Source organism: Paroedura picta, chromosome 4 (genome assembly GCF_049243985.1).
Source record: "Paroedura picta isolate Pp20150507F chromosome 4, Ppicta_v3.0, whole genome shotgun sequence".
Lineage (NCBI taxonomy): Eukaryota > Metazoa > Chordata > Lepidosauria > Squamata > Gekkonidae > Paroedura > Paroedura picta.
Genome location: NC_135372.1, coordinates 60,788,541 through 60,912,265, shown reverse-complemented (window position 1 = coordinate 60,912,265; position 123,725 = coordinate 60,788,541). Strand labels below are relative to the sequence as shown.

The window sequence follows — 123,725 nt, the reverse complement described above, 5'->3', positions numbered from 1 at the left end:
GTGTATTCAATTCTATCTCAAGAGACTCCCCTTGTAGAGTCTCTCAGGGGGCAGTGCTCTCCCCTACATTTTTTAACATCTATATGCGTCCTCTGGCTCAGCTGGTGCGGAGTTGTGGGCTGGGTTGTCATCAATATGCAGATGACACCCAGCTCTATCTTCTGATGGACAGCTACCTAGACCCCCCTGGAACCATTTGCCAGATGTTTGAGAAGTCGTAGCTGGATGGGTTGAACAGAGTCGTCTGAAACTCAACCCCTCCAAGACAGCGGTCTTATGTCTAGGGAGGAAGAGGGCAAGCCAGGAAGCACATTTATTGAACCTGCCAGGGACACAACATCGCACCCCTTGACAGGAATTTGGAGGGGATTCTTGACACCTTTCTATGGAGGTGCACATCACGAGTGTAGCCTGCAAAGTGTTTTACCAGCTACACCAGGCAAGGCTACTAGTGACCCTACCTGTCCCCAGAGCTACATGGCCATGATCATCCATGTGGTGGTTACCTCCAGAACGGACTTCTTTAACTTGCTCTATGCTGGTCTACCCTTGTCCCTGACATGGAAATTGCACCTGGTACAAAATGCAGCTGTTAGTCCTCACAGGAACATCCTGGAGGGCTTGTATCCAGTCAGTGCTGAGGCAGCTGCACTGGTTGCCAGTTGTAGCCTGGATCAGGTTCAAGGTTTTGGTTTTGACCTATAAGGCCTTACGCAGTCTGAGACCCACATATCTGACTGACGTCCTGCTGCCTTATGCCACCCACAGAGTGGGGGGTTCCAACTTACTGGTCACTCCTGGCCCCTGGGAGGTTTGCCTGGCCTTGACCAGGGGCAGGGCTTTTTCTGTCCTTGCCCTGACCTGGTGGAATGAGTTGCTGGAAGAGCTGAGAACTTTGTGTTCTGCAGGGCCTGTAAGACAGAGCTCTTCCACCAGGGGAAATTGTCCGTTGAGCGGGAGGGGAGAGTTTTTCTGCCTGGATACTTGTTTTAATAGGGGGATTAAGAGTTTTTAATGTATTTTTTGGTGGGGTATTCTAGATAACCCGTTGCAAGATGGCTTGTCGTCTTATTTGGCCTTCATTACTTAAACATTTAGAATTGCAGCAATAAGGGATGATTGCCTTGGATTCCAGGGGGAATAAGCATTCCTAAGGGAGTTTACATAGTAACTGAAAGGCAAAATGCAGAAAATATAACCAAACTATTATTACTGAACACAGAAAAAATATGCTATTTCAATTTAATATATTTGATGATTTTGTCTTAATTTTAACACTTTTCCATATCTTTCTTAAAATCAAATATCCTTACCTAAAATAGATGGGCTATATTTTAAAATTAAATTGCTTGTTCTTTTTGGGGTATTTTCATCTGGGAATTCCTAAACTCAAACTTTTAAATATATATATATTGTAATGCACAGTGATAACTGTCTCTCTGAAGCAGAATTGAAGGTTCCACTCATGGCAGGAGCTGGAGAGTCCTTGGATCAGGCAGACACTGATCCTAACAGGGCTGCCTTGACTGCACTAGCTCAGATGGCAAAACAGGAGCCAAAACAGAGCCATCTTCAGAAAACAGCTCCTGAGTACCTGCCCTGCTTAAATCTACCTGTAAGGAGCCCTTGTGGTCATGCAAAAGGAGGATGTGAAAAAGATCCTTTTGCCTCCACAAACTATTTGGCCACAGGAATAGTAAGATATTATTCAACAATACCTGTTTCTTGGGAGGTACTCAATTTGTTTATGAACTTGGGGGGGGGGGGGAGCTGATTATAAAATACTCAAGTCATATCCTTGCCATAGCTGACTTGTTTCCTAAAATGATCAGACAGCACAGCAGCAACCTATAATTTCTCTGCATCCACTGTCCATAATAAACTGCATTTAATCAAATAACCAGGAAATAATATAAACACCCCATGGGCAGGATCCAGCTAAATAGGAAATGGAAGAGTTTTTTAAAAAAGAGTTGTTTGCACCAGGTTTGTATTTATTTATAATTAAATCAAAAACTCTGAATCCAGAACAATAAATGTTTTTGGAAAACAGTTTATTCAGGAATCCGAATTTGGAATATTTTCCAAAATACATTTCACTAGATCTCTACGAAAGAAATCTAAATACATACAATAGGAAATTAAGCTTGTTGCAATGGTTGTTAAATAATTACTTTCACTAATATATACAGAAAAAGATACCACAAAATGATCTTGTTTACACCTGGAATGTTTGCTCCTTCCTTTGTTAGGCATTCTTCACATCCTTTAACCAGTTCTGCAACTTGAGGGCTCAGTAATAATTCCTTATACACCTCTTTTGTAAATCAAAATCAAACTCTTGCAGGATCTAGAAGTAGCCTTCGGAGTTTCACAGCTGTGGCAGTTTATCCACTGGGGTGTCAAATTTGAAATCTGCCGGGAACAAATCTGGAGCTCTGGGGTAGATCAGTCTATATGACTGCCTTATGGTAACATCAGCTACACCAGCAATGTCGCCAATTTCTGAAACAAAGAAAGAAGTGATCAGGCTGCATCTGCTGGAAGGCCTACCCTTAAAGTGAGAAGTACACCTACAAATTTTAAAGAGCTAGATATAGTCAAAAAAGCTCACAGAAAAAGTTGGAAGAAAGGGAGAAAAAATCTACTCTATCCTTTTCCCCAGCATCCTACCATTATAGCAAAAAAGCTTCCAAGGGCCCCCTTGGGGGACCCCCTTATAAACAACATGCTTCAAAGAGGAGGGGGAAAGTAAGCAAAATTGCTTCCTGTTTCCACTTCCACTGATCCCAAATACTGCAATCTGCTTTGCATGCAAGGGCCACCTTGCTTCAAAAGAGGGATCTGAGAATGAACAGGATAAGGAAAATAGCCCTTCAACCTGCTCCTTCATGAGATGGATCCAACACAAGAAGTTTCCGAAATATAGCTTTGACCTTTCAGCATATAAACTTACCCCTGCTCTCCCAGTGTTCAACTTCTGTCTGTTAAAGATGCCTTGAGCAACAACTCGGGAATCAACATTAGTGAGCCTGAAGATTCTGTTGTGGTGGCCAATGAAACAGCATGGTACCTGTATGTAGTCCATTTCTATGCCAATTCAAAGTGCAGAAATGAACGGTTGAGGCCCTACACAAATTGTGCCCTAGATTCCCAAAACACGGCCTTCTCCCATGTACCTGATCTCAGCTTGAAGGTCAAAGGAAGCTCTGTTCCTGACTGCATCACACTCAGAGGCAAGGCTAATAGCAGAGGAAGCCGGGTTTAGGAAAATGCCATTTTGGCCAGCGCACTGACTTCAATTCTTACCGATTTAGTCTAAAAAGTACACAAGGGGTGTTTGAAGCTTTTGTATTTAAAGATTCTGCATGAGACATTAACTCTTCCAGAATTCTTTGCAGTCCTACACAGGGGACTGCAATTGATTGTATAAGCAGAACTACTTAGAAAGGGGTGAGAAGGGAAAAGCCAGTGCCTTCCTACTTAGTAACCTACAGCTAAAAGAGTGCTCTCCTACTAGTGATCTCTGTGAAAGTTCCTCCTTCTCTCCTTTAAAGACCTTGTCAGGATCTGCCACAATTGGAGTTATTTCCCAGCATGAAACACACACACACCCGCCAGAAAAGGAAGCCAGTGTTGCCAACCTTTCAAGCTTGTAGTTATAGGCAAGGAACTCTTTCCTCCCATATCAGAAAACAAAGGCCCTCCTAGAATCAGAGTTGGAACGGACCTCATGGGTCATCTAGTCCAACCCCCTGCACTATGCAGGACACTCACATCCCAATCGCTCATCTACTGTAACATGCCACCCCTTTGCCTTCACAAAATCAGCCTCTCTGTCAGATGGCTATCTAGCCTCTGTTTTAAAATTTCCAAAGATGGAGAACCCACCACCTCCCGAGGAAGCCTGTTCCACTGGGAAACAGCTCTAACTTTCAGGAACTTCTTCTGGATGTTTAGATGGAATTTCTTTTGAATTAATTTCATCCCATTTGTTCTGGTCTGTCCCTCTGGGGCAAGAGAGAACAATTCTGCTCCATCCTCCATATGGCACCTTTTTAAATACTTGAAGATGGTTATCAGATCCCCTCTCAGTCGTCTCCTCTCTAGGCTAGACCAAGCTCCCCCAGCCTTTCTTCATAAGTCTTGGTCTCCAAACCTCTCACCATCTTTGTTGCCCTCCTCTGGACATGTTCTTAACTTGTTTGAAGGAGCTACTTTCAAACTGAGGACTACTCAATAACTTGGTTACATAGAGAAAATTAGCCTGGAGTCCTACTAAGGACTAACTGATGACACTATACTAGGGCAGATTCTGATTTGTACTAGCCAGGCAATACCCAAATATGGGTAATTCAGAGTAACCAATAACACATGCCATTTGGCATCTTACTTACCAAGGCACTCTTGCCAATGCATTAAATGCCCATACACTTAAGAGGACTGTACATAACAGATCATGTGATACACCACATGCCTAATTCAGAACGAGCCGCAAGGGAGTGGCGGGATATAAATCTAATAATAATAATAAAGGTCCAGTACACTCACTATACATGCTTATTGTGTGACGAATGTGGCACAGTTGGACCAGTCAAGAAATCAGCCCAAAAGGGAAAAGAAAGAAAGACACAGTGGCTGTGCTGAAAAGGAGATGCATCTAAGACCAACGTAAAAGCAGGGTAACATCATGTTTTTCTGCATAAATGCCTCTCCTTATTTCAGGGGAATTACTACTCCTGCAGATATAAAGATGAGATCTAGCAGAAAAAAAAGATTACCTTTCTGGGTCCTCTTCTCCGCAGAAGCTTGTGAAGCCATATAAATTGCTGCAGCTGCTACTGAAATGGGACTCCTCCCAGGGACCAAGTCTAACTCCACAGCTTTACGTGCAATGTGTGTTGCTGCCATCTGAACTTGCTTAGGAAGACCAAGGTTTGAACAAAACCTGGACATGAAATCTCCAGTTGTGATCAAATCCACACTTGTTTCCAGAGCCTTCAAAATGAGCTTGAAGCATCGACCTATTTCTTTTTTAGAAATTCTGGAGACGGCACATATTTCTAAAAACAATCAAGATGTTCGCATGTTAATGGGAATACTTTTAGTCTTCACTGCAAATTAAAGCTTAATTCTCAAACTATGATCAAATTAATTTCTTACTGTGCTATCAGCATTTTAAATTTTCACAGCAAGGTCCCATAATTCAGTCTACAAACCAAATGAGCTCAGATCCACTTTTAGAAACATCCCACTGAAGGACACCTCAGAGGAATAATCATCAGAACAGTTCTATGGAACCCAAGTCTGTCTAGCACCATATATGAAAGCAGAAATTAGGCAGGTCCCCAGAACAGAGGGCAGTCAAATGCTCCTTCTGAAAGCATGACTACTGGCAATTCTTCCTTATGGATCTCAACTCCCTTGAACATAACAACAGCCACCAGAACAATGTGCACATGAAGTGATCTTGTTGTTTTGCTTCAACCAACCAACAGGCATGTATTTGTGACTCATTGAGAAGAAACGTTCTCCATAATGTTCTCCAGCATTAATCTGCTTACAAGTTCAACACAATCAATGTCCTTTTGGTCCACAGATAAATTTTCAACAGGGCAGCGACAACCTTTTTTATTTATATGCATGTTTTGTACTCCACTCTTCTTCCCAACAAAGGCACAAAGGAGCTGGCAATACCCTCCTCTCCTCCATTTTATGCTCACAACCCTGTGAGGTAGGTTAGGCTGAGAGTGTGTTACTAGCCCAAAGTCACCCAGTGAACTTCTATGGCATGACTTGGGATTTGAAGCTGGGTCTTCCAGCTCCTAGACTAACACATATAACCACTACACCACACTGTCTCCCCTTTAAGGTTGGGACCAACCATGACACAATAAACGGTTATTAGGACTTATTAAACTGAAGCCAAACAAGATCATCATGGATGGAAATGCTTGGATCAGCCAAGAGTAATTTAAAAGTCATGTGTCAGCTTTTAATTTCCTTGACAGGCAGTCCATTGTGGCTTCTGAGCACATGGCACATGTCCCAAACTGCCCCTTCCATGTGCATAGCTACTCTACAAACAGGAAAAGATACATGGAGGGGTCCATGAAGCAAGGAATCCATTCTGCTTTGAAAGCAGCACAATCCAAGTTGTGTTGCTCTGGGTTTGGCCTTGTAGTGAATTTCTGCTGATACAAAACAGCTACCTCACTCCATTTTGTATTACACAGCAGCTTTTAAGCATGCCCAATAATTGCTTTGCCTCCTGAGACATTTACATTTAAGTCAATCCACTCCATACATTTGCCCAAAGATAATCCATACCAGAAAAAGGGCAAAATCCCATACAAGATGCCAGGAACTGGAAGCTTCAATTTATTCCTCCTGAATGCTACACCCACAAGATAGTGGTCTGCACTAGCCAGAGGTCAGCCAGCAGGAGCTGAAGCATGAGCCACTAGAGACTTACCTTTAAAGGTCCGCGGAACACCTTCTTGTCTGCAGGCAATATAGAGACAAGCGGAGGCAATGGCATCGTTACTTCTTCCCTTCAAGCTCTTCTGCTCATACACTTGCTTGAATAAATTATTTGTTCGATCCTTCAAAGCAAGCAGGCAAAATTTAATTAACTCCGGGCCATTTAATTAGCAATAATATCAAAAATTCATGCGCTCATTATATTATGCTAACTAAGTAAATGCCAGAACCATTTAAGAGAAGGAGACACGAACTTACGACTATATTTCGGGGGAGGTTTATTCTGTCGGCCATGCTAGCGATTTCTTTAAATGCATTCATCATTGCACGGTCAGAGCTGCTCATTGTCCTGCGGTTCTGATACTTGGAATTCCCAAATTCGTCAAAACTGGCTGCACCTGTGCCCTGCAGAAGAAAGGTTTATGATTGCCCTTCTGATATGTTTTGAGAAGATTCAGAGCAGGGGAGGAATGCTTGTGATAGGCGGCCCTTCCATACTGTTTCCTAGCAGTTAAGAAAATGGATTGGTCAGATAGCCTTTACACCACAGCAGGGAGCTATCATTGTCTTACCTGTTTCCACATGGACAAAGATGAACAGGCTGTTCATAATGAAACTATCACGCTCTTGATGGGTTGGTCTTTGTTAAATTCAACATCTGTAAAGCTTTTCATACATTATGGAGCATTCTGAAACCTTTGTTTCATTCACCCTGGAGCTCTTCTGATCCATGATTGTTCCCCCTTTTACTAAAAGGCCTATACAAAAATCTCCACCCCGACCTTCCCGAGGCTACACATTACCAGAGCGGTACACCTGCTTGAATGAGAAACTCCCACATCAGTGTGGCTGTCCACAGGTAAGCAAAGCACTGGAGGATGTGAGGGCTACCTGCTTCGCTTATGTTAGCTTTATGCAGAAAGCAGCAAGGCAAAGCCTCTGCCTTCTATAAAAGCCAAGCTGAAAGAAAGACTGCTTGCTTACAAGAAGGAAGTTGATGGACCCCATCCAACCTCCCCCTCCTCTGAGCTTTCCATTAACTCCAGTGAAGCTATGGCAATTTGTATGTTTCTGCGCTAGGCTTTTACATGAGACAGGTATACCTGCACGGCTTTACAACAATGCCATTAAATGAAACAAACTAAAGACAAGGCAGTTTTGATTGTGTTTATGGTATTGGTTGAGAACATCTGCTCCTTAAAAGGGAAACACACTTGTGACTATGACTTCCTTTAATGCCAGTGGGCAATTAGTAAAACCCACTGCTCTTGGGTCAAAAGGGAGGACTTAATATCTTTGGATATCCATAGGTCTAGAATACCTCCTACACATATACACGATGAAGTTTGATCAGGTTTTTAGAACCTGTGGAATTTTTAACAGTTAAGAGAGAACCAACAAAGAGAAAATGCAGGAAAACATGAGATTGTTAAACATTTCACAGAGCATATAAAGAAGTGCACCAAGAAAGCCAAGTAGTGAGCAAACAGGATGGATGGTTGGCTGCCTTTCCAGCACCTGTACACAAGGGCAATTTCCATAAAGCCATTTTAACTCAACTAGCAAAAAAAAGCATTGACAAATAGGATGTATAAAAGCAGGGAATCAAGGTGGGTGGGAAGACCTGCAGTTCTGCTTATCTACTAGCCACGTTCTTAGGAACCTAGCTGGAACACCATTTAAACTCATGGCACTGTGATGTATATTGGATATTCAGCTCACTAAGGTCGATCTTTTTCTTCAAAGATTTCCTTATGGAAAGAAATAATTTACTATCTGTGTCCCCCAAATAATTGATTTCTAGACAGGAATGCTTAGAACCTGTTTGATATATACCTACTCTGGGTTTTCTTCTGGTGTAGTGAACTTTGTGTTTCTGGTAAGAGAATGTGCTTAGACAACAGGTTATCCAGTGGGATATGATGAAAATTGCCTACAGTACGCTAGAAACTGTTCATGAGGGGAACCACACATACTAAGTAGGTAAAGATGAGCAATTTCAGAATCTCTGAACGCTTCAAGAATCTAGCATATTAGATAGCTGTCCTGTACTCCCTTGACTTGCATACCACCAGGCATTTCAATTTAAATACATGTTTTTGATGAATGCGCAAACTGGTTTGTGACCAGCTCTTCACTTTGCAATACCAAAAATTAAAAGTCCTGACATCTGACGGAACTCAACTGTTAAGTTTGCCTTCCTGCGCTGAACAGCAACAAACTTCATGAACCAAGGAGGCCTTGCCGTGGTTTTTATCAGATAACTAGCTTTAGAAAAAATCCCTTTGAAAAAAATTCTTTTTATATTTATACTAGTAGTAAAGCCTGTTGCATACTGTAATAGAACAGGCGCAAGTTCATGGTTTGGTGTGGGTTTTGTGCCTCACTTAGAAGATGGCAATCCTAAGAGGAGGTCTCTCTATGCACAACAGTCCTGATCCCAATCAGGTTCAAGCACACCTAGGAAGTGTGGAGTACCAGAACATGAATGTATATCTATCTGGCAACCTTACCTCCTCTCTGCAATGTTTTCTTGACCTGAAATAGGCCAGGAGCATTATGTGGCTGGTTGGGTGGCTGTGGAGGCATTATACCCTTTTGAGGCCCCACTTTCACAGAATATTTCAAACCCAGGAGTAGCCAACCTCCAGCTGAGGCCTGGAGATCTCCTGGAATGACAGCTCATCTCTAAACCATAAAGCTCTTCAGGCAGAAATGGCTGCTTTGGAGGAAGGACAGGGCTGTTATGCAAAAGGAACATCTCAGCTTCCCGCACAGGTTGTTGTGGAGATGAAACACTGCTCAGGGTTGTTGTGCAAATGAAATAGGAGGCAAAATAACCCCCACAGCAGTATCCAGTTCAGAGAGCTATGTTCAAAGAGTGGTGGTGAAGAGACACGCATGGCTTGGTTGTGTCTTTCCTCCGGCAGTGAGGCTGGCCACAGCAGTATTTTGAGTAGGGGTTTTCTGTGGCCTCCCTGTCACCCAACCTTTAGACTGCAGGAGAAAATGTGCCTCCTCAAAATGAATGCACATGCATGCCTACAGATTCTCTTGCATTGCTCTTGGAAAAGTGTCCCTTGCCTCAGACAGGGGCCGTTAGAGGCTTCCTTCACAGCAGGGCTGAAGGGAAGGGGGGGCGGTGCGGAATCCTGAGCAAGAACAGCAGTTGGTCCTGAGTGGGGGAGGTTCCACCAACAGGAGTCTTCAGAGCTTCAGCATTTTCTCAGGGTGTTTAAAGGTTGGCAATGAGCCTCTTGTGGCGCAGAGTGGTAAGGCAGCCGTCTGAAAGCTTTGCCCATGAGGCTGGGAGTTCAATCCCAGCAGCCGGCTCAAGGTTGACTCAGCCTTCCATCCTTCCGAGGTCGGTAAAATGAGTACCCAGCTTGCTGGGGGGTAAATGGTAATGACTGGGGAAGGCACTGGCAAACCACCCCGTATTGAGTCTGCCATGAAAACGCTAGAGAGCGTTACCCCAGACATGACTCTGTGCTTGCACAGGGGATACCTTTACCTTTTACCTTTAAAGGTTGGCTGCCACCTATATATAGGTATTTCTAGCTTCATAAAGTAATCAACTGACAACACACCACTGATTATTGAACCAAACTCTTCTATGCTGGTGTATAAGACAAAAGCTCCCACATCATTTTTAGAATTAGAGATCAGATTTCGGGGGGGGGTATCATTTCTGATATTATTTAATCTGACAATGTCTTACTAACAATCAAACTCATCTGGTCAACCTTTTTCTACTTTTTTCTATAAAGTATGATATGCTGTTTAAGACACTAAGGAAAGATTCCACTGTGACACACATACAACATGGTTTCAACTGCAACTGTGCTGTATTCACACCTAAACATAATGTTCTTCCAGTTATGGAAACTAGGGTTGGTTCCAGAAGGAAAACTAGTCACCAGTGCTGAAATTAGCCTTAGTGACCAAATGTGCCCGTGTCTAACAGTAGTTCCCCTTTCCTTTCACCCAATGTGTTCAGTTCAGCTGCATTAAATTGCATTAGTATTTGAGAAGCAAAGGGGGATTCATAAAGCATTGTGAGAATAAACAATATGGTCTTTGGGAATGTTAATCTCAAGTAGTTGTACCAGAAAGCAAGTCAGAAAAGCATTTGGTTTGACTGATTTAAGTAACTCAAAGTGGCTTTTGTGTGCCCTATTAAGCAACTGGTAAAGAAAGACAAAACTCCACCCAAATTCCCTTACTTTTTATATCATTTTTTCAAGGGAAAAACCTCCAATTCCATGCTTCACAATTTACTCAGTACCAGGGAGCGGGGGTGCTGCTTTAGAGGGCCACAATCAGTGAATGTTGTCTCCTAGTCTGAATTAATATAAAATACAGAGAATATGAAGAAGTGATCATGAAACAGCTATTATGCACAGTTTGATTATGGAATAAAGTTGCCTTTCTATGGTTATTTAATTATTTAATTTTCATTTTGCAGGACCTTCCTTCTGCTGGATACATGTTTTCACAGTACTAAAACATTACATTTTATCATTAAATATTACCTTGCCAATCATTGTAGTCAAATCTCCATCACTTAAGAGAGGATTCTGAGTATCTCCAACTCGAGATGGGTCTTTGGTTGCTTTATCATTGCTGAACGTTCGCCATTCTGACCCTACATCTATGACTCTGTCACCTGAATACATAAAAAGCTTATATCATTTCTGGCTTCTGAAATCTCAGGAGGAGACACTTAACAGCACAAGGATACATTTATGATTTCCTAAAGAATTCCAGAGGGGAAATCAATGGGACGACAGTCCTGATGACATCCATACACAACTGAGTCAAGCAAACAAGGACATTGCAGTTATGTTGATACATTCTGCAGTATCTCATACTCAGGACCCAGCAGCTGCCAAAACAGAGTCAGCACTGGACTCAAACAATATTTCTCAAACTTTGAATTCAGCTTCTAAGAGAGACTTACCATTCCCAAGCCAGAGCCAGCCATCTTTTAGCTAGGTGAAGTGAGTGTGGAAATTATTACATGCAATAGCAAGCCCTAATCTTCTACTTTACTATCCTTGGAGTTGACCCAAAAGATAGGATAGGAGTGGTTTGCCTCCAAGAGCTGCTTGCTGAGTTTCCAACTGGGAGCCCAAAGAAAGAGTTCACACCCACTGCTCATCTTCCAAGAGCAATAGATCCTTTACAACAGTGGTCCCCAACCCCCGGTCCGGGGACCGGGACCGGTCCGCGGATCAGTCGGCAGCAGGAAGTCAGGGGCACCGGCATGAAAGCAAGTGGAGCAGGGGCTCAGGAGGCAGCAACATCCCTCGGCAAAAGACCACCTCCCCCCCCCGGGTCTCAGTAAAATTGTCAAGCCTGGTGATAAAAAGGTGATAAAAAGGTTGGGGACCACTGCTTTACAAGATCTTAATATTTTTAACAATTCTAGAAGGTCTGCATCACAGTTTCCAAGTCCCTAGGACAAGAAACTTCTACAGGATGTCTTCTATAAGATAAAAAGCTGTAGCAGGACAATACTAACATAATGCTAGTAATATAAAATCTTACTAATGGGTCTCTAAATGACTAAACATCATTATTTCATAAATGCAATGCAAAAGCTGGTCTGAGACTTTCACCATGTTTAATGGGACAGCAAGCACAGAGACTTTGTGTTTATGAAGTTGTGTCACATACAACGGGTTGTTCAAGCGCATGTGACGCTCTGGCTGAGTCAAGCTCATCTGCAATTGCTTCTTTCTATATCTTATTTATTTGATATTTGATTATTTGTATCCTCCCCTCCTGGCAGACTGGCTCAGGGCGATGAAGAACAAGCACTAACTCATATAAGCCAAACTATAAAACAGTTTTAAAACACATTTAAAACACATTCTGTAACTAGCAGCAGCAGAAATCCACATATTTCCAGCATATGAGGGGTGTTTTTATGGGGGGGGGGCACTGATGTTAGTGGTCTGTTACCAATGGAATACAGTTAGACACCCAGAGACAGCTTTAGAACTTTATCATTTGCCTGTTTCAGTTGTACATACCACAGAAGTTGGCATGTAATTTTCACAGAAACCTGACAGATAGCCAGTTGAAAATGCTGAACACATTGTTAATGTACTACGTTACTATTCCTATTCTAAAACTGTTAGCCTAAAATGTAAATTTCAATAATCAAGCTAGATTAATAGTTTAAAGAATTTTATTAGCAAAGGGACTCTTGATTTTTTGGAGAAAGGCAAATTATAAACAAACAAAACTTTAAAAGTTCAGCTTTTTAAATAAGCATATGAAGTTCTCACTGGAAGTTAAGAACCTGAAAACCTTTCAAATGCACCTTTTGAATAAGAAAAGATATTTGAGTTTATAACTTTGTCACTGCTACGCTGTAACTGTTCATAAACTTAGAGTCAAGCAGGTAGCCATGTTGGTCTGAAGCAGTAGAACCAATTTAGAGTCCAGTGGCACCTTTAAGACCAACAAAGTTTTATTCATAAACTCATATACCTTGCATAAAACTTTGTTGGTCTTAAAGGTGCCATTGGACTCTAAATTGGCTCTGTTCATTTAGCCATTTTTATTTTTTAAATGATGATTTATTTATATTTAATTTATTTATGTTTAATTTATATAAAGTTAAGATTCACAGGAAAAAAACTGCAACAATGAACTCCCTGAAAAGTATTTCAAGTTGAGAAACCATGTATGCAGAATACAGAGAAAGTACACAACAAATTTTTAGTACAAAAAAAAATCTGCTTAGCATAAACTGTGAAGGTTGATTTGCTTCTAATGAAGTGCACTCAGATATACAGCTGCTGGCTTGTTATCAAGGCTGTAGCAAAAGAAAATCATCAGCCCTTATAAAAGAATCCAGATATAGCTGTGATTTCATAAGCCACAAGTATGGCAAAAGATATTGGCCTTATGATGTAGCAGCTATTTTTTAAATTATGACTCAGAAAAGATTTCCCCCTAAGAGATCAGGCAAGAAACAATTGATGCAAGGACTGTTCATGCTGGGCATTACAGTGAACCTTAAAATGGAAAACATACCGCTTTACAAGCTTTGGTCAAGAGAATTATGATACCAGGTTTGATAACTCAAAAAACAAGAATATCCAGGAATTTCTTAACAGTCCCCTGGACTTTGTTTGGGTATTCATATGAATACATCCTACACGTTGTTCCTTACATAAATATAACAGATCACAGTTAAGCTATCAGCATGCAGAAAATGGTATTAAAACTCAAAATTGTATACAATGTAATACAGAAATTTTCAACAGCTATGCTTTCAGGTTTCAGGTTCAAGATGGGAACTGGTTACAAATATCCAAGAACATAAATTAGACATATTTTAATGTCAAAAGTGTAATTTTTTTTAACCCTAGAAGGGGATTACATCAATTAAGGAGGGATCAAATTAGGAGATGGAACGCGACTACAGAAACCCCATTTTGTTTCATCTGTTACTATGGTTGAACAATTGTTGTTGGGTTTTTTAAAGCTTTACAAAGAAGGAAGATTATCTCCCTAAGAGGCCACATTGTAAATGCCAAAGAAAGTAGGGATCATCCTTCTCATCCTATCATTCTCTTGCAAATTTAAAACTGGAGACAGCATGCTCTTCCTCTGGCTTTTGTGTAAATATTTGATTAAGTATTGTTCCTTCTAAGGCCAAGCACTAACTTTACTGCAAGACAAACCCCCATTTCTGTTTACTGCATCTAAAAAAAGCAAAACGTACTTGAAATTCTTGCTGGCCTATAAATAGAACACTGAGCCCAGCAATGTCGTCATATTTTTCCACACAATTGGGAATGACCTATATGACTCACAAGGATCTGCCCTCTTGCAAATTATGCACCATCCTTGCTCTAAAGAAAAGCGTGGTCTATCACTGACAACTTTGGCAAAAGTTGTAGCCGTGAAATGACAAGAGAAGACGCTGACTAAAATAAGGGTCAGTGTAATACACCAAATACACTTAATCAGCATGGATTACTTTGCCCCACTGTTTATCGACATGAGAAAATAACATTCTAGAAGCAAGTGGACATAGATGTATTCATATTAAGCAAGGGCATTGACTACACCAGGGGTAGTCAAACTGCGGCCCTCCAGATGTCCATGAACTACAATTCCCATGAACCCCTGCCAGAGAATCCTGGCAGGGGTTCATGAGAATTGTAGTCCATGGATCATCACTAGTTGATTCCAGAGAACATGTTCAGTTGACTAGTGGTAAAATTATACCTATCAATTACACACAATCCTAGTTCTCCCAACATGTTTGAGACTTAGAAAATAACAGCAGTTACTTTCTCGTGATCTCAAAAATACTGTGGTGGAAGGAATCTATTATCTTGTCATTCTATTTTCTGATTTTCAGCAGTAAAGTCACCTAAGGAAATACAGTATTTTTTCTTCTTGATGAGAGACCACGCTAAACCTTTAAGAATCATGATTCCTCCTCTGCATTGCAATCCTCATTTTTATCCACAAGGGTCCTGTAATTCCTAACACCAGCTTTTCAGGGGTGACAGGGTGCTGCTGGAAGAAAGGTAAATTGGAGACTGATCAAATCCTGTCATCACTTTCAGAAGAAAGCTGCTACATGGTTACAGAAAAAGGCACAGGGAGAAAAACTAACTAAACCAGAGATAGGCCATTTGTTTAGCATCTTCAGATTCTCCGTATGAGCAGGTAGTTGAAAAACATTTCATATATATTAATAATAATGTTGAATACTTAACCTGATCAGCATACTTTCATGAACAAAGAGGGAACTAAAATGGAGACTAGAACAATGAGTGGAGCTCAGCACACGGAACAACGTTTTCTGCTTCCCTGCTCCCACTGCAACCCACTGTGCTCCATGAAATGCTGTTTAGGGGAACGGGGCAATAGCAATCAGCAAGAATCACCTCTTTTATATACTGGTAAAGTAGAGCACTACAGACAGAACCAAGAGATAGAGCAACCCTGGAAATGGCAATATTTAATATTTAAAGCAAAGAAGGAAAAAATTAAAATGTGGACAACTTCTCAGTGACAGAAAACGTGTGAATATGTGGAATCACTGAGATGAACCATTTGTTATCAAATTCTCAAAGCTCCTCTAGAATATTTTTGTTATTCATTGCCCTTAAAAAACAAGTAGGTGGCGTCCAATTTATGGCCCACCACATTATAAGAACAATTTGTGATAATAGTTATAAGGAAGATTTGGAGAGGTCAAAAAGAAGGGAGATATGAAATTAAAAAATAAGAAATAAAGTACAAACCAATAAAAGAGCAAGGGTGCAATAAAACTCGGAAGAGCAAACTGCCTGTACAGGCTCCAATGAAGCTAAAGAGAAGCCAGATCATTCTTGCTGTACTCTTAGTGAAGGGAATCAAAGTGTGATTAAAAGGGCCAGAAAGCAAGTAATAATAATAGTCAAAGCAAGCAAAATGGAATATCACAAACAAAAATAGATATTCATCCCGCTGAAAGGAAAGAGTCAGGGTCCTGTAATAAAATCCTATGGAGGAGGGGAGAATCAGGCTAACTCCTGGTCAGCACTGCACACAGCCTTTCCAAGGATGGAGAATAAAGCAGTTTGGGAGGGCAGCCGAGGCTTTCTATTTCTGAGCATGCTGAGCTTGAGGTGTTGCTGATCATTCAGGTTGAAATGTCAGTGGCAGTTTTAAATCAAGACTTTGATTTACTTTTTGATAGAAAGCCTTCCAGGAGAGAGTGCTGTTTTCAAAGAGGGAATTTGCCCTTTCATTCACCTTCTTACAGTGCCCAAGTACTGAAATCAATTAGAGCCAGGCACAGGCAAAGTGCCCTTAGTTGTGTCTTCAATACACACCATCTTAAAGGCTTAATTAACAGAACACAATTCTGTTATTTAGCACTAAACAGAAATGTTATCTAGGAGATGAAACCTCAGACCACCAATTACTTTTCTGGTAATTGCACATACAGTGAAATACAGCACTCCAGAAATACAGCACATACTCAAGCAAGCAGGTCAGAGTCCTACACTGTGGATTTCTGTGCTGGCATTTTACTCCTACCCGTACAAAAGCACAACTTAATTCTAGGATTCCTAGATAGAAGCACAAAGCTTCACAACATTTCTTTGAAGAGTTAATTAGGGAACTTGCTGCCATCTAGTGTCTGATCATTTTGCCTTCTAAAGAGTAGGACACTAAATATACAAAGGGAATAAAATTAAAACCAAACCAGAGCATAATTTTGTTTTCTCACAGTAAACGTTTCTTTCAAGAGACAGAAAGATGAGTGTTTTAAATAGCCACTTCAATTCTGCCACATAATACAGGCATTTGTCTACTGATGCTCCTTTTCAGCACAACACACTCTTAAAGCAGCTCACTGGAGTTTAAAAAGGCCAAGTGAAGCAGCATTATCTACAACTGTTCCTTGAGGAAGGGGAATCTCAGCTGACCAAGATCCAGGCATAGTAGAAGGGCCTGAGGCTTTTTCTTGCCCGCCCCTAAAGTGAACATTTCGGATGCAAAGCAAGCTTGGAGCAGATATCAAATTGACATTTTTTAAAACATTTATGACTGCAGCCATTCAAAATATGAGTGGCTATTACAGGAGCATCCCCTATCGAATTATTTGGCTTGGAGAAAAAATTCAAAAAAAAATTCATGCGTTACAGAAATCACATACCTACACAAACATTCAGTAAAGCATTTTGATCTGATGAACTACTAACATTTTTCTTGGTTATCACACTGGCCTCAATACACAAAAAGAGATGTTTCAAGCAGGCTACTTCAACAGGGGTTTTGTGAAACTCCGGGGTTTCTTGATGTCCCCAGAAGGGTTTACCAAATGGGTGGGAGTTACTTTATTTTATATTGTTGTTAAATATTTATCAGGTGATATGACCATATATGATCATGTCAATCCACCCCCGCCTCCCAAAATGGTCAATGATGGGCCTGGAGGGGGTAGGAGGGCAAGGGGCCTCAGGCGACGTGTACACAGCTATGCTTCCCAACCATATTCTGCATGATCACACCACAGCGGGGTTTCTCAAAGCCCGAAGAATGTTCCAGGTTTGTTTGGTTTTTTTAATGGTAAAAAAGTTGAGGAAGGCTGGATTGAGCAACATGACACAACTGGTAAACAGACATTCTAGTTGTTATCCTATGTGAAAAAATTTTAGGCTAGAATACAAAACTAGGAAATGTTGAGTACTGATGGCATTCTGTCATGGCCACCTCATCATGTAAGAAAAAAGATGCACTTTGTAAGGCTGTCATTAAGAATGGGCTGAAAAGTGATTTGCTGTATACAAATTAGAGACTCAAATGGTAAGTTTAATTCATTAGCCAATGCCTCTATTTGTGATTTAAGAACATTAATGCCCTGCCTTTCAGCACTCAGTGAGGTCAACAGTATAAAATAACAAATAAAACCCAAAATAAATCAAAATTAACAATAAAAAATAAACATCAAAAATAAATTTGCTAGTGATAGTAATACATGCACAATAAATAATTAAGCTCTCAAAGCATAAAACCAAGATTTTGCTGTGATGCCCAAACAAACTGCACAATATTAAGTGATGTGAGGTTCCAAGATGATGCACTGATGTTCTCAGCAGCTACACAGTGGTTCAAAGTTGCTGACACCTTTCAAAACACAGGTTTACAGTCCTGACCTGAGACCTCTCATACACATCTTTTAAGTCATTTTTGTCTATCAAATGCCTAAAAAGAATCTTACAGTTTATAAAAAGAACGTATTTCTCTTGTTCCTTATATTATTGTTCAGAATAAGCAACCAGGGAAGAGATGCTATTTCCCAGCCAGTACTTATTTTTATTTATTAGGGATTTAAATGCCACCCCTCTTGGAATACCATCGTGGGGCAATTTAAACAATTAAAACACAACAAAAGCAATACATTTGTCACAAGCAGGCTAAAATTATAAAATTTACAACTGCAATTGGTCACTATTGCACCAGCTTTACTTAAGCACCTATCTTGCATTGCAATATTCCTTGGAGCAAAGAAACTTTCCCTTCCCTCATAATTTGGAAATCACATTTACGATTCAACATCTGCATTAAAGTCTCTGTAAGATGAAGACTTTAAATAATGGGACTTAAAGAGGCACGTAGCCTTAACTTGTAGTCTTAAACTCTTCTGTTAAGTGGCAATGCCAGGGAGACCTATGTGCAGAGAACGTCTACTTCTGCAGAACTATTGCTTCTCCCCCATGCTACACACCTTATCTTATCAGGCATGGGTAAATATCAGCCAAAGTATTTCATCACTCATTAATTTTGGGCCAGGATTAGTAGTATTATTTGGCACCCTCATTTCTCATTTTGATAATGAACAGAACAGATGCTGAAAATGGACATGACATTTAAATATGAAAAGCACTGAGCTAGTCCTAAAGAAGCAGCCAACATTTTTTATAAACAGATTTTTATTAAGAAAAAGAGCCTGACCAAAGATTGCTTCTCAGTTAACACGTACTTCTAAAAAAAGTTATGAAGTCATTTTCACAAATTTACAACATGTTGGTTTAAATGTGTTTCTGTGAACACATTTTTTGGCAATTATTGATATTTTAAATGTATCTTTACCATTTGGTCTGAAAATAAATTTGTTGTTGTAGTATTTACAATGTGCACAGTCATACAAAAGCCTTTATATACATCCCTAGTAATCCGCACAACAGCCACATAGGGTAGACCAGCAGTGTCTTATTGCAGGTATTGGAGACAGACTTGCCAAATCCGCCTACCCCACTTTCAGCAGCTATAGCACTATAGCAAATTAGATCCAAGAACTTTCATTCATGGGTGAGAATGCTAATAAATTCACATCAATCTAAGCTGCCACACTTACCCAAGCTTTCCTACAGCAGTCCAGTGTTTATGCTGATGTCACAACTGCACCATATATTGCACAGGAAGGGGAGATCAGCCAATGGAAACCTTCCTTCATTACCGTCGCATAGGACAAGTTAACGTTAAGTTTAGTCTTGGCTGTGCAGCACTGCCCAATTTCACTTCCAACAGTATTAAAAGGCCATAAAGTAACAAGGGATCTGTTAAACACTGGCCTGAAGCAGACCACAGGCTCATTTAAGGAGTATAGCAGCGGTTCTCAACCCTGGGGTCGCGACCCCATTTGGGGTCATTTGGCCCCTTCACCGGGGTTGCCAGGTTGCCTGCCACAGCGGCCCACAGCAGCATGTGGAGGTGGCGGAGCCATGGCAATGGCTGCCTCGATTGTTGTGCGCATGCACACACACACGCTGCACGGGCATGTGCGCACACTGCCGCCGCATCAGCCGCCGAAGTTGAGGTCGCGGAGAAGAAAAGGTTGAGAACCGCTGGAGTATAGGAACTTGAGGTTCCTTTCAGACATCCTGAAACAGTGACATCTGATTAGAAAATGAGAACAGCACACTTATCAGTCAAATTATAAGACCTTTCTCTGTCCACATTAAAACCATCACAAGCAACTTTCTAAAGATCAACTAAAATGCTTTGTCTGCTGTAATATTTATAGCTAACAACCAAGATGCTTCTTCAAGGTGTTAAGAGGGACCATTATATACACAATTCAGGCAGCTGCTACATGGGTCCTTGCTGGGATCCAGTGCAGGGCTCATATTCGACCTGTCCTCTCGCAGCTGCACTGGCTCCAAATTGAAGACTGAATCAGACCTTTAAAGCCCTAAACAGTCTGGGGCCAACATACCTATGGGACCACCTCTCCCTGTATAACCTCAAAGAGCTTGAAGATCTGCAGACGAAAACCTGCTCAGGATTTCCAGCCCCAAGATTAAATTGGCCGTGGCCCTAGCTTGCTGGAACACTCTACCGAATTAAATCAGAGCCCTGCTGGACTCTAATCAGTCCTGCAAGGCTTATAAAATAGACCTGTTCTGCCAGGCCTATGGTTGTGGCTGGAATGATATCTGGAAGTACTGGCTTCCCTGACAAAAATCCACCGAATTTACTCCAGCAAAAGGGTCTTATGACCCTCCCCTTCTTGTAGGATGGTGAAAAACAGGCAACAATCGGTAACAGTTCAAATAATTTTAATTAACTAATTTAATTAATTTTTATATTGGATTTTATTCTATTTATGTATTCTCACTTTGTTGTAACCTGCCCTGAGTTGCCAGATTAGGTAGTTAATACAATAAAATAAATAATAAGTCACTGTGCAAGTCAGAAATTAATTAATTCAGCTGAACCAAATACTTTCTTCTGTCTTCATCTAACCCAGAAGAGGACTTTCATCCTAGAATGGACCTATTTGGCCACATGGATTTGAGCCAAAGTAACTTCTAGCCTATGGTGTTGTAATGCACTTTACACGGGTCTATCCTTGAAGTCAACCTGGAAAACTCCAGCTTGTACAGAACATCACAGCTCAATTATTATATGGAGCAAGGCATAGTATATATTTTAACCTGTTCTGCAGTAGGGATGTCACAAACCAAACCACAAAGCAAAATTCAACACATATTTAACCTGTTCATGCCTCGCAAACCAAAGTTCATGACAGGTCTACTATCACAAACTTCCATAAGCCTTTAAAGCTGTTACTGTGGTTCCTGGATAGAGAAGGAAGCAGGGGCTTAAGAAGACTCCAAGTCCCTTTGAATCCCTAATTTCTGTTTCCCACTGGAAGAACAGGGGAGCACCTCCCTGTAGCTCAGCTGTTTTTTGGACTTTCTAGCACAATTACTTTAAAGTGACTGCACAAGAAAGCATAAGAACTCAATGCTGGGAGTGCCTTTTCCATTGAAAAGGGAGGCCTTGTGAGGTCACAAATTCGTTGTTAGTAAACGAACCTCCCAGTTCAGTTTGTGGTTCAGCCACAGACCACAAACTGACACACAACACATTTTTCAGGTTCATGTCCATCCCTATTCTGCAGTCACTGTTAGCTGAATTCAAAGTGAGACACTGGCTATCACAAAGCATGTAGAGAACTACCTCTCCCAATATGCCCTGTGTTCATCTGTGCTAGGTTTTCTGAAGCTGCCATCCTCCAAAGGGGTATGATCAGCAGTTGCCTATACTCAAGTATTCTCTGCTGTGGTTTACAATTTGTAGAACTGCCTGCCTGAAGTGGTCAAAAGGCTCCAACATGCCTATCATTCCGCAGAACATGTAAATGAACTGTTCAGGAGGTTATTTTTATAAAGAGACTAGGACTGTATTCTTTTTTCCCCTTTGTTTTCTGTTTGGTGCAGCCAGAATTTAGCATACTTCCCTTCATGCTTTCAGTATACTGAAGTAAATATGATCACATAGTTATCTGTATAAATACATAAATACATACCCCAAAGGCTAAAGTCTGTCGAACAGCACTCAGTTATATACTGCAGGACCAATACCAGTGATGAATAAAACTCTTAAAGATGGTTATTTTGAATTTATAAAAACTCAAAAGAGATCTATCTTCATTTTGAAAGCATTATGAAGTTACTCACCTACTACTAGGCCACACTCTGGGCAGATCATATCTCCAGCTCTGTAATCTTCAACCAAAACAGAATCCGGATGGTTTGGACATGTCACTCTCGGAAGCACATCCAAGCTTTAAAAATAAATGTATATATTTTAATTGTTTATGTCAAATTATACAGCAGTGCCATGGGGTACATTTATGGAATGGATAATTGTCTGGATAAATCCACAGCTATTTTCCTACAGAAAATGTCCATTATTCCAGAAACACACAAACACCAGTGCTCCCTTTTGTATATATTGCATTAAGCACAGTTGATTGATCCTTTCCCCAAATGTCAGTTTAGCTCATTTTTTTTTACTGAAAAGGAGTTTAAAACAATTTTGTTCTTTAATATCAGATCCTTTATGATATAAGAACATTTTCCAAGTCTATGTTTTTCAGAAAACTAACATTCTAAAAATAAACATTCCTAAAAAGTAAAGCACATATTCAATTAAGGAACTGTGTAAAATGATCTGATAAAGTACTTTTCACAGCAAAATCTGTAAGCGTAAAGTCCATTGCTATAGAAATACTACTATCATATTATATGACAGCCCAGAAGATCCTATTATGAAGGCAAATGATAAAACCTCTTATTTAAGGAGACTATGTCCTTATCTAGAGCCTCTTGTGGCGCAGAGTGGTAAGGCAGCCGCCTGAAAGCTTTGCTCATGAGGTTGGGAGTTCGATCCCAGCAGCCGGCTCAAGGTTGACTCAGCCTTCCATCCTTCCGAGGTCGGTAAAATGAGTACCCAGCTTGCTGCTGGGGGGTAAACGGTCATGACTGGGGAAGGCACTGGCAAACCACCCCGTATTGAGTCTGCCATGAAAACGCTGGAGGGCGTCACCCCAAGGGTCAGACATGACTCGGTGCTTGCACAGGGGATACCTTTACCTTTACCTTTATGTCCTTATCTACCTGCTAAGATTTACTTATTGCTAATGTTCATGTAACAAGTTTGTTTGTCAAGTTTACTGTAAATCCAATTCAAGAAATGACATTACTAGGTATATCAGATGAACTGCATCTTTGTAAAATGTGACTACTGAGAAATTTATTGTTTGGCTCAAAGACAAAAATTAACATAGAAATAGAAGCCCATAGGAACTGCACGCCTACCAGCATTTTACCTCTAATACATACAAACTAACATCCTACAGCCTAAATATTAATGCAGGTACATGCACTCATAATGGCAACAAACCCAAATACATATACTAGACCAGGGGTAGTCAACCTGCAGTCCTCCAGATGTTCATGGACTACAATTCCCATGAGCCCCTGCCAGCAAATGGACATCTGTCATCTGCGTCTGTCATCTGCCCCCTCCCTTTCCCTACTTAGTGGGTGTGGAATTGGGTTAGCTATATTGAATTTTTCCGCCATTCTTGTCTTAACTTTTGTATTAATTGTATTATGTTTTGTGCTTTTACTGTTTTAGGGGATTGGTTTTTATGTGACCTGCCTTGAGCCTCCGGGGGGAGGCGGGATATAAATTAAATAATAATAATAATAATAATAATAATAATAATAATAATAATAATAATAATAATAATCTGGAGGACCACAGGTTGACTACCCCTGTACTAGACAACAATGAAGAGCACTATAACATACCTAAATAAAGCATTTTCTGTGGGATATCATTTTTGATTCAACAATAGCCTCACACCTCATCTTGATATGGCTCAGTTTCAAAAGTCTTTTATTTGTATGCAAAGCAAGAAATAAGTCTGCTACTTGTCTTTAAACTAATTATGAAGATGCAAGTGGGCATGAAAGATACATGGCGGTAGCGATCAGCTAGGCACTACAATGCAGTGAAGTCACTGGGATTTAAATTAGATTAGTTTTAATTCAAAACCTATTCTAGCAAATATATGTGTACCCTGGCTCATTGTAATGTATGTTTGTTCTGCATATTGTTTTGTAATTGCCTATGGCTAAGCAATACAAATACAGGATGGTAACTAAATGGATGCTGAATAGAGGACACTGCTAACTGTTGTAATTTAATTTTGTTCTGCAAAGTCTAAGCAGTAGATAGCTTCCTGCTCAGGGATTTGTGTGTGTGCGTGTATCTCAAAAATGAACAAGCATTTCAGACAGTGCCTAACACTTTTGAGAGGAATTATTCCTAGCACTTGTTGCCACGTGGAGCTAAAGATAATGGCATGTTTGTGTGATTTTATCCAAAGGACCATCTCTCCCCAGGCACTAATTGCACACCTCCTGGCAGCTCCTGCCATGGCACCAGCTGGAAATGTTCATACTTCTTCAGCCCACAGCTGAGCCCTTTCAGTTGTAACTCTGGCTTTGCAAAGTGGCCTGCCCAAGGAATTCAGAAGAGTATCATCCTTCCTGGCCTGTTAGCAAGAAATGAACAGCAGTTCTACTTCAGCGACACTTTGTGTTGATCAACTCTGCACCCTCTTTTTGGGATACTCACTGTAACGAGTTATACTGAAGGGATCTTTGATTATCCTTGTTGTTCGTTTTGGTAGTTTTCACTGATAAGTGCAATTTTTAAGATGTTTACCTGCATGTCTGTTGTCAACTGTCTTTGATGGAAAGGCAGGATTTAACTAAATTAAATAATGACTACCAACTGCTGAAGTAGGAAATCACTCCAAAATCTAAAGAATGTACTATTTTTCTCATGATCAGAATGTCTCAAACACACAGCCATCATAGAATGCACTTGCCTTTTTGGTTGTCAAGAAACGTAAGATCTATAGGGCAGGGGTTGTCAACCCCCGGTCAGCAGCCCGGTACCGGTCTGTGAAGGGCACGGTACTGGGCCGCCGGCAGCCACGCCTGCCTTCCCCCCCCCCGCAGTGAGAGGGAGGGGAAGAGGCAGCTGCGGCTGCTGGCACACCGGCGACAGAAACACGCACACGCAGAGCTGCTGCGCATGTGCGTTTGCAACCCCTGCTGGGATAAACACGTGTGCACGTTAGCACCCCCTGCTGGCGAAAACGTGCATGTGCGGCAACTGCGCATGCACGTTTTTGCTCAGCTGCCACGCGAACTCGGCACCCAAGTTCTAAACCAAGGTTTCCTGAACCCCTGGGACTTCCTGATGGCCCTGGAAGGGTTTCCCAAATGGATAGAAGTTAATTAATTTTTTATATTTTTTTCTAATTCATTAAACATTTATCAGATATGACCAAACATGGTTGTATCGACCTGCCCCCCCCCCAAAAAATGGCCAATGATGGGCTTGCATGGGATGGGGTGAGGAGAGCCCCTGGGTGGGCATGTACACAACTATGCATCCCTACCATATTCTGCATGATCATGCCACTTCTGGGTTTCTCAGCTAGAAAAATCTTTCCAGGGTTTCTCAATAGTTAAAAAGTTTAGAAAGGCTGGACTAGAGGGTCAGACAATTTGACACTGGATTAGTCACCCCCTCTCTCAGCCTAACCTATCTCACTGGGTAGTTATTACAACTGGGAGAGAGGCAAGGTATAAATAAATTAAATCAGCTGCCGTATATTACATAATGCACAAGAAAGTACAGTGAAAGCATATCAGCTAGATTCAAATGAGTAGCCGAGTTGGTCTGAAGTAGCACAATAAAGGTGGCTGGATGTAGTCACTGAAGCAGTAGGTGCAAACTTAAATGGACTCCAGGGAATGGTAGAGGACAGGAAGGCCTGGAGGATCATTGTCCATGGGGTCGCGATGGGTCGGACACAACTTCGCACATAACAACAACAAAGCACAATAAAATCAGAGTCCAGTAGCACCTTTAATACCAACAAAGATTTACTCAAGGCATGAGCTTTCGACTGCAAGCACTCTTCCTCAAAGAACTTCCTACATGACAGTGGGAATATATAGCAAAAATGTAACAGAATTAATTTTTGAATAAATCTTTGTTGTCTTAAAGGTACTACTAGACTCTGATTTTATTGAACATATATCAACTAAACTGTCCTACCAATAAAAGGAAATGTGCAGTGTCCTGAGCTTTTTGATTTTTGGGGGGTTATTAATTAATAATATCCTACAATGTGTCTAATCAATATACACAATACCTGACTTGGATAGCCCAGGAATGCTGGATCTCATCTGATCTTGGAGGCAAATGAGGACTGGCGCTGACTAGTATTTAAATGGGAGACCTCCCTATGGTTATAACACAACGGCAGGCAATGGCAAATCACCTTCAAATGTCAATTATATTTACAACCTGCTTTAAAGGTAGTACAAGTTATGACCATGACATCAAATAAAATGCTGACCTTAAATGAAAAAGGAATAATTTTTAAACCACTGCTTGACAGCATCCTGGAGCCAACTCTGAAGAATGAACCCAGTGTGATCAAAACAAAGTTCGACTACAGAACTGAGCAACTAGCTTTTCCTGATAATGTGGCAAGAGTAGATTGGTAAGGGAACACAATACACAAAATGATCTGTTTCATGTTACTAATCTAGGCAAGCTGTACAAACTGCCAGCTATGTGGTAATTTTGAAGAAAGTTTGAAGAAACAGAACATTGCTCAACAGTTTTATGGGTGTGGAGTTTTGCTTTCACCAAACAAAAAGATGATGAAAAGATCCTTCTATTTAGATGCCTGTATTCCTTAGAGTGGTAATATCTGTACACCGCCCGTGGCGCCGCGGGCGCCACGGACTAAATAAAATAGTAAGGGGTTCTGGGGCGGGATGTGTCCGGGATGAGGAAGGGTCCGGATTGGACCCTTCCTCATGACAGACAATCAGAGGGACCAATCGGCAGGCGCGAAGCGCCTGCCGATTGGTCCCTCTGATTCCCAGCCTCAGTAACTGCGAGCCGCGCGCAGCGCGGCTCGCAGTTGCTCCCGGCCTGACGCGTCAGGCCGGCCCCTGAGGGAGCCCCCGGCAAGACTCCAGCCGCCGAGACTCCAGCCGCCGAGAGGGAATCACGGCCGGGCCGCGCCCACGCGGGCCGATCCGCGGGCGCGGCTCACGGGTGCGGCCCGATCTGCGGGCGCGGCCCCGCGGGCACGGCCGGGCGCGGCCCCGCGGGCGCGGCCCGATTTGCGGCCGTGGCCTCCTGGAAGCAGCGGAAAGAACCCACCCCCCCCCAGCCGCAGAAGATCAAATAAACGCACAGGACCCGCCGCAGCCCAGCGCACCACGCCTGGGACTCCCCACCAAAAACCAGGAGACGCCGAGGAGCCGCCACCCGCCTCCTCTTTCAGGTAGCCTGTCCCTTGCTCTGTCCCTCGCCTGCCCCTCGCTCTGGTCCCTGCCTGCTAGCGCCCATTGTCTTCTGGATACAATGGGCTTTTTTACTAGTTCTAAAATGATTTCCCTGAAGATTTTGAGTATGTACCACATAGTTATCTTGCAAAAACTATTAACTCATTCATCCTTCAGCAAATTAACTGCCGTAGTTTGAATTATATTTAGACAGTTTAACTTCTGCTGTATTCAGAGATCACGTGAAGCCATAATTAAGCCACACTATGACATCATAAAGCATGAGCCCAACTTGTTTGTCATGCTCCCTTCTCCTCTCTATTTGAAAGAAAACTCCAACCAGAATGCAAATCCCCAGAGTATCTCTGGTTTCCCCTGCCAGGATTAAATAATGGTCTGGAACCCCAACTTGTGGCAGCAACAAAGTTCCAGCTCACACATGTCCCTGTGTGATGTCATAGGTACTTGGCAGTTTGTTTTCATGTTTTACGCAAGGAAGGAAAATGGAGAATAAAAAGGACACATTCATGAGCATTGTAGCAAATCAGAACTTAACTAAAGTTCCACTTGAAAGATGAACACAGCCTTTGTCTTCATGTCATAATGAAAACAAGCTGTTTATATGTGTATTCCTTTTCTATTCTGTCAGCCTTAACAACAGCTTTATTTTACAGAGGTCAATATGAACTTAATGCCTTCCATGTAATACCATCCAGTGTCCCTTTCTCCATTTTAACTGAACAGAGCCACATTTCTCCAAAATACGAAACTGCCAGATTTCTTTATTATTTGATTTATATCACATGCTTACAGCTTTTATTAACATCCGCTGATCAGGAATTACAAAGAAATGTGACATGACAGGGTGCCCTGAACTACAGCCTACAGTTGTGGGCTAAAATGGCTTTCCTACCCTTATCTCAATGACAAAGTTGGCCAAATGAAAGTATCACACAAATCAATTGATCCTTTCTTTAATATGGCATTTACAGAAACACCACAATTTCAGAGTCAGATCTCTGTAGCTCTCCTGAAATATTCTTCAGTAAAACAAATTTCTCCCCATACACATAAGGGTCACAGCTATGGCAGGACAACCAGTGCAGCAACCCACAGCACTAGTCTAAGTGCAGGAAGAATCAAAAGGACTGAATCAACTCTGGGTCACCAGCTGTTCAAATAGTCTGCTGACTTCTATACATTAAGATGCTGTTTAAACCAGAACAGCGGGCTAGGCTGGTTATTTTTTTCTAGTCAACTGACAACCAAAGGCACTTTCTACTCGGTCCTATACATCCTCCCAGGGCGACCCTGCTACACTGCTTTTTTATTTACTCATTTAAAAGATGAGCATCCTACCTTTCCCCCAAAGGCTTGCTAGACATCTAATAATAATTAAATAAAAATATATGTAGTCAAGGTATTTATAAAATTAGCAAACATAAAATGTCAGGAGAGAGTGAGTGTGGGTAAAACCCCAAATCCTGGGTAAACACAAATGATCCTATCTTGCATTTAACAGTGTAGCACCTACATGATAAATGGCTGGAGCTTGGTGATAAGGCTCACAGTGATGACATTCAGAACGTGAACTATCTACCAGTTAAGCAGCTTTATGCCACAGTGTTCAATTCCAGCAAAAAGAAAGGGTCTACAGCTTAGCTTTGGAAAACCTGTATTTATAATATATATACATGGGAAATAACTAGAGCACAAGGCGACTGAAGGAGAACGGGAACACACTGTTCTAGAATTCGCCATTATTTTGACTTAATAGGGAATGTGGCTCGATTCAACACACATGGGACTGTTTGCATCACGATCTTGTAGGGCTGCCAGCTCCCAAGTGGGACCTGAGGATCTCCTGGAATCACAGGTCCGCTCCCCGGAGAAAACGGATGCTCTGGAGGGTGACGCTGTGGCAGTGTATCCCTCTGGTGTCCCTGTCCTCGCCAGCCTCCCTCCCCAAACCCATGGGGGTTTTCCCAGCCAACTCTACTCCCTCCCCCCCCCCGTCCCCTCCATTGGCCGCGAAGGGGGACTGCCAACCCTGCCAAGGGCCCGAGATGACGGCAGGCGGCGACTGGGAACCAAGCGACGGAGGAGCGGCCGAGGTAAAGACGGGAGCAGGAGGCCGCCGGGGGGGAGGGGGGGCGAAAGCGGCAGGCGGCCGAGGAGGTTGCTGGGAGGAATGAAGGGGCGCCTGAAGCCTGGCGGGACCGAAGGAGAAGCTTCCCCGGCGGCCTCTCCCGAAACCTCCAGGTCCGGTCTGGGGGCTCCCCTCACATATAAGCGTCTCCTATAAACGCCTACTGACCGGCTCGTCGACGCCATCTTGCTTCCTCTTCGCAGCAGCGTCCGCTCGGGGTTAGGCCCCCACGCACGCCCACGCCCTTTTATGCCTTATGCCTAATGGGCGGGGCTTAGTCAGGCTCCGCTACAGGGAGAGAGAGAGGCCAAAACGACACTTCCTCTTTCCGTCCGCGGCCGTCACTGTTTCCCGTTCTCGTTGGCGGCTCTGCTCGTGTAAAGGAAGGTACACTTGAGCTCACTGGGCGCGGGAGTCCCGCTTCAGCCGCCTTGTGGTCGGGTGTCGTCAGGAGCTCGTCAGCCGATCGTCCCTTATCACGTTTTGACTTTCCCCTCAGGGGCGGCCCAAACGGTGGCTCTCCCGAGGTCCATGGACTACGACTCCCATGAGCCCCTGCCAGCATGCTCATGGGAGTTGTAGTCCATGGACCTCTGGAAAGCCACCGTTTGCCTGTGGCTGGGTGAGCCTCAGAAGCGAGGCTGGAGGGAGAATTGAAAACAAAGTTGCACAAAGTGGGACAACGGGGTTACTTTCTGTACGAAAGAGGTCTTTCTATTCTGCGGTCCATAAATAATCGTTTGGCGTGATATGCACAGCTAAATGGAAGCTGGCAAATAAAAGTAAAGGTAAAGGTATCCCCTGTGCAAGCACCGAGTCATGTCTGACCCTTGGGGTGACGCCCTCCAGCGTTTTCATGGCAGACTCAATACGGGGTGGTTTGCCAGTGCCTTCCCAGAGGCTTGTAATTTCGATCTAGATAATAAGTACTATTCCTTGGCGTCAGCAATAGACCAGTCGCTCACAGGCGTTCCGTGTTACAGGCGGGTTACAAAAGCTGCCTTATCTCAACTTTTGTTAACCATCTCACTCAGCTGTTTTTAATATCAATAGTTATATAAAATACCTGGTTGATAAAGTTACTGGTTGGTAAAGTCAATGCTACATAATAATTGTTGGAACTAGCAAGACAAAACATAAGCAGTAGAATGGAATTCTGAAATAATAATAATGCCTAGCCATTCTGTGCTTTGGAGTTGCAGTTCTACATACATGTTGACTGTGAGCCTTGCCCACAGGTAATTTACAGCCACATCCTGTCAGTGTTTACTTAGAATAAATCATACTGATTTTTAATAGGGTTTAGCATACTATTTGTGGGCTAGGCGACACCAGTGTGCTGATCTTCCTCAGATGCTACGGTAAGAGTAATTACTCCAGAGTCTAATAACTCTGGAGCTAATCTACTAAAATTGATGCAACTTACTTCTGAGTAAATGTGCATAGGATTAGCCTGGAAGCTTGTCTTGCAGTACAGTTCTAACCATGTAAAGGTAGAAGCAAGTTGAGTTCAGTGGGACTTAGCCCCTATTAATTGTGCTACTGATTACAACTTTAACTTAAGTTTTATGAAAGCATTACTAAGTTTCTTGAGTCCTCTGAAGTTTGGCGAGATGGTAAAACTGCAGATTCTCTCATGACCAAGCTGAGGGCCCTGCCAGATTTGTCAGCTTTCTGCAGGGCCTGCAAAACGGAGCTCTTCCACCAGGCATATGGTTGAGGCCAGGACAGTGGCTTGGTGTTACTATAAGAGGACACACACCCCCTACACACACACACACACAATGTTGGATTCGATCTTGTCCCTTGCTCCCAGTGTAAGAGAACTTGACCCATGGGCTGAACGGAGGGGAGTGGGAGTGTAGAGGTCTTATAGGAATAGATCACCATCTGATTAATTGTAATTGTATGGAGGTTTTGGGGGGCTTTTATTGTATTTTATTATTGTTGTAAACTGCTGTGAGACCTTTGGAGAGTGGCAGTATAGACATTTAAGAATAAATAATAAATGTTATGATAAACAAACACAATCTTTTGTATATTTCTATTGTAAGTGCACAAGCAGTTTTTAAAGATTTCTGCAACTACATTTTTAATGATTTGTCAAACAGCTTTGCAGACAAGTGACAATATATAGTAGATTCACAGTTATCATTATTCTAAAATGCAATGATAAAATGTGAAGAGGAAAAAATTGTAACGTGGTCCCATTTATATTCTACTTGCTTAGTTGCAAAAGCAAGAAAAAGCACAAGGTTAGAGTTTTCTAAACACACTGGCTTCAACGGACTTCAAAAGATGCAACTATACTTAGGATTATACTGCAAATTGTTTACATGCTATGGGGAAATGGCACATTAGCCCCACAATCCAATCTCTCTTTCGTAGGCATTTTCCATGCAACTGACGAAACAAGACTGCATTTTACTAGTAATCTTGACAGTGTGAGTATTTTAATTTCTCATTCATTCCAGTTACAGATGACTGCTATATTAAAACTACTTTCGATGTTCAAATTCATTAACATGTCTATCCTTCAAGACAGCACTATCATTTTATTGAACCAATCAGAAGGCTGCATTTTGTAACCAGACCTGGCAACGATAACTTTTCCCACGGCCTGACTGCCACTACAATTGCAATATGGTTATGTAAATGAATAGACTGAAGTGATAAGTCATGCAACTCCATTAACTGCACTCTATTGTTAAATATATCCTGTCATTTATACTTTAATACAATAGTTGTTCAAATTCATGCAGAATGCATTTCTCTGATGCAAAGCTACTCTGTGGGATGCTCTGAGATCACTTCTCCAAAACAATGTTCAAACATGATAAACTGAGTTTAAAAAAAACTTTGCACATAGCTGTTTCTGGAATTCTGCATTTCCCGGCAAACATTTTATGAACTTTTTTCCTTAAGACAATGTCAGCTGATATCAAATGGGTAGCTGTGTTGGTCTGAAGTAGCAAAATAAAATCAGAGTCCAGTAGCACCTTTAACTTTCTTTGTCTTAAAGGTGCTACTGGACTCTGCTTTTATTGAGCTGATATCAAATTCATTTTCATTTTACCAGGCTCTCCAATCTCAATAGAAAATAATCTAATAGAATCCTGTGAAATCAATTTATTTCATTGTTTATCATCAGCTGGATATCAGCTTCAAACTGACAGTGGACTAAAAGTAGTCGAAAACTGACTTTGGTAGTAAAAATAGTTGAAAGACTACACTGAGTACTATGCAGCGGCCTTCTCCTTACAAATAGGCCATGGGCTTTCCTGGCACAGTCTAGTACAGCAAGGACCCTGACAATCAAAACATTCATACATGGGTCTGCCTCTGCTGGGCATACAGAAGAGCAGTTGTCCAAACAACAGCTGTAGAGAAATTATTCCAATGGATCTTTTAGATCTTTTGTAGGACAATAAAAGGCAGTCTTCTTACATTTTTATTATTATTGAATATCCAGCAGATGGCAGCATGGTCCAATTTTAAGAAGGTTCATGGAAGAAGGTATAACAGTCTGGTGTAAAATGTACAACTGTGTACAGTCATCTGTAAAAACCTCTCGGTTAATGTTTCTTCCAGTTCTTCAAGATCTTTCCTGCTGCATCCAATGTGCTGTCTTCCTACCAATACATAATACCTTCATGAGTTTTTTGGGATTTTTTAAAATCAAGATTCAGTTATAGAAGAACACTTCTAAAACTTCAAATGTGTACATTGCTTGGATCCATGGAATGTCAGTCTTGTCTACAACCAGCATGCCACTGCAATCCAAATAAAACTTTTCTCAGAGTAAGCCCCATGGAACAACATAGTATTGATTTGCAAGAAGACCAGCTCAGTATTGTTCCCAACATCTCAGAGATAGAAATGGTATTAGAGGAAACAGGTGGCAATAGGTAAGGATGGAATAGGTAAAGATAGGAATTTCTTTTGAATTAATTTCATCCCATTGGTTCTGGTCTGTCCTCTGGGGCAAGAGACAACTCTGCTCCATCGTCTATATGGTACCCTTTTAAATACTTGAAGAGGGGATCTGATAACCATCTTCAAGTATTTAAAAGGGTGCCATATAGAGGATGCAGCAGAGGTGTTCTCTCTTGCCCCAGAACCAATGGGATGAAATTGATTCAAAAGAAATTCCGTGTAAACATCTGGAAGAAGTTCCTGACAGAGCAGTTTCTCAGTGGAACAGGCTTCCTCGAGAGGTGGTGGGTTCTCCATCTTTGGAAATTTTTAAACAGACGCTGGATAGCCATCTGACAGAAAGGCTGATTCTGTGAAGGTTCAAGGGGGTGGCAAGTTACAGTGGATAAGCAATAGGGTTGTGAGTGTCCTGCATAGTGCAGGGGGTTGGACTAGAAGACCGTGAGGTCCCTTCCAAATCTATGATTCTATGATTCTGTGGATTCTATGGTGTCTGCTTCCATATGGTCACTTGCAGTCCACCTCTTGTTGCTCTCCTTTTCCACTCTTGCCACTGTCTGTTGGAAACACAAGGAGCTCCTAAAGTAGCTCCATAGGAACATCTCATCTCACCTATTCCAAGAGGTGATGGAAGGTCATTCTAGTAAGATGAAAAAACAGAAAAACTGATGGGCAATGCAGAGAGGACCTTGTGATTCTTGACAGGTCCCTAGTGTCATCACTACATCCCATCCTCCAGCCTGACACAGAATCAGCTGATTTTCACTGACAAGAATCTTGTGGCAGAGTAGAGCCCCTGAATTCTCTCATGCTGCCACCAGTCGTCTTGGGTACCATAAACTGACTTACCTAGGGAAGTCTGATTACTCCGTATTTTAATACACTGGATCTTGCAAGTTCTGGCTAAGATTACCTCCTCTGAGATTTACCACAAATTAAATTTAAAAGGATATTTTGCATTTTAAACATGAACAAATACAATTAAGAAAAAAATAAATATAATTATAACATGCACTCTGGGTCTTCACTGATGGAAGTTTTGTTTGCGTTCAAGACTCAAAAAACCAAGAAGCTAAGAATCCACAAGCCCAAATATGGAACCTATGATAGAAAACCATTCCCCATGATCAATGTTTTCTAGAACATTGATCATGGGGAATAGTTTTCTATCATAGGTTTTCTAGAACATACATACACACTCCTCACAGAGAAAAAATGTCTTTGCCCTGAAACTTTGGAGTCAAACTTTTGGAACTTGTGATCAGGCATGTAGTAGGTATGTAGTGATTTGGGATGCCACTAGGGGAAATTCACTTCAAAGTTGTCCTTCAAAGTATTTTGTTAATTCCTGAAAGCAAATGTGGCCAGAACAGATTCACATTACCGAGTGTTCTTTACATATGTATCTTCAGAAAAGCACAACTTGAAGTGCATTAGAAAGGGACAATTAGTGTTAATCTTGTTTCTAGGAGATGTTTTTTGTTGCTTGGAAGGGGACTCATCTGGTCTTTCTCATGACCATCTTGAGACCAATTTTAATTTATAGGAACTTGGGCATTTGCTTTTGCATGGGACAGCTATGATGGGGTAATCCCTCTAGGATATCTGCAAACAAGTGTCCCTCTGCTGATTTGGTGCCCATATTTGCAACCCTCTGGGACCACTCATAGAGAGCACATGTGCCTCTATTTGCAGGGTGCTCATAGATGTGCTGTATTCCTTCAGAAGTCCATGCAGCAGACAAGTCATCCCATCATATGACAAGCATCTTGCCAGTTTATACAACTGATGTCATCTTCTTACCTGGAGCCACTCAAAGCACCACACAATATAAACTCTTCCTGTCAATTAAAATGCCTGGCTAATGTATGTTTTGACACTGCAGTGGCAATTAGCTGAGCAACCTTGATAATTAGACCAGAAAGCCTGAACCCTTTTAATGAGAATTACCTGGATTACAAGTTTGTGGACTGGCAACTCAAGCGAGCCCTGATCCTTTAAATATGCCTAGAAGTATAAAAAACAAGGGCTGGTCCTAAGAGAAGCAGGCAGGCCTGTGCTTCTGTCCATTGTGTCCATACTTTAACTCCCTGCAGTAAGCAACAACTCTGAGGCAGGTTTTGGTGCATCTCACTCTTTTGAGCTCTTTACCAATCAGTGTGGTGCAGAGTGGTAAGGCAGCAGACATGCAGTCTGAACCTCTGCCCATGAGGCTGGGAGTTCAATCCCAGCAGCCGGCTCAAGGTTGACTCAGCCTTCCAGCCTTCCATGGTCGGTAAAATGAGTACCCAGCTTGCTGGGGGGTAAAAGGTAATGACTGGGGAAGGCACTGGCAAACCACCCCGTATTGAGTCTGCCATGAAAACGCTGGAGGGCATCACCCCAAGGGTCAGACATGACTCGGTGCTTGCACAGGGGATACCTTTACCTTTAGTGTGCAACTCTATTTCAATCTGCCCAAGAAGTTCTGTGTACAGCAGAATGGTTGTGCAAGCGGAGGAAAGCAAGCTGGGACAAAAGATTTAGGGAGTGACAGGAACTGGGAACGTTGTTTGGCAGAAAGAAAATGTGTCACAGAGCTAGCTAGTCCTGCAAGTGCCACACAGACATTACAAATACTAGGAACCACAAACTGAACAACCATATTAGATTTCTTGAGGCATGGCACAAGAGGAACCAAACTGCTGAATATATCTATATAAATACTCATGTCCATGAGGTCATCTTTGTAACATCTAGGTAAGCTTGGATTTCAGCTCTTTCCTTACATTTGTACTGCTAAGTCTTATAACAAGACAGATGTCAAATTTTTGCAGTAATTTCTCAATGACTAGACTGCATCAGAAGCAAACATTCCCTCTTATTTTGCCAATTCTCCCTCCTTCATTTATGCTGGGAGGCACAAGACAAGAGCAAACCTACATGTCTACTTTGGCCCTTAGGCTGTAATCTAAGAATATTTCCCGGGAGAAAGCACCACCAAATAACACTGACATACTTCTCAGTAGATCTGCTTAAGGTTGCTTTCTTAGTCAAGCTACTATCATCACATTTAAAACTTCCAATTTCTGCTGGGTGGGTGGAGTGCTCTGTTCTTTTAATAGAGGCTTAAAGGAAGCTATTTATCAGGTGACATTCTTTATTTCCATGCCATGAAAAGCTTCAGCTACCCCTTTCCACTCATTAAGCTTCTATTAAAGTGGCAGGACATTTTTGTACAGGCTGTTGGGCAACCCTATCAGGGTTTGCAAAACCATCTGAAGTTTGCAGAATGAAGATAATGTGGTTTATCTTTCAGGATTATTACAATTACTGAGCATTTTGTAGCAATGTCAAATGTTGCTCAGCTACCTGAGAATGACATTTCAATATGAAACTATTTTGTTTAAGAGCTGCACAAACAAACTGTATAATAGTATGCTAAGTATTCTTTATGTACAGCTTGTAAACTTACTTTGATGAAGCAAAACCGGATGTACTTCTCAAAATTCTGTTGGGTCTCTGGACTACAAAATGAGGAGAGAGGGATAGCTGCCAGCTTCTGAAATAACAAAATACAGATGTTTTCACAACCAATGCTATCCTAAGTTGGGTTAGTCCATAGAGATCCAAGAATTTCAACAGGCTGAAACTGGAGTAACAGCATACGATTGCCCTGAAAGTTTAAGAACATGAACATAAGAAGAGCCCTGTTTAGTGGTCCATCTAGTCCAGCATCCTCTCCCACACAGTGTCCAACCAGTTCCTCTCGAGGACCAGCAACAGGGCAGAGGTCAAGGCCTTCCCCTGATGTGGCTTCCTTGCAGTGGGATTCAGGGCTTGACTACTTCTTAGCGCAGAGGTTCCCTTTAGTCACTATGGCTAGTAGCTACTGATAGACCTAGAAAAGAGCAAGAGTTCAGTAGCACATTAAAGACCTATCTTCCTTGTGCCTATCTAATCCCCTTTTAAAACTGTATGTCTGTGGCTGTCACGACATCCTCTAGCAGTGAATTCCATATTTTAATAATTTGCTGTGTAAAGATGTATTTCCTTTTGTCCATCCTAAATCTACTGCCCATCAGCAGTAGATGCCCTCAAGTTCTAGTATCCTGGGAATGTGGGGAAGGTTATCGTTGTTGATTCTCTCTACCCTAGACATAACTTTATAAATCTCTATCATGCCCCATACCCTTTGACTCTTTTCTACACCAACTCCTCAGCCTTTCCTCAAAGAGAAGGTGCACCTCTTAAACATCTGGGTTGCTTTCTTGGGTACTTTTTCCAGCTCCGAGATGTACACAGTCTTTTAAGCTCAAATTTGGGCCTGCAGCCTTCTAGTGTGCTCCTAATTTTTTAGCTCAGGGCCATTCTTTTCAAAATCTTACTTTAGAAATCTGATGTATGCATTTGAATAAGAAAGTAAAAGAGGGAAAACAAAGACAAATAATCTTACCTTGTTTTTTATCATCCATTTCACAAATTTATAATCATAAGGCTTATCCTCTTCCATGTCTGATAAGTCCACATCTTTTAAACAAGCAACAGAAAAACATTACTTTTGCAGGACTTGCCCTTTCTATAAATTAAGAGTATTTTCACACAGATATTTGTAGAACAGTAGAGTCAAGGAGAAAAAGAGCTTCCACTTGGACCATACACTCAGCTAGGGAGGAAAACTGTATGTTTAAGAGACATTATGTTCCATTATACTTTCCTTTCCCCAGTTTGCATACTGAAGCCAGCATGCTATAAAGAGCATACATAGTGCAGAAAGTAGAGTATTTCTGGTCATAAAACTCTCATCCCTGTCATAGAATAAAACAGTCACTATCTTAGTGTGGATACATCTAGGAGATCCAAATGGCAACTCTTTTATAGAAGGACACTAGGTAACCTTGGGTCAGTCACTCTTCCTCAGCCTAACTTATCTTGCAAGGTTGTTGTGAGAATAAGATGGGGGAGAGGATAGCACTGTTGGAAGCCACTCTTAAGTCCCCACTGGGGAGGACTAGCTTTAATTGTTGAGCTAGACAACAATTAAAAGAGGATGCTGCTCCCCAAAACAGCCTTCTTTGCTTGCCTCCTTTTCATTGATTGGTGCTGCTGAAGCACATCTAGTACAATAACATTAGGTTTCACTATGTTACAGGAAGAGATACAGGGCTTCAGAAGGAAATAATGTACTGTTCTGCCACCCTCACTGAAGCACAAGATTCATTATCTTAATGAATATTATATTCCAGTTATCTGAACCGTTCATAAAGGAAATAAGTAAACACAGTCCTCATAATACTCTCATCCCTGCTACAGAATTTAAAAGATCACTAACTTAGTGCGGATATATCAACAATCATGAAGTAGCCTCCCTCTGGAACAACTGGTTTCAGTCCAACTTCTTGCAGCATCCGAGCCAATTGGTTCCGCTTGCCCTCCAATTCCCTAGGCAGAGAGTAGAAGTAGCAGCTTGACTCATCCATTCGTTTGAAGTCTATCAAAAAAGCTTGTGCCACAGCCTCCTGAAAGTCAAAATCAATAAAGAAAATCATGCTGAACCACGAGTTAGCAAGAGAGGGACATAATACCAGCAATCCAGAACAACTTAAATTGCTTCATTAAAAGAATGCTGAGAACTCCAAAGTCTTTTAAATTAAGCACTTCTCCTTAAAGGGCTTCTGCCCAGTAAAACAGATATTCAGATGAAAGACAACAATGTGTCCCAAGTCCGTTTTAATAGCCTCAAAAATGGAACTTCCCAAATTAGTGAATATAAGAAACATTAGAGTTAACCAGCTAATACAACCTGTTCCAACAGCTCTTTCAAGGTTAGACAGCAACACCCTCCCCCAATCCCCACCAGTTCTTAGAGTAAGCAGGTTTCCCCCATCATATGAGAGTTCTGCTTTAGAACCAAGTCCCTTGCTTACACCACTGGTGAGAGTGAGAGTGAGAGAGTGATCCTGCACACACGCACAGGGTTTGGTGACCCTTTACCCGTCCCACTAGATAGTTCATCAGTGTAATGATACACTTCACTCAATATACCCTGCAATACTGCTGCCACTACAGAAGAGTAGGCCAAGAAACATAAACACACCAATTTGTAACAGTATCTAATATATAAACAAGTTATTAGACGAAGAGAACTTCCCACACACCTCCGCTGAAATTTGCATAAGAAACTTGTTTCTAAATGCAGTCTTTAGTGTTAGATCAGGACAACATCTTTATTCAAAGACATAGGAAGAGTATATGACAGGCCACACAAGGCTCATTCTTGTCAGTGCAAAAAGCAGAGGAATGTCTCCCATCCTTCATTTGAACGGGACCTACTATGTTATGATGCATTTAGGCCTGATGGGTTAATATATCAAACTTAGGATAGACTGTTTGCTTCTGCAGGCATCTATACCCACCTGTAATGGAGTTGGACATGTATAGAGTGAATTTTGTTGAACGACTTGCAAATGTTTTATCAGATGCTGGGGACCTATGGACCACCCAAGCTTAAACAAAAAAATATATAAACAGTAATAAATATCTAGCAGTTTACTGGAATTTTACAAAGTATTAGGAGCTGGAAAGCATGGAGGCAATCACATTTAATTTATCTTTAAGTACTTCACATTGGCCTTCCCAATAAGCCCACAAAACTGTTTGCTTTGCTCATTTGCTGTTGTCGGTTGGCTATTTATATTCTTAGAGCACTTTCCCAGGAAGAAGCTTCACTGAGAATAATAGGACAATTCGAAGTAGATTGGTTTAAGATAGCTCCCCCAACAAATGTTCTTATGAATTTCAAAAACTTCCTTGCCTAGTGAATCGTTATTTACACATCTGTCCAACTTTCCTGCCAGGAAGAATAAAAGTTGTTTTTCTAGAAAATATTCTGCAATCAATAGTATGAGCATTTAGTTGTGTATTTATCTCTGTATTCATGGTTGCCACAAAATGAAACTTTCTAAAATAAAATTCAATAACAAAAATGACCTGAGTAGATCAGCCCCATGAATGTACAGAACTGGAGCAAAACTTAGATTTGAAGTCTGGATCAAGGCATGTTTTATATATAAGGCCCTCATGACCCGATCTAGAATATGGCTACACATTTACAAGATGATTTAGTGTTGATTGCAGCCCTTCATGCTTAGTCTTCCTGCATTAGAGGGTCTTTCAGCCTTTACCAGCATTTTGGAAGGAGAGCGGTTGTCAAGACATGAGCCCCAAAATGTCCGAATGCATATATATCTTCTTTGGATGCTGACTTTATCCACATGCATCCCTCTCCATGCTACCACAGTCTTCTACATCTGACTCTGAAACTGAGATAGCAAACTTGAGATCTCTCCATAAAATATAAAGGGAGGTTTCAAGGACTGTGGGGCATCTACCATTTGAGCGACAGTTTAGGTTCCATAATTTTCTTAATAAAATATTTTGAAAAGAAGGGTACATATTGAGTTTGTAGATGACATAATAAATTGGAAATATAAAAGAATACCCCAGCTGAACTTCGGAATGCATTTTTCTTTGTTCAACTTGTCTACTATATCATTTGCTTTACCTTCCAGCCAGTTACAGTGTATGTTTTCCCAACACTTCCTATAGTTACTGTTCTTTCCCACATTCCAGGCAAAGTGGCTGTTTGAAAAACACAGAGAAAGTTATATGAGGTACACATAATGGAAAGCTTTAACCTCACCAGTACAAGTACCCATATTGGACAAAACTGCCTATTACTTTGAATGAAGTTGCATCACGCTGTTTAAATGAGCCTGGTAGTTCTTGCCATTACATGCCACAGCCATATTCAGCCCATATTCAGACATCATATAATGTATGGGGGAAAGGATGCAGACAACCACCTCCCCCACTCCAGGAGCCAGTGCATTTTTTTTCTGCAGAGCAAGTTTTACCATCTTCTGCTTTCCTCCTCTGCCAATAATTCACCAGGTTTCAAATTCAGTGCCAACCCAGGAAGGCTTTCAATTTATTTATCAATCAGGCACTTGGCAAAGTTTCTTCTATCAAATATATATTTGATGCTTTAAAAAAAACAATATTTTTTAAGCAATCTGTTTTAGAACAGTTACTTTGCATACTGTTCTAAGTAGAGGAAGGTGAAATGGCTTATTTATTTTATTTATGACTGGATTTCTATCCCGCCACTTCTCCAAAAGACTTGTGGCGGATTACAAAACCCCTAATAACCGTATCCCCAAATAGCAGCAGCAAGATTGGTAAAAAACAAGTCTCTCATCCACCTCCCAATGCAACCCCCTGACCGGATGCACAGGTGCAAGTGTGGGGGTCTGATCCCATTGAGGGACCCAACTAATCTTAAGCTCGTACCCTGGCCTCACCAAAAGACCTGGCAGAAGAGCTCTATTTTGCAGGCCCTGTGGAACTGTGAAAGCTCTGACAGGGCCCTCAGCTCTTCTGGGAGCTCATTCCACCTGGCCAGGGCCAAGACCAAAAAAGCCCTGTCCCGGGTTGAGGCCAGGTGCATCCCCTTAGGGCCATAGCAGATTAGCGCCCAAAAAGCCCTGTGGGGGGCATAAGGAGACAAGCGGTCCCTCAGATAGGTGGGGCCCAAGACGGAAATGGCCTTAAAGGTTAATACCAAAATCTTGAACCTGATCCAGGCCAAGACTGGCAATCAATACAGCTGCCTAAGCACCGGCTGGATGTGGGCCCTCCAAGGTGTTCCAGTAAGGATCCTCACAGCTGCATTCTGTACTAGCTGGAGTTTCTGGGTCAAGGACAAGGGCAGGCCTGCATAGTGACTTACAGAATCCAGTGTGGAGGTGACCGTTGGATGGATCATTGTGGCCAAACAGTCCAGGGACAGGTAGGGCGCTAGTTGCCTCATCTGGCAAACATGAAAAAATGCCATGTGGGCTACTCTCATGACCTGGACCTCCACAGAAAGGCTTCATAATTGTCACAAGAATCAGCCAACTAGCGCAAAGCCAGCTTCTGCTGGGGGGACAAGAACCGCCGAGGAAGATTGGTCTGTCTTAGCAAAAAGAAGTGTGCAAATATAAAACAAGCTTACTATTTAAGCTAGATACATCCGCATCCACCTCCAGTTTACAACAGAGAGATGTCCGGATCTTCTTTGATTAATCAGCTAATTCTCAATTACAGGTTAACAGCTCTTAGCACTAAGCTAATAATCAGAGCTGTCAGCATGTTCTCTAAAGCCCATACAGAGGTGCAATAGTCACAAAACTACTACAGCTGTACTTTCTTGCAGTGCAGTTAGGCCCTGACTGTTTTGTCAAGGATGACACAAGAATGTCACCCAAAACAGCACACCAAGAATCACTGGAAAAGACAATAAAGCCAGGAAATGTTGAAGGAAGTGGGAATAGAGGAAGAGCAATATTAGATGGATTGAATCAATAATGCCTTCAGTTTGTGATACCTGAACAAGGCTGTTCAGGTGATATAATCTTCTGAAAGTCACTATTGCATTGCCATAAGTTGGAAGCAATGACACATAACACACACTTTATCAATGTGCCCACTCATTCACATAACATGCTGCCACATTGTGTTTTGTTGCCAGCCCTCACTCACACTAGTTAAAATAATACAGTGATGTAAGGTATACTCTTGCTCCATGTTATAATAATAATATAAAATTAATTGTTTGTCTATCCCGTCCTTCCTGGTTGGTTCAGGGTGAGTAACAATAAGACATATGCAATTAACTTTTACATTGATAAACAGTTTTTTGAAGATCTTAAGATTATTCAAATTGTATTAATTTATCATCTTAAGATCCCTTCTTAAAGACCTTGTAGAAGAAGCCCAATTTTGCTGGGAAACTTGCCATTTCCACTAACATCCTGGGTGGCCCATATTGTGTATTTCTATGGTTCAATGTTGCAGACCATCTATCTCTACAGACCACATAAGCATGCATTAAATGTAAAGCAAAAAATCTACTACATAGGTTAGTCTCTTTGTAGAGCAAATACTTCCACATGCCAAAAAGCTATCCATTTCATTTTTACAAGTCCAGTATGGTATTTTGGTAGCAAATATTGGTAGCAAATATTTCACCCTTTTTTCCGCCAAAAAAGGAGCAATTTAAACAATTGTAGGGACAGTCAGTATGTATAAAGCAGTCTACTTATTTCACATTACAAATATTACCACTGCAATGTGACAAGATATTACCTGAAGCTTAACTGTGATTAAATGTGTTTTTATAACTGAATAGGTACCAAGAACTATTAGTAAACCACCAAACATGCATATTAGCCAAATTAGCACTAGCCCTATTTAAGAGGGCAGGGAAATCCTCATTTGCAATATGCAAGTTCTAAATCTGTCTGTGGAACTCTGATCATTACTCATGTGAAGATCCCGTTTTTTCACAAGCCATATAAGAGATATGATGAAGCATTCTACATTAGAAGAAACTGCCTAGGCAACAGCAGAAAGGCTATGCTCATTTTATGATGCCTGGCAATATCATTAGACAGATACTATAGAACTACCACAATATGCTGTAAGTTGATGCAATATTCATTTTACATTTTTCATCATGAGAGATGTGTCACTGTAGCTGATGGGAGCTTAATATGACAACATCTCTGTCTTGGAGAGAGGCAGGAGCTGTGTTCTGTTATTCACATATACATCTACAGAACTCCAGCTCTGCTTAATGTATGACACCAGTATCACTTTCATGTAGGTATACGGTTTGCAGGTTACAAGTACATAAGCAAACAAGTACCACTGGCTAACAGTCTTGGTTTCAGGAGCAGTCCTAGGCAGGTCTACTCAGAAGTAAAGGTAAAGGTAAAGGTATCCCCTGTGCAAGCACCAAGTCATGTCTGACCCTTGGGGTGACGCCCTCCAGCGTTTTCATGGCAGACTCAATACGGGGTGGTTTGCCAGTGCCTTCCCCAGTCATTACCATTTACCCCCCAGCAGCAAGCTGGGTACTCATTTTACCGACCTCGGAAGGATGGAAGGCTGAGTCAACCTTGAGCCGGCTGCTGGGATTGAACTCCCAGCCTCATGGGCAGAGCTTTCAGACGGCTGCCTTACCACTCTGCGCCACAAGAGGCTCTCAGAAGTATGTTCCATATTATTCAAAGGAGGTTACTGCTAGATTTGTCTAGCCTCTAGCCTCTAGATTTGTCTAGCCTCTGAATTGGAAGCACTGACATATTTGAAGCAAATTTGCTGTCGTATGATAAAATGTTTTACATCCATCAAGAATATGTATCTCCCAAGTGGGGAAAAAACAGGGATACAAATGAAACAGTAGAAATTTCTATTTTCTCCAATGTCTATCAGACTGATTAAAATGCATGCAACAGCTAGGCCTGTGACACATTATAATCAGAACAAAATGCCATGTCAAGGTATCTAAAAAGAAAAAGTAAATGAGGGTGCTTAGAGTGATTTTAATACTACCACTAGTGACAAAGCCCGTTCATAAGAATGGGCTTTGAAAGGGTCACATCCGGGGCCTGTGCAAAGCCTTTGCAGGCCTTTGGGAAGCGCTCCCTCTCCCCTCCATCCCCCCTCAGCCGGATGGCTTCCTAAAGGCCTTGATAGCACACCCGGGCCCTCTGTAAGGCCTTTGCAGGCCTTTGGGAAGCGCTCCCTCTCCTCCCCACCTTGGTTGGATGGCTTCCCAAAGACCTTGATAGCATACCCGGGGCCTGTGCGAGGCCTTTCCAGGCCTTTGGGAAGCGCTCCCTCCCCCCCCCCCCCCAGCCAGGCCTCTTACCTGGGGCCCTGCAAGTGGAGTGGCAGAGACACAGGCTGGCTGGCTCTAACAGCCAGGCAGTCTGTGAGGCAAGGGGTGAGGGCTTGGTGAGGAAGGGCGGGAGCTGTAGGGGCAGGGCCAATCAAGGTGCAGCTGGCTGCATCCTGATTGGCCCTATTCCAACTTGGACAGGGAGGGCAGGAGCTGTAGGAGCAGGGCCAATCAGGGTGCAGCCTGCTGCACCCTGATTGGCCCTGGAGAGGCCAGAAAGTCAATCCCCCAAGGCTATTTCACAATTATTAAGAGGCACCAAATGGATGGATAAGATATACTTCAGAATGAAATCTAGTCTAAACAATTCACAACAAACTTTTCTACAGTTGTTGATTTTATAACACAACATTTTTAATTGATATAGTTTTAGTAGTACATTAAGGCAGGCAAGTGTTTGCAGGCTAGAACACAACACTTGTCAAAATGTGGGTGGTGCCAGGCTGAAGAGATGGGTATTTATACAGGGATCAGTGCTATGTTCATTACTAATTGTCATCTTCCTCAAAGGCCTGGGAGTGAGAGATAATTACATCTACAAAACAGAAGGGAGAAATTACTGGATTGGTTTAACAAGCAAAATGATTTCCTTGTTATGAAATTCAGCAAGAAACATAAACAGATAAAAGAACAACTTGCTGCTTTGTTTCAAAAATATTTAAAATTTCTCTCTTACAACTATGCAAGCTAGATATATTCATTTTAACTGCAACATGAGACTATCATGATTCTTACAAGATCCTTGGGCAGCACAAACAAGCACTGGGGTTTCAGGAGGTCACACCACTAGTTTGGGCTGCAACAGAACATTCAGGATCCCAGAAGATTCACACATGAACATGTGTTTCAATGTCCTGTGCTTTCTGATGCTAACACCCCTCCTGACCCAGGTGGAACTTCCTTGGATGCACTGCCCGTGTTTAGCAATGCAACTTACTCCAGACCCAAAGAGGTCTGGTCAGAAGTATGCAGTTGCAGAGATTTACTGTCTTGAATCTAACAGAGATTTCTGTAGACAGAATGAGTTTTCATCTGCAGAACTGGACCTCTCTCTCCTACTGCAGCCCCAGATTTCTCTCTAGTGCTGCTCTAGTGTGAGTCAATGGTCTGTAGCACAGGTCGTGGGGAGGTGGAACAAGAGAAAAATGATCACCTGTTCCACCTGTAGAAATCCTTCACAGGATCCAATTTATGCCTAGAAAAGCTATTAGCCCCACAAAGATCCCTTAAGGTTAAGCAGTTAAAAACAGCTAGCTGTCAATAAATCTTGAACTCATTTAATAATGCTGGGGATTTTATTCTTCACAATGTTATTTCATAAAATGTATTGCCAACTTGTATTCTAAATACCATGAGGTACAATCCTATTTCCTGAGCCTGTACCAATATGTCTTTTGCCTGTGAACAATTCGATTTTAGTCTGCTTTCATTTGTATTATTTCATCTCATATGCTCGAATTATGACAGACCTAATATTACCACACAGTCACTTCTTACTTCATGAACAAATTCTCTACATTTGAAACAAGTAGGGTTGTTTTTTTTATTTTAAAATCCCATTAAGAAGAGAAAAATGTTGCATCTGTAGAATAATTTATGTATTATATGTTTAAATTTCCCCATGAACCAGCATCTATACAACTTCATGCTATTGGTACCAATTTTGATGTGCTTCTTTCCAGTGTATACCAGCCACTCATATACTTCATCACTGATGCACAAGATATCGTGTTTAATACAGAGATCAGCAATTTTCTGGAGCTCTTCTCTGTTATAGACCTTTTTAAAAAGAAAAAGGGAAACAATGTGTTAAGCAATGTATTCAGGTGCAATATTACTACATGTAACTATTAGCCTGAAAAACGGGACTCACCTTTCCTACAGGGTTGTGAGGGGTATTCAGTACAATAGCTTTTGTCTTGGAATTAAATTTACTTGCAAGTTCAGCAGGATCCAACACCCAATCAGCACTAGAGGCAACATCTCCTCCAGCTGCAGCTTTCTAGGATATTAAAAAAAAGTTTCACTAAGCTGTATATGGCTTCACTGATTTGTATATATTTTCTTTACATGCATATAAAGTACTGTCAAGTCACAGCTGACTTATGGCAACCCCAGCAGGGGGCTTTCAAGGCCAGTGAGAAGTAGAGATGATTTGCCATTGCCTTCCTCTGCAGACTCTTCCTTAGAGGGCTCCCTTCCAAGTACTTGACCCTGCTTAGCTTCTGAGGTCTGATGAGATCCAGCTATACCATGCCGCCTTCCCCCCTCATACACTTTCCTTAGATGTTCCATAATATTACTGGTAGGCTTCCAAAGAAAACAACTGTATTATACAGAACACAGGGACTACACCAAGCTGCACATGATTAAAAGCAAAAAAAGCAGCCATTGATATGTGTGGGTGAGGGATGGCAAGATGGATCTAAGCCAGGGTCCTGGGAGAACATGTGTTTGAGGGGCATAAATTCTTCCCCTGGGGAAGAAGTATTTAACTCTCATTCACCTGATGCCTCTCTGGTCAAAAATGTCCTCCCCCACATTACTTTAAGGCCAAATAGGGAAAAGATACATACTTATCTTTTTCCCCCTCCAGGGTTAATGTAGAAAGAAGAGGCATTTTTTAATGGGAAAACAGGAAGTGGCAAGGTGATATAACTCCCTCTGCCTTTTTCAGTATTGCATCCCCAAACCACACTGGGCCTCCCCACTGATGATTCTCTAAATTTCATGTGGTAGAATCTGATCACGGTTCCTCAAAATTACATGGAATGTGGCCCAGAGCTGCATAGAAATCTCATCAGGCTCCAGTCACCAAGAGAACCATTCATGTTGTTTGTGGGAACTTCTGGGTCACAAAGCTTCTGAGTTAATGTCCTCTGTGTCAACTCCAGATCAGGGAGAAAGCACCGCAAACAAATTGTACAGAATTAAAAGTCATCCATAGCAACAACCACACCAGAATTTCTTGAACCCTGTGCTTCAGTGCCATTTTTGCTTCCCTTCCAGATTCCCTTCTTTTTCAGGAACAGAGGCAAGATGTTGCCCTGCATCATTAAGGCTGCATGCATTTAAATCTTTCCCTTACCCCACTTTATTTTGGGCGGGGACTCAACTAACATAGAGCCTGGGCTCTAGGGGATGGGACTGAAGGAGGAAGATGTAGTCCCAGTATTTAGTACATTTTCTACCAGAAAACAAATGTAGTTTGTTTTTAAAACTTCCTTAATCTTTTCATCCAGACTTAAAAAAAACATGTATGCTATCATTATGAGCTGATTATAAGAATTGGAAGCTTGTTACATATAACTAGACAAAGCTAGACGTGATGGCATCCACAGGTCTCTCCTGTGAAATACTGCTGCCATTTTAAAGCAATTTCAAAGTGCCATGAGGGAATGATCTTAATCAGCTGCCCTGCACAGTGTGATGAGGCACTCTTGTTTCCCGTTCCACCCACTTTTTAGCACCTGAAAAGCACCTCCACCTAGTATGCTGCAGGCACCATCAGGATTGTGCTTTCACTGCATTTTTAAATTGCTTTAAAATGATGGCAGCCACAAGTCCAACCAGTAGATATTGTCAAATCTAATTTAGCCCTAACAGAGCAGCTACATAATCACCATTTCCAATGAATAAAACAGAATCCAGTGCAAAAACTAATAAAAGTTATTTTATCACAGCCTTTATACAACACAGAGCCACCTTTCTGTTACATGTCCGTGTGTGTGAGTGTGAATATGTTAGTCTTGATGATAGTCTTGATGAATATATGGTACTCTGTAAAAAAGAAATCCAAATTTCAAAAATACAAAATACTCACACGTCTCAAAGGTATATAGACTGGTTTTGCGCCTGCCATCTTCACCATGTCCGCATAACAGTCATAGTAGGGCTCTATTATTATTACCTAAAATAAGAAGATCAATCAGCTGCATAGAGATCTGCAAAGACAGAAGAAGCATCTTGGTCTGCTTCAATGCTAATTCTAGATATCTAGCCAAGCAAACTGCATTTTAAATTTCCCAGTTCAATACCAGTGGCATTTTAGATGTCAGATATACTCAAGAGTGTCTGCTATGAAAAATACATCTGCTTCAACTTAGTGATTACAAATGGACGTGAAAGAAAGCAAAAAAGGGCAGCAAGTTAAAAAGAGATCAATAAGAGCTACAGCTCCATTTGAGAGATAACAGGACATAATTGTGGATTTTATAATAAGGAGAACAAATATGAATGAGCAGAGGAAAGAACAAGGGAGACAAAAGAATCTGGAAGAGAAGTATAACAGCATTGGCAACTTAACTCACAGTCAGTTAATTTAATCCAATATGAGGTTTATATTTAACTGGGGGCACTTAGGGTGAGTGATATTTCCATGTATTACCATAATTTTTTACACAACTTTGGAGCAAACAAGTTTTACTAAAGGTGGGAGAAAAGTCAGGGAAATCTTCAAACAGGGTGGCCAAACTGTGGCTCTCCACATATTCATGTATTACAATTACCATGAGCTGCTGCCAGGGACTCATGGTAACTGGTGTTCATGGGCATCTGCAGAACCACAGTTTGGTCACCTCTGTCCTAGGAAGTGCACAAATGCAACAAAACCCTATAAGACAGCAGGAAAAACACGTTTCACAAAGTACTGGGCCTGGGGCAGGTGACCGGAATAGAAATGTCCAGAAAGAAAAATCCCCAGACTCATTCCAAACAAAAGGCTTAGAGGATGAAAAAACATCTTGTCAGGATCAGTATAGCAGTTCTAAGCATCTGGATAACCAGATACCTAGGATTTTTCCAGTCACAGTAGGGTCATCCAAGGAACCAAGTTTACAGTCAAAACAAATATGGTAGGGTTGATTTTTTTTTCAAAATAAGGACTCTTCTTTGGGTGCACTGAGTAGCTAATTCACCAGACAGCCCTTTTATATAGGAAGAATTTTTTAAAAAAATAACAACTGTAAGGTCAGGGGGAGGGAAGTATTATTATTATTATCATTATATTATTATCATTATCATTATCATTATCATTATTAAATTTATAGCCCACCTTCCGCCAAAGACTCAAGGCAGGTTACATAAAATATACATTCCATAAAATCCCATAAAACACCCTAACCTGTATAACTCCCAACATACCAAGATGGCCAGGTCCCTCTTACCCCCCCCCCACAGTCATCTAACAAGGGGTATGCAAAAAAGGTTGTATAGTGGAGCCTGAGGGGGGCTCATCGCTCTTGATGGACTGGTTTCAACTATAGGCCTGGCAGAAGAGCTCCGTTTTGTCGGGCCTGAAGAAAGTTGTTAGCTCCGTTTTGTTGGGCCTGAAGAAAGTTGTCAGCTCCGTTGTATTGGGCCTGAAGAAAGTTGTCAGCTCCGTTTTGTTGGGCCTGAAGAAAGTTGTCAGCTCCGTTGTGTTGGGCCTGAAGAAAGTTGTCAGCTCCATCAGGGCCCTCAGGTCTCCTGGGAGCTCATTCCACCAGGTCGGGGCAAGGATCAAAAAGGTTCTGACCTGGGTCAAAGCCATGCATATCTCTCTGGGGTGAGAGACCACTAACAGATTAGTACCTGCAGAAAAAAGGGCCCCATAAGCAGATAAACAGTCCCTCAGATAGGCTGGGCCCAAGCTGCAAATGGCCTTAAAGATCAGAACCAAGACCTTGAACTTGATCTGGGCCAAAACTGGCAACCAATACAGCTGCCTCAGTACTGGCTGGATATACATCATCCAAGATGAACCAGTGAGGACCCTAGCAGCTGCATTCTGCACCAGCTGGAGTTTTGAAGTGTGTTTGAACATTTAGCAGGCAGCCTTGGATGGATTTCAAGGAGTTTAATGAAATGAAGACTATTTTGACCTTTTTTTAAAGTGAGATGCTTAACAAATACTTACTTCATCTTCTACTTCAATGAGTCCCTGCACTGCACTAAACAAAGATCCATAAGCTCCTATTGTCACCAGGATGTCAGTGTGTGGGTCAATCGTTCTTCCACAAACCTTTCCATAAACTTGGGACAAAGCCTTCACCAACAGTGGATGTCCCTGTGTGCATTTTTAAAAGATTGGGGGGGGGGGGGGAGAGAAACAAATTTGAGCAATAGGCTACACAGAAAACTGAAACTATCATAAATCAGCCACATGCACTGTGGTTATCATATCTGAACTATAAATCCTTAAAGGAACTGAAGAATATGTCTGAGAACAAGATTCAGATGCAATTAGAGGCTATAGCCAGATCATGAGAGAAAACCAGGTATACTAAAGGTAAAGGTATCCCCTGTGCAAGCACCGGGTCATGTCTGACCCTTGGGGTGACACCCTCTAGCGTTTTCATGGCAGACTCAATACGGGGTTTGCCAGTGCCTTCCCCAGTCATTACCATTTACCCGCCAGCAAGCTGGGTACTCATTTTACCAACCTCGGAAGGATGGAAGGCTGAGTCAACCTTGAGCCGGCTGCTGGGATCGAACTCCCAGCCTCATGGGCAGAGCTTCAGACAGCATATCACTGCCTTACCACTCTGTGCCACAAGAGGCTCCAGGTATACTACACACATGGAATTTTTCCTGTGCAGATAACATCCCAAAGAATAGGAACAGTTGAGCAAAACCATAAGCTGTGCATTGTGTCTACAACTAGCCAATAAGTGTAAATTCTAGGACCTTGTCCCTTTAAAAACCAACATTTTATTAACAAAAACAAAACCAGAATAAATTCTAGTTTACCATTATCTTGGGAGTCATGTTAAATAATGCCCCCTCAAAAGCCAGAAAGTTGGAAAAGAAATTCTCATACATCCCTTTTGTGACTTCTGTCTAGTATCTACCATTCTCATGCAACTTCCAACTTGGAAGGTGTTATATTGTGAGCACTTGTAGACTTTCTCTTCCTGTATGACATATTCATTTTAATACGACCCTTTACAGTAAAATGCTTTGCTTTAGTTTCACTTTTCACGTATGTTGTTGATTGTTTGCTGTGGCTTGTTATGGGGTCTAGCAGCACCCAGACCAGACCTAGCTGATGTTCTAATGAAGTTCTATTCTGTTTTGGTACCAGCTGCTGTGGAGCTATTGTATTCCCACCTAGGTGGTCACACATCACCAATAAATGTTTAACCATTAAAAAAAAATTAAGTCCCACCCATTCAGGAAACCCTTCCAAAGCCACCAAGAAACCACAAGGTTTCACGAAACCCTGGGCTTCTGACTCAGATTGCACAGGCTACAGAAGCAAGTGAAGATGCTACAAAGGCAAAGCAGAGTGCTGAATCCAAGAAAAAAAAACTAAGATGTCAATCTAGGCAAGTGAGCGGGTTCAAAGAAAAGGCCTTGTGTATCTCAGAGATCGCCTCTCCATCTATATCCCCCAAAGAGCACTCCACTTTTCAAATACTAACCAGTTGATGGTCCCTGGCCTAAGATATACTAAGGAAGTATATCTGGCCTCAACCAGGGTCAAGGCATTTTCTGTCTTAGCCCCCAGCTGGTGGAATGAGATCCCAAAGCAGAACTAGGCCCTGACGGAACTAGCAGGCTTCTACAGGGCTAGCAAGACACACCTCTTCCGCCACGTTTTAGGCTGGGGACAGTGAATTTCAAATAACATCTACTACACCCCCTATTAAAGCCTCCCCCAGACTGGAGTCTAGCTCCAGAAAATCTGTAGCAACCTGTTCATTGATGCTGATACTGTTCTGATTGTTTTAATGTGATTAGATTTAATTTCTAATTTAATCTTAATGGTTTTAAATTGTATTGCTGTATAATCAAATGATGTCACCATTCTGAGCCAGCTTCTTGGGAGGGTGATACATGAATTTAATAAAAATAAAAATAAATAGGAGCAGCAACTTGCCTGAAAAGGAGTTTTAGAAAGCTGCCGTTGTCTTTTCCTGTAAATATTATAGTGCATGTAGCATACGAAATCCGGCCTCATTGCAAAAAGCCATACTATCCAAGGAAGTATATCTTAAAGTTAAACTTTTATTATAAAGAATAGTATAGAAGGAGGAAGTGAGATGCCACTAGCAGTCTAGATGTTCTCTGCCATGTCTTATAATAAATGTGGTGAAACTACCTTTTAACTTTTACTAAGTGTTTAGACTCTAAATTGTAAAGAAATAGATAACAAATGGCTTTTGGAAGCCTGCTGTTCCCCTTTTAAGCAGTTCTTGGCTCTCATTTGATTTATCTGGCTGTTTTAGCTGCTGTCTTTGTTTGGCAGCCTCCTGCATGCTTTAGAATCATAGAATCATAGAGTTGGAAGGGGCCATACAGGCCATCTAGTCCAACCCCCTGTCAACGTAGGATCAGCCCAAAGCATCCTAAAGCATCCAAGAAAAGTGTGTATCCAACCTTTGCTTGAAGACTGCCAGTGAGGGGGAGCTCACCACCTCCTTAGGCAGCCTATTCCACTGCTGAACTACTCTGACTGTGAAACATTTTTCCTGATATCTAGCCTATATCGTTGTACTTGTAGTTTAAACCCATTACTGCGCATCCTTTCCTCTGTAGCCAATGGGAAGTGAAAGAAGATCATTTGTGACCGCTGCAAGGTATCTCACCGACTTTCGTTTGGGTATATCCTCTCAGAGTTTTTGAACGTTCTCTAGAACCTTGCAGTTTATAGCTATTGTTATTAATTATCAATTATGGGGAAAGCATAGCATACAAGGACCCATTAGGATACATGTTCTCTACACAGCAGCTTTGTGCTGATGACTTTCTTGTAATGAAAGAAACAGAATGCTGGATTCCTGATTCTTCATCTCTTGTTGGGTATAAAGCTCCGGGGCATGAGTTGGTGTCTTATTCTTTTCTAGAAAGTTATTTAGCAAGAAGTTTCCAGGGGGGATATATGAGCCTACTGTTGCCATCTTCCTCTGATTTGGAAGGGAATACTCCTGGTTCTAAGGAACATCTTGGAGACTCTTGTAAGGATTTATTAAAATTCATAGGTGACCACTGCCTTCTTACTGGGGAAACTACGGTAACTATCTATCAGCAGCTTAATTGTACTTCAAGTAACTCAACAAAGTCACTGGCGATTTTGTCACACTTAGTAAGAGAACTGCAGTTTTGTCTTCTCTCCCCCGTTTACAATTGGAATTGAGTGCATCAACAAGCTACATGGCAACTAGAACTCTTTGGCTAAAGGAGTAATGTACAAACTGTTTTTTCAGAAGTTAGGGAGAAAGGCCTGAGAAAGAGCCTTAGAAAGGTCAATCAGTGGGCTACAGAATAGTCACATCACTTCACTTCTATGTGCTGAGTAAAGGACAGTGGGTTAACCAAATACTCATTCTTCAGTCACTGAGTCAGCTGCTACTGGCAAACATCAGCTCAAAATTATCACCCATAAAGCTTGGAACAATGGTTCTTTTCACCTTAGGTGGTCCTGTAATTCCTTTAATGTTTTCCAAAGTGGGTTTTCCTTGAGGAACCAGCTCAGTGGCTGATATCTGCCAGCAGTGCTGGAAGGGCAAATCTGCCTTTTTCTGAGCCTGGAGCTGCAATGGGTACAGTCATTCGTCTGTATCTTTCATTGTTGACTACAGAGTTGCTGATTCATTGATTGCTGTTGGCACTAGAAACTCCCAAGATGATTTAGTAAGACCACAGCCAGGTATGTGTTTGGGGGTCAGCTTTTCAGGAGGAACATTTGAAGATCTCTTCAACTTTGGAAAAGTTAAAGATCTTTGCAGAATTTATTATCTAGTGCTGGATATTGTCTACTTTATAATTCTATCCAACCAAGTTTTAATCATATACTATTTTGTATTTCCAATTTGGATGATGACTGAATTACGTTTCTTTTGGCAAATGTATTTCCAATGGTCACACTGGTGGTAACCAACTTTTTACTATTATTCATGACCATCAGGAAAAGATTTGTCTCTGATTCAATCCAGAGTCAGTGATGTTTATTGTACAACTATACAACTGTATGTTATTTTTGATCTTAAAAAAATCTTTTTATATTAAGCTTTAATATTTTAGTCTGAATTAATTTTAATTATTGTTTGTTAACACATTTGTTTTATTTTTGTTGTTAGAAAAGGCTGGATCCCATGCAAAATCTCCAGTTGCTGAAGAAATTCACATCTGTAGAGTGGTATTTCTCCCCCTCCCCCTTTCACTGCAAATAATGCTAGCACAGACGAACCCAAGGAACATCATGGGGGCAGAACCATTAGTCTGCAGGGGGAAATTAGTGAAAATCTCAGTTCCCCCTTTTTGTCAAGTAAAAATTCCCCCGGATCCAATCCAAAATGAATACCTGTATAGGAAATTTATGAAGGTCAATGGATAATATACAAACATAAATGAATATATAGAAGTCAGGATTCATCTTCATGTTCAGCCATCTTTGGATAGCACCGGGGAAGTCACTACCCACAGCATCCAGATGCAGTTATCAGAGGAAGGAATAGGTAGGAATTGCAAAGTACCCTGGTATACTGGAAAGTGTGTCACTAATTAGCAATCTTTCAATGGGAAATGACAATCAATTGCATTTTCAATGCATTGGGGTCCAGTGCATAGTCTTCTTTAGACCACATTAACACCTTTACAGTTTGAAGCTCTAAAACAGAAGCCACATTTGTACTCTTCTTGACCCTCTTCATGACATGAAATTAGCATAGATATGTTCTACTGTAAAATAAAAGTTGCTAAGGAAAAACTATCTTTAAAAAGGAATCTACACTTGACATTTGGAATTTCAGAATTCACACCTAGAAAGGTGCATGCAGGCACTCTAAAATATAGCCAGGCAAGTTCAGAAACATAAAATGTACTCACAAAACCACGTGTGTATTGGTTTAACCTATTCACAAAGGCTACTTTTGCCAACTCTTCTTTTAAGTAGTTAGGAGGAGATATATCAGGAAGGCCTTGTCCAAGATTAACAACAGAAGGATCTGCAGCTAAGCTGGTGAATTCCACCCTATGAAAAGAAAAAAAGAACTATATTATAGTTTGGCTCACCAGGGGTATTTTTAAATTATACTTTTTAAAAAGTTCTATCAGCATGGCTTGTTTATTCTAGTTATCATCAGATGTTCATCACAAGCTCAGTATATTTTGTTCAATTTTCATATGTTTTCGACTTTTTTCAAAATGCCATGTAAACCTCTGATTTCTCCCTTATGAGAAATAGTTTTTACATTTTGAATACTAGTCTGAAACTTTAGAATGAGTTCACCTTGCCTAACTATGTGAACATCATTTTAACTTTGCTACTGAGCCCCATTAATGTTGGAAGGGGATTTGCCGTATTGGAAGCTCAGGGAGTAAACCTATAGTGGCAAATGTGGCTGTAAGTCCTATGTTACTCAATAGAATTTACTCCAACGAAAATGTTCTTAAGATTGTAGTTAGAGAAGGAGGTTGGTAGCTTATGGTTTTGTAGGCTTTCTGTCCCATGGATGGGCCATGGAGAGTTTGAGAATGCAGGAATTTAAGTTGGAGACAACTTGATAGTACTAAAGAAATTGGAAACTTGGGAAATAGAATTGAAGAGCTGAAAATAAGGTTTCCATCCTTTATTTTAAAAATCCCTGTAACTCTGCTTTCAAGAGCAGCATAGTGTGCAAAAGATTAGCAGAGAATCCTCTTTACTACCATACTTTAAAAAAAAAAACCTTTACCCACAATTTCTATGTATCAAAGTGTTAGATGGGAAGGCCAGATATTTTTTTCCTGCTAAGCAACCAATCCTCCATAAACACCACACAAACAAGTTTACAAAATATAAGAATTTCCCATGATTGTTGCATTTACTCCTTATTCATTTTCATTAATCATTCAGTGTTACTCACCATAAATTACTGTCAAGCCCTTCAATTCGTTTTGCATTTTTATGTCTGAAGGTCATAGTCTGTATACAAAATAAAGCAGACATTTTTATCAGAATCATCAGTATCCTGTAAAAAACAATGGATTGGATTCCAATTACCATGACCATCAGATATTGCAGAGGGAGATCTCTGCCGTTTACCACTGCAAAATGTGATCCCCCAAAATCCAGTGCTCATGGTCCTTGGGGCTCCTGTGGACAAAATGCAAGATGACATTGGGGGCTCCAGTGCTGGTGTGTGATTGTACTCAATTCCCACGCTCCTTTGGAGTCCCCTGTGCTTCATGGAATTTGTCCACAAGGGTACTCTCCATCAGATGAAGACAAAGTAAGCCTGAATTCTCCCTAGAAACCAAAATGACTAACCTGCAATACATATGGACAGATCATACATTTAATTTGAATGAGTAAAATAATACATACAAAGGATTCCTCTTCAGCTATGGCTGTTGTGATGATGTCTCTTCAATAGTTTTAAGAAAAGAAACAACACAATTTTGCCCATGTCAATACCACTCCTTCCTTCCTTCTTTAGATCTTAAGCGTGTAAGTTACAATTTCCTCAAAGAGATCAAAACAAACAGGCATTCTTGTTTCTAATTCTTCTAAATCTCAGCTTTGGTCAGTCAATCCCTTTTGAAAGTTTCTAAAGGGATGGCGTATACATTTTCTAAATCAATCAACTGAGAACTTTCTTGTACCAGTATTGTGAGATCAATAATAATATGCACTGCATTCCCCAAAATTAAGGTGACCAGATTGTCCCACTTTTGGAGGGACATCTGGGGGTACCTGGCAAATTGTATTTATGTTGAAATTAAAAATATAAATATTATAATACTATTTTTGCGTTCTATGAAACTTTTTGTTATTCCATATAGACCAAATTTTTAATCAAGAATCTCCCCGGTCAATGGTGCCCCACTTTACCAATGTTAAAATCTGATCAGCTTACCCAAAATGCTGCTCCTATGTCAGAAGAGACCCAGGAAAAGCATAGGGTGTAAAGTGGGCAGCAAGTCTACAATCAAAGAAAGAATCCCTACTCCTTCCATAAGTGGAGGAGATGTTTGGTTTCAACCCAGATTTTGAATACTGTACTTGGGAGAAGGAGAGTGTTATCTCAGGAGTTGACTGCTAGCTCCACCCTCCGCTGAGTAGGCCTTTGTGTTATAAAAGGCTCTTGCTTACCAGAGGAGGCAGTACTTGGAGGAGCTGGGAGAAGGAGAGCGTTATCTCAGGAACTGACACAGGAGCTGACTGCTAGCTCCACCCTCTACTGCATAGGCCTTTGTACTATAAAAGGCTCTTGCTTGCCAGAGGCATGCACAATACTAAAAGAACCAAAGGACTCTTGGGTTCTGGATCAAACCAGAAGACTCTAAGGAACCATAGGGCAAGAGCTAAAGGACTCTTGGCTGTTGGCTCATTGCCAGAGGATCAAGCCAAAGGATTCAGTGAAGTGTAGGACTGAGAAGTATTTCAGATCAATCAAAGTGGCATGAAGCCTGAAAAAGCTCAGGTAGTGACATGTACCATCTGCAGAATGTTACCTTGGGGGGACAGTTTTTACAAATGCTGCAAGTATAAATTAGTGGCTTTGCTAGAGGAGAAAGTCCGAGGATTAGAGAAAAGATTGAATACGCTGCAGGAGGAGGGAAATCTATCAAAACAAAATCAGGAGCACCTAACACAGGAGGGTAATAAATGGAAGGATGTTATACATAGGAGTAGAAGAATGAGAAGACCTGACCCACTGATGCTCAGCTGTCGGTTCCAGGATCTGCCTGAAGAGGTTGATTCAGGAACACAGGAGCATGTGCAATTCCCCATGAAGAGCAAGCTCCAACGAAGACCAGCAAAAAAGTTACAGGCCCCCACAGGTGAGAGTTCTAGGTCTTCTCCCCTGACAACCCCACAAAGCCCATCAAACACTTCATCGGCCCCACAGGTGAAAGTTCTAGGTCTGCTCCCAGGGGTACAAAGAAACGGGTACTGGTAATTGGAGATTCCCTGCTGAGAGGCATAGAGGCCAAAGTGTGTAGACCTGACTTGCTGTCTTGAGAGGTCTGCTGCCTACCTGGTGCACGCATAAAGGATGTCACAGAATTGCTGGACAGGCTCATCAAGACCACAGATCATTATCCCTTCGTTCTAATCCATGTAGGAACAAATACTGCCCAGCAGAGTATGGAACATATTAAGAAAGACTTTGTGGATCTGGGGGAAAAGGTAAAGGACCTTGGAGCACAGGTTGTGTTTTCATCAATCCTTCCTATAAATGGCCGTGGCTTATGAAGAGAGAGAGAAATCATGCAAGTAAATAAGTGGCTACCTCAATAGTGTTGTTAGGAAAGGTTTGGATTTCTGGATCATGGTCTCCGATGTCAATATGAGGAGCTACTATCAGGAGACGTTGTGCACTTCACAAGGGATAGAAATAGTATTTTTGGGAGAACCCTTACAAACCTGGTGAAGAAGGCTTTAAACTAGATCCAAAGACAGAGTGAGACGTAAATTCAGAATTTGGTGTGATGGTAAGAACTCAAGATGAGAAGACTGCAAATCTACAGGGAATGGCACATAAGCAGGGAACTACTAATTTGCAAGGGAGTACAAAAACCTGAGGAACGGGGCACACAAGGAATGGGTTACAATCTCTTTGCTAATGCACAGAGTATGGGAAACAAGTATGAGGAACTAGTAGTCCTAATAGAGGAAGGGGGCCATGACCTAATGGGAATCACAGAAACTTGGTGGGATAATACCCACAATTGGAATACTAGAATTGAGGGCTACAATCTATTCAGAAGGGACAGACAAGAAAATAAGTGGGGAGATGTAGCAATATATGTTAAGAATCTTTATACTTGAGAAGAAATGCAGGTACTTGGGCTTGTAAGTTCAGTTGAGTGTATTTGGGTAAATATAAAAGGAGTAGGAAATGAGAGTGGTATTATTGTGGGGGTCTGCTATAGACCACCAAAGCAGACTTGAATGAGATACTGCTAGACCAAATTACACAATTTTCAAAGAGGGGGTCATGGGTGATTTCAATTACTCATATATCTGTTGGAAGACCAACTCTGCTAAAAGACCAACTCTGCTACTCAGATATCTGTTGGAAAACCAACTCTGTTAATTTCTTAACCTATCTTGCCAACAGCTTCATTTTCCAGAAAGTAGAGAGGGGAACCAGGCGCCCTGCTATTTTAGACTTGATTCTCATCAATAGGGAAGAACTGGTAGATGAGGTGGAAGTAGTGAGCACGCTTGGTAGTAGTGACCATGTGGTTTTGGAATTTTCAATTGTGGGAAAGAGAAAACCTTTACATAGACATATAGACTGGACTTCAGGAAAGCAAATTTTAACAGACTTAAAGGTATGTTGGGTAGAGTCCCGTGGTCAGAAAGACTTGGAGATGGGAGTCCAAGAGGGCTGGCAGTTTCTTAAAAGTGAAATACTGAAGGATCAATCACAAACAATTCCCTTGAGAAGGAAAGATGGAAGGAGCCTAAGGAAGCCAAGGTGGCTCCATAAACAGCTGTCAAATGATTTGAGGAATTAAAAAAGAGTCATTTAGGAAATTGAAGGAAGGCCTTATTACCAAGGATGAGTATAAACAAATCCTTATCCATGGTTCCTCTATATAGTTGTGAAAGATCCTGGGGGGGTAGAACGTGTCTGGCTGTCTGAGTTGGAATAGGGCCAATCAGGGTTGGCCCTGCCCCTACAGCTCCCGCCCTCCATCCCTGGACGCTAGCCACGTTCCTGTCAGATGCGCCATAGACAGAGAGAGACACACAGAGCCCTGCCAGACCGAACACAAGCCTTCATTCCCTCCTATCGCTCTTGCTGCGAAGGAGGCAGAAAGAGACACAGAGACAGTTGCCCCAAGCTGCTGTCAAAGACACAGAGAAAGCCACTCCTGCTGCAATGGAGGGAGAGAGAGACAGACAGAGAGGGCTGCTCTAAACTGCACACCAGCCCTCCTTCTCTCTTACAAACCAGCCCTAATTACCTGCTATGCCTCCTGCTGCGAGGCACACAGAGTATGCTGCCCTATCTGGCCGCACCCAATGGCAGCTGGGCGGGAGGTACCTGGGCCTCAGTCCACACCAAAGCAAGGTCAATGTCCAGTCCGGGTCGTTAGGTATCAAAGCAAGCGAGTTAGGGGCGAGGCAAAGAGTAGTCGAGGGAAAGCCAAGGTCAGAGTCCAGATAAATATATATTCAACAAAGTCAGTCCAATTGCGTAGTCAGTCCAATTGCATAGTCCAGGTGCGTAGTCAAAAGACGTTTGCCAGAAGTCAATGGAAGCCGATAGGAGTCAGGAGTTCACGGAGCCAAAGGGAATCCGAGCTGGACGGGAAGGTTTCTACATAAATTGTACCCACGCCAATATAGGTTGGGGGAGATTTGTCTTGGCAGTAGTATGTGCGGAAAGGATCTAGGAGTCTTAGTAGACCATACATTGAACATGAGTCAGCAGTGTGACTCAGTGGCTAAAAAGGCAAATGGGATTTTTGGCTGTATCATGTCCAGATCACGGGAGGTGATGGCACTGCTTTATTCTGCTCTGGTTCAGCCTCACTTGGAGTACTGTGTTCAGTTTTGGGCACCCCAGTTCAAGAGGGATGTAGACAAACTGGAGTGTGTCCAGAGGAGGACAACAAAGATGGTCAGGGGTTTGGAGACTAAGACGTATGAAGAAAGGTTGAGGGAGCTTGGTCTGTTTAGCCTGGAGAGGAGATGGCTGAGAGGGGATTTGATAACCATCAAGTATTTAAAAGGCTGCCATATCGAGGATGGAGCAGAGTCATTTTCTCCCGCCCTGGAAGGATGGACCAGAACCAATGGAATGAAATTAATTCAAAAGAAATTCCATCTAAACATCAGGAAGAAGTTCCTGACAGAGCGGTTTCTCAGTGGCTTCCTCGGGAGGTGGTGGGTTCTCCATCTTTGGACATTTTTAAACAGAGCCTGGATAGCCAATCTGATGGAGAGGCTGATTCTGTAAAGGTTCAAGGGGGTAGCAGGTTACAGTGGATGAGCAGTAGGGTTGTGAGTGTCCTGCATAGTGCAGGAGGTTCGACTAGATGACCCATGAGGTCCCTTCCAACTCTATGATTCTGCCCTTACAAGGTGGTGGTTGTTCTAATTAAGCTGGGTGTCAATCTCTTCTGCTGTGCAGTTTATTTTATTCTAATTAATTTTAGACCCATTTCAACTGGAAGAAAACTGATCTACCAGAAGAATTCTTCATCTGGCAATTTATATTCCATTAAGCCTCTGTTGAAGGGACAGGATTTTTTCTCCAGGCTGTTGACAACATTATGACCTACTCCCAATCAGCAGTTTAACCAGAAATGCTCCTGAGTGAGTTAAATAAATAATAAAAGCTTGCTAATTGATGCTAGAATATACAAGCGATTCATTTACTCAAGGAAGGCAGTTTCTGACCAAAGTCCTGGCTAAATTCATATAATAAGTAAGCATGTGCTACCAAGGGGGAAACAACAGATGCAGAATGCAGCCATACTGGTCGTACAACTAAGCCTGTTATTTTAACATTCTACTGATAGCATTATATCTCACAGCTGTAACAAGTGCAACAAGAAGACAAACAAACTGAAGGGATATCTAATTCATACGGACATTTGCAACCAAGAAGAGAAAAGCACTCTGCAATGACTAAAGAGCAAAATAAATGCCTTCAATAGATATCAAGTCTGAATTCAGGATGCTTGCTATTAGCATACCCCACACATGAACAACAAGAAACATGTTCTCACAACCTATATAAGGAATACATAATACATACTGGAGAGGTTGAGAACCTGACGAATCTCAAAGGATAAATAATCTTCAGTAGTGATTCTCTAATGCCAACGGAGCAGAAATAGGGCTGAGCACAGAACATACCTGTATGACAATAAGTTTCAAGGGTATGAAACGGCTACATGGAGACAAGCTTTCTTTAACAGCGCAAAAGTCTATAATTAAGATGGAATATTAGCAGAAATTATTTACGTTCAGAATTTCTACATAACCCTGGACTATACATCTCCGTAAACCTGACAGTCAAAAAACACTAGCCGGAACTTTCTCTTATCACGACCCTCGCTCGGCCTGGCCTGAGCGTCGCCTTCTCCACAGGGAAGCTTCCACATGGAAGCTTTTCGAGATTTCCCTCAAGGGGCTGCATGTCTGCGGAGGCCAACTCCCTTCTCTCCCGCCCCCGGTTTCTATGAGCGCGAAGGCAGAAAGGACTTCGCTTTCCGGCCGCAGCCGGCCCGTAACCTACCGCGCCCTTAGACGACAATACGGAGGCAGCCTGCCCTGAACCTCTAAGGGCCGCCTCGCCAGATTGCACAGCCGCGAAGAACCCTGCAGCCCTGCCCCTGCCCGGGTTCCGCCCGCCCCCTCGAGAGATGGCTGAGAAGGCGCCGCGAGGGAGAGGCGAGCTAGGCCTCCGGGTCTCTCCTCCCACCCCGGAGCCGCTTGCGCCTGCACGCGGGCCTAGGCACCCCCCCTCCCCGAAGCCTTCCGAGTTGGCCCTGCTCCGTTTATGCCAGGGAATCTCTTCTTCACAACAGGAAGCTGGAGGGGTCGTAAAAAAGAGGGTGCGCGTGGCAACTCTGATCCAAAGCAAAGACCATGTAATACGTTATTATAACTAAATACAAATGTAAACTTTCAAAAGCTCCAAAACTTTTATCTAGCTGAGTGTGGGGGGGGGCAGACTTTTAACATTCACCCTCATTAAGAGTTCTGGAGAACTGGAAAGCTTGTGCACATTTTCTTGGTCCTAATAAAATATTTGGGGATGGTCCTAATGCAATGCTCTACATGAAGTTTGGCCTGCTGTCAAATACAGCTGTTGTAGATCATTGTAGTAGAATAGACTTCTAGAGTTGGAAGGGGCCATACAGGCCATCTAGTCCAACTCCCTGCTCAATGCAGAATCAGCCTAAAGCATGCAGGATAAGTAGCTGTCCTGCCATTGCTTAAAGATTGCCAGAGAGGTGGAGCTCACCACCTCCTTAGGGGAAGAAAGTAAAAATCAGATCTACTTGGATCCTCACACCACTTCTTAAGCATCCACTTCTACTGTTGAACTACTTGGACTATGAAACATTTTTCCTGATATCTAGTGGGTACCATTCTATATGGAGTTTAAAGCTATTATTGCCGATCCTATCCTCTGCTGGAAGGCCTGGAGGATCATTGTCCATGGGGTCGCGATGGGTCGGACACGACTTCGCACCTAACAACAATCCTCTGCTGCCAACAGGAAACACTTCCTGCTCTTCTCTTAAGTGACAACCTTTCAGATACTTCAAAAAAAGCTCCCTGCTGGCATATGTGTGTGTGTGTGTGGGGGGGGGATTGCTGTCACAGGGATTAGGGCAAGGAAAATGACTGCTGAGTAGATGTGACTGCAAAAATCCATCCTTTCCCTTCCATATGGCAGTCAGGTCAGCTTTGCTTCAGTCTTTTTCAAACATTGCAACAATACAAGTTTGAAAGGGACTGCAGAAAAGCTGAGGGAAACCCAGGTGGTACACAGAAGCACTGTGATGCTGTGCTGAAACAAGAAATAGAACACAACTTGTATACATGGGGGAAAGTAATTTTTAACAAGCTAATTGCCTCTTATCTTTGGCCAGAAGAGTGCAGCATTTCCTTTAAAAAATGTTCCAAAGTACCCTAGATTTTACAGCACATCTAGAGGGGTTTTTTTTTTGGGGGGGGGGGTCATATCTTCTTGCAGAGGCATAGTCATCAGTACTGAAACCTTCCCATCTGAACTTTTAGGAAAAGTAGTCGATCTTTCAGGAAGATACGTTGCAACAGTAGGCACTCTGCATTCCGCATGGGGTTGAACTAGATGATCCTGGAGTTCCCTTCCAACTCCATGATTCTATGAGAAGAGGTACCTGGAAAATGAATTTTGAAATGACCAGTCCAATAGCTAGTAGGCTAAATGGTAAAAAACCAGAAAGCAGATAAGTAGGATAAAAAGTAATGTGTCAAAGATGAAGAGATGCTTTGAAGAAAGCCAGAGACATGAAATCAACAGATATATAGCTCAAGATGTACAAGATATGAGATTTGACAGATCCAGAAAAGGCTGGGAGTGCAAAATCATTTGGGCCTTCATTCTGAATGTATTATCTTATTAGCGCTTTTGGATCAGGAAACACAACAAAATAATTACTATAAATAGAATACAAAAGCACAATTTAAATTATAAAATGCAGGAGAAAAGTGTGGATTTGGAAGCCTACATTGTTGTAACCCATCTCGAGCCTTCGGGGGGAGGCAGGTAACAAATAATAATAATAATAATAATAAATCAAATAAAATATAGACATCTTCTAAGATACTGTCTTACTTGTAGATGTACAAATTTCTTTATATGGTGTGGCAGTAGTCCTAACAAATAGTCCCCCAAATATATAGTTTTTAGGAATTTAGAACTTCATTTCTATAATTGCAGTGCCATAGACATAAGAACCAAAGAGAAGTTAAATACAGCTGATGAATAATTAAATAAGCCTTCAATATCATGCAAGTAGATCCTGAAATTGGATAGGGAGATATATAATTTAAAATTAACAGTGTGTCTCTACAGTTCTAACTGATATTCATCCACATAAAGACTGCAACATTTAAGTATAAAAATAAGTTTTAAAGAGTAATACACGCAGTGTGGTTCTGTCATAAAAGATCCCTTGTTTTGCATTATATAATATAATTTCAAAATTACCATAGAATATTTTTATTGTACAACATATTTGATTTAAAAGGACTGCAGCTCAGAATATTCAAGAAATCATCATCATTAATCTATCTAATTCACAAGGCAGCATCATCAGGGGACACCTAAAACCAGAAATTGGAGCCATGAACAGACAGCACAGATCTTTTTACAAACCTGAGGGAAAAACCCAGGTTTATAGAAAAATCTGTAATATAACCAAAGAAATGTATTGTGGGTGTCAAACTCTCCCCTCAAATAATAAAAACAGCTTATGTACTTTTAGAAAATTGTTATTTATTTATTTATTTATTATATTTATATACCACCCTCCCCTGAGGCTCAGGGCAGTTTACATGGAACGTAATAATTGATACATGGTTACCCTCTGAGACCACAGTAGATAATTACAGCAATATTGGCAGCCTTCAAATCTTGGTTTCTGCCAGTAAACAATGGGGGGGGCATTTTCAACGTTGTTCTGGATACCCAGTACACTCCTCCCCTCCCTCCTGCCCAAGGCTCAGCACCAAGCAACATCAGAGTGGTTTTTTTTGTCATTTTTTACTTTTTTCTTGTCTATCAGTTTTAAGAGTTTTCGCAGTCATCCATTGAGGTTTTTTATTTCTTTTGGCACAGAAATAGTCTTTGCACATTCTTTCTCGAGAATATTGCTGGTTTCAATCTGTCGTTATTCTGGTTCATGTTTATTTGAATTTAGAAATACAAATCTATTATTTACACTCTTATAGAGTGTCCTATAGATTGTATTTTGTCCTTATGAATGTTTTGGTATTTTTCTTCAGCTTTATTAGAAGTTTCAGGACATTGGTAAAAATAGTTACACCAGCTGAATGGTGTAGCACTACATATTATCACACCTCCCAGCCCCTCCTCACCTTTTTGCTGTTTCAATCTTGTCTGCTGCCTTTTTGCCTTCTCACCCTCCACAACTGCTGCTGGAAATAGCAGAAAAGAGCAATGCGCTTTATACAGAACTCTCTTTTGTCTGTCAATCAATGCAGGAAACCAGTTCCCTTTCTCCATGTTTTAAAGGTCCTGCAATGCCCGTTGTTTGTTTTTTAAATTCATACTTCTCTATTTGAACACCCATGCATCTAATCATAGATGCATAGTGCTTTTTGAAATCCACTCCTTATGGAATCACGAATCTTAATACTTAAAAAAATAATCTTGTTTCTGATTTGGGGGGGGTACTTTAGAAAGGTATGCTTTGTGTCACAACTTTTTTTGGGGGGGGGAATTCTTTTATTTCTGGCATCGCCTGCATGCTTGTCTGCCTATTCATTGCTCCAGTAAGTTACCATTTTTAAAAAGACGTTCCCATCTCTGGGAACAAAGGAGAGGGAGGGTGGTGGGTGCAAGGGTGGGACAAGGCTCGTTTGAGCCTCCATACCTTCCCTCTGCTGGTTGACTGCTGGTTGCTCTCCGGTATCTAGCGCTAAATAGGTTGGGGAATCCACTTTATGTAATTCCCCAACTAGCGCTTTAAAATGGAGGATGTAGCAGGCTGGTTGCTGCGACATCATATGGAGGCGCCGGAATATAACGACTACATAAGGTAAGCATTTCACTACATTTAATGGGTTTGGAAATCCCCTCGATATTAACAATTCATAGTTAGTAACACCGTTAGCTCCTGGTCTTATTTATCAGACAGAATAGAATTCTCCATCTTCTGATGTATTGGCCAACCATTCCTCTCAACAATGGTCTGTTCGGTTGCCTGAAATATGTATTAACATTGAACAATTTATAGTGCAATCTAAAGGGGGAGGGATGTTGAAAGTGCTCAGGGAGCCAACTGACCTTTGAGTCAGTGTATGTCTGAGATATATTAGCATAAGGGCCATTTACAATGGCGCAGGTCCCCCAGTGCTGCTCCATCACTCTCAGAAGCCAGTGGACTGCTGTGGTAGCCTCTTGTCGGTGCAACTGAAGCATAGGCCCCTCTGCCAGCATGGTTGTGGGCAAGTGGGGGGTCATGGCCAGAGTTAGTTGGCTCCCTGAGCCCTTTCAGCCTGGGAATACACCTGCCAGAAGCAGAAAGTTACACCAACAAAAAATATAGTATGACCAATAGGCGCCAATTGAACTGAAAATTAAAGTAATCCCTTTACCATTGCAGCTTTGTCAATTAGACTCGGAGGTCCTCAGAATGCCAACTACAGACCCGGCCAATCACCTCCCTCTCCATGGTGGCCAAGGCCCCTCCCCAACACCCAATCATGCCCCCCCTCTACAAAAACTTCAGCCAGGATCTCTTAAAACTCATTCAAGTTCAAGATCACTTCTGCTCCACTGAGGAGGGAACTGAGGGATTGGAGGGTGATACTGCATGCCCCCACATCTGAGCCAACTCCAGTGGCCCTCTCTTCTGGCAGGGGTGGTATGGGAGTGCTCTCAGCAATGGACAGCTCAAATCTGTTCCCCACTATTATGTGCCCAGATCTGTTGACAGGAGTTAGTCCCTTTAAGGGGGGGGTATCTTCTGAAAATGAGTGGAACTCCTGTAGGCCATGCCTGAGATGGATGCTGGACTCCACCTCCTTGCCACATGGCCCCTAACTGGCTGTGATGGCCCTGTTCATCATAGAACTAGTGCCTCCACTGAATGCCATAGCACGGTTGCTACCCAAGTTGCAAACAGAAAATACTGCAAACCCACTGACTTTGTCTGCTGGGTGTTGTGTGACTTATGCCCTTAGTAAATAACTAGTTGTCACAGGTTTCCCCCAAGGGAAGTTGCATCCTCAGACACCCCTATGGGTGAGGCATGGTTACAAAGCAGGAAGTTAGGCTACACCATTGTCCCCTGCCACCACCTCTGAACTTATCCCTAGTCTCCAAGAACCTAGAGGCAGTTCTTGAGCCTGTCAGGGAATTAACCAAGGCATCTCAAACGCTCTTCAGGGCAGAGAGGCCTTGCCGAACAAAAGGATAGTGTGACAGAAGACACTGGATTTACCATTATGGCATGTCCAAGAAACAGACAAATAGTTTATAAAATTTATTTTGATATTTATTTCAAGCTGCACAAATACACAAGTTTAATATTAGCAGAGAACAAAATAACAACGCTATAAAATATTTCAACCTAAAGACTTAAACTAATGAGCAATAGGTTACAGAGTTGAGTTTCAAAGTCCAAAGAGCTTAAGCAGTTTCAAAGCTGGTCAAACCCAGGGAATGCACAGGAACCGAAGTCCCACAAAACGAGGTAGGATCGACAAGGGGTAAGACAACTGACATAAATAAAGATGGATACTGTATGCAATGACCCCCACATGACCTTCATACATAAGACCAATCAAATTCATATGCCAATTAAGAGTTAGGGCAATGGCATCCTTGGTGTTAAGGTGGCAAATTAGCAGGGGGAAAGCTAGCATCATTGCTGGAAAGAGAATGGCTTATTTTCAAAAGTTCAACACAAAACTAGCTACTAGGCTTCAAGGCCACAGGTGCAAGACTCCCCAAAGACAATTCATTCTAGGGCTTAATTGAAGGCACATACTTTTACCAACGGATCAGTTTGAGGCCTGCTTACAGCTACAGGCCTGAACCAGAGTTTGAAAAAGCAACAGAATAAAGCAGGTTAACCATTTCTCCACTACCTTAGTGCCACCAGTCACACAGCAGTCGGCTGCCATGGTACAGTCGTGACACAGGTTTGCTCTGTTACTGTCTTTGCAGAACTTGATGAATCATATTCCAGTTTCATTTCATGCCTACATTTTCTAACAAGTTTCCAACTATAGTTGATTCTACTGTTTCCCACTTTTGTGTTCCAGTCACCTATGATGATAAGCACATCCTGTTTAGGTGTATGATTAACTTCTTTCTGAACACTTGCATAAAAGCATTCAATTTTATCCTCTCCAGCGTCTGTAGCTGGGACATAAACTTGAATTATGGTTATATTGATAGGCTTTCCATGAAGTCTGATTGATATTCATTTAGACATTGCATTATCTCTCTGACTGTATGTGCTACATCTCGCTTCACTATTAAAACTATTCTGTTTGTCATTTCCTGAGTAAAACACTTCATCTTCTGACTGAAAATGTCCTAATCCAGTCCACTTCAATTCACTTACTCCCAGGATTGAAATGTTTAAATTTTCCATTTGTCATTTTATAATGTTGACCTTACCTTGATTCATACCTCTGATGTTCCATGCTCCTATTATATGTCAAACAGCTCTGGACTTTCCTTTTGGAAGCAATCACATAAACAACTGAATGTTCTCTCGACTTTAATCCAGTTGCATCATTAAGAGTAGCACGAATTATATTTATACTCTGCTTCTTCCTAATACCTGATTGCATGCTATCTAATCTGGGGGTCCTGTCTTGCAGCACTATATATATATAAAAAATGTTGGGATTGGGTCATCATATGGTTTTCAAGGTATGAGAAAATCAGAAGTTGTTTACCATTGCCTTTTTCTGCCCAGTAATAACCAAGGGAGGGGAGCAGTCAGAGCACTGGCTGCCACAGATGATTCAGACAATGCTAGAGGCTTGTTCTCCGCTAATTTCACATTAAGATCTTCAATTTGATTTTGCAATTTTTCTTGGATAATTTTTTTCTTGTTGGAGGAAAGAATATAAAGCCAGGGGGAACAGAGAAAGAGGGAGTGGGTGGAAGTGCAGGGAGAGGAAGAAGTGGAAACTTTGGCCTTTAAATCTTCTTGTTCAACTTCATTAGAATCTTTTAAACAAGCTATGATGGATTTCTAGCATGTCTTTTTCTTTTTTAATCTTCCCACATATTTAAAAGTCCCATCCAGCAGAAACTGCAAACTATTATCTTCATGTGTGTATTCCACACATTACACATTCCCCAGCCTTGTAAGCATTGTGCACTCATTTCAGTTATCAATTTCCCTTGTTGCCTATACTTTACTTTTGCCCTTTGCCCCTTTTTAATTTTGTACCTTGGTTAAGCTCAGACAAGAAGAGACTACTTGATAAAGACCAGAGTTCCTACAAAAGTATCAGAGAAATGAACTCTATCCGCCTCAACTTCATGCTGCTAGGTGTGATCCCAAATGATTTTCTCCCCCAAAACAGATCTCTTATAGCCTACAAATGGTGCCAGAATTCCGTGGTATCCTTTGATCATCTCAGTTTGGACAACAAAAGGATGGAGAAATTTACAAATGTTAAAAGAAGGGCTTCTTATCACTTCTAACAGCTATAGTAACTTTTACATTTATTAACTGATCATCGTCAAGAAAAGCATCTATTACAAGGAAAGTCCTGAGACGCCTGAAGGGAGAAAGGCACATGACGAAAGTGGTAAACAAGTATAAATGCTCTTTCGTCCCCAGCCAAAGTGGTGCTCCACAAACTATCTGGACAATTGGGAGGAGTCGGGGAGCGGTTGCTTTTCTGTCTTCAATACCACAGGCCTGGGACGTGAAAGAATCGGAAAGCGAGTGAAGCTTCATCTTGCCGGCGAATGCGAACCTCTGCCCATGTTTTTTGAGAACGGAAAGCTTACTGAGGAGGAACTCTTATGAAATGAATGGGTCTCCCTCCGGATCGGTTGAGGCTGACTCCGCCGGGGTCGGGGGGCGTCTCCTGAGGACACAACCCCGTTTCTTCACCCCTTTGCGCTCGGCGCGGCCAGGCAGGCTCGCTCCCTTCGCCTTAGAGGAAGTTCAAGGGTTCCTTTTGTCTCTGGCTCCCTCTCGACCCCCTCCTCCCCTTTCCCTTACGCCATGCTCTTCGCCAGATCAGCGGTTCCGCCAGCAGGGCCTCCATTGGCGGACGCGGCTTGTGACGCCACAAAGGAGCCGGGTGGAGCTTCTGCCGGAGAAGCGCTGGTTGAAGCCGGTATCTGCACCGCCCCCTTTTATACAGATATTTTATTCCTGACTTTTCTCCTCCGCCTGCCGCTGGGGAGGGAGGGGGGAGATCGCGGTTGACTTGGCGGCCGCACGCTCCGGGAAGGTTGGCTCTGCGGTGGGAGACGCGGCCGGATCAGGTAAGCGAGGTTGGTGTGGAGGCAGAAATGGCTCACGGGTGAGTGGGTGGGTAGCGGGATTGGTGCTCCCGCGCGTACGCCGAAGAGAAGGTCGCTCGCCTGGTGAAGGCTGCGATCCGATGTGGAAGCGAATCCCGTTGAGCTCACGGACGGCTTACTTTTGTCCGAGCAAAGTGAGATCTTCCGCACTTCAGCAGCGAGAGCCCTCACCTGTTCGTCCCGGCCTGTTTTTGACATCTGCTGGAATCATCGTTTTCCACCGCAGCTGTATCCTAGCTTCAGTCCTGCCGCCTGTTCTATAGGCAAGAGTCACTTCTGGCATGTGCAAATTCCGAAAGGTGTACCTTTGAGCATGAGTCTGGTTTCACTGCCAAGTAGCTGTCTGCAACCACTACATGTGGCTGATCATAGGGAAGAATTTCTTAGGGATGAGCTCCAGGACTCATTTCCCAAACCATACCAAAAGTCTCCTGTCCTTAAACAGCTCTGTAGAGTAGCTATTTTGGTAGGATTAGTAAACCAGTATTTTGTTGTGCGTTTTCCCAGTCTGTGACCCACGTAGTGGTCATCTTCAGGTAAATTCTATGACAGATATTTTCTATGATGTTTGACATTGCACTTGATGAGTCTGGGATCAGGGACGTTTATATCCCCCCCCCTGCCTCTCACCTTCCCTGGACTTGTCCTAAGAAATAGTTAAGTGGATGCTTTAATGTCTAATTCCCATCACATGTGTGTTTTATAAGGCTTGCACATTTTAAAAAGTCAACCATCTGAATTTTATAGAAATTGTTCTGAAATCACAAGAGAGACTTGAAGATTATTACATGAAGATGGTAAAATATGCCTAAAGAGTGTGTCTGCACATGTACTCTCTGTTAGATCATATGCACATTTGCAGTAAGTTGCTTTTGAAACCTCTAGTTAGGTGCAAATGATTGGTTGTGTGCCAGAATCTGTATACTTACAAGACCAGTATTAGCAAAGTTGTCCATACCACCCAGTCTCAGGCTTCAGATTATTAAGCAATCCTTGCTTGTGCTTTCAGTGTAGCAGTAGGAACAGAAAGTACAGTCCAGATTTAATTGCAGTCACTAAACAGAAAAGTTCCCAGTCAGGTTCTTTAAACCTGAAATAGATTTGCCTGTGTATGCCCCAGAAGAGATCTTTCTGACTTGAATTCTGCTTGCAAGCGTAGCCTGAAACCCACAAAATGCTCTAGTAAAGGTGATTATAGTTCATGCTTGTATTCCCAAATGACCCCAGAAGTTTTAATGTCACATTTTCATCCTTCTCCAGTGAGGCCATGTCCAAATTACTGAACAGTCAAGAGCTTCAGAATAATCTGTTGTGGGAGGGCAAATCTGAGCTTTGATTTTGAAAAAGAGATGATCCATATCCAATATATAAATGCTTGTTAATGGCTATAGGCTAATATAAATTGAGGATCTGAGGATTTTTTTTTGTAAAAATGTTAATTTAAAAATCATAGTCTTTGCAAGCAGAGGAAGAACAGTCAGGAAAAGTCAGATTCATGTGTAGCTTGGGGCATACACCCATTGAGAGAGAGCCTGATTGAGGGGGAAATGCCTTGCAGGAATAGTACCTTCCAGACTGCTTCTAGGTGACAGTTTCTTATTACTGAGGCAATAACCGGGTGACAAAAAAAAAATAGAACTAGAGGTAGTGTGGCAAATCATGAGTGTGGCTAGGGGGGAGAGAAAGAACAAGCTCCTGGGTAAATGTAGGTGACACATGAGTTGATACAGGAAGAACTGGTTGTTGAAGTATTTGGGTCTGTGATGGACTGTCAAGTGTTAATGCCTAACAGCATCTGAGAACCACCCAGTGAAAGGCCAAACAGAATTCTGTTGAGACTTAAGAATGACAATTGGGAACTGACAGTTGTGGAGACAGTAAAGTGCTGACTGTGGACTAGGAGGGAGGCTAAGTGAATGGATCAATAAGGGTCCTCATTCAATTAAAAAAGGGAAATACTTTATAGTAAAGAGAAGTGATCTCTGCCCAGTTAAGAAGAGAAACAGCTTCTAGAAAATAAAAATGATCCCTAGTCTGCATATAAAGAAGGATTTGGGGGACTTGGTTGTATGTTCTTGGCTTCTAAACATTTTGTGTTGGTGAAACTCAGAAACCTATGCTTGAGTGTTTAAGCAGAAACTGAAAAAAGCCTATCCCCAACTTTTAAAAGGCTGTGTTGAATAGCGAAACACCTGTCGCAACAAATTATCTGTTTTTATGAATGCAAACTTACTTCCTTTTTTATTATCTGTTCATGTCATACACCCTACACCTGATTCCACCTGACCTTTTCTCCTTAAAGTCAAATAAAATATTATTTTAGCCTCTTGTGTACCATTTCAAAAGCTAAGAAGTTATTTTTCCTCAGTTACCTCAGCCAGGCAAGCATCTATCTGTCTGTCTGATCTATCTAATAAAGCGATTGGGTGGGACAGCCATAGATAATCAAATCAAATAAAGGGGCTGCTCAGTAGACAGAAGGGAAAACCCTACATGTGAGGGAGGGAAGAGGGTGAGATCATCATAGGGTTGCAGATAATAAAGGATTGTAAAGGAAAAAACTAAGAATCTTGAATAGAATCTGGAAACAAATAGGTAACCAGTTACAGCTGCATTAGAATTGGTATAATATATTGATAGTGGCTGGAAGTGTATAGGGGTTTTTTGTCATTAATTACAACATTTGAGAAGAACAGCCCCAGATAAAATTCATTGTAACAATCCAGTCTAGAAGTGATAGAAGTATAGATCAGCATTACCTGGTCAACAGAGCCAAGAAGAGAGAGAAAATTATGAGCTCAGTGTTGATAAAAGAAGAGTAATTTATTGATCAAGTGTTCATGAAAGAAGCCACAGCTCCCATTCTCCACCACTAGTGCCACCAAGAACACCTATCTTTTCCCCAAAAAAAACCCTCCTTATATGATCTGCTAATAATTGTTTTACTTGATTTTTAATTGGTAAGTCAACTCTTTTTGGAACATAAGCTCTTTCAAAAAGGGGTAGTTTTTACCTTCACTGAAAATATAAAATTATACATCACCGTTGTAGCCTGAAATACCATTATGTACTTCTACCTGCCTTCTTGCTGAGAAATAGATTTTCTTTCCTAGATAATATAAGCAAATTTTAATTACCCAGAAGTCAATTAGCTAAAAGAACACTAAAAAAATTTAAAATCCGTACCCTGAGATAATGTGTCATTAATTGCTGATTTAGGAAGAATTGTTCTTAGAATGAAAGCTAAAAGGTGATTAAGAGTGTAGTGGCTACACAGCTCCATTAAACAAGGGGCCAGTATCATTTCAGTGTGTTTGCTGTCTGGCTCAATTCTTTTTAAAAAGTTCACATATATGGTAGTACCCTGCTTGAAGTGCATCCAAAAACAAAACACAGCTGGTGTGCCTAATCTTAGACATCTCTACTGAAGTGTCTATTTAAATATATCCGAAGCAGAGTTTTTAAGAGTGAAATGGACCGTATCATCCTGTACTTATCTAGCAGCGTTGAAGCATGTAGAGTAACATGTACATTTGATACATGTTTATCTCATTCCTCCTTTCCTCTTTATCATTGTGGTTTGCTACATGTAGATCATCATTTCTGCTGTGTCATTATACTGTGAGACTGAAATCCTAGGTACTTTCAAACCAGATAATTATGTACGCCAGTGAGCTCCTTTGAGGAAACGTGGGATAAAAATGTGATAGTGATAGTGACACTTCAGGCTTGTGTCCTTAGCAATGTCTCAGTCTTTAACATTTATATGTATATTTAACATACCGTAAGTAAAAGCTTCAGTGTCTTGATGAATAAGTGGTAGATTTCAAAGGCTTGATTTTAATTACAGAAACTTATTGTTTTCTCTCCCCTTCTGTGAAAGCCTTATTAAAAAAAAAACTGTATTCACTTGCATGTCACCTCTCTTGCTACTAGTGTCCTCTCCCAGTATAACCTTCTTTCTTTGTTATGCCATGCTCCACAACCTTTGTTGCCTTCAACAGTTTTTGTTTATGCTTTAACAATCCTATGATTTGAATCCCACCACATTGTTTGTTGAAGGTCTTTGCTATCTGCCTTGCTTTTTGTATTCTGTAATCTTCAGTGAGAAAGGTGGGCTATAAATGAAGATAATAATAGCCCTCACCAATTAATAAGTTTTTTTAGGCTTACAAGTATTTAAAACATAATGCAGCCATAATGAATCCTGAGCCAATCAGGAAGTGCGGGCTGTAAAAATCAAGTTGTTGTTATTAAGAATTATTAGAAACATTCCAAGAAAGGAGGGAAGTGTCTTTCATACCAGAAGGGTGATGCCAGAAGGATGTAATGTTAAACTAAGGAAGTTGAACTAGTTTGAGCCATTTGTGAGTCTGCCAACTGTGATGCTCCTCTGTTCCCATGTAATGGCTTTAGGATAGCGCACAGACTGCTGTCTTTCTCCCTGTTCCTTGTCTTCTCATTTTGTGCAATATTGCAGCACATTCCTTCTGCTGCATGAATGTCATACTGTATGTCTCCCTGCATTGCCAGTCCAATGTATTTTTGTGACCTTGTGCCAGTACAGTTATTATTGTGTGAACTTTTAGGCCGTGGGGTGGGAGTGGCGGAAGAGGGCATAGCAAGATTGGCATTCTAATCCTTTGTGTTAAAAAAAAAATCTGGAGCATGCTTTCATTCTCAGTGTGAATTATGCAATAAAAGCTTGTCCTTTAGAAGGCAGTGTATTGAAAAATGGATTAACCGCTCTGACTGATAAATTAGGTTCTTTATCAGGAATGACGGTTTGTTTCTGTTAAACAAGTATACCAGGTAAGCATTTCATTCATTCATTCATTCATTCATTCATTCATTCATTCATTCATTCATTCATTCATTCATTCATTCATTCATTCATTCATTCGGCTTCTGTTCCTCCCTGTCTCATCTGACTCCAGGCGGATTACAACATGTCCTTAACACTATTTCGCTCCCTTACCTTTGGGAAACAGCCTCCTGGGACGAGACTGTCCGGGGCCCTGTCCGTCCAGGTCCACCCTGACTGGCCCTCCAGCTCCCACCCTCCCTCCTTGCCTGCTAGAAGCCTTGTGGCTGAGCCCTCCATTATCGTCCACGAGGAGAGAGGCAGCAACAGGGCTTTGTGGCCCGCAGGTACACTCCTGCTGGGAGGGAGGTGGGAGGGGGTGAATTTGGAGCCTCCCTGTGGGCCACAAAGCTTTGTTGCTGCCGGCAGGGGGGGGGCTTTCCACTCCTTTTAGCCTGCTTTGCCGGCCAAAGGGAGCCGCGGCCACCTTCTCACGCCCTCCTGCCTTCCGCCCCTTTCAAAGCCCATTTTTAAAATGGGCTTTGATACTAGTATTTACATAAATTACTACATACAGTCTAAATCAGGTTTAAATTAAAATTATAGAATTAGTTAGATTATAATATTGCTCATAAAAAGTTCTGCTCTGGGATTGGGGAGGGCATGATGTAAGTTCCCAAGAGAACCAACTGGCAGAATGCAGGCCTTTAGGGAGGTCTTAAATAGGGCATAGTGTAATGCTTAACTTCCACTGAAAGTGACACTTGGTAAAACGTGTACTTGTATAACAATGTTAAGTAACTCGTGCACCCTTTCATATATTGCATTGTGCAGTCTCTCTGGTTACATATAAAGAACATACATGTGCTTATTTATTATTCATTTTATTTATTATTGTATTTATATACCGCCCTCTCCGAAGGCTCAGAAATTTTAGGAATGTAGAAATTTTCTTCATGGAAGTGTGGGGCTAAAACTGGCAGCTGACCAAGACCTGAAGGGAACATGTTTGAGTCCTGATAAGAGCCCTAGAGTGACCCATGCTGATTCCAGGGTGGTATGAACGGCAGCGCATTCTCTTTCATTGGAATTCCATATTCTACATAAGCTCACCTTTCCTTTCACAGTGCTCTAGCAATAAGAAACTGAGTCTGAAAAAATTGCTTGACATACCTTCAAAGTACAGGAGAGGATTCCTCTAAAGCACTGGTCTTTAAGCTTTCTGTAACAAGTACTGATTGGTCATGGGATCCCCTGGGCTGCAAACATATGATGTCAGTTATACAACAGGAAGAAGGCGAACCAGGATTATAACCTTAATGGTGTCAGAGCCTATAGGCAGCAGAGTTGGGGGACAGGAAATACAAACCAAACATCAGGACGGTACCATAGTGAGGAGCTATCCCAGGATTAGAGCCATGAAGAATCCTCTCTACCACAGCCATAGAGGAAATTTCTCCTCTAAGTGACTTCACCCCATTATCCTGGTATTTTCAGCATGCATGCAAAGACAAGCATGACGCATGAAATCTATAGTAGCAGAACCTTCCCACACGCAGGGGAAATGGGAGCTCTGTACGGTGACTTGATTGACATGGAGATCCAAGGCATGAGTTGGAGAACACTAATTCCGTATGGCCTACATATTACTATATGAAATTCAGGAAGTTTTATTTGCACATTGGTGAGTTGAAGATTCCCAAAAGTCTGAGCATAGGGTCTCATTTTCTGGAAATATTGTTCTGCTCTCCAGTACATTAAGGGAGGACAAGTCCTTAACAAACAGGAATAGGTTTCTTCTGTAGTGTGGAGAAGAATCCTTATGCTGGAGCTTTTGATAATACTGAATAGCTACTTAGAAAATGAGGGCTGAAGCACAGTGCCTTGTATACCTGCTTAACAGGAATTTCAGATTTTAGGATCCTTATCTGGTGCTGACAGATCAATCATTTCGATTACTAATATTCCCTTTAAACTGTACAATGTTATTTTACAATACTTTGAAATATAGCTTAATTTAGGGGTTGGGACTTGAGGAGTGAGAGCTGGTCTTTGTTTCTCGGTTTTGCTTCTTTTGGTTTTTGTGGGGGAGGGGGGTCAACCAGTTGCAGTCCATTTGTTAAATAACAGCTTGTCACAGTTCCTTGCTGCTTTTATGCAAGCCATTTACTGGGACATCAGCCTTTATTTATTTTATTTATTTATTTATTTAGATTTATATACCGCCCTCCCCGAAGGCTCAGGGCGGTTTACATTAAAACTAATCAACGATACATGAAACAGTCTTCGTTAAAACATACAGTAATTAATAACAGTGGATGTAACCATATAACAGAATAATGTAACAGTATAACAATATAATAAAATAATATAACGATGGAACGGTGCAATACCACAACAGGTCCAGAGCGCTCTGGTGGAGTTCTGGGAGGAAGGGGGGAGATGGGGGAGGGGGGGAGGGGGGGCCCTTCATTCGCTTCATTCCATTATGAGTGTGATTCACATGAAGGATTCTAACATTAAGCCTCAAAAGTGCTATTTGAAGGTGTAATCATAGCTAGTAATTAATACTATCCTTTTACAGGTAAAGTACTCTGAGGTTGGTAGAAGGGGTTATTAACAGCTTTTTAACAGTGGTTGTTGTGATCTTTTTTGTGTGTGTATTAGATGTTAGAAGGAAGTAGCTGCAGAATGGGCAACTAGACTTAGCCATAAGAGTACAGTAGGAACTTCTCAGAAAATAGCATTGAGGGTAGAAGAGATCTTAGACTTGTACTGAGAGGTACATCTAAGCCATAGAGGACAGGGCAATGCAAACTCCAGCATCTGGGGCTTAGGTGGCCTTCTTTACCCCAGTCCAGGATTTACCAGTACTTTGCTGCCTGCGTTCCACCTACTCCTGAGCCAAGTCTGTGGAGAGCCCATGTGGTGGTCAGAGTGTTGGACTGACACTGGAAAAATTTGGGCTCATTCCCCACTTGCCATTCTCTCTTAGCCTCACCTACCTTACAGAATTTGTTGTGAGGATAAAATGGAGTAGGGAAGAAACTTTTTGTCATGTGGTACTTGGCAGAAGGACAGGATAAAAATGCTTTAAACAAATAATAGAAGATCTAAGTTACACTTTTCAATCGACTGATCTTATTTATTTGTTTAGTAAGTTATTTATATGCTATTTTTTTCCTCAGTGGGGAGCCAAGGAGTTTACATCATTCTTCCCACCACTACCTCAGCCTTGCAAAACAGCCCAGTGCAGGTAAGTTTGGCTGGGAGAGAATGACATGCCCAAGGTCTCTCAGTGAGATTTGATGGAGCAGTAGGGATTTGCACCTGGCTCCCAGATCCTACTGTGACCATGCTGGCTTTACACTAACTAAGGAAATAATGGTGTTTCACTGCAGCCAGAATCTCGGCTGTGTCACTTGGGTGTGATTTAGTGCTTCCTCATCTAAGCAATGGTGATTTGAGAGAGAAGAAAAGTCACTTGTGCGCAAAATAATATTTAACCATCTGTTCACTTTGGCTCGGTAGGTTTTACAGATTTTTGTGAATGTAGCATTTTGTCTGGAGTTATTGTATAATTCAGGTAAATGAGAAGTAACTTCTGGACCATTGCAACATTTCTGTCCAAAGGTCAACTAGCATGAGGGCTCCATTGGCCCCTTCATTCCTTACAGCACATTAGGTAGCTCTTTGCAGTGGTCTTCCATTAAGCATGAGTGTGTGTTCTAAACTGCCCTGAGCCTTCAGGGGCGGCAAATAAATAATTAAACAAACAAATAAAGTGCTCTTTTCCCATGATATAATCCTTGGTTCTGGTGTCAAACCTTGCCATTTAAAACAATATGCATCTTGACTAAGAAGTGAAAATGTTTAGATTTATAAACTCTATAAATAACATTGGCCATGCACAAAAATCCATAGGCTTGCTGAGTTAGGATGGAGGCTCACTGAGTTAGGAAGGACACGGCTGTTGTATTATTCCTACACATCCCTCAGGGATAACGAACAAGACAGTTTGAGTAAATTGTAGTGACATCGTGGCCTTGAGAGAGAACCCTGCAGTGGAACCACACTCCTGTGTCACTTCTATTTCTGCAGATGAAAACAAAAAGAATGAGATCTTTGGATGTATTTAAAATTACTTCAAAACAAACCAAAAAACCCTCACTCTTGTTATGTTTATAACTGCTGAACAGAGGTACCATAATGACCAGGCCTTGGGATGGGAATCTAGAAACACCCCCTAAACATTTCAGCAGGGTGCCCCCAAAGATGGCTGTGCACCTTTTTCCTGGAGTTTTATGTGCACTATATATGTACACATTAAAAATGATGATACTTAGTATTATTTTGTGTTTAATTACAGCATTTGATTCTTAGTATTCTTTTGGATGAGAAAGGGGAAGAAGCCATAGCAGTGAAGAGAAACAGGAGTGGAGAGGAATAGGGAAAGAAAGATGAGCAAAGAATGGCAATGTATAACAATGCCTGAGAGGATACAAGAAAGCTACTAATTTATTTATTTTGTGCACACTTCCAGGAAGTAACCTCCATTTAACAAAGTGGACCTTCTGAGTAGACGTGCATCCCACTGTGCTGTAATGGGACACTGAGGGAAGGATAGCAAGTGAGCAAAGCAAACTATGTCTGGAACACACACAGAGTCTTGTGATATTCAGAAACAGCACCCAACAAACTGAAGTAATAAAATTAATAATAGACTGGTAGGATAGCTAATTATGTGTTGGAAAATACCTGGAGATTTTGGGGGTGTAACCAAAGTATTCTATGTCATAGAGTCCACTTTCCAAAGTGTCCATTTTCTCAAGATGAACTGATCTCTATTGCCCAGAGATCAATTGTAGCCCATGCTCCAGCCATCTAGTGTATGGCAGCCCTACAGACAGAAACAGGAAGTATATGAAAGGTCTGCAGATTTACTTTGGTAACCTCATCCTATCCCAGCACCCTTTTAAAGTCACTTTCTCCCAACTTTTGTTGTTTGTTTACATCTGCTGACCATATTTAAATTATCTTCTACCAAGCAAGTCGTTTTGTTTCATTTTTGTGTTTTTCATATTTGGGTGGTGTCTGGGTTTCCTTCCATTTCCCTCTTTCCTTTCCCAAGCACAGTCTTTTCAAAGTTCAAAAGTTATCTTTTAAAAAAAGAATTATACTAAATTCTGACAGTGTGAACAAGTCTTAAATTGGCTTTGCTCTTTAATGTGCATATAGATCTGTGTCTGTAACATTGTAATAAGTCATTGGCTGCATCCTGTACCACTTGATGTGGAAGAGGCTAATGGATAATATCATGAGATCTAGAGGCTTGAATTACCTCACTGCATTACTGCTCCTGAAATTTCCTATCAAAAACTTCATTCAAATATCCCAGGCACATTCCTGCTTTGCTATATGTCTTCCTGATGAAAACCTTCGTCTTACTACTGGGTCTTCTGCCAGAGATGTCCAAATCGCCTCTGAGGGGAAATCCTAAAATACATGCGTGTGGCTTCTTGTGGCAAATATGGTTTTTATTTAAAATATTTGAACTATCAGTGGAGAATACGAAAAAACATGTAGTGGCTTAAGGGGGGTTGAGGTAGAAAAGCAAGCATAGGCATAGCATTCTCCTCTGGCTGCCTCATAAAAATAGGTTCTTCATTCACATTCCTCCTTATGCAGCCACCATTTATGGCTTGATGGTGAACTGTATGTATCCTTCATACTGTCTAGAGATCGGCCTCTTATGTGCATGTAAATCCATCTTGCCAGATAGGCCTTACAATGTAAACATTTTTGAGTTGATGTCTGGCCCCACTATTTTTAAGTATCCCCCCACCTATGACACATACAAAATAGCTTTCACTATTTTGGAGTGAAGTAAAACAAAAAAAAAATAGAATTTCCATTCCATCTACTTGTGTTAAAAGCTTTCAGGGACATTGGGTTAACAGATGCCCAGCGTGAAAGCATGTGAATAGCTTCTAAATAAATTATAAGCGTGCTTCAATATCAAATTCAGACTTGCAGGTGTCTTTCAGTATGAGAACTGACTTCACATATTCTCTTCATCTGTATGTACTTTTGTTTTGTTGGTTTTTGCAGTGAACAGTTTGACTAGCTAATATTATTTGGCTTTCTTGTTCCAAACAGCTGCTTTTTTCTCTCAAAAGGCAGCATTGATACATAACTAGGGCTGGGTATTTTGAAAACCCATGAATATGCCTTGGTCTGGCTTCATTGCTTTTCTTCTAAATGTCCCCTGTGAAATTGCCAAAACAGCTTGAGCGATCCATTCTTTACAAAGAAAGAACATAGTTGTTTGTTATAGTGGGAAGGGGCAGGAAAGAGATTTCAACATGTTATGTCAACCCTAAACCTAAGTGTAATGTGTGTGTTTGGTTCATACATATATAAATATAATCTATAAAACTAAAAAAAACATGAGTTCATTTCCAGCCATTAAAGTATCTATCAAGATTGAAAGGGATTTTACAGGTTCATTCCCATATAGCTTTTAACAATATATAGAAATCAGAACATTATTTACAGTGGTTCAGTGTCATTTGACACAGTCAAAAACTATTTTAGTTCATTTATACCCCGCCTTTTCTCCCAGTAGGTACTTCAGTTTTGAGTGCCATGATTCTCAACAATACTTGGTCATCTGAGATTAGAATAGCAATAGGATAACAATGTATCTGTGTTATTTGTACCTTGCCTTCCTCCCCAATGGGAAACCCTTAGTTCTCACCTCCATTTTATGCTCACAGGAAGTCTGTGAGGTAGGTTAGGTTGAGAGTATATTGTTGGTCCAGGGACATCCAGCAAGTGTGGAGATTCTGACCTGGGTCTCCCACAACTTAATGAGATACTCTTAACAGCTACACAACACTGACTGTAAAGAAAACTATTATTGTACTCCAGATGTTTGGGGTTTGGGGAGGGAAGAGCCTCAGCAGGGTATAATGCCATAAAGTTCATCCACCAAAACAGCCTTTTTCTTCAGGAGAACTGATCTCTGAAATCTGGAGATCAGTTGTGATTCCAGGAGATGTCCTCCTCATACTATTTCCTCTTTCCTTCCTCTTAGAAATCCCCATATACTCTCCTTGCCTCATTCTTTCTTTCTCACCCATTCACCAACCTACTTTTTATCTGCCTCCCATCTTCAGTTATATTTATTCGTTATTTACTCCATTTATACGTCACCTTTCTCCACAGCGGGGACCAAAGCAGCTTACATCATTTGTTTCCCTTTCTTTTTTATCCACACAACAATCCTGTGAGATAGATTAGGCTGAAAATATGCAGCTGGTCCAAAATCACCCAGTGAACTTCCACAGCAAGATGGGGATTTAAAGCTGGGTCTCCCAGATCTTTCTCTGAAGCTGTAACTGCTGCATCAGAATGGCTTTCATAGGGTGGCTGCTACTGAACAGCAGGAAGCAGCCAGGTCTAGATAAGTCATGGAAATCATATGGTATCAACTCACTCAGAGGCTGCTGTCAAGCCTATGGTTGCCAGTCTCCAAGTGGGACCTGGAAATATCCCATAATTGCAACTGAACTCCAGAAAACAGAGATCTATCCCTCTGGAGAAAATGTCTGCTTAGGAGACTGGACTTGGTGATATTATGCAATGCTGAAGCCTTTCCCTTCCCAAACCCTGGCTTCCTCAGATTCTACCACAGAATCTCTAGGAATTTCCCAGCCTGGAGCTGCAACTCTTGTCAGGCTTGGCCCCAGCGAATCCTCCCTCAAAGGCCAACATCAGCCTGGAAAGGGCCCTGCCCCCTTCCCCTGCTTTTTACTGAAAGACTCAAGCCTGGAATACTATAGTTGCCTCATGACAACCGCAGCGGGAATCTGTTGCTTAAAGCTACAGATACTCCTTTTGCCATTTTATTTTTATTTTTAAAGTGTTTTGTTGTTGTTGATTTCACATTTTCCTGCAAACTTAGGGCCCTATTTATGTTTGCAGAAATATCTATCTTGCCTGTTCACAGCTCCAGTCAGTGGATTTAAGTGTCTAAAGATATTCCGACTTCTATTGGAATGTGAGATAGGCTGGCTTGACCTTTTCCCAGTCTTCTGAGCAAAATGTACATGATCTGGATTTGTACTATTTTTTAAAAGATCTTAAGTAAATCAGTAACTTTGAATCTTTATCTTGAACAATTTTGTGGATGTGATTTAGAAGGATCTTTATAATGAATTTTTCCCCCTTATGGTTTATCACCGCAGCATTATTTTGATTAATAGAACAACATTCATAAGTACACATTTACCAATGAATGACTCTTCCTATTGGGTTGTATCTTGCCACTTTCCTTAACTGAGAGTAGCATGACATGCATGCACAAGTTATGTCCCACCTTGCACAGATGTAACACATTCGCCTTAGCGGAATAGAATATTAAGGCATATTTTATATTATCTTAAGCACTAGGAAAGATGCTGTGGTATTCAGTGATTGAAAGAACAGAAAATGGATGTTTGTCTATTAATGGATTTTTTTGTATGGATGCTGTTTTGGCAGGGAGTTATCATGTGGCTGTGTGTGGATGATGTGACACAGTTTACTAATGTAATAAGATTAACTTTTGCTTTTATATTACTACTGTTATGATGGTCAGTTCTTAGTCTGACGAAGAGTGCTTGCACTCAAAAGCTCACACCTTGAAAAAATCTTTGTTGGTCTTAAAGGTGCTACTGGACTCTGATTTTATTGTCTATTAATAAGACATAGAATCAGAATTCTGAAATGCACAGTTCCAGTAACTGTCACATACAGAGAAAGAGAACCATTGTAATAGCTAGTATAAAGAAACAGAAGAGAAGAAGAAAATAATTTAAAAAGGAGGGACAAGGAATCTAGGGGAAATTTACAGCACGATTAGGCATACTGAAGGATCAATATGGAAATACATTAACTAAACAGGACAAAATAAAGAAAAGATGGGGACAGTACACTGAAGAACTATACAGGAAATGAAAATATGTCTGATATATTCCAAAAAGTTGAACCTGCAATTTTAGAAAGTGAAGTGAAAGCTACACTCAAAACTACTGGGAGAAACCAATCACCAGGAATGGATGGTATATCAGTAGATTTGCTTCAGGTCACGGAAACTGACTCCATCAAAATCTTAACATGCCAGTAAATAAGAAAAACAAAACAATTGCCCACAGACTAGAAATGTTCAATCTATATTTCTGAAAAAAGATGTCAACGATCATCAGACCATTGCATTGATTTCTCTCCCAAGTAAAATGATGTTCAAAATCTTACAACAAAGATTGTTAACATCTATGGGAAGAGAAACACTAGACATTCATGCTGGATTTTAAAAAGAAAAGCACTAGAGATCATATTGCACATTTACATTGGTTACGGGAGCATACGAGTTTCATAAGAAAATAAGCTTTCATAAACCACAGCAAAAGTGCCTCTTGTGGCGCAGAGTAGTAAGGCAGCAGACATGCAGTCTGAAAGCTCTGGCCATGAGGCTGGGCGTTCAATCCCAGCAGCCGGCTCAAGGTTGACTCAGCCTTCCATCCTTCCGAGGTTGGTAAAATGAGTACCCAGCTTGCTGGGGGGTAAAAGGTAATGACTGGGGAAGGCACTGGCAAACCACCCCGTATTGAATGTGCCATGAAAACGCTAGAGGGCGTCACCCCAAGGGTCAGACATGACCCGGTGCTTGCACAGGGGATACCTTTACCTTTTTAAACCACAGCAAAGCTTTTGACTTTGTGGATCATGAAAAGCTGTGGGTGGTTTTAAAAGAAATGAATGTTCCATAACATCTGATGGTTTGATGCATAACCTATTTGATGTGCAACCTATACTCTGGACAAGAGGCAACTCTTCGGGCAAGATATGGAGAAACAGAATGATATATTTTATCTACTTTGCCTTCATTCTGTATGCAGAATATATAAAGCTAGATTAGATTTAGATAAAGGTGGAGTGAAAATGAGTGAAAAAAACATTAATATGAAACCATTCCCTGAAAGCATTTGAATTCTTTCTGTATACAGTGGAACATCAGAAGCTGCAGTAATTATTACCCATGTAGTTCCATATTGTCTATTCTGTTCAACTTTTCACGCAGAAAAATCCTTCCCAGCACCTGTTAATTGAGATTTATCTATACCTTGACGACAGGGCTCTTATATTTAACATCTATGTGTATAAAGTTCTCAAGTGAGCAGAAAGCCACAACTGTAAGATATCTTGCCATGTTTCTAATATTTGAAACTTCGGGTCTCCAGGACATAAGGAGGGTAAGCCAAGAAAGAACAACTAGTTTTGCCAAAATGTTGTTGTTTATCCAAAACAGAGTGATTGCCTTCTTTACTCAGGAAACAAATTGGGGTCGCCTGGACCCTTCTCGGGGGTCGCCAGATTGGTGGTCGCCGCACTGGCGGCGGCAGGCAGCAGCGGGCGGTGCTCAGTGCCCATCTGCAGGCTTTTTTCCTCTTTAGGGTTCTTTCCTCTTAGGCGTTTCTCTGAAAACCCCATCCCTGCGGGGAAATGGGGAGAGAGAGAGAGAGAGAGAGAGAGAGAGAGAGCGGCCCCAAACGCATAGCAAAGCTCCACCGGCCTCCCGGGCCGCATTACGTGCTCGGGAGAGAAACCCCCCTCCCAGCCCTTCAGAAAGCTTCAGCAGCGCCCGTCCTCACGTGACCGCCTTGTGTCTCTCTCTCTCTCTCTCTCTCTCTCTCTCTCTTGTCGCTACCTCGGCCGGCTCCAGCTGCCTCCCATTCTGGGCTGCGAAAGCGGCGTGCACCGGCGGCCCGTCCCGCCCCTTTGGCTGGGCCCTGGCGCGCGCGCGCTCTGCTGTCCATCTCTCGCCGGCTCCAGCGAGCCTGGGGAAGGACCGCCGCGAGAAGGGCGGTAAGTGGGGCGGCAGGGAGTGGTGCTGCTGGCCCAGCACAAGGCATCCCATCTGGCCGCGTTGCCGCCAAGCCTCGCCCTCAAACCAGCCTCTCCAGAGGCCCCTCCCTCATCCGCCCGGCCCTCGCCGGCCGGCCGTCCTCCGCAGCCGCTCTAACAGGCACCCTGTCACTCTAAAGCGGCGGCCGGCAGCCATGGCCGCCTTCACGCCGCGCCAGAGTGTTGTACGCCTGCGCGCACGTTCACGCGCGCGCGCCGACCCCACTGACGCCGCAGTTGGGGTTGCCAAGACTGAGCGGTTGAGAACCGCTGGCCCCGAGCATACCATTAGACTGGATGCTACCTTAGGCTTTATTGTTTTTCAAAAATGTCCTAGTTGACACTTGAGGAAACTGTTCTGATTATTGTAAACTTTTTCTTGTAATCCTTTGTTGCAGTGGCTAGTTCAGTGATGTCTCTACGGAAACTGTCACACTCCAGAAACAGAAATTGCCACTGACTGGCCTTTAACAGGTAATAGTATCTTTGTGCATTGATTTTAAGCTTTTGACTTCTTTAAGATCACATTTCTCTCTTATGGCTGATTTATTTTTTAAAGATGGCGGTTGTTTCTTTCCCACATACTGTTACTTGTGTATTGTATATTGTTCAGATTTTTGAAGTACTCCAGATTGACAAAAAGACCATTTCTAGATAAACTGTGTGACTAGGCATTAGACAAGTTAATTGTAGAGCTAACAAGAGAAAATGACCTCTAGTTTAGGCAGCGCCCACAATGTGACTAGAGGAGTTGAGCTCTTTTGAGCAATACACAACATGATATATGTGGCGAGCATCCTAATTGTACAATGGTAACAATAAGTTTAAAGGAGAAGATTTCACACACATTTTAATTTAAAATATATTTCCATCCTGCCTATCCTGTTTAGGCCATTATTTTCGGGGAGGTAACCTGAAGAGCTCTGTTAAACAGAAGAGCTAAGGGATGAAGTCATTGGGGTTTGATGGCATTCACATGAGTGTCCTTAAAGAATTTCAGCATGAAATGTCTGGGAGAGGCAATGGGGAAGAGCATAAGAGGATCAGCAGCACTCTACCTGTTGAATTTGTGGTAGATGCTCCCTTCCAACTAGTCATGCAACACACGTCTCTGTTCCCTCCTATTGCCACCTGAACAAACAAGAAATGGCAAGATACCCTCCACTGCACTTCAGAACATGAGCATCTGGATAAGAAGATGAGAATTTGTATACTAACAAATTATATATTTCCTCTCTCTTTAGTAGTTGTAGTTACTTTGCTTCTGATGTAATTACTAGGATGGGGAATGTCTTTATACTAAACTAGTAAGAAGAGTACTGTTAACTCTTTCGTGTTTGTTTGTTTCCCCCCTTTTTTTGGGGGGGGGGTGATAGTTCTTTTAATTCTTACATAAGTTTAGAAGAAGAAGAAGAAGAAGAAGAGTTGGTTCTTATAAGCCGCTTTTCCCTACCCGAAGGAGGCTCAAAGCGGCTTACAGTCACCTTCCCATTCCTCTTTAGGATTTGTTGCACAATAATATGGAGCCAGTATAGTGTACTGGTTAAGAGTAGCTCTTTCAGCCCCACCTACCTCACAGGGTGCCTGTTGTGGCACCAAAAACAACATTTAGGTATGTAATGGGATGCTGTTTCAGGCAAAATCCCCCCTAGGGGGATAGAACTTATACAATTCTATTGACTATATATAAAGCCAAGGTATCCTGGCCCTGTGAGATTTGTTGTTGATGATAGGCATCTAGCTAGCATGAACTATTTAATGGCTGCTAAATCATTTTTTTAAAAGGCTACATCAGATGCACAAAGCTTCCAAAAATAGTGAATTGGATAATGAATATCAGTGTGAGATCTCAGTTCAAGCAGTTTTACTTTTAAGGAGGTTTAGGAAGTAAAGCTTTAATCACACTGTTTAGAAACACAAATGTTCCCAGTAGTTTTTAATTGCTCCTATTAGTTGCCTTAAGGATTTCCAGTGACTGGAATATCATATAATGACTGCAATGTTTATTGTTATTATACAAATAAAATGTGGCTTCATGCTGTGGTAACAGCTTCACAATCCCTACAGCTCCATGCGCTAACATTTTTAAATCTAGTGTTCCTTTCTTCTTTTTTTCGGACTTTCTATATTGATACAAGGAAGGCCCTTTCCACAATATTCTTAGGTCAAGAAAGAAACTCTTCCCTAGTAGAAGAATGGGAGCAGGCAGAATTGCAGTCTTGGTGTCAACAGTATAAAACATTGCTTAAATGATGCAACCTCTTCCTCTACATTATTATTATAGTTATTATAGACCACCCCTCTCCACAGATGGGCTCAGGGCAGATTACAAAATTACTACATTCCCTCTATTACTCGATCTGTGACACTGGATGTGTGTGGTACAGCCACAATCCCATTGGTTACAGATGTCATTTGTTCATATTTATAGCCTACCTTATCCCAAGAGCAGGTAACAATTACAGTAACTTATCTTTCCTGAAAACTCATAGTTTACATCAGGGATTCCCAGCTAGGGGTCTGTGGACCCCTGGGGGTCCACGGGAGCTCTGAAGTGGTGTGATATGGGGGGGGGGCTGTGCTGTCTTCTCAGATCCTACTCTTCTTTCTGGCGTACACGAGGCAGAGCCACCATAGTAATAGTAAAGGTGGTGGGAGGTAGCAAAAGGATGGCTAAGGGTGTGGGTAGTGATGTCACCCCTGGGGGTGTGGCCAGCTGACATCACTTCTGAGACTCCTTGAAGTCTAAAAATTATTTCAGTGGCTCCTCCATAGTCAAAATGTTGAAAAAGGCTGGTGTACGTTGTACAAATTTACCCCTTGTGGCCCTCCATGTGTAGTTCCTGGCTTGTGTATGGCCCTCAGAGTGATCCTATGCAAATACCCATCTAGGTCCATTGACTTCAGTGGACCTAGACTGGAGTAACTCTGCATAGGATTTCACTGTTGGAATACACAGTGACTTTCCTTCATCTCTGCATTCAGAAAACGTATTCATCCTCCACAGGCTGGCTACACTACTGCCATACAGTGTCGATTGTTATATTTCACAAAGCAAGTGTTTACTGTGTTCAAGGTCCATATGATAACGCAAGAAGAAGAGAGATGGATAGGCCAAGCCCTGAGCAGAATACTTGAAACAAAAGTTGCAAGATGGAAGCAATACATATGTATATATCAAAGAAATAAATGGCTTTGTCCAAAAGCTGTAAATTCTAACCTGAAAACAAATGTTAAATAATGATGGAGGGGGGCTGTTGAGCCAAGTTTTGAGTTCTGTCGTTCATTAGTTCATTACTTTTCAATTGGATCTTTACATATTTATAAATTTCTGCATTCTCAAGAATCATGAAATCTTATCACTTTTTCCTTATGGAAGATGATTGCCAAGTCAAAGCCCAGTTAACAACAGGGTGACATTGCTTCCTGGCTCCTTTAACTGGTGCCCAGGCTTGATGACATAGCAGTGGGTGATGTCCAGCATGGGGAAACAGTTTCTTGAGGCACTGGCACTACCCCACTGCCATGTATGAGTACCTTGGTAGTCCTAGGCTGGTCCGAAGATAGTGGGTTATTTCAATTGATTGTTCACAGTGAGTTATAGACTTGACTTGGTAGTCCCTTAACTTGAAATTAAATGTTCACATCTCTTCAGACGGTAGTTTGGGGTCAGTTGTCGAGCATGGGTGCATCATCCCTATATGAAAAAACAAATGTGGAATGAAAGCACAGCAACCCTCTTGAAACCTTGAAGGCCCACCGTATAAGGACAGGCTATCAATCCACTAAGATTGGGTCAGGGCTAGCTTGCATATTACTAAAAGTTACTCTAATATAAATTACTTAACTAGAAATGTTCTTGAATATAGTATAAATCTGCTTTCAGTTAAAGTGGCCATGTTAAGCCAGCTTTTGTAACTGTGGGGCACTTCTAACTGCTTTAGAAGCGAAGAAACAAATTTGATCTATTGTATATCTAGTTTAATTCATCACTGGTTTTCGCTAATGCATTCAGCTCTTTTTTGTTGTTAGCTCCTTTAGTTCAATAAAACAGTAGACAAGTGACAATCCAAGGCTACTGGTTATGAAATGCATATGTGCCTTTGCTTGCTTTGTTTTTTGAGACCCAGGAAGAGACAGCTGACGGATTAACGAGGTTCTGGTTTCTTTAACTACCTAAATACTATGGAAAGTGGCAGAACAAAGTCTTCAAGTACTCAGAGCTTTCTAGAACAAAAAGTTGGTACATCCAGGCAGATAGAAATTACAGCATTTCCTCTTCATAAAACTGAGAGACACCTTATGTTCAAATAGAAATATATACATTAAATGATATATTATGGAGTATTAGAATACAGTAAATACAGTAAAAGAGATGCTGTACAACTATATTTAACTAGTCTCGTGTTTATGTGTGTTGCAGATTAAATAACAAACTAAGATGTTTTTGCTAATGTCTTGTGCCTAACTATTCTGTGTCACATATTCTGTGTAATTTACAATACTTAGTTTGCAAAGCTGAAGCCAACTTTGGGTAATGTATATTTTCTGACTGTAAAAATGCAGATGGTTGAACTCCTTGATATTTTGTTATTCTAAAACATGATGGAAAAGTCAATTTCGTTACAAATTTATTGATGTAGGCAGCTATTCCCATACTAGGGGCAAAGCCCGTTGCATACAGGAATACAACAGGCACTAGATTGGTGCATGGGGGGGGGGTGGAAGAAATCTGCAGATGGCCTCTCCCTCCTCCCTGGACCTGGAAAGGCTGCAGGCTGGAAACCCCGGGCAGGGAACTCACTGCCAGGGGCAGCTATCTGCAGCTTCCGAGCCTCAGAGGGAAGTGGAAGGAGGAGGGGGTGGTTGGGGTGGGGGACAGAAGGCAGTTGGCTTACCACTGGGCAGACAAGGCAATCCAGTTGGAAGAGGAGGCCCTCGGGTGGGACAGCCACCTGAGTGGGTGTTAAGCACTGAGTGGCACTTAAGCCATGAGACCAGCTCCTCCTCCAAGCCCTTACCAGAAATATTAAGTAAAACAGATAACATTTTTAAAGTATGTCTGTTTAGGTCAACAACAGCGACACTTTACAGTCATTTCGTCCTGTACAACAATGGTCCCCAACCTGCGGGCCGTGACCCGGTGCCGGGCCGCGAAGGCCATGGCGCCGGGCCGCGGCTCCCTCTCCCCGCCCCCCCCCGCAGTAAAAAACTTCCCAGGCCGCAAGCTTGCGGCCCGGGAAGCTTCTTACTGCGGGAGGGCGGAGAGAGGGAATCAGGGCTGGGCCGCGCAGCCCGCGGGCACAGCCCGCGGGCGCGGCTCGATGCACGGGCGTGGCCTGATGCGCGGGCGCGGCCCGATGCGCGGGCGCGGCCCGTGGGTGCAGCCCGATGCGCGGGCGTGGTCAGCGCGGGCGCGGGCCGATGCCCTGCCGGTCCCCAGCCTCAGAAAGGTTGGGGACCACTGCTGTACAATAAATGCTGGTATATCAAAATACAAGGTAAAATGTTGAGTGTATTTTAAATTAAGAATCATAAAATCACAAGCAGTGCTTCAGCTGCACTTATAGTAAAATCGTCTGCTTAGGTCAGATATGCAATACTCTCGATATACATAGACACTCAAAAAAATTGGGGTTTTCCATATGCTATAATTTTGACATAATTCTCATGCATGCCGCTATTAATAAATTCAGTCCCATTTCTATATCTGTTTTTCCCCCCATGTTTTCCCTTTTGTAGTTTAGTAAAGGTGCCCTCAAGAAGTACTCCCTCAAGAAGTACTTTAGGAAAATCCAGTTGCAGAGAGATGTATACAATGAAAGCATGGCTCAGGGTGGTTTACATACAACATGGGGGATCCATGGAACAAATTAATATATAACATAAACAAATACAACAATAATAATCTGAATAACACAATTTCAGTGATCTGAAACAATATAACAGGAACGGAACTTAGCTAAGGCCCTTAAAGAGGACAGACTGGTTCAGGCCATGGAGAGGATGTCTGAGGGGACACCTGTTGTTGGTCTCAGGCAAATGCCTGGTGAAGGAGCGCCCTTTTGCAGGCCCTGTGGAATTTTGGGAGTTTGGACAGGGCCCTCACCAGGTGGGGGCCAGGATAGAAAAAGCTCTGGCCCTTCCTGAGGACCAACATGCTTCTTTGGGGCCAGGGATTACTAGCCAGGTTCTGTTCAGGGAACATCAGCTAACAAGTACCCAGTTGTTGGTAAAAGGTAAAGGTAAAGGTATCCCCTGTGCAAGCACCGAGTCATGTCTGACCCTTGGGGTGACGCCCTCCAGCGTTTTCATGGCAGACTCAATACGGGGTGGTTTGCCAGTGCCCTCCCCAGTCATTACCGTTTACCCCCCAGCAGCAAGCTGGGTACTCATTTTACCGACCTCGGAAGGATGGAAGGCTGAGTCAACCTTGAGCCGGCTGCTGGGATAGAACTCCCAGCCTTATGGGCAAAGCTTTCAGATGGCTGCCTTACCACTCTGCGCCAGAGCGTAATGCTTTGGAGTTGACCAAGACAGGTCCTGTTCAAAGAACATCAACTAACAAACACCCAGTAACATACAATGCTGACCCATCAGCTGAAATGGTGTAACCCATTTTACTTGAACAGCTCAGTGAAAGATATGCATCAATGGATTATAAAATTAATAGGACCCCTACATGTCTGACAAAGTCTGAACAGGATATAACTGAGTATGTTGACTATGTCAGTGCTGAAATTTGTACTTTGATATGAACAGTTTGAAATGTGTGTCTCATAACTTGTCATATTATAGCTTCCACGCTTCCTACAGAATTGCAATCAGGTTACCTTTCCGTCTGTCTGGTTGGCTCAAAATACTTAGTGATAATGAAATCTGAAGTGCCTACTCCTTAAAGTGACAATCTTTATTAATAAGCACTATATGTTTTATTATAGTTTTCAGCTTAATCTTCAACATATTTAAATATAAGGTACCATAGCTGGCTTTCAGACTGGAGAGTTAATTGGCCAGATTAAGAATCATCAAAGTATCCAGTACAATTATGATAGATCATTTTAGGTACTTCAAACCCTAACTTTAGTGCACATTGGTAATTGAATCAGAATCCTTCGAAAAGCTCTTACGGCTTTCATGAGCTTAAAAGCCTTGTGGAAAAGATTTTGAACTATCAAACACATTACATGTTCAATTGCATTGAATTTGATTATTCACTGGCAGGTTACATATAAATCTCTAGGTCTGGCCAAAATCAGATTAATTTCTCTTGAACCAGTGTTTTCTCTTGAAACATTATTTCTTTGCTAATAAATTAGTGCTGCACTTTTAAACCTGGTCCTGTTTAAGTGAACCACATGACTGTTTGGACATTGCAACTCTGGGCTTGTTTTCTGTACTGAACAATCTCCAATGTAGCAGGCAAATCACTTTCAAAGCTTGTCTCTTTTGTAACGGATCTGGAACAGGGGGAGAGGCTCCTATTCAGAGAATAAAAATGGAAATTCACTGGAGAGATGCAGAAGTTTTTTTGAGTATAATGTTAAGTCTCTGGAATGTGCCCCTGGACTGTTATCCTAAACCATTGGCTCCAGAATATCTCCATTGAAGTCAATGAGAATGTTATGCTTGGGTAGGGAGAAAGTTGCCCTCAGTGCATAGTTGTCATCAGCTGAAATAAATGAATGTTACCCTTTTGACTTCAGTGGCTTGGCTGTTTGTGTCTAAATATATTTTGGAATTAAGTCCTATTGAATTCACAGCAACTTCCAGCATTTTGAGTTGCAACCTAAAGTTGCATATATATTAGAGCAGCTTTGGGTAATCTGGATGGGCAGAGAACATACAAGGAAATTTATGCTTTTCCCCTCCACCCACCACTTGTTTAGCACTTCCAATTTTTTTTTATAGTTTAATAGTCATTTGCACTGCTGGAGTAATCGCCAATAGTGAGGCTTCAATAATTTATTGGCAGTGTCAAGACCCAAACCTGATCATTCTGATTGACCAGTATTATTTATAACTTTTGGTTTCTGAAGCTAAGTGCACATAAGAACAGATCTTTTCTTTAAAATAATGGGGAAAGTTTTATTGAATGACAAAAAGGAAAAAAAGGAATACCTATTAGGCAACACAGCCTGCATTAACAAGTAGCATAAAGACAAAACGGCTAACTTTTCTGTCTAACTCATTGGTATCTGGTATTAGATGGCACAGTCATAAAGTTTCAGAGTCCAAGGCAGAGGCTTAAGCATTCTCTACAGTTCAGCATGGTTCATGCCTCTGTCCTGAAAAATGATCAAGTTTTGGTCTATAGTTCAATTATACTTTTGTTCTCTGGTGTCAGATATTCCAACTCCAGTCAGGGCACATGCTCACACAAACTCTCTAGAAGTTTATGACATTACTTCTGCTTCACTCCATCACTTTATGGAGCACGGGTTTTCAGGAAGAACTAATTGCTTCGTTCTTGACTCCAGCCTTGAGAAACATAAGAGTAGTACCAGCAGAGTACACTAATTATGGACACGAGCAAAGTTGGAGGAGGTCCATTATATGTTATGTTATGACTGTTATTTGATATATGATATTCTATGTTTCCCAAAATGTCCCATGTAAACCACCCTGGGCCGTATGGAAAGGGTTTTATAAAAACCTAATTAAATAATAATTAATATGTGAGGAGCAAACGTAAAGTCAAGGAGGCAATAGGCCCACTGTTGGGTGCAGATGGACAAACTCTAACGAAAGATGCAGAGAAAGCAGAAAGGTTTAGTGCCTATTTTACATCAGTTTTTTCTCACAGGTCAAAGTGTTTAGGCACATCTAGAGATGGCTGTAGCCAAAGGATAGTGTCTGGGTGGCAGGTTAACATGGATAGAGAGGTGGTCGAGAGGCATTTAGCTGCACTGGATGAGTTCAAATCCCCTGGTCCAGATGAAATGCACCCGAGAGTACTCAAAGAACTTTCCAGAGAACTTGCACAGCCCTTGTCCATCATCTTCGGAACCTCTTTAAGGACTGGAGATGTCCCGGAGGACTGGAAAAGAGCAAACGTTATTCCGATCTTCAAAAAAGGGAGGAAGGATGACCCAGGAAACTACAGACCAGTGAGTCTGACCTCTGTTGTGGGGAAGATAATGTAGCAGATATTAAAGGGAGCGATCTGCAAACATCTGGAGGACAATTTGGTGATCCAAGGAAGTCAGCATGGATTTGTCTCCAACAGGTCCTGCCAGACCAACCTAGTTTCCTTTTTTGACCAAGTAACAGGTTTGCTGGATCGGGGAAATTCGGTTGATGTCATTTACTTGGATTTTAGTAAAGCTTTTGACAAGGTTCCCCATGATGTTCTGATGGATAAGTTGAAGGACTGCAATCTGGATTTTCAGATAGGTGGATAGGGAATTGGTTAGAGAACCGCACTCAAAGAGTTGTTGTCAATGGTGTTTCATCAGACAGGAGAGAGGTGAGTAGCGGGGTACCTCAGGGCTCGGTGCTCGGCCCGGTACTTTTTAACATATTTATTAATGATCTAGATGAGGGGGTGGAGGGACTACTCATCAAGTTTGCAGATGACACCAAATTGGGAGGACTGGCAAATACTCCGGAAGATAGAGACAGAGTTCAACGAGATCTGAACACAATGGAAAAATGGGCAAATGAGAACAAAATGCAATTTAATAAAGATAAGTGTAAAGTTCTGCATCTGGGTCAGAAAAATGAAAAGCATGCCTACTGGATGGGGGATACACTTCTAGGTAGCACTGTGTGTGAACGAGACCTTGGGGTACTTGTGGGTTGTAAACTAAACATGAGCAGGCAGTGTGATGCAGCGGTAAAAAAGGCAAATACCATTTTGGGCTGTATCAACAGAGGCATCACATCAAAATCACAAGATGTCATAGTCCCATTGTATACGGCACTGGTCAGACCACACCTGGAGTACTGTGTGCAGTTCTGGAGGCCTCACTTCAAGAAGGACGTAGATAAAATTGAAAGGGTACAGAGGAGAGCGACGAAGATGATCTGGGGCCAAGGGACCAAACCCTATGAAGATAGGTTGAGGGACTTGGGAATGTTCAGCCTGGAGAAAAGGAGGTTGAGAGGGGACATGATAGCCCTCTTTAAGTATTTGAAAGGTTGTCACTTGGAGGAGGGCAGGATGCTGTTTCTGCTGGCTGCAGAGGAGAGGACACGCAGTAATGGGTTTAAACTTCAAGTACAACGATATAGGCTAGATATCAGGAAAAAGTTTTTCACAGTCAGAGTAGTTCAGCAGTGGAATAGGCTGCCTAAGGAGGTGGTGAGCTCCCCCTCACTGGAAGTCTTCAAGCAAAGGTTGGATACACACTTTTCTTGGATGCTTTAGGATGCTTAGGGCTAATCCTGCGTTGAGCAGGGGGTTGGACTAGATGGCCTGTATGGCCCCTTCCAGCTCTATGATTCTATGATTCTAATAAAATAATTAATATTTATTCCCTTGGGAGGAAACAGGGTGTTTTGCCTCACAGGCAGTCTTGAATTTGCTACCAAAGCAATGAAATAAGTGCTGAGGATTCCTGCCCTTCTAGTGTTTTGGTGAACATATACATAGATCCAAAGTTCTTTGCTAACCTGCTTCTCAGGAATTGGGACAGAGTTCCAGGAATCAGAAACAGCACTTGGGTTTTGTCACCCTCATTTATGTGCATAGCACTTCTTGATGCTTTAGCCACACATTTGGCAGAGAAATGCTGAGAAAGGGATCTTTTAAAAATAAGATAATCTAATCCTAGGTAAAGTTGTTTCTTATCTAGACACAGATATAGGTCCATGATGAGCGGGATTCTCCCCCTTCTTTTTCACCCCACAGCCAGGGTGACTCCCAGGTCTGTGCCGGTGCCACTGGTGGGTCACCAGTGGTGAAGCCAGTATGGCTCCCTGGAGCATACTGCAAGGATATAACCACCATATGTATTTTTATTTTTTTTTAATATGCTCGTGTTTTGCATTTTTCATTGATTTATATTTGACAGCAGCTAATGGAAATAAATTCTGTTACTACAGTGTAGACACTGCAATAGCTGAACAGGTCACCCTAAGGTACACTTGATGATGAAGTATCATTTACTGCTCCCCCAGTATAGGACTATAAGGAGCAGAAGATTCTTTTAAAAATGAAAGCCAAGAGGTTAGGTCAGATAATGCCTAATATGGGAACCAGCAGTACTGTTCAGAATCCAGGCAAAAACTGGGCAGATGGCTTATATGACATAAAGATAATAGTTTTTAGCAGGTGATAGTTGAAATGTCTGAATGTGCTTTACCAAAATGGGCCCTCCCATGCATAACAGAACTGATTAAATTATGAAGTCTGATATTGCCCACTTTCCATATACACAGCCTCCATACATTTTGAATATTATGTTCCTGTTTAGGATGAAGACCGTTGTGAAGATGGCATGCCTACGGAACTTTAAAAGGTGCAGACCACCTGATTGAAGATGGTTGTTTTGTTTTCCATCCCATTTGATTAGTAAAGTAAGTGCAAATTATTGGGTATCTATGGAAAACTGAAACTTGGGAATTCAGAAATAATAGTCAGCATCACATAAAATGGAATATCAGTGGATATATTTCCTCCAATCTGCGGTTAGAAAGTTTCTCCAAGGAAGTCAACAGTGGTGGTGATCCAAAAAGTCCCTTAATAGGCCCATTCAAAGGTTTACACAGTGATGCTTCTCCCTTTATTTTGTGGCAATTTCTTGCTCTGCAGCTAGAAATGCTTTTGAAGCTGCTTGGAGAGGATGCAGTTGAATAGCAGTGGAATAATGTTAGAAGCAGGGAACTTGAAAATTTCCTTTATACCTAGTCACAATTGGATGGATGGAATAGTGTTGCTCCTCTTTTTCTTTAACTATTGTCATCAGGCTTTGTGGCATAGTAATTTATACGGGGGCAGTGCCCCCTGGAAATGTGCCAGACTCACTCTCTGAATTGCCAATCTTCATTTCTTTTAAAGTGTCTACTCTAGGACATAACCTTTGTGGAGATATAGGGGGAAATGCGTTTGTGCATGGGCTGCCGTGCATGCGCGGCAGCTGGATCACCCTCCCCCCCCCCCCGGTCTGCAGCCTAATAACGGTTGTGGACCACTGCCCTACAAGTTTTTCAGTCCTGTAATTTTTTATGTCAGGCTGTGTCCATTTTAAATTCTAGTATTCTGCGTGTATTGTGGAATATTCTGATCACATTGCTTGTAACATATATATGAATTACTAATGCAGTGTCACAAGCAAGACTCCATACATTCTGAGCTCTCAGCATGGTTTTTGATGTTTTTGTTGTTCAATGGGGTGCAAATTCTTTTCTGGACAAAGGATGGTTCAGAGTGCCCAGTTAAGCGTGTTTCTCTCTCTCTCTCTTTTCAGCTGTTACTTTCCATAAGCAAGTCATGATTACGTTAACTGAACTCAGATGTTTAGCAGATGCCCAGTCATCGTACCACATCTTGAAACCATGGTGGGATGTCTTCTGCTATTACCTCACCATGATAATGCTGCTTGTTGCTGTCCTTGCTGGGGCTCTCCAGCTCACTCAAACTAGATTATTATGTTGTCTTCCGTGCAAGCTTGAGTTTGACAATCATTGTGCGGTGCCTTGGGATTTGGTCAAAAGCAACCTTAATATATCCTCCAGTTCTGCCACACCAGTAATCCTCCCACTCAGGATCCAGAACTATCTTCATCGACAGCAGTATTCTTACATCGATGCTGTGTGTTACGAAAGAGAGCTTCATTGGTTTGCCAAATTTTTTCCATACCTAGTGCTTCTCCATACTTTCATTTTTGCAGCGTGCAGTAATTTTTGGCTTTATTATCCAAGCACAAGTTCAAGGCTAGAGCACTTTGTGGCCATACTTCACAAATGTTTTGATTCTCCCTGGACAACCCGAGCCCTGTCAGAAACAGTCACCGAACAGTCTGTGAGGACTTTGTCGTTTTCAAAATCCAAAATGTTTTTCCCTTCCCCTACCAATTTAACCGAATCAGAGAGCAAGCGGCAGTCTATATCTTTCTCACAGTCAGGATTGGAGGCTGCTGGAAAAGAGAGTCCTTCCAGTGTTCTTGACAGAAAAGAAGGGGAGCAAGCGAAAGCAATATTTGAAAAAGTGAAAAGATTCAGGATGCATGTAGAAGAAAAAGATGTCATTTACAGAGTGTACCTAAAACAGATTGTTGTCAAGGTCTTTGTTTTTGTCTTGATCATGATTTATGTTCCATATTATTTAACCTTTATTACTCTTGAAATTGACTGTGTAGTTGATATTCAAGTTTTTACTGGGTACAAGAGATACCAGTGTGTCTATTCTTTAGCCGAAATCTTTAAAGTGCTAGCTTCATTTTATGTTATTCTGGTGATCTTGTATGGCCTGACTTGTACTTACAGTTTGTTATGGATGCTGAGAAGTTCACTCAAAGAATATTCTTTTGAGAAGCTGAGGGAGCAGAGCAATTACAGTGATATCCCTGATGTGAAAAATGACTTTGCATTTATGCTTCACGTAGCAGACCAGTATGATCCTTTGTATTCAAAACGGTTCTCAATATTCCTCTCTGAGGTGAGTGAAAACAAACTGAAGCAAATCAGCCTTAATAATGAATGGCCCTTAGACAGGCTGAAAAGCAGGCTAATACGAAACTCCCAGGACAAGATGGCGCTTCATCTTTTCATGCTTAACGGTCTTCCAGATGATGTCTTTGAACTGACAGAGATAGAAGTTCTAAGCCTCGAGCTTATTCCTGAGGTTAAGCTTCCTCCATCTGTAAGCCAACTAATCAATCTCAAGGAACTAAATGTTTATTATTCATCATTAACTGTGGAGTTCCCGGCACTCCACTTCTTGGAAGAAAATTTAAAGGTTCTACGTCTAAAATCGGCTGACCTGGGAAAGATTCCACGCTGGGCTTTTTATCTAAAAAATTTGCAGGAACTGTATCTGACTGGATGTTATGCACTAGAACCCCAGAATCTCTTCTACAATGAAAGTTTTGAAGATCTTGTAAGTCTGAAAGCAATTCACTTAAAGATTAGCCTTTCCCGCATACCTCAGGTGGTGACAGACCAGTTGTCTTCGCTACAAAAGTTATCAATTGACAACGAGGGGAAAAAACTGTTAGTGTTAACTACCTTGAAGAAATTGGTAAACCTGAGGACATTGGAATTGATCAACTGTGACCTGGAGCGTGTTCCACATTCCATCTTCAGCCTGAACAATTTGCATGAGATAGACTTGAAAGAAAACAATCTCCGAACAGTAGAGGAAATTATTAGTTTTCAACACCTTGAGAACCTTTCTTGCCTGAAATTGTGGCACAACAACATTTCATACATCCCAGTGCAGATTGGAACTTTAGCAAATCTGGAGCAACTCTACTTAGATCATAACAACATTAAAAAAATACCACTGCAACTCTTTCTTTGCACAAAGCTGCATTATTTAGATCTTAGTTATAACAAATTAACTATTATTCCTGCAGAAATCCAGTATTTAACAAATCTGCAATACTTTGCTGTGACGAAGAACCATGTAAGTAGAACTTTTTTTAGAAAATGAGAAAGATTCCATAGCTCTTGGCTCCCTACAGTCGTGGGCTTTTCAGCCAGCCCATGTTGGAGTTTATATGTGACCTTTATTGAGTGGACCAGTTGGGGTTGGAGAGGCGTGGAGGCAGTTTAAATGGGCTGCAGTCATATCTCCTGCCTCTTCCTTGTTTATCAACTCCCATCCTGTGCAAATGTAGCAGGTTTGTCTTCATTTAGGTTTACTGATTTCATTTTGTCTAGTGATTTGCATTCAGTTCTTGATTTGAGGGTCCATAACATGATGTATCTGAAACATCACTGACACTGCATAAGACATGGAAGCACATGGATAAAAATTTGTGCTAAGGAGTGGTGTGTGTTCAGCAAAATTGACACTGTAACAGTATCTGATGTGGTAATTTAGAAGTTTGTGGCTTGATATTCAACTCTTTTCCAGTGCTCCTTTAGCAGCCTTATGTAAGGTCCAAATTACTTGTTACATTTAACATGTGGTTGTCACAGGGACTTCCAGCTATACAGATGTGGAAGCCCATTCTGAAGCACTACAGGAGCTGGAATCAGACTGGGACTGCACCACAGAGGGAAGAGGTGCTCCAGCCTTCTGTTCATGTGTGCCATTTTTCTGACCCAAAACAGCCCCGGGGGGTTGGCAGTGCATCGGGAGAGACTGCCCAGTACTGAATGCTTCCATATGCAGATCCTCCACAGGGCAAGTAACTCCCCACCCTAACTGTTTCAGGTTGGGAAAACAGGAGGAGGAAGAGGAGGCTAGAGTCCCTCTTCCCTCTGCACCATGGTCCCATTCCAAATCAAACTTTTCTGAAAAATCAGAACAAGCTGTTGTTTTGTCTGTTTTCTACTCCAAGCTTCAGAAACCATGTTCAGGTATGAAACATGCAGGTGGTCAAGATGTCCACTAGGGAGGAAAGAAAGAGTATTGCAATACCTATTCTGTAACCCGCCACGAGCCAACTTGCGGAGAGTGGCGGGGAATACATTTGAAAAGAAATTAAATTAATATTTTTTTTGGTTCAAATTTATGTGTGTTGATGGAGGTCACCTGAGAAGTGATAGAACCCCATGAAGAATCGTTTTTTAGGACTTGAGGCAAACCACTTGGCTGATTAGTTCATTACATGCAAATACACAACAAAAATAACCAATAAAGCAGGTCACATGAATTAGCAGTTACTTCCTGTATTTTGTGGTTCACAAAACACAGTAGAAGGCCTTTAACTGAATGTCCTGTTTTGTTCTGTTTTTAGATTGATGAACTTCCAGATGAATTGTTTCACTGCAGAAAACTTCAGTATCTTCTTCTGGGATTTAACAGCCTGACAAATTTGTCCCCTTGTGTTGGTGGACTCTTGAACCTTGTTCAGCTGGAACTCATAGGAAACCACTTGGAGTCTCTTCCTGCTGAGCTGGAGGAATGTAATTCACTGAAGCGGAGTTGTTTAATTGTAGAAGAACGTTTATTAATGACTCTTCCTCCTCGAGTGACAGAGCATTTGCCAATATGTTTGGACAGAGCCTGAGAGAGAGAGAGTACAATAAAAACACTCTTAAGCATTGAATTATTGTTGTCATACCTCTGCAGAACGTATAGGAGGAACTGCAGCTGTATGCAATGATTTATGTCACTATTAATAAGTTAATATTTTAAGTCTTAAAAAATACAGACTGGACAAGTAATTTGATATTAATGACTTGAAAGCCAGTGTTAAGTGACTAGCGTACATGTAGATTTTGAGTGTTGGGGTAAAAGACTACTGTTTAAGTGTAGTAAAGCTCCTGCTCTGAAGACTTTTATCTTTCAGGAAGTAATGCTTAAATTCTTCCCTGTGAGGACCAAAAAATGCAAGTTGGCATTTTTACATGTGTTCACTATGTTAGTGAAGGCCACCCACCACTATTTATTGCACTGAACATTTTATTGTAACTGCATGGTTTTAGAGCTTAGGGTGTTTCGAGGCAAGTTGCCAGGAGCTTCTCCTACACAAGTTGAATTAGAATTCCGCTGAGAAGTTCTTTGGTGAACTGTGTGCAGACTAAGGACACAACTTTGGACTCTGAAATGGAACTAACTCTGTATGTAGATAGGATAATGGCATACAGCTGGACCTGGATTAAAGGTTGTATCAGCCTGGAGAACCACATGAGTCCTTTTTGACATAAGATGTTGCCTACTCTGTGAATGCTTTGCATGCTTGCAAACAACATTAGTGGATTGCCTCTTACCTTGAAGCAACATGGTGTCAAGATCCCAGACTAGTTCTCTTCTTAACTACCCGTTTTTTATTTCCATGGTTTCCTACCCATTCCCAAATGTTGTACTGATGTGCTAATAAGTACATTGCAGCATCAGAGAAAATATGGGTAAAGTCCTTAGCAACTATGTGATGTTTTTAAAAATATTTGAAAGTGAAATCTGGTGTAGAATAAAACTCTCAGCTTGCCTCGTTCCTTGGCCCATGGGCTTTGGAGAACTGAGTAGAGTGTTTCTGTTATGCTAGTCTTTACTTAATAGTCACTAAAGTGGGTAAAAGACTTTGTGCAAATGTAGCTTGTATTTTGTATCTTCTTCATGGTTGCCCAACATCATCCTTCTTGTGTGTATGTGTTTTCCCCATATTATATATACATGTAAAATGTAAAGATTTGCTAGCATGTGTTCAGAGAACATATACCTTACAGTTCTGAATGATGTATTTGGGTGTTTCACTGGCTTCAGTTTAAGGTCTGTTTACTGAGATTGGATTGTGAGAGAAATGTGTGTTCTTTGTGTAAAGATTTTATATTGAATTTTTTAACTTGGCTCCTTAAGAAAAAGTTCACTCATCTCTGTATTTTGTTCCCATTAACAATGCCACAAAACTAAGATGAAAGAAAAATCTTTCCAATACTATCTTCACATCTTAATGTTTAACTATCACAATAATTGCATTCCAAAGACCTCTTTTAAATAGTTCTCAGGGAACAGAGGATGTGGTGTAAGGGTGTGTGTGTTTTCTTGTGGATCTGATGCAGCTCTAAGTCTCCCGGGTGTATGTTAAAAGACAGAATATACTTTGGAGTACAAATCACAACTAGTTGCCAAGCAATATCCTAGATTACCACTTTTGTTTAGTTATTCAGAACAAACTTTCTTATCTTGTATCACACAAGGTGCAACGCTTAATAGGATTGCATTTGGAAAGGGCAGTCCATGTGTTTAACTTTCATTCTAGATTCATGCAGTGAGAGACCCACTGAGGCTGCTTTATATGCCATATAAAAACCAAAACCATTAAAAATGGTAATCATCAGGCTGGTCTGTAATACTCTTGATGTAGTTTGCAATAGAAGCATCTCTGGTTTTTGGGAAAGGAAGGGAGCTACCTCTGTACAACTTTTTGTGATCGTGAACTGTGTAAACTATGTTGTTTTCAATTTTGCCTTTTTGAAAAAAACTTTTCTCGGATACTCTCAGCTTCTGACTTGTGCCTGTGAACATCTGACCCTGGTGTAAAACGGCATCAAACCCAAACAATTTGTCTTACTATGATTTTAAGTCTTTGAATTAACAGAAAATTCACAGTAAGTTTTGAAGACTTTTAAAGTTAACTTTTTGTGCTTCAGAAAATTAATAGGACAGCTTGATTCTGATGACTGTTCATTAATCTTTTTGGCGTTTTAAAGTAGAAGAAAAAGCTTTGGTCTTAATTTTAGTAGCCTGCACAAGTGCTCTATGCATTTCTCGTTTTGCACCTTAAAAGAACTTTATTTTTTTCAGTTGAATGAAAGTTAATTTTTGAGTGATGATTTGGTCTTTTGACCATTGTCTTTACCCAGATTTTTATTCTCTCTGGTTTTGGAAGTACATTATAGCAAAAATAAGGTATTTAAACAGAATTCCCATAACATCTGTTAAGTAATCATTTTTTGAAGAAAGACCAGTCTTTGTACTTGGAAACCTTTTAAAAACCTTATGACTGTGATCCAGACACTTTAGTAGATACCTTGCTTGGACAAAGCCTCTTAACTGAATGAATTGGGCATATAAATTCCCTTGTTGAAATGCAGCAAGAATCAAATCGACATTTAATTTTGACCTCATTGCAAAGTAGTTTCCTCAAAAAACAAGAAGTTCTAAAGGCTGGTATTTCTGGCCTTAATACATGCCACAGTGTGCCTTGTTCGGTTTCCCTTCTGGACCTCATCATTCTGATGGCAGAGCTGAATTGTAAGTATTAAAAACTCTCATTTCCAGCCTTCACACTTAATAGAAACTCAGCAAATTTATTCCGAACTCCACCTTCATCATTTAGGACAAGCTATAGTAACCTCAGACCATATTTGTAGATAATATTTTATAGACAACGTTTTCATTTTGTTTCAGTAATGCTGCTGTGAGGGGGAATCTATGTTTAAACTCAAGTCTTACATATATTGGCAACTTTTGTTGAAGAAATATTTGAATTAAAGTTATGTTAACTTGTCTGTGTCTGATCCTGTTTGTGTCAACTGCATTTTTAAAGTTCATCCACTTAACAGGCTTACAAATGACCCGATCTTGCCTCCTTTTTAACCATAAATGTCATGGGCATGATGCAGCCACAGCAAGCACTTTTTGCTGATTCGGATCAGGGTTGGATACCATTCAGACCACGTGGACCAGCATCTTATTCACATAGTGGCCAACCAGGCCCAAGAAGTAGGAAAGAAAACCTTCCGCTGACATTGCCTCTTATCATTGGCATCTAGAGGTTTGCGGTCTCTGGGTGAGGTTTTTTTTAAGTCAACCTGACTAGTAACCATTGGTGGGTCTATCATTAATCTATCTTCCACCCTTTTGAAGCTATCAATGTTGGTGACCCTCACTTTACCTGCTGGATGTGTTTTACAGTTTAATTACTTGTTGAGTGAAGTGCTTCTTTTTGTCCTGCTACTCAACTTCTGTCATTATGGCAAAAGGCAGAAACGTTCTCCGTCCACTTTTATCTGTATACCTAATTTTTTTAACTTATCACATACCTTTTTTTCCTCAGCTGAAAAGTCCAGGTTCTTCAGGCTCTCCTTGTAGGAAACACCACAATCTACCAGTTTTATTAAAACTATTTTAATCTCCTTTTCTCCTACTATGGACTCAAAGCAGATGGCTATGAAAATTAAAAATACAATATGTAAAAAAGTTAAAAACTGTATCAAAAGTTGGCTAGTCCTTCATTACCGCCTACCAGTAACACAGTCCAATCCTATATTAAAGCTGTGCCTTAAAATAACTTGTATAGCTTGTGAAAGCAGAACTGAATTTTATTTATTCATTCATCAGTTTATATACTGCCCCTCATTATGACATCCTGGGGTGGTGTATATAGAACAGTATAGCTGGAAACACACACTGAATTGTTTCTAACAGTGCAAAAACATCAAGTCAAACAGTCATAATAATCATATTAACATCAAAAGTGTAATTTAGAAACATTGAGTAATTACTGCAGTAATTTGGAGATGAGAAGACCATGAGCTAATATAATGTATTGAACTTATTTATTTATTTTATTATATTTATATACCGCCCTCCCCAGAGGCTCAGGGCGGTTTACATGGAGCATATGCATAATACGTGAAACATGGAACATATGCACAATAACATGAATAACCGTACAATAGATTGACCTGGTTGCAAGGAGGTCTCCCATTATAGTCACTGTGATTTCAATTTCTAAGCCATAGTGGGTCTTTTTGGAAGTGAAGTTTCTAAATTGAAATAATCTTTCTGTGAATTTGCTTCAAACTGAAGATTTAGCAGGACTTGTGAGGAAATGTTGCTCTTTGTGTCCACCTAGTGGAATGTAAACAGAATTCATTGAAACAATCCTGCCTGCAGAGTTAATGACATTGTCCTCAGTTTTACACAATTATTTTAATGGCTCTTGGTGGAAAATGTTATGTCAAGATCATCTGCATTACACAAAGGAATTTCCTGAGCATACAGAAGTTTCATTTATTTATTTACTTCCTTGATATTCAGCCTTTCTCCACAATGGTGACTCAAAGTGGGTTACAGTGTTCTCTTCATTTTGCCCTCTCAACAATTCTTTGAGGAAGTCAGCAGTGCGCAACCTGTCCAAGCAAGTTTCATTGGCAGAGTGAGGATTAGAACTTGGGGTTCCCATATCCTAGTCTGAGACTCTAATCCAGGCTTTCTCAATCAGGGTTTCATAAAACTCTGGGGGTTTCTTGACAGCCCTAGAACTGTTTCCCTAATGGGTGGGAGTTAATTTTAAATATGTATATTTTTAATTTGTTAAACTTTTATTGGGTAATATGATCAAAATTGGATCCCCCTCCCCTCCAAAAATGTCCAATGAAGGGCCTGGAGTGGGTGTAAACACAGCTATGTTTCCCAATCATATTCTGCACAATCAGGCCCCTTTGGGAGTTTCTTGAAGCCTGAATGTTTCAGGGGTATCTCAATGGTTAAAAAAAAAAAGCTGAGAATGGCTGCTCTAAGTACTATGCCACACTGGCTGTGAATGAGAATTTTACTTCTAATTTAAATTACAATCTAGAATAAATGCTAATATGGTCACTGTTTCACTCTTTTGGGTCTGTTTATTACTGAAACATAACCGCAAATCTGAATTTGTCTGAAACTGAATTCAGCACACGTGATTAGCCAACTGCAAAATTCCAGTCCTGCATACAATACCTGTCAAGAAGTAAACTATCACCATGGAAATTACACAGTATTAATAGATAAATATTCCCAGCATCGCAATGACCTGAATCTTCAGAGGCAGCAATGGAAAGCATGTTTCTAGACAGCTTGCTATAAGAAGTCCAAAAGCTACAGGCAGCTCAGGAAGGAGAACAAGGCAATTAGGAAAGGCAGCTCTGCATTTTTAGATAGACAAATAAATAGCTACTATAGTAAGCACACCCAGTTTATGATATTGGTTACTAAGGCAATAGACTTGTCAAGACATCTTTGCCTTTTGAAACCAAATGCTAAAAGTCTAGCACTAAATCAGATGAGCATTACAACTAGACATAAATGTATGCCTGTAATGAATACAAATAACTTGTAGATTCTGAATTGTCTGAACTGAAAAGGTATTAATGGTAACTTTTAAATGACCTACAATAATTAGTTTTGAAATTTATTTTCAATGGGTTGTGAATAGAACAAGATCGTGGCAACCAGTTTCAACAGCAAATCATGCACCCAATGGAAAAGTTACTGCTTAAGATTAGGGGGACCTCTCAACATGTAGTAGAAGTGGGCTGCTACAAAAAGCTGATATTGTTACAAATCTATCCCCTACTGCCTGCCCTATGCAAGCTTTAGCTTCGTTCATACAGCTTGCTCCATTAGTGCAAAATTGAAAGAGGTGGGCAGATGCCACTTTCCTGTTAAAGCCACACAACTTCACTTTACGACTACTACTGCTACTACCACTACTACTTTACTTTACTGCTACTTTACTATTACTTTACCAATAATTTACTACTGCTTTACTATCACCGGTCCACGCTTGACAATTTTATTGAGGGCTGGGGGGTAGTCTTTTGCTGAGGCACATTGCTGCCGCCTGAGCCCCTGCTCCACTTGCTTTCCTGCCAGCACCCCTGACTTCCCACCAGCTGCTGGGGGGGTGCTGCCAGCAGCAGCTGCCATGCCGAGGGGGAGCCCCAGCCATAGTGGCCACTGGAGAGCACCAAAGGTGAGCCGGAGGCAGCAGCCAGGGAGGAGGACGAGGAGGAGCTGCAGCCCGGTACTGACTGATCCACAGACCAGTACCGGTCCCCGGCCCGGGGGTTGGGGACCACTGCCATAGAGCATGCCCTCTGAAGCTGCATCCCCCCCCCCACACACACACACAGGTGAACTGATCTCCACAGCCTGGAGATCAGTTGTCATTCCAAAAGAACTTCAAGTACTATCTGGAGGTTGACAAGCCTATCTGAGAGCCACCTTTTTAAAATAACATGGGGGAGAGGACTGCGCCCTGCGGTACCCCACAAGGGAGTCCGTAGGGACGCGAGAACTCTTCCTCCACCGCAACCCTCTGGGTCCAATTCTGGAGAAAGGAGCGTATCAAGCACAAGGCTGTGCTCTGTATCCCCGTGCCGACGAGGCGGTGGATCAGAAGGTCGTGATCCACGATGTCAAAGGCCGCCGATAGGTCCAAGAGGACCAACACGGCCAACCCACCTCTGTCCAGCTGGCGACGGAGATCATCCAAAAGGGCGGCCAACACTGTCTCCACCCCGTGGCCAGGACGGAAGCCCAACTGATATGGATTGAGTGCCGAAGTTTCCTCCAAGAATGCCAAGAGCTGGTCAGCAGCAGCCCTCTCCACCATCTTGCCCAGGAACGCCAGATGCGATACTGGGCAATAGTTGGCAGGGTCCTGCGGGTCCAATGTTGATTTTTTTAGGAGAGGGCGAACCACTGCCCCCTTTAGCCGCTCAGGAAACTCCCCCGAACTTAGGGAGGAGTTGATGTCTCCGAGCTGGCCTCCTATCCCCTGGCCACCTCCCTTGAGGAGCCAGGAAGGGCAGGGATCAAGGGGGCAGGTGGTCACCCTGACCGAGCTCAGCAACTTGTCCACTTCAGTTAGAGTAAATCACCTCCTCCAATGCTGCCATTCAAGGCTTACTGCATCCTTGGCCTGCGGCTTCTGGTGCTATTCCTCTGGTGAGTCTTCTGGGCTGGTACCTGTCTTGTCCAGGAGCTTGACATAATAAGGCTGGGTCTCAGCCTGGCTGAGCCCAGAATGCTCATGCCCTGGGAGATCCGGTAGCTCCTGGTTTGTAGCAGTTGGGTTTTCCAGGACCTCCAGAATATCCTCTGCCTCCAGAGCACCCCCTGGTGCCATATCAGAGGCCATGGGCATGATGGAGTAGGGGACAGAAAGTGATGAGGTAGGGAGGAATGATAGACATGGGGGAGAGCAAGAGAAGGGGTGGCAGGATGAAGAGTCGCAGAAGTAGGGGGTGGGGAGGAAACAAACATGGTAGGAGTGCCTCCCTTTAAGTTTCTTGTGGATCCCATTGGAGAGTTTAAAAGACCGGAAATAATAAAAGAAATGATTGTCGTTTTTCCTGTCAGTGGCTGTTGCTAGGTGACCACAGAATTCCAAGCTCAGTTCTGTCCAGAGCACTTTCCAGGCTTATCTTGGCCTTTGGACTCTTTAGGGCCACGCCTGACTAGGGTTGCCTGCTCTAAGGCAGAAAATTCCTGGATATTTTGTGGTATAATCTGAGGAAGGCAGGGTTTGGGGATGGGAAAGGCCTCAGCCAGATATAATGTCATAAAGTCCACCCTCCAGAGCAGCCATTTTCTCCAGATGGACAATTCTCTCTCACCTGGAGTTCAATTTCAATTCTAGGAGATCTCCAGGTATCACATGGATAGTAGCAACCTTAGGTTTGGCAGCAATCTCTGGGTGACTTGATATCACCTGACATGGCACGACTCAGTCAGGACTACTTATTTGCTGTCGCTCAACAGCAGCCACTCTATAAAAGCCTATGTGGTGTAGCAGTTATAGGGTATAAATACCGAGGTTCAAATCACATCTTGCTATAGAAGCCTACTAGGTGTATTTGGACAAGTCACATACTTTGACTGTTTCCACACTAGTGATATTGATCAGATTTGCACTCTCAAAGGGTTGACTTTTTTGTCCATTTCTGCACTAAAAATTGCTGCTTCAGGCGCAGTCCTGAATTGTCCCCTCAATTGCCCCACAGCAAAGGAATCCCCAGAAAATTGGATTTCATCTTTTTCAAACGGAGTCTAACGGGGTCTAATTTGGGGCTGCCCAATGCAGAAATGCATGCAATCCGGGTTTCCCCCATGCCAGCCATTTTGAGTCATTTGAGAACACCCCTGTCCTAATCATTGTCCTCCCTCCCCACTCCTCCCTTTCAGAGGAAAAGGAAACAGTGAAGGAGGAGGGAAAGAAAGCCTATCCCTGCAAATCCTTGTGGATTTCCGCTTGTAACAATAGTTATCACTACAAAAATAAACCCAAAACATGTTGAACATCTTATATGAAATGTAGCCTTGTCCTGGAAATTAATGTAATTTGAAACAAGACTTATGTCATCTTTCTTAATTTTAAATCAACAGTGATTATGTTCCATGCTGTTTTGATTTAATTTCTGGTGTCAATTGTTCCAGGCTCTTCTAAAGCAATGGAATGGGTCACACAAAAGACAAGCTGCACTGCCACTCCAGCCTAGGAAGCCAGATGGGGAAACACTTGTTTTTCTGGCTGAGAGTTTCAAAATCTGTGAAAGCAATATCAGTTTTCCATTCCCATCAAAATCCTATTTAAGCTAAACATAGTACAGCACAACTTTGTTGTTTTTTCCCCCAAGGGAAAAATGCTATCAACAACAGCAGCAACATAAAATCCATTTTAAAATATGTATACAACCTGATTACAGTGGATTTATAGTGAGAAAACACATGTAGTATGGTCATTTGGGCTATACTAGTTTGCCACATGAGTACTAGTAGACGGACATGGTAGCTTTCCAAACTGCAGGAGGACAGGTTTGGGGCTTATATTGCAAGGCATGTTTCTGGTGAAGAGAAAAGTGTCACATAAGAACCAACTCTTCTTATTCTAGTGGTTTTTATATGTTTCAGTTTGTTTTTGTGGTTTTTTTCTGATCCAAAACTTTAAATCTGCCAATTTCCCCTGGTAATAATTCCACCAGATGTCTGCTTAGCTGTTGTTCTCTTGAACTGAAGCAAGCTAAAATCTCTGCATAATTTACAAACATTTGGTCTTGTTTACATGAGAAACCCCACTGGTTTCACATAAGAAATGGAGCAGAGAGTCTCCCCCTCAGTATGTAGCTTGAGGAGTAATTCTAGAGTTATTAGAAATAGTTGGTGAGCATCCAGCTTGCTGAATTATTGACCTGGAGATGTTGGCAATGAATGCAATGAATAAAATGATTTGGCATGGAGAAAGAGGCTGGATGATTTAATGTGCATTTTATTACCAATATATTATCCACCCACAGTATTCTAGAGGTGTGGCCGTCAGTTGATAATCTATATATGCACAATATTTGCAGACTGGCTGAAGATGGGTTCCTGGGCATGTAGATCACTCCTGTGAATGGTCTGTGGGAACCAGAAGAGTAATATCGTAAAAATATACTCCCACCAGGTAGGGCAGGGCATCTGAGAGGATCCTAGCTGGATTCTGTTCAGCTAGTATACTGCACTTTGAACCAGGCCACAGAGAGTTTGTCTTGGAATATATCTGTTGAGTAAATTGGAATCCTTATGAACATCATCCAATTCCTGTAGCACATGTGTTTGCTACTGGACTCAAATCTAGCTCTTCTACTTTCCCTGTGTTGATGCTGGATTGAAAAGGTTATGTCAACAAGACCACTTCCCTATCAGGCCAAGGCTCTTTCATCCAGGATAAGTATTGTTCTTTGAGCAATGAAGAGAATGGAAAACCCTACCATTCTTGCTTTCAAGCAGTAGGAGCAAAATATTTGCTTCATGGTTCTTCACCTGACTTGGCATGTCTTAACCCAGTTGCCATAATTCCCTTTCCTATTTACATACCCAAGTGCTGCAACCACTTCTCCCCATGCATTCTGCCACTCTGACAATTACATTTCCTAGTCAACAGGAGAGAACAGGAATAAAATGCAAAATACCTAGGAGTGCATTTAGCCCAGCATGTTTTTACTTGTTTACTGTAAAGGAACAGAGTAAGGTGTCACACAGCTTGTAGGTATCTAAAAAGAGGGGAATCCCAAGCTCAGTCTCCCTTATCCATGTGACCCCCATGTCAATACCCTTCAGCATCATATTGACTCCTGACAGCTATGCTATTGCCCTCCCCCCGCCCCCAAAGTCCTCATCTCAGTGTCTTTCCCTCAGAGAGACACTGGAATTTCAACATCAGAATGAATGAGGAGACCTGGCAAGGAGTCAGTGTGCTGCATGGTACCTGGCACTCTTTTCCCACATGAAACCAGCTGTTCCAGAACGGACAGCAGTTGTCAGTGAGGTTCCTAATTCCTCCCTCAGCATTGTTCAGGTGATGAATGCACAAAAAAGAGAATTTCACATCCAAGAGCAATGGTCAAATTAATATCAGAAAATCAAGAACATGGGCCAAATATAAGGAATGATCTAGTTGAATATGCTATCCTGTCCAAGGGTGAGTAATCTCGTGAATACAAAATTGGGGGGAGATTCCCATTTCCTGAATTTTAGCTGAACTGGCCTTTTCATGTATCAAAATACATCATCAACTTCTTCCATTTATCATGAGAACTGCATGAGTGTTTTCAATCGAACAGCTGAGTAAATGTGATGTACATATTTTTGATTGTACAATGAAAAACAGTTTGAGAGATCAAAGAAGCTTACAAACTCTCTCAGAACACTGGTGAAAAAAGCAAACCAGTACACAGTACCAGTATGACATTAATGTAAGAACATTAGGTCCCTGCTGGACCAGACCAGAGGGGCACTGCCTACAGCATCCTTCCTTTTTCCCACACTGAAATCTTCCCCTGCACTGGCTGCAAGACAGGAGCATAAAAAGAGGCTGCTTCCATGTGGAGGGTTTTCCCCATCTTTGATTCCCAAACTGGCATGCTGATTTTGTAGCACCCACATGATGTCATCCTCTACTCATTTATTTCCCAGGTTTTTGCTGTCCATGGCACACTCTCCCAAACAGAGTATCGTGTCCAGATCGTGGGAGGTGATGGTACCACTTTGCTCTGGTTCAGCCCCACTTAGAGTACTGTGTTCAGTTTTGGGCACCACAGTTGAAGAGGGATGTAGACAAATTGGAGCATATCCAGAGGAGGGCAACAAAGATAGTGAGGGGTTTGGACACCAAGATGTATGAGGAAAGGTTGGGGGAGCTGGGTCTTTTTAGCCTGGAAAGGAGACGACTGAGAGGGGAACTGATAACCATCTTCAAGTATTTAAAAGGCCACCATGTAGATGATGGAGCAGAGTTGTTCTTTCTTGCACTGGAGGGACAGACCAGAACCTGTGGGATGAAATTAATTCAAAAGAAATTCCGTCTAGGAGATCTCCAGTGGAACAGGCTTCCTCGGGAAGTGGTGGGTTCTCCATTTTTGGACATTTCTAAGCAGAGGCTGGATAGTTATATGACAGAAAGGCTGATTTTGTGAAGGTTCAAGGGGATGGCAGGTTACAGTGGATGAGTGACAGGTTTGTGAGTGTTCTACATAATGCAGGGGGTTGGACTAGATGAACCAGGAGGTGCCTTCCAACTCTATTATTCTAAAATTCTAAACCTGATTAATGACCTTATGACAATGTTAGCACACCATCTGGATGAGAGAGAACACGTTTGCATTGGCACCCTTTTCTTTCTTTATTTTCTTCCTGTCCTTCAGGACTACCATTTTCCCTGCCATATCATAGCAGGGCTTTTAAAAAGTCAGTAATTGCTATAGTGGTATAGCAATTCTCAATTTTTTTTTAACAGTGCTTCAGCAGAATGATGGGGAAATGGAGGCTAGAGGAGGAAAGTACGCCAATAATTCCTGTGTACATGCTCCATTGCCAATATAGATGCTTCTGCATTTATAATAGCCATGGATCAACTTGTGTAGGAAAAGCCATATTCACAGGAATAAATTCTGCTTCAATCCAGTTGTAAATTAATGATATAGGTAAACTTGTCTTATTCAGATGAATGGAACATACATTCTCCACAGATTTATTTTCATACCATTTTAATTCCATCCCTTCCTGGCAATGAGGGCTTGGGGTGATTAACAACAAAAACACACAACATAAAAATACAACACTCTATCAAAAAACATAATACACTGGCACTCTGGCATGACTGTCAGAGAAGCTCATAGTAAGCCCAGTAAGACTGCCTCAATGGAAAACCTGGTAGAATAATTCAATTGAACCATTATACTGTATATTTGTTTCAACAATAATAAGTCGGTGGAACATGTTCTGCTCTTTTGTGAGCAGCACAACCATCTTAGAGAACGGTTCATAAATCCTCTCATGACAGAGAACAAGATTCACGATCCCTCAACAATAGTGCACTTTCTCTTATTGATCAAAACTCTAATGTAACTAAAGCCATTGCAAAATTCCTCCATAGGATTTTCTTCCAACTAATTGGGAATTGAAATAACTTGTCTTTTAATATAAATACTTTTATTATGGTTATGCTGATAAAGGTGCTTTGACTTTGAAATATCACTAACGTATCTGACAATATAGCAGATTGAATACCATGAACAGATATGTTCTTATAATATTTTTTATTGAGTGTAATCTGCACATTATCTGTTATAACTGAACAAATGTGGTGGAATAATCTAATAACAATGGTGCCTTGGTTTCTTCAACTCCTGTGTGGGCTCAATGACAAATTCTAGTTACAACAATTGAAAAAAAGACTTGGAAAATGACAAAGCAATGTGAGTTAAAGGTCCCAGTTGCTGACACTGGAATGTGTTCCCTGCTTCTAGGATTAATCCACAACGTGCAGAACATGCATAGCATAATGGAGAGCAAAAGAGAACTGATCATTTTAGCCAAACTCTCAAATAACTGGAAAACGGTAGACACACTTCGAGCTTTGAAGCAATGTTGTGCTTATAAGACAGTGTTTACATAGGAGTGAAATATAGGACTGCCCCTCCAAACAGAGATTATTTCTTTCTAAACTCAAAATCTGTTTAAGATTATAAGGATTAATTTGTTTCTCTTTAGTGTTGAATCCTCCACATTTATCAAATTGCAAACACCATCTTTTGGCTGATGAATTACAGAAGGTGCATCTTTAATGAGATGACCATAAATGAAGGACCTGTACAGATTAGAAATGTTTTCAAAGAACTGACAATGGCTTCTATTATACTCCACAGCAGGAGTAGCATTGAAGCTACAACTGTTGTGTGATAACTGCGAGTATACAAATGAAAGGAGTGGAAATCTTGCTGTGGTAGTGCTGGAGGAGGGGATGCACAGCCTGAGAAGTACACAAATTAAACCAATTTATGTTTGTGAAACTCTGGAAAATATATGGAAAATATGAGATTCAGTTCCCCCCCTTAAAAAGATCTATATGCAGGGTAGTGTGCATGGCATGGTTCTGCAGAGGAAATAACACAGAAAGTCATTGTGAGAATGTTATAGTTAATCCCAAGTATGGATGGGCACAAAATTAAAAAGGGAGGTTTAGGGTGACCCACAAACCGAACCCTGAACAATGCACCCAAATGGGCCCCTGCCTGAACTGAATTGGTTTGACAAATTTGGTCCCCCTTTTCTCCTGGCCATGGCTCGCCGCGGCTAGGATAAAGGGATAGGGATCGCTTTGGAAGGGTTAAATAGCTGGAGACTGAAGAAGGAAGACAGGAGGAGAATAGATGCTTTCGAATTATGGTGTTAGAGATGAATGCTGCGAATACCATGGACAGCCAAAGTTACCAACAAGATAGTTTTAGAGAGAAGCAAACCAATTATGTCATTAGAAGGTAAGATATCACGGCTAAAGCTCACTTACTTTGGACACATCATGCAATCAAACTAGTGAGAAAAATAATTAATGCTCGGCATGGTCAGCAGCAAAAGGAAACAAGGTTGCCAAAGGATCCGCTGGCTCGACAACTATCAAAGCCGACACAGGGCTGACCATGAACCAAGTAAAAGAAGTAGTCAGAGACAGGGGCGCATGGTGAAGACTTTCCTATGGAATCGCCGACGGTTGGACACGACTGAACGGATATCATCATCAAGTTAGAATGGCTGCTAGCCATTTAACCATTTGGTTTTGTTCCTGACACTTCCAAGGAGGGGGGAGCAAAACTGAAGAGATAAATGGATAACAGCTCAGCCAGTCTTGCTCCCCAACTTTGAAGCCAAAATGGTTAAAAGGATGGCAGCTGACCATTTAAACCTAATAGTGGAGTAGCTGACTCTGTATAGCTCCACTGTTCAGTTTAAATGGCTGGCCCCGAAAAGCTAAACCAACCCAACCAAAAGTTGGGTAAATGTTCAGGGAAAGTATCTTTCCTGAACATCAGTCACCAAGCTCCAAACCGGCCCAAGATCATGCGAAATTGTGGCTTGTGAGCCAGTTCATGCTCCATCCCCAGTCCCAAGAATCTCACTCTTTTAAGAAAAGAGGAACACTGCAAGCCTAAACAGGGCTACACATTTCTAAGACAAATGAGTTTTGAAAGGTATAACTCTGTTTAGGATTTTACCAAACATTTCTAGCCTTTCTAGCAAGCCAGAAAGGTGAAATAAGAAGATTGTCAATAGTTGCAATGGAACTTTGCTGCCCTGTATCATGCATCCCTCTTCCTCCAATTATCATCAACACCCAAAGAAATTATGAAACATGTCAAGTTACATACATAGTTTTGACCAACTTGCAGGATTTATAGAAGATGCAGAATTAATCTTCCCTTAGTATGACATTTTGATTAACTGGGTACATACATTTATTTAGTACACACTGTTCAGTGTTTCTGTGGCAAAGCACTGCAGCCAGCACTGCTGGGAGCAGTGGGTAAGAAATAAAATAAATAAATGTCAATAAACCATCATCTTCCATCAAACTATTTAAAAACTATTTTAAAAAGAGTTCCAAAACTTGTGTGTTCCAAATGGTGGGTTTTTACAAAGGAACTGGTCCCTTCTCAGAGAAAGGAAATCATGACACATACAATTTCTGCAAATGAAGTCAAACTACCTTGCATTGCTCCTGGTATAGAAAAATAGGGGAAACTACCAAGAGGAAAAAGGGCGGCAGTATTATTGCTTGCTCCTCTGAGGGGCAACAACTTTCAAGGGAAGTTTTTGTAATATTATCATGATTTGCAAATATTGCACAAACACTCCCACAGAGAAACTAATATACTATTCCATCAAATTCATGGCGAGAGATTCTGGGACTGCAGTGAACTCAAAGCAGCCTCTGTACATAACTATAGGCCTCTTCAAACTATGCAGATTGGCAGCCCACTGACTGTCTACAGGAAGTACATGGTCCCTGTTCCAAGGTAGTCATTAAGGAGTCCCAGGCTGAACCTCATGGGTCCCCAGGGTGACAGTGTGCAAATATTCAAACTCTGTGTGTGTGTGTAAGGTTTGTTAGAATTTAGGAAAATTTACTCATGAGAATTTATTAAACACAGCACATCAGTTTAAAACAAGCAACACAAAACAATACAGCTAGCTTTCTACCTGAAAGTCAGAGCTCTCAATCAGGTGGTACAACTTCACAGTCTTGCATATACAGGCCACAATTCCAATGTCCCTACTATGTTGCTGTAGAAAAACCAGAGAAGTGAGCCATACAAAATCCAGCCTAGTTTACCCCTCATCAAACACCAGGCCAGATATAGTTTTAGGCCCATAGGAGTCAATTAGAACCTTTCTTCGCTGGAACCTTCCATAAAATTACCTTATTCCTCCAACTCCTCCCTCCTGTCCAGAGATACCTGGTTTCTCACATAGCCAATTATTTCAGCCAAGAAGCTGTCCTTGAAGGCCATGAGGGAACTGGTCTGAGCCAGTGTCCAGTTATGAATACCTGCAAGATGGAACCAATTTAACATTGCACAGATTAATCTTTGGGAGGAGGGATTGGGGCTTCTTCGGCTGACAGCAGTCACTGTTCTGTGTGAACTGGGCAAAGCACATGTCCATACAGTTTTATAGATGTGGACCATAATCCTGGGGGGACTTTTGCCATACACATCACACTCTGAATCTGAATCCAACAGGTCTGTTAATTAAGTTCCAAGCAAAGAATGTGTAAGATACCACTGACTGGCCCACCATGGAGACTTTCATGGGAGCCTGTGATTAAATTTGCAGATGACACCTAATTGGGAGGAGTTGCAAACACTCCAGAAGATAGAGATCATTCCAGTTCAACGAGATCAGAACATGCTGGGAAAGTGGGCAAATGAGAACACAATGCAGTTCAGTAAGGATAAGTGCACAGTTGTACATCTGGGTTACAAAAATGAGAAGCATGCATATTGGACAGGAGATACACTTTTGGGTAGCAGTGTGTGTGAACAAGACCTTGGGGTCCTTGTGGACTGTAAGCTAAGTATGAGCAGACTGTGCTGCAGTGGTAAAGAAGGCAAATGCAGTCTTGGGCTGTTATCAAGAGATGCATCACATCCTAGTCACAAGATATCATAGTCCTGCTATATACCACACTGATCAGACCACACCTGCAGTAATGTGTACAGTTCTGGAAACTTTACTTCAAAAATGATGTGGGCAAAATTGAGAGGGTGCAAAGGAGAGAAACAAGAATGATTATGGGTCTGGGGACTAAGCCCTATGAGGAAAGGTTGAGGGACTTGGGAATGTTTAGGCTAGAAAAGAGGTTGAAAGGGGACATGAGTAGTACTGAGGGTATACTATTAATCCGTCATGACAGGTGCCCCAGCCAATGAGCGTGCAGTGTTTTCTGACCAATGAGAGCGCAGAGGAGGCAGGTCTAAGGCGGGTGTAAGGCCCTGCCCACGTGGTCAGGTTGGCCCCTCCCCCTGAAATGGGAGGGGTTGGAATTATGTCTTGTTGTAGCTTGAGTTATGGTTTAATTAAAATAAGCAGATTAATTTTGGATCTTTGATACTGAAAAACCACCCCTGCGGGGCGGGCACGTGTAAGGATTTTACAAGCAGAGTCTCCTAGCACAAGGACATGGGAGAAAAGCCGATCAGAATGCCCCGTGGATGGTGCTTAAGCATTGGCTGTACTTTTTATCCTTGTTAATTTCAAAGTATCATAACCTGCTTAAAAAATAGGCAGATTAATTTTGGATCTTTGATGTTAAAAACCAACCCTGCAGGGCAGGCTCTTGTAAGGATTTACAAGAAGAGTCTCCCCTGCAGAATCACATAGGGTGAAAAAGCAGTCATGATGTCCCATAGTTGGTACTTGGACATTGCTCAAAGTTTTTATCCTTGTTAATTTCAAAAGTATCATAGCCTGCATAAAATAAGCAATTAATTTTGGATATTTGATGCTAAAAAACAAAACAAAAACATCCCACAACAGTGCTGGCTGTACAGAGAGTGTGCCACGAGGGCTGGTTGGTGGGGTGTTGTAGCTTGAGTTATAGTTTAATTAAAATAAGCAGATTAATTTTGGATCTTTGATGCTAAAAAACCAATCCTGCAGGGTGGGCTCTTGTAAGGATTTACAAGAAGAGTCTCCCCTGCAGAAGCACATCGAGCGAAAAGCAATCATGGTCCCAATTTGGTTCTTGGATATTGCCCAAAGTTTTTTATCCTTGTTAATTTCAAACATATTATGGTTTAATTAAAATAATCAGGTTAATTTTGGGTCTTTGATGCTAAAAGCCAGCCCTGCAGAGCGGGCTGTTGTACAGTTTTATACATAGGGAATGCTCTGGGACTCCAAAGGGATTCTCTGTGTGACTGGAAGAAGTTTCAGAGAGTGTGGCAGGGGATGGTAGGTGGGGTTTTGGGGGGGCTAGGGAGGGGGGTGCATTTCATCCCTCTACTCAATATCCGACCATGGCTTGATTAAAATAACAAAATGAATTAATTTTGGATCAACGAGTGTGTGGGGCTTTGGCTGTGGGGCTACCTTTCAAATGGGAGAGAGGGAAGGCATCCAGGGTGCTTTCTGCTACTGCAGAACCCACTGCCCCATGGAAACCACATCAGCATATCTACCGCAGAGTCAGGATGAATATATATTTCAGTTCAAACACATAGCACTCAGCCTGTATGAGTTGGTTTTCTAGGGAATTGCTCAGCCAGTTTGTCTACTAAATAGCTCACATATGTCAGAAAGGAAAAGGCTGGTTAGGCTCCCCCCCCTCCCCTCGAAACATCAGGGAGTGTTGATTGTGGCTTGCTGCAGCTTGGGTGTCCAGCGAGTGTGTTTCGATGTGATTAGTAGAAGGGTGGGGTACGACTAATGGTTTTTTTCTTCGATCGTGGGGGGATATCTGATCATTCGTGGAATATAGAAATTTCTGAGTGCACTCTTAAAACTGATCAACATGAAGTTTTTTATTCTTGTTAATTTCAAAGGAGCAGGCCTTTCCCCCCCTGATACACAGAGCCTGAAAGCAGCTGGCTGTATACAGTCAATGATGTGAGAGCCTATGAGTTGACTGGTTTATTTTTGGAGAGTGGGTGCCCAAGGAGATTCACAATATAAAGAAAATACATAAAATATATCACATAAAATACATACAAAAACAAATTTTAAAATTACAATGTAGGACTACTTTAATCCAATGCAATCCTAAATAAAGCTGACAGCAGCTTAGTAAGGACCAAAAGTGGGAGGTTCAAGTGTACAACCCAGAGGAGATTGTTCCACAAGTGTGGGGCTGCCACTGAAAAGGCCCTTTTTTCATGTAACCACCAAATAAGCTTCTTTGGTTACTGGAACAGCCAGGCAGGCCTCTCCCAGCAATCTTAATTCCAGGGCTGAGATTTTCTATGCAGTGGTATTTTGTGTATGTGTGTGTGTGTGTGTGTGTATACAAGGAAACCCTCAGACGTCTGAGCTCTCACTTGCAGTCTGCCATGGTAAACCACATGGAGGATCACCATCTCACTGAGAATTAGATCTACATGCTAGGGAAGGTCTTGTGATTGGAACACGATCTCAATAATTTGGCTCTCAAAAGCCGCTAAAGGAGATCTGATGTGTACTGGAGCCGTGGAAAACGGAAGCGATTAACTTTTGACCCAAAGTCATTTCACCAATTTTAAACAAAAATGCCCTTCCCCAAGCCTGTGTGTGTGTGGGAAGTTGGGCATAATACAAATGCCTGTATTTTTCCTATACCAGGACATAATGGACCTAGGGAAGGGAGGAAAATTTCCAATGAGGTAAATAACAGATGGAAAGGAGAAAATTCCTCATTATCACAACACCAATCTAGTCACACACACTCAACTTCTATCTAGGGCCAAATTATATGCTCAATTTTCTGCTCTGTGTCTGTTTCCTAGATGCTATTCCTGGGTCATCTCTTGCCACCCCACAAAAGCAGCCCCCCCCCATATGTGTACTTTTGTTTATAGTCTTGAGTTAATGCCACATCTCATACTGGTGAAATTCACAAAATAATAAATACCAGAACATAGACAGAATGTAAAAGAACACAGACCCCCCCTCCACCTCCCACAAAATATTCTCAACACAGCGTGTTTAATCAAGAATTTTATTTATTTGGATTTTTATACAATGTTTAAACAAAGTTATACCCGATAACAGCAATGTTCCTACACGTTCTGAAAATCTCCTGTCAGCAATCTGAACAGACGTTTGTTCAGATTTACAAAGTTAGGGGCAACTCAGACTGTCTATTTGGTATAGAGGTCTCCAACATAGCTTTTAAATTTTCATGTCTTTTAAATTTTCTAATGGAATGCTCAGTGCAAGCAGGTGTGGACAGACAGCTGTCTGTACAACAGGGTGCTTTCTAAAAACGCTTTTTCAATTGCACTCTGGGCTGCTTTAGAACAAAGTAGGGTTGAGGGAGGATCATTAAGATTCCGTTATTTTAGCGGATGTGTAAGGCGGTGTGGTGGGAATAGG

The 123,725-nt window shown here is 41.7% G+C and overlaps 4 protein-coding genes and 2 long non-coding RNA genes across 14 annotated transcripts; 2 read left to right on the top strand and 4 right to left on the bottom strand.

Moving 5' to 3' along the window:
• Positions 1-2,037: 2,037 nt before the first annotated feature.
• GTF2B (general transcription factor IIB) lies at positions 2,038-29,750 on the bottom strand. The gene is made up of 7 exons (XM_077333089.1): positions 29,527-29,750; positions 21,987-22,093; positions 11,019-11,152; positions 6,742-6,888; positions 6,476-6,605; positions 4,782-5,063; positions 2,038-2,505 (listed from the first exon to the last, which is right to left on the bottom strand). The coding sequence occupies exons 1-7, from the start codon at positions 29,541-29,543 to the stop codon at positions 2,372-2,374; spliced, it is 951 nt and encodes a 316-aa protein (XP_077189204.1). The 5' UTR covers positions 29,544-29,750; the 3' UTR covers positions 2,038-2,371.
• Positions 29,751-31,780: 2,030 nt separating this feature from the next.
• On the bottom strand, positions 31,781-63,421 carry KYAT3 (kynurenine aminotransferase 3). Of its 4 annotated transcripts, XM_077333085.1 has the most exons (14): positions 63,238-63,409; positions 62,755-62,855; positions 56,893-56,951; positions 55,874-56,018; positions 50,961-51,110; positions 48,888-48,974; positions 46,938-47,066; positions 46,723-46,843; positions 40,838-40,914; positions 39,690-39,779; positions 38,606-38,792; positions 37,730-37,803; positions 36,749-36,835; positions 31,781-32,990 (listed from the first exon to the last, which is right to left on the bottom strand). In XM_077333085.1, exons 2-14 carry the CDS (start codon positions 62,851-62,853, stop codon positions 32,934-32,936), a joined length of 1,362 nt encoding a protein of 453 aa, XP_077189200.1. In that variant the 5' UTR covers positions 62,854-62,855; positions 63,238-63,409; the 3' UTR covers positions 31,781-32,933. The 4 variants fall into 4 exon arrangements, with proteins under 4 accessions (XP_077189200.1, XP_077189202.1, XP_077189201.1 ...); XM_077333087.1 differs by lacking the exon at positions 62,755-62,855 and having other exon boundaries at positions 63,238-63,421; XM_077333086.1 differs by lacking the exon at positions 39,690-39,779 and having other exon boundaries at positions 63,238-63,413.
• Positions 63,422-71,554: 8,133 nt separating this feature from the next.
• Positions 71,555-106,577, top strand: LRRC8B (leucine rich repeat containing 8 VRAC subunit B). Of its 6 annotated transcripts, none has more exons than XM_077333084.1 (7): positions 71,577-71,715; positions 79,747-79,814; positions 81,102-81,188; positions 87,907-87,982; positions 98,929-99,031; positions 99,922-102,080; positions 103,363-106,577. In XM_077333084.1, exons 6-7 carry the CDS (start codon positions 99,945-99,947, stop codon positions 103,633-103,635), a joined length of 2,409 nt encoding a protein of 802 aa, XP_077189199.1. In that variant the 5' UTR covers positions 71,577-71,715; positions 79,747-79,814; positions 81,102-81,188; positions 87,907-87,982; positions 98,929-99,031; positions 99,922-99,944; the 3' UTR covers positions 103,636-106,577. The 6 variants fall into 6 exon arrangements, with proteins under 6 accessions (XP_077189193.1, XP_077189194.1, XP_077189199.1 ...); XM_077333082.1 differs by having other exon boundaries at positions 81,102-81,262; XM_077333078.1 differs by lacking the exon at positions 81,102-81,188 and having other exon boundaries at positions 71,555-71,715.
• Positions 77,957-87,429, bottom strand: LOC143835458 (uncharacterized). The gene is made up of 3 exons (XR_013230155.1): positions 87,312-87,429; positions 81,317-81,458; positions 77,957-80,653 (listed from the first exon to the last, which is right to left on the bottom strand). It is a non-coding gene; the product is annotated as an uncharacterized LOC143835458 (long non-coding RNA).
• LOC143835451 (uncharacterized) lies at positions 92,398-95,208 on the top strand. Its single transcript, XR_013230153.1, has 2 exons — positions 92,398-93,747; positions 94,019-95,208. It is a non-coding gene; the product is annotated as an uncharacterized LOC143835451 (long non-coding RNA).
• Positions 106,578-106,873: 296 nt separating the features above from the next.
• Positions 106,874-111,208, bottom strand: LOC143835456 (uncharacterized). The gene is made up of 2 exons (XM_077333091.1): positions 110,808-111,208; positions 106,874-107,238 (listed from the first exon to the last, which is right to left on the bottom strand). Exons 1-2 carry the CDS (start codon positions 110,983-110,985, stop codon positions 107,042-107,044), a joined length of 375 nt encoding a protein of 124 aa, XP_077189206.1. The 5' UTR covers positions 110,986-111,208; the 3' UTR covers positions 106,874-107,041.
• Positions 111,209-123,725: the final 12,517 nt, after the last annotated feature.

What these genes read in the sequence shown, in the direction of transcription:
- GTF2B (XM_077333089.1), bottom strand. An exon ending in AGAGTGTGGCCTAGTAGTAG is followed by an intron (nt 11,153 to 21,986) that starts GTGAGTAACTTC and finishes TTATGTATTCAG; the next exon opens with GTGACAGAGTCATAGATGTA. An exon ending in GGAGAAGAGGACCCAGAAAG is followed by an intron (nt 2,506 to 4,781) that starts GTAATCTTTTTT and finishes TCTTTGTTTCAG; the next exon opens with AAATTGGCGACATTGCTGGT.
- LOC143835456 (XM_077333091.1), bottom strand. Translation starts at nt 110,985, where the DNA reads ATGCCCATGGCCTCTGATATGGCACCAGGGGGTGCTCTGGAGGCAGAG. An exon ending in CAAGCTCCTGGACAAGACAG is followed by an intron (nt 107,239 to 110,807) that starts GTACCAGCCCAG and finishes TAATTTTCATAG; the next exon opens with CCATCTGCTTTGAGTCCATA.
- KYAT3 (XM_077333085.1), bottom strand. Translation starts at nt 62,853, where the DNA reads ATGTTCTGTGCTCAGCCCTATTTCTGCTCCGTTGGCATTAGAGAATCA. An exon ending in AATGGATGATAAAAAACAAG is followed by an intron (nt 36,836 to 37,729) that starts GTAAGATTATTT and finishes TTGTTATTTCAG; the next exon opens with AAGCTGGCAGCTATCCCTCT. An exon ending in TCCGGTTTTGCTTCATCAAA is followed by an intron (nt 32,991 to 36,748) that starts GTAAGTTTACAA and finishes ATGTATTGGTAG; the next exon opens with GAAGACAGCACATTGGATGC.
- LRRC8B (XM_077333078.1), top strand. Translation starts at nt 99,945, where the DNA reads ATGATTACGTTAACTGAACTCAGATGTTTAGCAGATGCCCAGTCATCG. An exon ending in TTGCTGTGACGAAGAACCAT is followed by an intron (nt 102,081 to 103,362) that starts GTAAGTAGAACT and finishes TTCTGTTTTTAG; the next exon opens with ATTGATGAACTTCCAGATGA.